The sequence below is a fragment of the Oncorhynchus mykiss genome, chromosome 9 (genome assembly GCF_057628025.1).
Source record: "Oncorhynchus mykiss isolate SJ-2025 chromosome 9, ASM5762802v1, whole genome shotgun sequence".
Lineage (NCBI taxonomy): Eukaryota > Metazoa > Chordata > Actinopteri > Salmoniformes > Salmonidae > Oncorhynchus > Oncorhynchus mykiss.
This window is the reverse complement of record NC_143030.1, coordinates 20,008,652-20,152,830: the sequence shown is the minus strand read 5'-3', so window position 1 is coordinate 20,152,830 and position 144,179 is coordinate 20,008,652. Positions and strand designations below refer to the sequence as shown.

General features: G+C 42.2%; 6 protein-coding genes, 2 long non-coding RNA genes and 1 pseudogene across 15 annotated transcripts; 5 read left to right on the top strand and 4 right to left on the bottom strand.

The window, feature by feature from the left end:
- Positions 1–2,313: 2,313 nt before the first annotated feature.
- LOC110531641 (uncharacterized) lies at positions 2,314–5,215 on the bottom strand. The gene is made up of 2 exons (XM_036987481.2): positions 4,927–5,215; positions 2,314–4,366 (listed from the first exon to the last, which is right to left on the bottom strand). The coding sequence occupies exons 1-2, from the start codon at positions 4,935–4,937 to the stop codon at positions 2,761–2,763; spliced, it is 1,617 nt and encodes a 538-aa protein (XP_036843376.2). The 5' UTR covers positions 4,938–5,215; the 3' UTR covers positions 2,314–2,760.
- A 21,251-nt stretch (positions 5,216–26,466) lies between these two features.
- Positions 26,467–108,129, bottom strand: LOC149980822 (ciliated left-right organizer metallopeptidase-like). The gene is given in 8 exon segments (XM_090185690.1): positions 26,467–26,484; positions 27,466–27,536; positions 27,539–27,594; positions 27,786–27,855; positions 28,051–28,234; positions 104,408–104,454; positions 107,772–107,880; positions 108,028–108,129. Coding segments are annotated over 8 exon segments (657 nt in total).
- Positions 36,811–41,601, top strand: LOC110531640 (high affinity immunoglobulin gamma Fc receptor I-like; annotated as a pseudogene). The gene is made up of 10 exons (XR_005053198.2): positions 36,811–36,814; positions 37,363–37,616; positions 38,832–39,150; positions 39,243–39,521; positions 39,691–39,941; positions 40,703–40,727; positions 40,807–40,904; positions 41,052–41,102; positions 41,374–41,444; positions 41,557–41,601. The product of XR_005053198.2 is annotated as a high affinity immunoglobulin gamma Fc receptor I-like (transcript).
- On the top strand, positions 41,749–45,265 carry LOC149980824 (uncharacterized). Its single transcript, XR_016483142.1, has 3 exons — positions 41,749–41,815; positions 41,915–41,962; positions 44,412–45,265. It is a non-coding gene; the product is annotated as an uncharacterized LOC149980824 (long non-coding RNA).
- On the top strand, positions 61,508–69,249 carry LOC110532941 (Fc receptor-like protein 3). 5 transcript variants are annotated; one of them, XM_090183713.1, is made up of 15 exons: positions 61,508–61,868; positions 62,006–62,050; positions 63,877–64,149; positions 64,239–64,559; positions 64,652–64,930; positions 65,099–65,344; positions 65,546–65,662; positions 65,782–65,806; positions 65,886–65,983; positions 66,131–66,181; positions 66,724–66,795; positions 66,881–66,943; positions 67,073–67,139; positions 67,239–67,301; positions 68,724–69,249. In XM_090183713.1, exons 1-14 carry the CDS (start codon positions 61,838–61,840, stop codon positions 67,255–67,257), a joined length of 1,707 nt encoding a protein of 568 aa, XP_090039839.1. In that variant the 5' UTR covers positions 61,508–61,837; the 3' UTR covers positions 67,258–67,301; positions 68,724–69,249. The 5 variants fall into 5 exon arrangements, with proteins under 5 accessions (XP_090039839.1, XP_090039838.1, XP_090039837.1 ...); XM_090183712.1 differs by having other exon boundaries at positions 67,070–67,139; XM_090183711.1 differs by lacking the exons at positions 61,508–61,868; positions 62,006–62,050 and having other exon boundaries at positions 62,067–64,149.
- On the bottom strand, positions 77,815–81,256 carry LOC149980823 (uncharacterized). Its single transcript, XR_016483143.1, has 2 exons — positions 80,562–81,256; positions 77,815–80,206 (listed from the first exon to the last, which is right to left on the bottom strand). It is a non-coding gene; the product is annotated as an uncharacterized LOC149980823 (long non-coding RNA).
- Positions 78,012–97,625, top strand: LOC110531638 (SLAM family member 5). 2 transcript variants are annotated; one of them, XM_021614950.3, is made up of 7 exons: positions 78,012–78,255; positions 89,633–89,926; positions 90,096–90,365; positions 94,136–94,225; positions 94,453–94,517; positions 94,690–94,734; positions 94,891–97,625. In XM_021614950.3, the coding sequence occupies exons 1-7, from the start codon at positions 78,141–78,143 to the stop codon at positions 94,969–94,971; spliced, it is 960 nt and encodes a 319-aa protein (XP_021470625.3). In that variant the 5' UTR covers positions 78,012–78,140; the 3' UTR covers positions 94,972–97,625. The 2 variants fall into 2 exon arrangements, with proteins under 2 accessions (XP_021470625.3, XP_021470626.3); XM_021614951.3 differs by having other exon boundaries at positions 78,082–78,255; positions 94,459–94,517.
- Positions 108,130–109,003: 874 nt separating the features above from the next.
- On the bottom strand, positions 109,004–117,613 carry lrp10 (low density lipoprotein receptor-related protein 10). 2 transcript variants are annotated; one of them, XM_021614948.3, is made up of 10 exons: positions 117,508–117,613; positions 116,513–116,718; positions 116,289–116,321; positions 115,409–115,553; positions 114,837–115,027; positions 113,870–114,513; positions 113,195–113,634; positions 112,691–112,885; positions 112,366–112,495; positions 109,004–111,190 (listed from the first exon to the last, which is right to left on the bottom strand). In XM_021614948.3, the coding sequence occupies exons 2-10, from the start codon at positions 116,559–116,561 to the stop codon at positions 110,543–110,545; spliced, it is 2,475 nt and encodes an 824-aa protein (XP_021470623.3). In that variant the 5' UTR covers positions 116,562–116,718; positions 117,508–117,613; the 3' UTR covers positions 109,004–110,542. The 2 variants fall into 2 exon arrangements, with proteins under 2 accessions (XP_021470623.3, XP_021470624.3); XM_021614949.3 differs by lacking the exon at positions 117,508–117,613 and adding an exon at positions 117,083–117,486.
- Positions 117,614–120,329: 2,716 nt separating this feature from the next.
- Positions 120,330–141,194, top strand: LOC110531636 (matrix metallopeptidase 14a (membrane-inserted)). The gene is made up of 10 exons (XM_021614947.3): positions 120,330–121,131; positions 134,937–135,085; positions 135,454–135,576; positions 135,966–136,273; positions 136,982–137,143; positions 137,407–137,543; positions 137,815–137,953; positions 138,092–138,242; positions 138,810–138,925; positions 139,114–141,194. The coding sequence occupies exons 1-10, from the start codon at positions 121,036–121,038 to the stop codon at positions 139,434–139,436; spliced, it is 1,704 nt and encodes a 567-aa protein (XP_021470622.2). The 5' UTR covers positions 120,330–121,035; the 3' UTR covers positions 139,437–141,194.
- Positions 141,195–144,179: the final 2,985 nt, after the last annotated feature.

Below are 144,179 nucleotides of genomic sequence, written 5' to 3'. Positions count from 1 at the left end.
TCAATCATCAAGTTTAACATCTGCTAACCTTGTGTATGTGACAAATCAAGTCAAATTGTATTGATCTTCAGCTTCAGAAATTATATCTGCTTTATATTATATCTCTACTTAATGTATTATCTTTGTTTCATTATTTATGTAATTCAGATCATAGAGTAACATATTTTGTATAGGAATTTCAAATATACATGTTTCCTTCAAATGACCTGTACTTTTATGATATCTTTGCATTGTACTTTTTTAATTCCCTTTTATTTTTCATCCACCAGATAGCATGAATGCTTTTTTTATTTTTTTATTTTTTTTACAGTAAACGGGAAATTGTCATCATGGTCAACTCTTCCATACCTAACTTCCTAACTTACCCTCCTTTCATTCTAATAGAGTTCTTGTCTCCTCAACATTACAGGAAAATTGTTAGGGTGGCAGCATTTCAGTGTTTAAACAATCTTGTTGACAGCAAAACTATATAATGAAGTTTCAGGCATTACATTGGATACTGACTACACAAAGAACACAGATGATAATAGAATATAAGAGAATACAATAAAATAGAATGCAATCCGAAAGAACTCTCCAAACTACAACTTTAGGTTTGATTTTTTACATTTCCTTTCACCTTTATTTAACCAGGTAGGCAAGTTGAGAACAAGTTCTCATTTACAATTGCGTCCTGGCCAAGATAAAGCAAAGCAGTTCGACACGTATAACAACACAGAGTTACACATGGAGTAAAACAAACATACAGTCAATAATACAGTAGAAAATAAGTCTATATACAATGTGGGCAAATTAAGTGAGATAAGGGACGTAAAGGCAAAAAAGGCCATGGTGGCAAAGTAAATACAATATAGCAAGTAAAAATAAAAAAATAAACACTGGAATGGTAGATTTGCAGTGGAAGAATGTGCAAAGTAGACATAGAAATAATGGGGGTGCAAAGGAGCAAAATAAATAAATACAGTAGGGGAGAGGTAGTTGTTTGGGCTAAATTATAGATGGGCTATGTACATGTGCAGTAATCTGTGAGCTGCTCTAACAGCTGGTGCTTAAAGCTAGTGAGGGGCATAAGTGTTTCCAGTTTCAGAGATTTTTGCAGTTCATTCCAGTCATTGGCAGCAGAGAACTGGAAGGAGAGGCGGCCAAAGTCAGAATTGGTTTTGGGGGTGACCAGAGAGAGATACCTGCTGGAGCGGGTGCTACAGGTGGGTGCTGCTATGGTGACCAGCGAGGTGAGATAAGGAGGGACTTTACCTAGCAGGGTCTTGTAGATGACCTGGAGCCAGTGGGTTTGGCGACGAGTATGAAGCGAGGGCCAGCCAACGAGCGCGTACAGGTCGCAGTGGTGGGGAGTATATGGGGCTTTGGTGACAAAATGGATGGCACTGTGATAGACTGCATCCAATTTATTGAGTAGGGTATTGGAGGCTATTTTGTAAATGACGTCGCCGAAGTCGGGGATCGGTAGGATGGTCAGTTTAACAGCTTTAAACACCAGCAATCAGAGCAGCTCACAGATTACTACACCTGTACATAGCCCATCTATAATTTAGCCCAAACAACTACCCCTTTCCCTACTGTATTTATTTTATTTTATTTATTTATTTTGCTCCTTTGCACCCCATTATTTTGTATTTCTACTTTGCACATTATTCCACTGCAAATCTACCATTCCAGTGTTTTACTTGCTATATTGTATTTACTTTGCCTTTACCTCACCTTATCTCACCTCATTTGATGACACACTGGTAGGATTCCTCCACCAGTCTTTCTCAGGTGTGAACTGCTCCAACTCTGTCTGGAGTCTGCTGATCAGACCCCCTTTCTCCACAGCTGCTTTCTTATTGATGTCATACTTCTTTTTCAACTCTTCATATGTCCCGAGAATCGATCTGTTCTTGGTAACATACATTTTGTATAATTTGACATGCTTGGTGTAGTGACATTTTGTTTTACAAACAGTGCATTGGTTGTTCTTCATCACACTACACGATAACCCACCAGAAGCCTGGAAAGTGACAGTTCTCCTCGCAGACACTGCAGGACATTGCCTGTTTACTTAAATGCCACCATGGTGATTCTATGGGGACTTTCTCTTTGTAATGTTCTTCAACAGTATATGTAAAGTCCTTATTTTACTCCATGTCTTTCTTGCATTCCTCCATGGTTGTTTAGAGTCTGTTTGATTGCATCCTGCTACATATCAGTCATGTGGATTCATTCACGTAAGATGCTGCCAAATTCCTCCAGTTGTTTGTGTTCTCTCTGAACTTCTTCATTAATCTCCCCATTTGTAGGTGTTTTTCCACTCTGGAACTCAGTGAAATCCATCATGCCCTCCTCTGACAGGTTCCATGCAGGTAGCCTAGCTACCTTAGAGAGTTGGCCCAGCAACCGGAGGGTTTAGATAAACATGTTACATTGTCATTCATTCTAAACACAAGGTGATTTCAGTGACAAAAACATGTCATGTTAACAAAAATGTATTTACAAAGAATGTCATATATGCAAGCTATTGACGAAAGTGTGTTATTCGTGTAGGCAGACCCATCATCTGAGGTTATGATTAAGAAACAAAACATAGCATTGGTTAATCTCATACAACATATTATGTGGTTGACATTAAATGTACAGTATTTCTTGAAGAGAAAAAGGATTAAGAAGAACAGATTTCAGTTCCACCCAGCATCTCTTTTCTATCCTATTTTCATGTTTTATTTTCATGTGTTATTTTTTTGCCCTACTATCTCAGTACTTCTGTCAGAGATTATTTAACCTTTTCTTCATACCAGCTTTAAAGTAATCTAAAGCTCCCTTGTGTTCCTCCTCAGCTCTCTTCTTCATCTTCTCCAGTTTGTGAATCTTCTCTGTGTTTCCTGTCTCCTTCACCTTCTCAATCAGGAAGTCCAGATGCTGAGCAGTGGACAGTGAACTGGTCTTTAAGGCTTTCTCTTCAAGGTTGATGACACACTGGTATGATTCTTCCACCAGTTTGGCTTTCTCAGATGTGAACTGCTTCAACTCTGACTGAAGTCTGCTGATCAGAGTCTCTTTCTCCCCAGCCGCTTTCTCAATGATTTCATATTTCTTTTTCAATTCCTCATTCGTCCTTGTAACCTGCCTGATCATAAAAACATACTTTTTATTTTCTTTGACATGACTGGTGTAGTGACATTTCCCAGTACACTTTGTGCAGTGGTTCTTCTCCATCACAGTACACCATGAGAGATCTTTGACCCACCAGCAGCCTGGAAAGTGACAGTTCTCCTCACAGACTGTGCAAGTGGTAGCCTCACCTCCATTTGTATCTGCCTTTCCTTTGTATTTCTCCTCAACAGTGTATGAAAAGTCCTTGTTTTCCTCCATGACTTTCTTGTGTTTATCGAGTGCTTCTTGAGTCTGCTTGATTTCATTCTGTTTCAGATCAATCAGGTGGACCTGCTTGCGTATGTTGCTGACACACTCCTCCAGGTGTTTCTGCTCTCTCAGAACTCCTTCAGACATCTTCACGTTTCGAGGTGTTATTCTACCCAGGAACTCTGTGAATTCCTTCATGCTCTCCTCTGATAAGTCCCATAAATTCTTCAAGATACGTTCTTCTTTCATGGCCTGGGCTGCTTTTGCAGAGGTGACACTCTTTCTTTGAGAGTTGTTGAATAGGAAATAAATAGATTGATTGCTGTCATCTTTTGCACAGGGGACTTGAGCATCTTCTAAGGCCTGTAGAGCATTAGTAGGTTCAAAACCATCTGAGTGTGTGATGAGTGCCACAATGTTCTTCTCCATGTCTTTGCCAAATAAAGACAAAACTGCATCAAATATGTACTTCTGTTCAACAGTGAGTCGATTTGCACTTGCCTTCACCACTAAACCAACAGCATCAATTTGATGGACTCCATATTCAGATCTAAACAACTCAAATAGTTTTTTAGAGATCAGTTGGTCTACTTGAATCCCTCTGGTGTCTCCATACCCAGGAGTGTCGATGATGGTGAGAGAGTATGGCACTTTAATTCCCTCAAACCCAAATACCTCATATACAGTAATCGCTGTAGTTTGAATTTCAGTCTGACTTTTTTCCTCTATTTCCTCCTCCACAATCTCAAACCAGACTTTGTCCTCCTGTTTTACACCCAGGAAATAATTGACCATGATATTGATCAGAGATGACTTCCCTGTTCCTGTCTCTCCCACTATCAGAACGGTTCTGTTAACCTTGGTGGAATCTCTCTCTCCAAAGGTACATCTTCTGAGCATGCCTTCATCATCTAGCTTCTGTTCCTTTGTTTCCAGCTGATACCTTGCAGGTGGTCCTTGGTCGATAAGGTTACTTGCAATCGTATCTTGAATGTTTGACGATGTGTCTCTAATCATGGGAAATAAATTAACATACGTTATAATATCATATAAAATGTACTTTATAATTTTGTTTTACTGTATAGGAAGAATCATAAGTTCTCTGAGAGATCTCTGAGAGATCTGAGGGCAAAAAGATGAAGACTTTACCAACAAGGCAATTTGTTTTGTTTAAAATGTCACATAGCTTTCAACCAATCGCATTAATCAAATCAAGTGGACTGTGGGGACGGGTTTTCCGGATCCAGATTAAGCCATTTCCTTGACAAAAAAACACTTTCAATGGAGATTCTCCATTCAGAATGCATTCAGAATGCATTCTAGACCAGAGTTAGGCTTAATCTGTTTGCATTCGTCAATAATCTATAAAATGTTCAAACTGTCCATAACATGTATATAGGTACAACATTTTTGTGAAACAGCACAGTTAAAAATATATGGCAAATAGAAATCAATCTGGATGGTCTTCAGAAAGAGATGGGAAGGGTTGAGGGTAGTGGAAGGATAGAAGTAAAAAAATATATACACTCAATAATATTTGTAATAACAATAAAATCTGCTGACACTCACTTGCTTGCCATGGTGGTCTCTTGGTTGTGTGATCCATCCAGGGAATACACAGTTGACCGGTGATTAAGCTCTGTAAACGGAAAACATAGTTTCAACGAATTGGTAGACTTGTCCAACTCAGGAATGTTAGTATACTTTCATGCCAACTTAAAATGATGAGGTAGCTGGTTTCACTGTATTTGTAAGTTTAATGTAGTGCCGTAGCATTTGCTGTCATTAAATGTGAAGACTGTTATATTATCAAATAAATTCTCTATGTGTAATTATTCCGTAATTAACTAGGAAGTCAAGTCGGGGCACCACGGGAAAATATTGTTTATAGAGTTGCAATTTCCCGAATATAACTCTTCAGATATTTTATTATCTTACGGTCACTCATTAATGTATTATTACATTAATTATATCAGTCTCATTCTTGAATGTCGCAAACCCTTGGATATCTGCACGAAATAAATAATTATTTATTTACTAACTAATCAATCACAGAATTACATGAACACAATAGTTATACATTGGTTACTGACATGATAAACTAAAAAGTCCCTAGTGGGCTTAGCCGATATGACGGTTTGGTAGACAAAGGAAAGGGGTGCCAGCTCAAGAGCAGGAAACTCAGAATGGATCCACGTCGACTACACTACACTCATGGAAATGCATATACTTTGAACATGAACAACCGCTCATTCGAAAATAAATTGCAAATGACATATTGACGAGTGTATGCCTTTGTTGTCCCTCACTGCGATCGCTGGTCCCTCTGCTGGATAGTCAATCGACAGAAAATCTCTGGTTTGTCCACCAGAGATCAAAGTCTTTCGTAGTTGTAGCTTGTTATAACGGATATGTCAGAATACCATTCGGTCATTTGACCGGTTTTGTTTACCAGAAAAAGTACTTAAACAGCTGCAGTCTGCGTAATTGTTCTTCAGTTCGTAGATTTCTTAGCCGTTTCAACTTGGGAATGATCTCCACGTTCTCTGGTTTTATCCTTTGGTAGAGTTGCCAACCATTTCAACATGTAGCGACAGCTTTCATCTTTTCTGGTCTAATGTACATTTTGTCGGAAGTGGGTTTTATACTGGAGAAGAAAGGGGGTGTTCCATGACGCAGTGTAATGTCTGTGCTCACGGGGGCGTGGCCAATGTCTGATCCTAGTTACTATGAAAACTATTCTCATTTGGAAGACTAAGATTACATTGGTATCTTTCCAAAAGTATTCCTATACTCAATCATTTATTTTATACAACAAGAAATACTGTTCAATTATTCAACCTTTGATGTCCAGGTGTCGCTCTGTGCTAAACACTCACATTTCAATCTCGATACTACAGAGCCCAGAAGTAGAGTATTTTTCAACCGCCATAAAGCGCCCACCTCCACCTCTGTGGGAGAGAGAGGGCACTGTAGAGCGTTCCCACTATAATCTGATCCTTCAGATCTTCACAGGAGAGTCATGACAGTAGGCAACTTGGAATAAACATTTTACATGAATGAGTTGGGAAAATATGTTATGATTACTAGTACTATACATTTTAAATGGGATGAACTATAATATGGACCGATAAGTAATTTATGTTGAAGAAAGGCTGCTGTAAAACTCAACATTTTTTTTCATGATCCTATCGGGTTCACCTAGGGGTCACGATAAGGGTTGTACCAAAATGCTTGATGTATTAGAATAATTGATTATGCTTATATTGTATTAATGGAAGGGGAGTTATAAAACCCCTCCCTCCTTACATTTATAGGGTCCTAGACTACAGATTAACAATATATATATTCATTATAGAGGTTTAGAATTGTTCCACAGTTGTTTTCTAGTTCTCTCTCTGTCTACTTATTATAAAAAGACCCCTTTTAGAAATGCGTGACTGAGACAGAACTCTGCAGGGGAGTGAAGGAGATAAGACTAGTCAAACATTCCACAATGAATCAACTTTGGGGAGTGGACGTTTACTGCTAAGTTTTTAGATAACACTAAAAGCAGTTGTTTATATAGCTTTGTAGGCATGGTTTTGGTCTCAGGCGTAAAAAGGTAATGACGTAGGTAGTAACATCACCAGGGCTGGACTTAGGGTTTAACAAAACAAATTAAGACCTTTTGTTTGGTGCAGAACTTACTCGGACACATGAGTGCTATGTTCCTGATTGTCAACTTCTGTCTGCAATTGCATTAATAAAGGTTTTTGAACGATTTAATTAAAGATAGTCATAATGCTAATTTCACCAATGAGCCAATGATTGGCAAGGACAAAAGGAACAAATCCTAACAATCCCTCACAAATTATCCAAATATATCTATTTATTTTTATGAAACCCCCGACACAATTTGAATTGTTGAAAAGTTGAGTCTAAATAAGTTCAGCAAACTAAACTCCTTGCCCAGTCAACCAAGCTATTTGAAGGCAAAATATGAATGCACAAATTCACACAACATCATTTTTTAAATTTAGCTCCGAGCGTGTTTAATGTTTAGAAAGTAATTAATAAATGATGAATGAATGAAGTACCAACTGTAAAAATGTCAATGTAAACATGGTACCTGAACATATAAAATAGATAACCCAATAATAACAATACAAACAACAAGAGAAACAACTCACTTTCACCCAGGTATTCAATGAATGTACCGTGCGCCTTCAGAAAGTATTCAAACACCATGACTTTTTCCACATGTTGTTGTGTTGCAGCCTGAATTTCAAATGTATTACATTCAATGGCCAACACACAATACACAATAATGTCAAAGTGGAATTGTGTTTTTAGAATTTTTTATACATTTATAAAAAATGAAAAGCTGAAATGTCTTGAGTCAATAAGTATTCAACCCCTTTTATTATGGAAAAGCTAAATAAGGTCAGGAGTAAAAAAATATGCTTAGCAAGTCACATAATAAGTTGCGTGGACTCACTCTGTGTGCAATAATAGCATTTAAAATTATTTTTGAATGACTACCTCATCTCTGTACCTCACACATACAATATTCTGTAAGGTCCCTGAGTCAAGCAGTGAATTTCAAACACAGATTCAACCACAAAGACTAGGGAGGTGTTTCAATGCCTCGCAAAGAAGGGCACCTATTGGTAGCTGGGTAAAATTTTTAATTTGAGCATGGTGAAGTTATGAAATACACATTGAATGGTGTATCAATACACCCTGTCATTACAAAGATACATATGTCCTTCCTAACTCAGTTGAATGAAACCGCTCAGGGATTTCATCATGAGGTAAATGGTGACTTTAGGACAAGTACAGAGTTTAATGGCTGTGATAGGAGGAAACTGAGGATGGATCAACAGCATTGTAGTTATGGCACAAAACTGACCAATTTGACAGAGTAAAAAAAAGCTTGTACAGAATTAATATATCTCAAAACATGCATCCTGTTTGCAATAAGGCACTAAAGTAAAACTGCTAAAAATGTGGCATAACATAACTTTATGTCTTGAATACAAAGTGTTATGTTTGAGGCAAATCCAATACAACACATCACTGCGTACCACTCTTCATATGTTCAGGCATGGTAGTTGCTGCATCATACTATGGGTATGTTTGTCACCAGTAAAGACTAGGGAGTTGTTTAGTGTAAAAAATAAATGGAATAGAGCTAAGCACAGGCTAAATGTGTTTTTCAGATCTTGTTGCCATCTGATACACATTCAGATGTCATAAACCAGCACTGCAGAGCTCCTCCTGTACTATGTTGTGCCTTGATTGTATAACTGTTGATGATTCTTTGGACACTGTGTTAACAACCCTCCAGGCAAGCTTCAATGCCATACAACTCTCCTTCCGTGGCCTCCAATTGCTCTTAAATACAAGTAAAACTAAATGCATGCTCTTCAACCGATCGCTACCTGCACCTACCCGCCTGTCCAACATCACTACTCTGGACGGCTCTGACTTAGAATACGTGGACAACTACAAATACTTAGGTGTCTGGTTAGACTGTAAACTCTCCTTCCAGACCCATATCAAACATCTCCAATCCAAAGTTAAATCTAGAATTGGCTTCCTATTTCGCAACAAAGCATCCTTCACTCATGCTGCCAAACATACCCTTGTAAAACTGACCATCCTACCAATCCTCGACTTTGGCGATGTCATTTACAAAATAGCCTCCAATACCCTACTCAACAAATTGGATGCAGTCTATCACAGTGCAATCCGTTTTGTCACCAAAGCCCCATACACTACCCACCATTGCGACCTGTACGCTCTCGTTGGCTGGCCCTCGCTTCATACACGTCGCCAAACCCACTGGCTCCATGTCATCTACAAGACCCTGCTAGGTAAAGTCCCCCCTTATCTCAGCTCGCTGGTCACCATAGCATCTCCCACCTGTAGCACACGCTCCAGCAGGTATATCTCTCTAGTCACCCCCAAAACCAATTCTTTCTTTGGCCGCCTCTCTTTCCAGTTCTCTGCTGCCAATGACTGGAACGAGCTATAAAAATCTCTGAAACTGGAAACACTTATCTCCCTCACTAGCTTTAAGCACCAACTGTCAGAGCAGCTCACAGATTACTGCACCTGTACATAGCCCACCTATAATTTAGCCCAAACAACTACCTCTTTCCCAACTGTATTTAATTTATTTTTTTATTTTGCTCCTTTGCACCCCATTATTTTTATTTCTACTTTGCACATTCTTTCATTGCAAAACTACCATTCCAGTGTTTTACTTGCTATATTGTATTTACCTTGCCACCATGGCCTTTTTTGCCTTTACCTCCCTTCTCACCTCATTTGCTCACATTGTATATAGACTTGTTTATACTGTATTATTGACTGTATGTTTGTTTTACTCCATGTGTAACTCTGTGTCGTTGTATCTGTCGAACTGCTTTGCTTTATCTTGGCCAGGTCGCAATTGTAAATGAGAACTTGTTCTCAACTTGCCTACCTGGTTAAATAAAGGTGAAATAAAAAAAAATAAAAAAATTAAATATCTGGAAATGTGCATGTACAGTGCATTGCGAAAGTATTCGGCCCCCTTGAACTTTGCGACCTTTTGCCACATTTCAGGCTTCAAACATAATATCGCACTGTGCAAGCGATAATATTGAAATGGAAGGAGTATCAGACCACTGCAAATCTACCAAGACCTGGCCGTCCCTCTAAACTTTCAGCTCATACAAGGAGAAGACTGATCAGAGATGCAGCCAAGAGGCCCATGATCACTCTGGATGAACTGCAGAGATCTACAGCTGAGGTGGGAGACTCTGTCCATAGGACAACAATCAGTCGTATATTGCACAAATCTGGCCTTTATGGAAGAGTGGCAAGAAGAAAGCCATTTCTTAAAGATATCCATAAAAAGTGTTGTTTAAAGTTTGCCACAAGCCACCTGGGAGACACACCAAACATGTGGAAGAAGGTGCTCTGGTCAGATGAAACCAAAATTGAACTTTTTGGCAACAATGCAAAACGTTATGTTTGGCGTAAAAGCAACACAGCTCATCACCCTGAACACACCATCCCCACTGTCAAACATGGTGGAGGCCGCATCATGGTTTGGGCCTGCTTTTCTTCAGCATGGACAGGGAAGATGGTTAAAATTGATGGGAAGATGGATGGAGCCAAATACAGGACCATTCTGGAAGAAAACTTGATGGAGTCTGCAAAAGACCTGAGACTGGGACGGAGATTTGTCTTCCAACAAGACAATGATCCAAAACACAAAGCAAAATCTACAATGGAATGGTTCAAAAATAAACATATCCAGGTGTTAGAATGGCCAAGTCAAAGTCCAGACCTGAATCCAATCGAGAATCTGTGGAAAGAACTGAAAACTGCTGTTCACAAATGCTCTCCATCCAACCTCACTGAGCTCGAGCTGTTTTGCAAGGAGGAATGGGAAAAAATGTCAGTCTCTCGATGTGCAAAACTGATAGAGACATACCCCAAGCGACTTACAGCTGTAATCGCAGCAAAAGGTGGCGCTACAAAGTATTAATTTAAGGGGGTTGAATAATTTTGCACGCCCAATTTTTCAGTTTTTGATTTGTTAAAAAAGTTTGAAATATCCAATAAATGTCGTTCCACTTCATGATTGTGTCCCACTTGTTGATTATTCTTCACAACAAAATACAGTTTTATATCTTTATGTTTGAAGCCTGAAATGTGGCAAAAGGTCGCAAAGTTCAAGGGGGCCGAATACTTTCGCAAGGCACTGTACACCCTGGCCCATCTACTGTTGCTAGCGCCAATTCTGACTTGTGCTCTGATATCTGCTTCACTGATTTCTGCTCTCGTAAAAGCCTGGGTTTTCTGCACGTTAACACTAGAGGTTTATTACGTAACATGGATCAATTGAAAGGGAGGATTCACAGCTCCATTCCAGATGTGTTGGTCATTACTGAGACGTGGTTAAAGAAAAGTGTTTTGAATACTGATGTTAACCTTTCTGGTTATAAACTTTTTTGGCAAGACAGATCTTCCAAAGGTTGGGGAGTGACAATCTTTACCAAGTATCACCTTCAGCGCTCAGTTGTCTCCACCAAGCCTGTCCCCAAACAATTTGATTTGATGGTTTTAAGCATTAAACTTTCAAATAGCTCTTTGTTGACTGTTGCTGGGTGCTATCATCCTCCATCAGCACCAGCCTGTACCCTACCTGCCCTAAGCTCTCTCCTGGTCCCTTACACTATGTCTGAATTTGTCCTGCTAGGTGACCTAAACTGGGACATGTTTAAACCACCTGACCAAGTCCTAAAGCAATGGGATTCCCTACATCTTTTTCAGATTATCGAACAATCACACAAGGTATGACTCCAAACACCTAGAAAGGCTACTATGTTATCCTCACAAATAATCCTGATAGGTATCAGTCTGGTGTTTTCTGTAATGACCTTAGTGATCACTGTTTTACAGCCTGTGTTCGTAATGGCTGCTCAGTGAAACGACCTGTTCTGATTTGTCATAGACACTTGCTAAAAAAATGTAATGAGCTGGCCTCTGTAAAATGGTATAAAACCATCTCGATTCTCTCTGTCGAAGACGCCCCGACCTTCTTTTTTTGACATTTTCAGTGGTATTGTTAACAAACACGCCCCCATAAAGAAACCAATAATTAAAAACAGGTTCAGCCACTGGTTCGACCGTGATCTTGCAGAGCTACTCCACTTCAAGAATTGTATTTGGCAAAATGCTCGGCACACGCGTACTCAGGCTGACTGGCTATCATTCAGGCAAATGAGAAATAAGTGCACTCAGGCTATCTGAAAGGCCAAAGTTAGTTACTTTAAGGAGCAGTTCTCTCTCTGTGGGTATAACCCTAAGAAGTTCTGGAAAATGTTTAATAAAGACCTGGAGAATGAACCCTCCTCCTCACAGCGTCCCATGTCTCTTAATGTTGATGATATGGTTGTTACTAACAAGAAGCACATGGCTGAGCTCTTTAATCACCACTTCATTAAGTCAGGATATCTTTTTGACTCAGCCATGATCCACCCTTCCAACATTTCCTCATCTTCCACCCCTTCTAATGCAACTATCCCTGATGCTTCTCCCTCTTTTTCCCCTGCCCCGCTACAAAGTTTCTCCCTGCAGGCAGTCACTGAGTCCAAGGTGCTAAAGGAGCTCCTTAAACTGGGTCAGATGGTTTAGACCCTTCTTCTTTATGGTTGCTGTCCCTATAATTGCCAAGCCTATCTCCAACCTTCTTAACTTCTTTGGGATAGGGGGCTAGGATATGCATATAATTGGTAGATTTGGATAGAAAACACTCTAAAGTTTCTAAAACTGTTAAAATAATGTATGTGAGTATAACAGAACTGAAATGGCAGGGGAAACCCGAAGACAAACCATCCCCCCCCAAAAAAATCAGCATATCACTGATTTCAATGGCTGGCACTTTTATAATAGGGCAAAATCGTCCCCGATTGCAGTTCCTAGGGCTTCCACTAGATGTCAACAGTCTTTAGAAAAAGTTTCAGGCTGGTTTTTGGAAAAATGATGGAGAAGTTGTAGTTTTTCTAAGTGGCTCCCATTTTGGCTGTAGTGTTTTCAAGTGTTTCCAAGCGCATGGCAGATAAACAAAAAGAACGCGCTCTATCTCCCGTAAAGACAATAACGATTCTCTGTCTTAAATTGTATTGTTTATTTGTGAATTAGGGTACCTAAGGTTTCATTATAAATGTTGATTGACTTGTTTGGATAAGTTTATTAGTAACATTTGGGATTCATTTTGTGTGCATTTTGAAGGAGGGAAACGGAGTGGATTATTGACTGAAGCGCGTCAGCTAAACTGAGTTTTTATGGATATGAAAAAAGACTTTATCGAACAAAAGGACCATTTGTAATGTAACTGGGACCTTTTGGAGTGACAACATAAGAAGATCTTCAAAGGTAAAGCATATATTATTTCGCTATTTCTGACTTTCGTGTTGCAACTCCCTGGTTGAAAATAATTTGTTATGCATTTGTGTGCTGGGTGCTGTCCTCAGATAATCGCATGGTTTGCTTTCGCCGTAAAAGCCTTTTTGAAATATGACACCTTGGCTGGATTAACAAGAAGTTAAGCTTCATGTTGATGTATAAAACATATATTTTCAGGACTGTTAAATATTTGAATTTAGTATTTTTGATTTTCGGGCTCTGCAATTTCACCGGAATTTTGCCAGGTGAGGCGCTAACGTCCCACGTATCCGTAAGAAGTTAATCTGTCCCTCCTCTCTGGGGAGGTTCCCATTTTGTGGAAGGCAGCCAAAGTTTGTCCTTTATTTAAAGGGTGAGATCAAATTGATCCTAGTTATAGGCCTATTTCTATTTTGCCCTGTTTATCAAAAGTGTTGGAAAAACTTGTCAATAATCAACTGACTGGCTTTCTTGATGTCTATTGTATTCTCTCGGGTCTGCAATCTGGTTACCGCTCAGGTTATGGATATGTCACTGCAACCTTAAAGGTACTCAATGATGTCACCATTTCCCTTGATTCTAAGCAATATTGTGCTGCTATTTTTATTGACTTGGCCAAAGCGTTTGATATGGTAGACCATTCCATTCTTGTGGCTAAAGAGTATTGTTGTCTCTGAGGGGTCTTTGGCCGGGTTTGCTAACTACCTCTCTCAAAGAGTGCAGTGTATAAAGTTTGAAAATCTGCTATCTCAGCCTTTGCCTGTCACCAAGGGAGTACCCCAAGGCTCAATCCTAGGCCCTACTCTCTTTTCAATTTACATTAATAACATAGCTCAGGCAGTGGGAAGCTCTCTCATCCATTTATATGCAGATGATACAGTCTTATACTCAACTGGCCCCTCCCTGGATTTTGTGTTAAATGCCCTACAACAAAGCTTTCTTAGTGTCTAACAAGCTTTATCTACCCTTAACCTTGTTCTGAACATCTCCAAAACAAAGGTCATATGGTTTGGTAAGAAGAATGCCCCTCTTCCCACAGGTGTTATTACTACCTCTGAGGGTTTAGAGCTTGAGGTAGTCACCTCATACAAGTACTTGGGAGTATGGCTAGACGGTACACTGTTCTTCTCTCTGAAGATATCAAAGCTGCAGTCTAAAGTAAAATCTACACATGGTTTCCTCTATCGTAATTGCTCCTCTTTCACCCCAGCTGCCAAACGAACCCTGATTCAGATGACCATCCTACCCATGCTAGATTACAGAGACATCATTTATAGATCGGCAGGTAAGGGTGCCATCAGATTCACCACCAATGCTCCTTATAGGACACATCACTGCACTCTATACTTCTCTGTAAACTGGTCATCTCTGTATACCCGTCGCACTGGTTGATGCTTATTTATAAAAGCCTCTTAGGCCTCACTCCCCCCGATCTGAGATATCTACCGCTGCCCTCATTCTCCACATACAATTCCCGTTCCGCCAGTCACATTCTGTCAAAGGTCCCCAAAGCACACACATCCCAGGGTCACTCCTCTTTTCAGTTCGCTGCAGCTAGCGACTGGAACAAGCTGTAACAAACACTCAAACTGGACAGTTTTACCTCAATCTCTTATTTGAAAGACTCAATCATGGACACTCTTACTGACAGTTGTGGGTGCTTGTATGATGTATTGTTGTCTCTACCTTCTTGACCTTTGTGCTATTGACTGTGTCCAATAATGTTTGTACAATGTTTTGTGCTGCTACCATGTTGTGTTGCTACCATGCTGTTGTTATGTTGTGCAGCTACAATGCTGTGTTGTCATGTGTTGCTGCCTTGCTATGTTGTTGTCTTAGGTCTCTCTTTATGTCGTGTTGTGTTGTCTCTCTTGTTGTGATGTGTTTTTTGTCCTATATTTATATTGTATTTATTTGTATTTTTTTAATCCCAGGCACCGTCCCGGCAGGAGGCGTTTTGCCTTTTGGTAGGCCGTCATTGTAAATAATAATTTGTTCTTAACTGACTTGCCTAGTTAATTAAATTAAGGTTAAATAAAATTAAAAAAATAAAAATCAATTGGTTATTATCTTAGATTGAACAGACCTTCCTATACAATTCTGATTATAAAATACACAACTCTATCATTCTAATTTACAATATAATTTATAATCAAAGTACCCTTTTTAAACATCTTTTCCATAAATACAGTTTTTTTTTCAACCAGTACATTTGAGTTCAGCCATAATATTTGATGTAATATTTGTTCTATCTTTTCAGGGGGAAGAAATTTAATTCGTAACCAGCTCTACAATGCTTGTTTGAAAAAGACAGATACTTAGACATTTATTTTTATTTTCAATTAATCGAAAAGGAGACATGGCAATCTGCACAAAGGCAAACAGGCCATTTTAAACAATGGATGAGCTTTTCTTAGTCATCTACTTGAAAACTATTTAGGGTTCAAGTAAAACTTTTATATGAGTGAAGCTTTTAGAGAGAGGCTTAGTGCTTTAATATTTAATAATCTCAAATCACCCAGTTCATATTCATTATATAAATAGGCACGCTTTATCTTGACTGGTTTAGCAACCCAGATAAAGATCAATATTTTTGCTCATATGATTTGAAATACAAATCCTCAGGAGTAGGCAGCGCCATAAGTAATTGAGTAAACTGAGACTAAGGAGTTAATCATGGGATTTTTTTCCGTAAATATGTCACGTTCTGACCTTAGTTCCTTTGTTTTGTCTTTATTTTAGTATGGTCAGGGCGTGAGTTGGGGTGGGCAGTCTGTTTGTTTTTCTATGTTGGTTTCTGTGTTCGGCTTAGTATGGTTCACAATCAAAGGCAGGTGTCGTTAGTTGTCTCTGATTGAGAATCATACTTAGGTAGCTTTTTTCCACCTGTGTTTCGTGGGTGTTTATTTTTCCGTGTTAGTGTTTGTGCCACAGGGGACTGTTTCTGTTTTGATTACCTCACATTTATTGTTTTGTTCAGTGTTCGTTATTCATTAAAAAAACTATGAACACTTACCACGCTGCGCATTGGTCCTCCGATCCTTCATACTACTCCTCTTTCGTCAGACAAAAACCCTTACAAAATAGGAAAGTATTTAGCACTCTATGGTTGAAAGATCTTGTTTATTGAAATTCATTGTGGATATGAATACCAAGTATGTCTACTTCACCGTCAGCCCATTTTATAGGATAACTGCAAGATAATGTAAAAGTTTTATTTTAAAGATCCAATACATAATATTGTACACTTATCATAATTAGGTTTTAGTCCAGACAGTCCAGAAAAGTTATCTTTAATGAGACATTGCAGGGATCTAGCTTGCAGAATTAATATAAAACTTGAGTCATCGGCATACATGGATACCTTTGTTGCAAAACAGTGTGTTTAAATAAAAATGTTGGTGACATATGAATATATTTAATATAGTTTTATGGTAAAAGATTAACTTTTTTAGTGTTTCACTATTTTTATGTTTATGCAATTTCACTGAGGAGGATGATCCTCCCCTTCCTCCTCTGAGGAGCCTCCACTGTTCACCACCCCAATCCTTTTTTCCACACAACTGTCACGTCCTGACCTTAGTTCCTTTTTTATGTCTCTATTTTAGTTTGGTCAGGGCGTGAGTTGGGGTGGGCATTCTATGTTTTGTATTTCTATGTGTTTGGCCTGGTATGGTTCCCAATCAGAGTTAGCTGTCAATCGTTGTCTCTGATTGAGAACCATACTTAGGCAGCCTGTTTTCCCACTTGAGGTGTGGGTAGTTGTTTTCTGTCTTTGTGTGTCTGCACCAGACAGAACTGTTTTGTTTGTTCCGCTCTGTTGGTTTTTTGTTCTAGTGTTCAGTTTATTAAAAAATGATGGATACTTACCACGCTGCATATTGGTCCGATCCTTCCTACTCCTCCTCAGACGAAGAGGAGATCCGTTACAACAACTTATTCTAAGGATGTAGAGTGAGTTTTTTTGTAGACAGTATATGTTATATTCCTTTTCTTTTAGCCATGTAAAGTGATCTTTTTTTTAATAATCTGCTAAACCGTTACAATTATAACTGGCTATTTATAACTTATTTCACCTCTTACCACAACTATATACTATTCTCAGTCTAAATTGACCATAATTAGTGCTTGTAAAGTTACTGCCATCAGAGGTATTATAACGGTCAAAATGTGAGATTTAAAATGTCTGATGTTTAGAATTCAAGAAACAGGTTCTAGCAATATTTGTTTTATTCCCTTGCCTGTTTGCCTGTGAGCCAATGCCACAGATATTCAAACATGTAGTCAAGATGTGTGTAGTAAATCTGAGTAGGTTGATGATTGTGATATTGGATGTGATTTAGAGAGTGTATATGATGTCTGGATAAGAGTAAGAATATATTGTGTGATGTCCAAATAAATAATAACCCAGCCAATTTGCATGGTTATGTGTGTAACATGAAGTGAATATAGCCTTAATATTCAGGATGATAATTGTAATCCATATTTTATTGCCATCATAGTTGCATCATAATTACATTTAACAGAATTTTCATAGAAAAACACATCCCAGCATTTCCATAGCAATTGACGTTTCACACGATTATGAAAGAGACCTTGCATTACTCTAGAAACGGCTTCACTACAGTACAAATGTATCCAGTACAATATGTTATAATTCCCCAATGCCCCTATTCTGATATCTTCCCATTGTTTATTGTGAACATGTAGACAAAGACATACAAAAGATAGACAAACAAAACATAAAATTAGGTCTCGACAATAGAGAGGGAGTGAAGAAAGAGAGATCAAGTGTGTGTGTGTAAGCGAGCGTGTAATTAAGTGTGTGTGCGCATATGAACTTGATAGAGTTCAGATATTTTTACAGTCCCCACTTTTCTGTAACCTGACGTCCCTGAAGAATTTAGTACAGCCATAGTGTTATGGAGCTGTCTCAGAAGAGCTGTCCAGCTATAAAGAGTTTGTCCTCAATGAGAAAGGCACGCTTACCCTTCTCCCTCTGCTGCCTCTGCACAGGATACAGCCTCTTGAGATGTTAATTTAACGCATTAGGAAATTGGTAATTGAGACCGAATTTGGTCCCTTCCCCTGCTTTTGTTCAGCTCCTTTTGCTGGTAGTGTTCAGATTTTTGCGAAGACAGGTCAGGGACCCTCAGTCTGTAACCCTCGGTGGAATACCACCTTGTTTACAGTCTCTAGAGGAAGTTTCAAGGCGGATTGCAAGAACTCTCTGATCGCCACTTCTGGATCATTGGATGCGTCCTGAGGAATCCCCTAAAATATTACATTTTCACTCATGCTACGGGTTTGTATGTCTAGTAGCGACTCCCTCATCACCCTGTTTTCACTGAGTTGACAATCCATGTTGGAATCTCAGTGATGACATTTGAACTCGCAACCTTTGGGTTGCTAGACATTTTTGCTGTAAGTAACCATCTGTCTTATATAACCATATCAAAGTAACATATACTAATAAGTATCCCCGTTATAAGCTTACTTATTTTCCACCATAATTTGCAAATAAATTCATTAAAATTCCTACAATGTGATTTTCTGGATTTTTTTTAACTTGCACAATTGGTGGCTGACTAAATACTTTTTTGCCCCACTGTCATTTTATGATATAGCTTCAAACAGTACATTGTGTGATTAACTCCCAGCCATATTCTAAAAAATCCACTTTCTTGTCCTAGACTGTTACTGTTCATTCTACATTACCCTTTCTCTATGTTAACAAGCATAGCCTTATAAACTATAAAAACCTATTCATCCTCTCACACAGACCAACCGGACAATGTGCACGGAACAACTCCAACACGGACCAACCCAGACAGCAAGTGCAGGACAACATGTGTGGTCCAACCAAGGACAGCACGCCCGGACCACCTGAACTGGCCTTGTGCAGGGGGCTTAACTCAACTTAAAACATTTTCTTATCTTTTTCACTACAAAAAAAGCTGTTTTTACATGTAGACACTATGGTGCTGAGGATAATATATTTCAGGTTGAATATTGTACCTTTAAACTTACCTCTGTGCCAGGAAATTCTTTGACTCAGTTCTGCAGTCAGAGGAATATAGAAGGAGAGCGAAAGAGGCAAGGTCTTATATCCCAGTATTCTCCTCCCACCTCACCTCACCAGTATAGTACTCCCCCTCTCACCAAGTCAGCTGATTTCAGAGGAGATCATTTTTCAGCAGAGGGTACCATGTAGGTGGCAAATTCCAAACAAAGGAGGACAAGGGATAAGCAAGGGCATAACTTTATGTTGCATATTGGGGGTCAGGGTCAATGGGTTCCGGGATCAACACACCAGATCCCATTCCATAACCCCCCCCCTAGACCACCTTTACTCCATACACAGAGATGCGTACAAAGCTCTCCCTCACCCTCCATTTGGTAAATCTGACCATAATTATATCCTCCTGATTCCTGCTTACAAACTAAAATGTAAAGCAGGAAGCACCAGTGACTCAGCCAACAAAAAAAGTGGTCAGATGAAGCAGATACTAAGCCACAGGACTGTTTTCCTAGCACAGACTGGGATATGTTCCAGGAGTCTTCCGATTCTTCCGGCATTGAGGAGAACACTACAGTCATTGGCTTCATCAATAAGTGCATCTATGACGTCGCCCCCACAGTGACCGTACGTACATACCACAACCAGAAGCCATGGATTACAGGCAACATCTGCATTGAGCTAAAGGCTAGAGCTGCCACTTTCAAGGAGCGGGTCTCTAACCCAGAAGCTTAGAAGAAATCCCGCTATGCTCTTCAACGAACCATCAAACAGGCAAGGCATCAATACAGGACTAATGACGAGACAGCGTATGGGGAGGAGGTCAGAGAACTGACCATGTGGTGCCAGGACAACAACCTCTCCCTCAACGTGATCAAGACAAAGGAGATGATTGTGGACTACTGGAAAAAGAGTACAGAGCATGCCCCCATTCTCATCGACTGGGCTGCAGTGGAGCAGGATGAGAGCTTCAAGTTACTTTGTGTCCACATCACCAACAATCTAGCATGGTCCATGCACCTCCTTTTCCTGGCATGGGTCCTCAGATTCTCAAAAGGTTCTACAGCTGCACCTTTAGAGCATGGTTGCATCACTGCCTGGTATGGCAACTGCTCGGCCTCCGACCGCAAGGCACTACAGAGGGTAATACTTACGGCCCAGTACATGACTGGATCCAAGCTTCCTGCCATCCAGGACCTTTATATCAGGCGGTGTCAGAGGAAGGCCCTAAAATTTGTCAAATAACTCCAGCCACCCTAGGCATAGACTGTTTTCTCTGCTACCGCATGTCAAGCGGTACCGGAGCGCCAAGTCTAGGTCCAAGAGGATTCTAAACAGCTTCTACCCCCCAAGCAATAAGACTCCTGAACATCTAATCAAATGGCTACCCAGACTATTTGCATCTCCCCCCTCTTTTACATCGCTGCTGCTCTGTTATTATCTATGTATAGTCACTTTAATAACTCTACCTACATGTACATATTACCTCAATTACCTCGACTAACCGGTGAGCCCGCACATTGATGCTGTACCGGTACCCCCTGTATATAGTCTCGCTATTGTTATTTTACTGCTGCTCTTTAATTACTTTTATTTCTTATTCTTATTTGTATTTTTTAAACTGCATGGTTGGTTAGGGGCTTGTAAGTAAGCATTTCACTGTAAGGTTTACCCTTGTTGTATTCAGCGCATGTGACTACTACAATTTGATTTGATAACAGTACAAATAGTCACCACCGAACTCCCTCTTTAACTACATTTAAATGTCATAACACATTATTCTTATTTGTGTACCCTTCACCATGCTTGGCATGTCATTTTTTTGCTGACACCATCAAAAATATAATTTCCCCCTCCAGAAATGAGCCTAACAACATATTGGTCCATATTATCAGGCTGCTGCGCCATTTAGCAATAAGCATTATCACCTGTAGCCCAAATGGTGCAGCATAATGGCTATAAATAAAAAGGCTGAAGCATGGGGTTGCTTTTTTCACATTTTGTTACTTTACATAGATTTAATTGTATTTTTATTGGTAATTCATCTACACAAAATACTCTATAATGTCAAAGTGAAAAGACAATTCTACACATTTTAATATCACTTTGTAACACAATAAAATGTAAAGAAATCCAAGGGGGGTGTATACTTTCTATAGGCACTGTGGATCAGTGCATCCCAAACACTTGCAGTCATGTCCCCCTTTAATCATGGGGGAAAACCATGCTGACTTGGAACCTCATAGGGTAAGTTCAATAGCCCTGAAGTAGGCTATTACTAAAGCGTAATTTCAAGTAAGGAAAGTCAATTCCAGAGGTGGCCAACCTCACTCCACTGATTTCTGATCTACTTAGTGAAAAGACTTCTATTCCAGCCCAGCAATAGCAAACTGGATTACCAAATAATTAGGTCAAATCAGGTGTATTAGTGCTGGGCTGGAACAGAAGCCTGCCCACCCAGCAGGGTTGACCTGCTCCAGTTATAACAGTTTTATACATTGTGTGTGTGACTTTAATTCAATATTTTTGTTCACACCATTTGCTAACATAGGTACACATATAACCCATGGAATACAAGTATGTACCCTTATTCTCTTAGGACATTCATTTGGACCTCTTCATCTGCAAACAGCTCTCTGCACCAGAGGACAGAAAACATCACGAAGAAACAGGCTTCATTAGATCCTCAGGCTTTCGCCTGCAATATCAGTTCTGTTATACTCACAGACAATATTTTTTACAGTTTTGGAAAGTTTAGAGTGTTTTCTATCCTAATCTGTCAATTCTATGCATATTCTAGCATCTGGTCATGAGAAATAGGCCGTTTACTTTGGGAACATTATTTTTCCAAACATAAAAATAGTGCCCCCTAGCTTCAAGAGGTAACCTCCTTACTTCATTTGCACACAGTGTATACAGATTTTTCTAATGTGTTATTGATTGTACGTTTGTTAATCCCATCTGTATCTATGTGTTCTTTTGGCCAGGTCACAGTTGTAAATGAGAACTTGTTCTCAACTGGCCTACCTAGTTAAATAAAGGTGAAATAAAAAAATTAAAAATAATAACTTGCCTTTTTGTCTATTTTGATTAGATTTATTTTTTATTGGGATCCCCATTAGCCGACGCCAATGGCGACAGCTAATCTTACTGGGGTCCGACACATAACGAAAAACACACTAATACTTTACAATTGACATACATTTAAAAACACGAACATGTAGTGTGTTTGTCTGTTCATCAATCAGTTCCACATACATGTCAGTGCATACACACAACAAGTAGGTCACATGGGGAGAGGCATTGTGTCTTGAGGTGTTGGTTTATTTGTTTTTTGTGATAAAAAATGAACGTGACACACACCTGAATGCACTCATAATGACTCCTTTCTCTGGCAACACAATTAAGATCTGTTTCCCTGAATTGCATTGTGAAAGCCTAACACTCTAAGGTATGTTATAACGTTTCTTAAACGGAAGCAAATGAAACGAGGATAAAAATACCTGAATTTGTCCAATAGAAACTCTTGGTTTCAACTGTTGGGACTAATGACACCTTAGACAAGCTAGATGCAGGCAAGAGGGTGCAAGTGGTATTGGATGTGTCAATGTCTTGACCTGTATGTCCCTACGTTGTAAACGTTCATTCATAGGCTAGGTTGTAGCAGCCTCATGATAGGTATAGGGGAAATATGAGTATCATGTAGTATCCTAAACCTATCAATGATACATTGAACTGGATAAATGGAATATGAAGGACAGTCATCCAATATTCTGTAATAGAAATAAGGCCACGCGAATAAAAAATAAAAAAGTGTCCTCCCTCATCATAAACAGCACTGACTGCCACTAATGTGGCACATCCCGTTTTTCACTTCTGCAGGAACTGTGTGGAAAGGATCAGAGAATAGTGTGAGCTGTGGCAACCGCAGTTAGACGGTTGAGCCTTCGATCTATCTTATTCTGCACAGACAAGCTAATCACCTCTTACACACTATGATTGAAACAAAACACGGGTACAGTATGTTACAGTTTAACACCATCTGCTCTAAAATGTGCTTACTGTAAACAAGTTGAAACAACTCTGTCCATTACTAAGAAGATCTAAATGCATATTACCATGAAACGGATTGAGATCAACTGGCTGGCGTGCAGTTTTACTGGTAAAGCTACGAATCAGCAGCCCATTTATTTTAGACACTCTTTTTTGCTCATCTTTATCCAGGGTTCAAATCATTTTGGAGGTGACTGTATACACACAATGATTCTTGAAGAATATAACATAGCTGCCTCATGAGCTTAGTTCAACTGTCATATCCCATCAGCTGAGACCCAGAGTGTTCAAAATCACGTTTTAGGGAAAGGTGTAGACCTAAATAAAGCAAGCACACACACAAACAAAAACACATGCACACATACACACACACACCAATATATATATTTGATTTAGGTAAGTAATAAGACCTGGGGGGGTGTGGTATATTGCTAATCTACCACGAATAAGGGCTGTTCTTTCGCACAACGCAAAGCAGAGTGCCTGGATCCAGCCCTTAGCCGGGGTATATTGGCCATATACCACAAACCCCCGAGGTGCCTTATTGCTATTATAAACTGGTTACCAACGTAATTAGAACAGTACAAATAAATGGTCATCAAAAAAGAAAGGAGGACCAAGGCACTCTTCATGTAATTAATTTAAATGCCTAATATTGTATGGCATGTTCAATAGAAACAATGTTTAAGTACTCTGACGCATTTCGGCTGCACGGCCTTTGTCAGGGAGTACAAATAAATTATAGTACAATGTCCTCTTTTGAACAGCTTTTTCCAATCAGCCCTGGTTTGAAGAGGGAGTGGTTACAGAAATCATTGGACAAAAACTAGTAAGCAATACTATACACATTAAAAAGTTAAATACTGTAGATATGTCATCATAGTTGGGGGGATAACACACTGTATCTTATCTGCAACTACAACAATTGTATCTGCTTTATATTGTGAATGAAATTATTGTGTTGTAAAAGTATTGAAATGTATTGAATAATAATAACAATAATAATATTTGTATATGAATTTCACAAAATATTATAAGTATTATACATGTTTTCTCCTAATGAGCTGCACTTTGACAATATCTTTACATTATGCTCATATTTCTGTCATCCACCAGATAGCATTTGTTATTTTTTACAGTAAATGGATGTGGTTGAAACTTGCCATCCTGTCATTATGGTCAACTCTTTCATACAGCCAACCAACTTTGGCCAGCCGTCCTTTCAGCCTAATAGAGTTCTTGGAGACCTCAAAGTGTGAGTTAAATGGGCAATATGTAATTGGTACATACATTTTTTTAAACTTTTAAATCCATATTATATACCCATTTCATCTTGAAGAACATAACTTATAAATGTATTTATGTCTCCCCTCTGCAGCAGTTCTGAAGAGCTGGTCAGTACTGGTACCGTGCATCACTTCCACTTTAACATTACAGAAAAAGTGCCAGGATGGCACGTTTCAACCACATTGCTGATAGCAAAACTCTAGGCTTGTGGTTGTCTGACTCGCTATTTTCAGTGTCCCTGCATGTTTGGTAAGGCCGTTGCTCAAGTTAGGGGTTTTCTGTGTCTATGTGGTCAGACAGACAGACAATAGGTCCCCACGGAGACCACCAGACATAAGCAGGTCCTCACGGACACCACCAGACACAGGAAGTGGAATCACCACAAGATGTTACCTGAAACGTGATTCTGATTTTTTTTGTGACAGGCTAGGAGAAATATGAAGCAGGTTAGTATAATGAACGTGGCAGAATAAGAGACTTAGGTTAAGGTTAGGAAACGAGTTAGGGTTAAGGTTAGGTAAAAGGTCTCCTAACCTGCTACAAAAAGTAACTTCTGGTCATGAAGAACTGCACACAAAATGTTATGATACTGTATCATCTGAAGTGCACTTGACCACTACCCACATGGTGGTTGTCTGTAGCTCAGTTGGCAGAGCATGGCGCTTGCAACTTTAAAATTGAGATATCCTCAGTGTTGCTGCCCATGCATCCACAGACGCCTAAATGACACAAAGAGAAAACTGTCCACCTCTATGTGTCAATTTAGACTTCACAATTTAGACTTATTTCTTACTTTAATGAATCCCTATTGCTAGCTAGCTATCCTTCGGACAGACGTACATCCCGAAAACATATGACATATCTTTTTTTATATTATATGTTCTGTATTGGCACTACTTAAAAATACAAGATTTACTAACTTGTTCACTCATTTTCTTCAAAATGTTATCAGACAGATTACTCACCATGTGACCGTGACGCAGAAGGGTGCAATCCCATTTCCTGGTTATAATTGTTGGTTCATTCTAGTCTTTTGTGTGTTTTTTGGTAGTGACATCAAAGGTGGTGAAAGCATTTTTAGAGGAAGATTTATATATAAAACATATAAAGGGGTTGTGTTCTGATGTAACAGGGAATCACGGAGGAAGAGATGAGAAGAAAGACTTTATTTATACTGAATATAGGTATTGCATTGCAATTGTGTATTGTTCTGTGAGAAAGATACATTTTATCAAGTTGATATAAAATACTATAACTCCACTTCCTACTCGTGTATACTCACTTCTCAGTGATCATTGGGTCAGTAATAGAGGCAGTTGGAGAGTGAGGGACCTGTTTGTTGTTGGTGGTCGAAGTCACCTGATGAATAAATGATTGAATGACTGAATGAATGAGAGATAGAATATAATCAGGTTAGCAAGGTTGTATACGGAGAGGTATTTGGTAATAAAGTCATTCAAGCTCATCAAACTCAGTGACCTCAATGGCACCTCCTACTGGCCAGTCCATCCAGTCAGAGCCAGACACTGTTATTTGGTACCTGTTCAGCCCAGTACACCTGTATCTGTAGCAGCGCCCCACCAAAGAGTTACTGACAGAGGGATGCATTTTGACAGAGAATGAGAGGTCGAGAGAAACTACAATAATGGGTAGGCGTCACTTTCACACACTTTTTCTCCAAAAACATGCTGCACAGAAACACACACACACACACACACACACACTGACCTCTCTGCTCAGGTTAGAGAAGAAGTAGCGGATGTGTAAACAGTACATCTCTACACTTCAGTCCTCTGTCACAGAATCTGCCTCTCATTCTCCTATTTCCAGCACTCACTCTACAGGAAAACACAGAAAGAGGAGTAAGGGGAGAGAAAGAGGAGAGAGAGAGGAGTCAATGGGATTGAATGTTATTTCACCTTAATTTTACCAGGTAGGCTAGTTGAGAACAAGTTCTCATTTGCAACTGCGACCTGGCCAAGATTAAGCATAGCAATTCGACACATACAACAACACAGAGATACACATGGAATAAACAAAACATACAGTCAATAATACAGTAGAAAAATAAGTATGTATACAATGTGAGCAAATGAGGTGAGATAAGGGAGGTAAAGGCAAAAAAAGGCCATGGGGACAAGGTAAATACAATATAGGAAGTAAAACACTGGAATGGTAGATTTGCAGTGGAAGAATGTGCAAAGTAGAAATATAAATAATGGGGTGCAAAGGAGCAAAAATAAATAAATAAAAACAGTAGGGGAAGAGGTAGTTGTTTGGGCTAAATTATAGATGGGCTATGTACAGGTGCAGTAATCTGTGAGCTGCTCTGACAGCTGGTGCTTAAAGCTAGTGAGGGAGATAAGCGTTTCCAGCTTCAGAGATTGTTGCAGTTCGTTCCATTCATTGGCAGCAGAGAACTGGAAGGAAAGATGACCAAAGCAGAGACTTGTAGATAACCTGTAGCCAGTGGGATTGGTTACGAGTATGAAGCGAGGGCCAACCAACGAGAGCGTACAGGTCGCAATGGTGGGTCTTGTATGGGGCTTTGGTGACACAGCGGATGGCACTGGGATAGACTGTATCCAGTTTGTTGAGTAGAGTGTTGGAGGCTATTTTATCGATGACATCACCGAAGTCGAGGATCGGTAGGATGGTCAGTTTTACGAGGGTATGCTTGGCAGCATGAGTGAAGGTCGCTTTGTTGCGATATAGGAAGCCGATTCTAGATTTAGATTTGGATTGGAGAGAAAGGTAGAGGAAGTGAAGAGAAGGAAGCATGTTTGAAATAGTGGTTTGTCATGGAGAGCAGAGGATACGAGAAAAGTCAAATAGGTGAAGAAGAGCAGAAGATTCGCCCTGTTTATCAGAGGTTTATAAATGAGACACCATCCAGATCAGTCTAGCACACCCCCTTGTGGAGGTGGAGACAATGACACCCTAAACAGCTGACACAGAACACAAGTCAAACAGAGAACACAAGTCAAACAGAGAGTGAGGTTGAGTTACAGAACAGATATAGAAAACATTGAGGAATGGAGAAACTGTCATTTGCTGTAAGGATGGTTGAGTGGGATATTCATATAAACTCACATCTCACTCTCCCCTCAGTCCCAGGCTCTGTGTCAGAATACACTACCTGCCCATGCAGAAGAAAGAGGAGGAGTTGTCATGGCTGACGGACAGTGATCCAAACAATCCTCCCTCACCTACAGAAGATACACCCACTAAATCACTATGACCACTAAGCAGGTACACATAGATCACTCATACAACACCACATTCCTCTCTTCCACTCCTTGATTTTGACAGATATTCTAACTACTGTATCTCTTTGGTTCATTTATGAAAAGTTGTTGGTATAAACCGTGTCAATGTACCGTCACAAAGAATATATCCCTTACCCTCTCCCCACACTAGGATCTGTGCTCGGCTGTGGTTTACAGAGTACCAGTCTGTGTCCTGGAGGGGGGTCAGGGTGACCGGGTCGACCCGCACCACAGCTGGCTCTCCCAGGGCAGCAGCCATGATGGAACCCTGCAGCATCCTGGACTCCCAGTAAGAGGACAGACCACTAGAACCTACATCCTGGGAGAAGAGGGGAGGGGGTTGAGAGAGACAGAGATGGGGAGAGAAAGGGAGCGAGTGTTAAAAAGAGGGTGAGGTTAAGGGAGAGAGAGTGTTAAAGAGAAGAAGGATAAATGAGAGAGAAGGGTGAAGAGAGGAGTGAGAGAAGTGAAAGAAATTAGATATGTGTAGAGAGAAGGGAGAGAGAGAGAGAGAGAGAGAGAGCGAGATAGTGGTATAGCACGATATAAGACCACAGAAACATATTGGGAGAGACTCTGATATGAATATTTCAAGTGAGTCTGCAGGGTTCCGATCACTGATTGGCTGTAGATCCTCACCTGACCTTTCTCATCTGTGTTGGTCACCTGACCCCGGGGGTGCAACCCACCCAAGCTACTCAACACAACACTGATGACTCAACTACACAACACAATAAAATAACACTGATGACTCAACTACACAACACAATAAAATAACACTGATGACTCAACTACACAACACAACACAGGATGACTCAACTACACAACACAACACAGGATGACTCAACTACACAACACAACACAGGATGACTCAACTACACAACACAGGATGACTCAACTACACAACACAGGATGACTCAACTACACAACACAACACAGGATGACTCAACTACACAACACAGGATGACTCAACTACACAACACAGGATGACTCAACTACACAACACAACACAGGATGACTCAACTACACAACACAACACAGGATGACTCAACTACACAACACAACACAGGATGACTAAACTACAAAATACAATAACACAGCACAGGATGACTCACCTACAAAACACAATAACACAGCACAGGATGATTCAACTACACAACACAACACAGGATGACTCAACTACACAACACAACACAGGATGACTCAACTACACAACACAACACAGGATGACTCAACTACAAAATACAATAACACAACACAGGATGACTCACCTACAAAACACAATAACACAGCACAGGATGATTCAACTACACAACACAACACAGGATGACTCAACTACACAACACAACACAGGATGACTCAACTACACAACACAACACAGGATGACCCAACTACAAAATACAATAACACAGCACAGGATGACTCAACTACACAACACAGGATGACTCACCTACAAAACACAATAACACAGCACAGGATGACTCAACTACACAACACAACACAGGATGACTCAACTACACAACACAACACAGGATGACTCAACTACAAAATACAATAACACAACACAGGATGACTCACCTACAAAACACAATAACACAGCACAGGATGATTCAACTACACAACACAACACAGGATGACTCAACTACACAACACAACACAGGATGACTCAACTACACAACACAACACAGGATGACCCAACTACAAAATACAATAACACAGCACTGGATGACTCAACTACACAACACAGGATGACTCACCTACAAAACACAATAACACAGCACAGGATGATTCAACTACACAACACAACACAGGATGACTCACCTACACAACACAACACAGGATGACTCACCTACAAAACACAATAACACAGCACAGGATGATTCAACTACACAACACAACACAGGATGACTCAACTAAACAACACAACACAGGCTGACTCAACTACAAAACACAATAACACAGCACAGGATGACTCAACTACACAACACAATAATATAACACTGATGACTCAGCTACACAACACAATAACACGTCACCGATGACTCAACTACACAACACAATAACGCAAAACAGGATGAATCAACTACACAACAACCCACAGCAACACAACATGACAACAAAACTGTAAGGAAAGTCAAAAAGACCTACCATCCCACGGCCAAAAAAAGCTAGCCATAGCCTCATAATACAGTATAATAAATATGTTATAACACATGACAACACAAACAAGGTTACTGAAGCTGGGAGGAGTAGGAACATTGCCTCACACACACTGCGCACACACAAGCACTCCACACACACGTCCCAGGAGAATGCTGAGTAAGTGGGTAAGGTGCAAATACCGAACTCATATTCAGTTCCCTTTTTCCCCATAGCTTCATTTGAATATGTTGTAAACTAGAAACCCGGTATTCATACTGTTACCATCTCGAAAGGCAGTGCCAAGACAATTGGCTTATCATGCTCTTTTGGCCTGTAGAATTTACTGTAGGTCGGATAGTAGCTGGCTGTAGTTATAACGTGTCAATCATCTTACATGGGACAACACAAGGACTAACACAAGGACCATTAAATGTTCTATGTCAGTTAAGTACAGATGTAAGATCTTAATTTGAGCCAGTTTGCTGGCATTTTTGTTAGGGCAAATCAACCAATGCTGCCTGAGGATAACTGGAGGCTGCTGCGGGGAGGACGGCTCATATTCATGTCTGGAACGGAGCAAATGGAATGTCATATAATTGATACCATTCCACTAATTCCACTCCAGCCGTTACCACGGTGGACTATAGTAGTTGAAACACATTGCAGTTGTGTGTCCTGATGTACTATGCTGACTGCTCCTACATCTATTCTTATGGAAATATATTCTGTTAATAGTTCACTAAAGTTTATTGCAACATGCTGGTTGCCTACTCGTCTTCTTCCTTGGATTGCCCACCATTTAGGGGCCTGCCTTCCCACTGTCCACATCTCACCGGCAAATCAAGTCAATTTTAAGAGAAAACAAACTTTAGGATACTTTTTGAACCTCAAATACACACGTTTGCATTTCCTGCACAACAGGATTTGTTCTTCAACTTGTTCTCAACTGTCCTACCTGGTTAAAAAAAGGTGAAATAAAAGTTTAAAAAATAAACAAAATAATTGTAGGCTCTCTTATAGCCTGATACTTACAGATGTGTCATTTAGTTTAATTAGTTCTGTCTTCCAGTAAGACAAGAGTGTTGCTTTGTCCACTGCTTTTACAGAAAGAAGTTGAGTCAAGATGAACATGACATCAGATGCTCATTTATTCTGTTTCTCTTTAAGGATCTGCAGCTTTCTAATTCTGACAAAGACCCATTTGTGTCACAGTTACAGGAACTGTAGAGTTCCGGTTCAGAGGAGACGCTGGTGTCTTCAGTCACTCACCAGCGGCTCAGAATGGAGAACCCTTCACTTGATATGCTGCTCTGTGACTATTACATTATGATTCATGTATTTATCTGTATTTATGAATGTGGTTAGCTAACTATTTCCTTTATTGGACAAGACATTTATTTATTTATAGAATATCAAGTATGTCATACATGCACAATAACTGTGGGAACAGATGACGTTGTTTGGTTACACTGTGTTTACCCTTTATAGAGCATTTACATGTACATTTTAGTCATTTAGCAGATGTTCTCATCCAGAGTGACTTACAGTTTATGCATTCATCTTGAGATAACTAGAAGGGACATCCACATATCACAATCATAGCAAATACATTTTTCCTCAGTAAGGTAGCTATCAGCAAAGTCGGATCTAGTAAGAGGGGAAAAAGTCAAGTGTGAGTGTTGGAGTCGTTGGTCATTGCAGCTTTTAATCAGGTTATATAAGAACCTGAGAAACATTAGGAATCTATAGTTTTATACCAGATATGGCCTCACCAGTGAATATATGGCCACCTGACAACCCACACTCTCCATCTGTTTTATACACTGTTGGTACTCGCTGTTTATTATCTATGCATAGTCACTTCACTCCTACTGTACCTACAGTACATTTACAAATTACCTTGACTAACCTGAACCCCCGCACACTGACTCGGTACCAGTACCCCCTGTATATAACCTTGTTATTGTTAATTTATTGTGTTACTTTTTATTATTTTTTACTTTAGTTTATTTGGTAAATAAGCATTTCACGGTAAGCTCTACACTTGTTGTATTCGGCGCATGTGACAAAAAAATGTTGATTTGATTTGAGATCCATAGAACACTTCAAATGAGTGGATTCCCCAACCAGGCTGGTCAGTACCTGTGTAAAGGGACCAGGAGAGATCGGCCCCAGAAGTCTCAACTCAGTGGAACCGTCCTCATCAGATTAAAAAATGAATCAACCCCTACAACAATGTCCATGAATTATTATCCACATAATAATTCACATTTCCTGTTGATGCAGGATCCATTTCCTGCTGTAAGAAACTAGTCGAATTAAGAAACCATAAAGATCCATGTGTATATGTACACCAGTGGCGGTCGTTGCTGTTGAAGATGAGGGAGGATGAACTTTTTTTTAACGAACTTGGCCTTATTTCTATTACAGCATATTGGATGACTGTCATTCATATTCCATTCACCCAGTTCAATGTAACATTGATAGGTTTAGGCTACTACATGATACTCAAACTTTCCCCTTGCACACTCTTGCCTGCTGATGTAGGGTGTAATCAATAGTCCAACAGTTGCAAACAAGAGTTTCTATTGGACAAATTCAGATATAGGAAACAGAAACAGAATCACACGCAAACACAGTTCACTTTCATAGCAGCCACATACAAACAGCTTGTTGTATATACAGTGCCTGACGAAAGTATTCGGCCCCCTTGAACTTTGCGACCTTTTGCCACATTTCAGGCTTCAAACATAAAGATATAAAACTGTATTTTTTTGTGAAGAATCAACAACAAGTGGGACACAATCATGAAGTGGAACTTCTTTAACAAATCAAAAACTGAAAAATTGGGCGTGCAAAAATATTCAGCCCCCTTAAGTTAATACTTTGTAGCGCCACCTTTTGCTGCGATTACAGCTGTAAGTCGCTTGGGGTATGTCTCTATCAGTTTTGCACATCGAGAGACTGAATTTTTTTCCCATTCCTCCTTGCAAAACAGCTCGAGCTCAGTGAGGTTGGATGGAGAGCATTTGTGAACAGCAGTTTTCAGTTCTTTCCACAGATTCTCAATTGGATTCAGGTCTGGACTTTGACTTGGCCATTCTAACACCTGGATATGTTTATTTTTGAACCATTCCATTGTAGATTTTGCTTTATGTTTTGGATCATTGTCTTGTTGGAAGACAAATCTCCGTCCCAGTCTCAGGTCTTTTGCAGACTCCATCAGGTTTTCTTCCAGAATGGTCCTGTACTTGGCTCCATCCATCTTCCCATCAATTTTAACCATCTTCCCTGTCCATGCTGAAGAAAAGCAGGCCCAAACCATGATGCTGCCTCCACCATGTTTGACAGTGGGGATGGTGTGTTCAGGGTGATGAGCTGTGTTGCTTTTACGCCAAACATAACGTTTTGCATTGTTGCCAAAAAGTTCCATTTTGGTTTCATCTAACCAGAGCACCTTCTTCCACATGTTTGGTGTGTCTCCCAGGTGGCTTGTGGCAAACTTTAAACAACACTTTTTATGGATATCTTTAAGAAATGGCTTTCTTCTTGCCACTCTTCCATAAAGGCCAGATTTGTGCAATATACGACTGATTGTTGTCCTATGGACAGAGTCTCCCACCTCAGCTGTAGATCTCTGCAGTTCATCCAGAGTGATCATGGGCCTCTTGGCTGCATCTCTGATCAGTCTTCTCCTTGTATGAGCTGAAAGTTTAGAGGGACGGCCAGGTCTTGGTAGATTTGCAGTGGTCTGATACTCCTTCCATTTCAATATTATCGCTTGCACAGTGCTCCTTGGGATGTTTAAAGCTTGGGAAATCTTTTTGTATCCAAATCCGGCTTTAAACTTCGTCACAACAGTATCTCGGACCTGCCTGGTGTGTTCCTTGTTCTTCATGATGCTCTCTGCGCTTTTAACGGACCTCTGAGACTATCACAGTGCAGGTGCATTTATACGGAGACTTGATTACACACAGGTGGATTGTATTTATCATCATTAGTCATTTAGGTCAACATTGGATCATTCAGAGATCCTCACTGAACTTCTGGAGAGAGTTTGCTGCACTGAAAGTAAAGGGGCTGAATAATTTTGCACGCCCAATTTTTCAGTTTTTGATTTGTTAAAAAAGTTTGAAATATCCAATAAAAGACGTTCCACTTCATGATTGTGTCCCACTTGTTGTTGATTCTTCACAAAAAAATACAGTTTTATATCTTTATGTTTGAAGCCTGAAATGTGGCAAAAGGTCGCAAAGTTCAAGGGGGCCGAATACTTTCGCAAGGCACTGTATAATTCCTTCTTGCATCCATCTACGCACTCTCCTCCTCCCGCCTTTTCCCATGGCTTGTGGACTTCAGTGCAAAACACATCAGCTGTCTGTGCCGAGACGATAAACAACTTTCCAACCCAAACCTTCATATCATGACCGCTAACTGCTACACACAGCCTACATCGTTGTCACATCATAGACGACGTAGCTACCAGATCTAACGTGCTAGTAAACCTCTATAATCTTGCAGTACAGTGTACAGTCAGCAGCAAGCACTTTAGCATGCCAATTGCACACTCCCTAAAAACTTGAGACATCTGTAGCATTGTGTTGTGTGACAAAACTGCACATTTTAGAGTGTCCTTTTATTGTCCCCAGCACAAGTTGCACCTGTGTAAGAATCATGCTGTTTAATCAGCTTCTTGTTATGCCACACCTGTCAGGTGGATGGATTATTTTGGCCAAAAGGATAAATACTCACTTACAGGGATGTAAACAAATTTGTGCACAACATTTAAGAGAAATAAGCTTTTTGTGCGACATTTCTGGGATCTTTTATTTCAGCTCATGAAACATGGGACCATGTTACGCTCCTCGTTTGTAGAAGAATGACCAGACCAAGGTACATCGTGGTAGGCATACCTTTTCTTTATTAAATGTTCCACCAAAAAATAAAAAATAAACAACTCAACGAACGTAAAGCTTTAGAGTGCAACACATGCAACAAACAAAAACAAGATCCCACAACTGAAGGTGGGAAAAAGGGCTGCCTAAGTATGATCCCCAATCAGAGACGATAGACAGTTGCCTCTGATTGAGAACCATACCCGGTGTAACGGTTTTCTTCTGGGGAAAGAAATATACAAACTAGAATGCCCACCCAAATCACACCCTGACCTAACCAAATAGAGAAATAAAAAAGCTCTCTAAGGTCAGAACGTGACAGACCAACACTTTACATGTTGCATTTATATTTTTTATTTGTTCAAAACCGTTCAACTATTGTCTTTCTCTCTCTTTGAGTCAACTACTGACCACATTTTATGCACTGCAGTGCTAGCTATCTGTAGCATATGCTTAGAGTACAGACCAGTACGAACAAATATGAAAATTAATGCACTCACTACTATAAATTGTTCTGAATAAAAGCGTCTGCAAAATAACTTTACTTAAATGTAGAAAATGTAGATTCATTTTCTGATCCTTTGATTGGGTGGACATCATGTCAGTTCACGCTGCAAGAGCTCTGATAGTTTGGAGGACATCCTCTGATTGCTGTCATAAATACTTTGCAAGTCTATGGAAGGGGGTGAGAACCATGAGCCTCCTAAGTTTTGTATTAATGTCAATGTACCCAGAGGAGGACAAAAACTAGCTGTCCTCCGGCTATACCATGATGCGGCTGAGGCTGCTGTAAACCTTCATTGCAAAACAATCGTTTTAATAAATTATTTGGTGACGTAAATATATTGCTAGGTTCTAATTTTCAGAGTACAACACTCAACAGACACTAGAAAAGCTTAACCAAGTTTAATTCTTACCAAAGGTTTGATACAGCTGCATTCAGACAACACGTTTCCACCACCACCAGTACAGTTGAAGTGGGAAGTTTACATACACTTAGGTTGGAGCCATTAAAACTCGTTTTTCAACCATTCCACAAATTTCTTGTTAACAAACTATAGTTTTGGCAAGTCGGTTAGGACATCTACTTTGTGCATGACACAAGTAATTTTTTCGAACAATTGTTTACAGACAGATTATTTCACTTATAATTCACTGTATCAAAATTCCAGTGAGTCAGAAGTTTGCATACACTAAGTTGACTGTGCCTTAAAACAGCTTGGAAAATTCCAGAAAATGATGTCATGGCTTAGGAAGCTTCTGATAGGCTAATTTACATCATTTGAGTCAATTGGAGGTGTATCTATCGATGTCTTTCAAGATCAACCTTCAAACTCAGTGCCTCTTTGCTTGACATCATGGGAAATTCTAAAGAAATCAGCCAAGCATGTGCGAGCAAGGAGGCCTACAAACCTGACTCAGTTACACCAGCTCTGTCTGGAGGAATGGGCTAAAATTCACCCAACTTATTGTGGGAAGCTTGTGGAATGCTACCCGAAACATTTGACCCAAGTTAAACAATTTAAAGGCAATGCTACCAAATACTAATTGAGTGTATGTAAACTAAATAAATAAAAGCTGAAATAAATCATTCTCTCTACTATTATTCTGACATTTCACATTCTTAAAATAAAGTGGTGATCCTAACTGACCTAATACAGGGATTTTTTATTAGGATTAAATGTCAGGAATTGTGAAAAACTGAGTTTAAATGTATTTGGCTAAGGTGTATGTAAACTTGGTTTGAACAGTGGTTCATATACCTGTCAGGGTGTAAAGGGAATCAAGCGCTCTGAAACCAGTGATGCTGTACAATCGACAATTTCTGATAAGTCTAACTAATCACTTAAACATCTACATGGGTAACTAGAATCATTTACACTGAGCGTACAAACATTGAGAACACATTCCTAATATTGAGTTGCAACCGTCCACTTTTTGCCCTCGAAAGAGTCTCAATTCATCGGGGCATGGACTCTACAAGGTGTCAAAAGTGTTCCACAGGGATGCTGTCCCATGTTGATTCCAATGCTTCCCACAGGTGTGTCAAGTTGGCTGGATGTCCTTAGGGTGGTGGACCATTCTTGATAGACAAGTGAATCTGTTGAGCGTGAAAAACCCAGGAGCTCCTGGCACCTACTACCATATCCCGTTCAAGGCACTTCAATATTTTGTCTTGCCCATTCACCCTCTGAATGGCACACATAAACAATCCATTTCTCAATTGTCTAGAGGCTTTAGAATCCTTCTTTAACTTGTCTCCTCCCCTTCATCTACACTGATTGAAGTGGATTTAACAGGTGACACATATGGATTTACCTGATTTACCTGGTCTGTCTATGTCATGGAAAGTCCCTCATGTTTTGTACAATCAGTGTATATTGGATATATCTCGTTTGTGTTTCCACAGCTCTGCCTGTGACCTCAGTGAGTGTCTCTCCTCAGGGTCTCCTCTACCCTGGAGAGACAGTCACTCTGCAGTGTGACATATCAGACTACACAGACTGGACGTACCTCTGGTCCAGAAACAACCAACAGCTTTCCAGTCAGACCAGTGATACCATCACCATCTCTCTCCCTGACCAAGCTGGTCAGTACCAGTGTCAGGGGAAAAGGACAAGGCGGCCCCGGTGGTCAAATCTCAGCTTATCTCTCCCCATCATCGTCACTAGTGAGCTATTTTCAATCTAGATATTCTCAAGTCTGAGCCAATGTGGGTTAATCTTACTGAATACAGTCATGCATACTGTAAATTCTAACTAAATGGAGTCAACATACACCCTACGGACAATAGAATTTTATCAAAACTTTACAGCAACAGCTCAGTTATTTTCAATCACCATGCATATATGCAGATGTTGTAATATTCTGCTCTGAATTTTCTCAGCTCTGCCTGAAACTACACTGACTGTATAGAGCCAAAACCTGTGTTTTCTGGAGAGAGAGTTACTCTGATGTGTTCAGTAGGGTCTGACAGTAGCTGGAGCTACAAGTGGTACAAAGACAGGAATGATTATGTAGCATCCCAGTCTGAAAGACGCACTATAACAGGAGACACCATCACATCAGTAGAGCTGCTGAGTCTGACCAGGGTCTCTACTGGTGTCAGGGAGAGAGAAGATCCAGACCCACATCTGTCACATCTACTCGTGCTACGCCCTCTGGTGTTCATCCAGTGTCTTCCTGACCTGCAGTTCTCCCCCTGTACTCTCTCTCCCCCTCTCCCTCTCTGTGTGATTGTATGGTTGGAGACAGATGTGCTGGAGAGTACTGGTGCAGAGCTGGGAGAGGAGACCCAGTCTACTACACCCTGTACAGTGACCCAGTCCATGTTACTGGTGAGTCTAAAATGGTTTTATGATAAATTGATACCATTTTACATTGATCAAATGTAATTTAGGGTGTAATATTTTGTCTACTTACTGTATCCCAACAACTGTCGCTAACTTGAAGCTATATTCACGAGAAGACCTATTGATAAATAAATACATTTAAAATTGTGTAATTCTTTATTCAGTTGTCTGTGCAGAGACATGTGGCTGTTCTGACCCTCCAACCCAACTGGACCCAGATATTCATTAGAGAGACTGTCACTATGAGATGTGACATACAGGGAGGAGGAGACAGATGGTATAAGATGGTATAAGAATAGTCAGTTAGTGATCCCCTTTAACACAAAGAATGAGTACAGAATCAGTCCTGTCTACATGTCTAACAGTGGATCATATACCTGTGAGGGTGTAAAGGGAAACAAGTTCTCCAAGACCAGTGATGATGTACAACTGAATGTGTCTGGTAAGTCTATCTAATCATGTCAACATCTCCATGGGTTGCTAAGACTGAAAGTTTGAAAACTGACTCTCTCTGGCCTAAAAACAGAAACCTCAACCTGTCCTGAGTATCTCTCCTCAGTGGCTGAACCCTGGAGACTCAGTGACTCTGAGCTGTGAAGTTGACAAGACGTCTACAGACTGGAGGTTCTCCTGGTACAGGACTGTTCCCCACAGAGCTGGGTTACCCTCTCTATCAGACAAGTCTTACTATCTACAGCCCCTATCTGAAAATGTGACTAGTGAAGACTCCTACACTCTGATCCCTGCTGGTCCTACTCCCACAGGAGGATATGTGTGTAGAGGTGGGAGAGGAGACCCAGTCTATGACACACACTACAGTGAACCTCAGTTTCTCTGGTCAGGAGGTAAATTACTGCTTTTGAAACTGCTGTGAATCATATTTAAGTCACCCTCATGTCTATATAACTATAGGTTTGACTATCTCTCATTGTTTCAGATCTGCAGCCTTCATTGTCTCTCAGAATAAGTCCCAACACAACTCAACACTTTAGATCAAAGTCTCTCTCACTGAGCTGTGAGAAGAAGGGGAACTCTACTGGATGGAGACTGTTGAGATACACAGAGAGAGGAGTAGAGTCAGGGTGTGTCTCTAACTGGGGATCAATAACAGGGTCCACATGTACCATCAGGTCCACATACACAGGGGACAGTGGAGTGTACTGGTGTGAGTCTGGATCAGGAGAGTACAGTTATGCTGTCAACATCACAGTGGATGGTACGTCTATTGTACGACATTCACACACAAAAACAAACATTTCATGATAATAGGGTGTTCAATTCTGTAACCGAATTGCATCTCTTATAAAATACAAGATCATAATATTTTGAGGGTGATGACTCCAGTATACAGATTTACAGTATTATTTATATATTATGTTACACAGATGGTAATGTGATCCTGGAGAGCCCTGTCCATCCCCTGACTGAAGGAGACTCTGTGACTCTGCGCTGCAAATACTGGACAACCAGCTCAAACATCAAGATCAACATCATTTCTACAAAGATGGAACACTCATCAAGAATGAGACCACGGGAGAGATGACCATCCCTGCAGTATCCAAATCAGATGAAGGATTCTACACATGCAAATACCCTGACAAGGGAGAATCACCAGAGAGCTGGATGACAGTGAGAGGTGAGAAAACATTTACTATCTCAAGTTAACTTTTCATCATCTGTGTGATGTACTTGTGATTTTAGTGTTGATGTTAACATACGTTTGGATTTGTACTCCCATAGAAAATATGATCTCTAAACTAAATTATCAAAAGATATAGGCCGGTCTATACACCAGTCCAGTACCTCCACATCTGACATCTTCACCTGCAGATCATCTGAGGGGGGGATGGTAGGGATGAGGGTTGTTGTGGGTGCTGAGGAGTATTTCTGTCTGTAATAAAGCACTTTTCAGGGGGAAAACTCATTCTGATTGACTGTGTCTGGCTCTCCAGTATGTGGGTCTGGCTCCAAAGTGGGTGGGCCTATGCCCTCCCAGGCCCACCCATAGCTATGCCCCTCCCCAGTCATGTGAAATCCATAGATTTTTTTCAATTGACTGATTTCCTTATTTGAACTGTAACTCAGTAAAATCATAGAAATTGTTGCACGTTGAGTTTATATTTTTGTTCAGAGTCTGATGGTGTTTTGCTGTTTTCTCTCCAGCCGTAGCTCCTGGATCCTCTACATCAGTCCTAGTAGGAGTGGTTGTGGGTCTGATTGTTGCTGGTGTTCTATGGTCATTCTCCTGGTCCTGCTGTGTCGATAAGAAAAAAATCTCACCTTTGGTGTTTTTATAATCATTTAACCTTTTAGTTCATGTTTAGTTAGAAATGTTTCTAAGTACAATAGTTTAAAACATAAATTACCCTATATAATAGTATGCATTTCTTGTTACAGGTTCCTGTTTTCACAGAATATTCTTGTAAGTACACCTGTCTCTCAACTATGTTAATTTAGTAACATATCGTCTTAGTTCTTCATGAGTATCTCTCTCCCTCTAGGCACCCCCAGACCCAGAGCACCAACCAGGACCCCCAACAGGACCAAGGATCTACCCAGGGTCAGGCTCCTGATGCTGGGTATACATGTCTGCAGCATGGTCAGTTTCTCAGCCCAGACTTTAGCACTCTCTGTAACCTCATACACTGTCTCATCAACATCCACTTTATATAACATGCTACTGTACTCTCTGTCCCTGAGGGAGAACCAACCAAACTAACCTGTCTCTCTCTTCTTTGACCAACAGGTGGTGTTCACGTCTACGATACGATCAATCCCTCAGACAACTATAATAATGGTACTGTATACTGTGTTATGTTTAGTATGAATACAGGAAAGAGTTAGTGCTGTATTCAGTCCGTATCGTGGAAGTTCAGCGTTACAGTGTGATTTAAATTTAAAGGCAATGTACCCACGTTAGTGGAGACTACATTCAAGGTAAACACTGTATATTTAGACTCAATCAAAAATGACCTTTACATTTCTGTCAGTCAATCTGTAACCCTTCATCAATACAGACTGAATAGAGTCCTAAGTAGAGATATTAGTGTTTCACCTGTATGTTTCAGATGCTGCTGTTGGACCAAGTCATTTGACATACGCCCAGATTCAACTCACAAAGTTGGACAAGAAAAAGAAGGTGACTAAACTGTGACATCAATGAATAATGTGCAGTGTGTCAATGATTAGTTGAAACATTTTAAAATGTTTTAAAATACAACAAAATCTCTGCCCCTCTTCCTCCTTCTCAGAAAAGCCAGCTGATCCAAAAGAAAGTCCAGTCTACTCTGAGGTGAAGACAGGAAAAGCCACAAGTAAGACCCATTCTACTAGTTGGCAGTTAGTCACTAAATTCACAATTTGAGAGTTTTGATGAAGAGGCAGAATATTAAATAAGATAATTCCTTAATTTGTTGACTGGAAATGTCCATTGTCATCCGCAGCTGGACCTGTTGATGTGACCTATGCTGAGGTTGTCCTCCAAAAGAAGACCAAAGCCAAGAAGAAGAGGTAAGACTGGACATCCCTCCCTCCATATTCCCCCTATCAGAACCTCACACCTCTGACCACATATTGAATATCTATATATTTTATCCTCACTCCCTACAGAAACAACCCCACCTGAGACAGATTCAGTCTATTCTCAACTGAAGCCAGGTAAGACTAATATCCATATGCTATTGATACTAATATGATACTTATATGTAAACCTCTCACCACAGACTTGGACAGATCAGCAAGGGAATAAGGGTGAAAAACACATCTCAGTGTATGAACTTGTATGATATTGACTGGTGTAAAGTACTTAAGTAAAAATGATTTCAGGTACTACTTAACACTTTGGTTATCTTTACTTTAAACTTTAATATTCATACTTTTACTTTTACTTTACATTTCTAAAGAAAATCATGTACTTTTTACTCCATATATTTTCCTTGACACCCAAAAGTACTTAGCAGGACAGGATAATGGTCCAATTCACACACTTATCAAGAGAACACGTGGTCATCCCTACTGCCTCTGATATGGCGGACTCACTAAACACAAATGCATCGTTTGTAAATTATGTCTGAGTGTTAGAGTGTGCCCCTGACTAATCGTACATTTTCATCTGGTTTGCTTATTATATGGGATTTGAAAATATTTATAATTTTCCTTTTGATATTTAAGTATATTTTAGCAATTACATTTACTTTTGATACTTTAGTATGTTTAGAACTAAATACTTGTCACGCCTTGACCTTAGATATCTCTGTTTTTCTATATATTTTGGTTAGGTCAGGGTGTGACTAGGGTGGGTACTCTAGTTTTTTGTATGTCTATGGGGTTTTGTATGTCTATGGGGTTTTGTATGTCTAGGGGTTTTTGTATGTCTAGGTTTTTTTTGTATGCCTATGGTTTTTGTAGTTCTAGGGTTTTTTGTATATCTATGTTGGCCTGATTTGTTTCCCAATCAAAGACAGCTGTTTATCGTTGTCTCTGTTTGGGGATCATATTTAGGTAGCCCTTTTTCCCGCTTTCTGGTGAGGGATCTTGACTATGTGTAGTTGCCTGTCAGCACTATATTGTATAGATTCACGTTTTGTTAGTTTGTTCGGTGTTCATTCTTTTAATAAAGAGATTGTACGCATACCACGCTACGCCTTGGTCTCCTTCGTACGAAGGAGACAATACTTTTAGACTTTTACTCAAGATGTACATTACTTGGTGACTTTCACTTGAGTAACTTTCTATTAAGGTATCTATACTTTTACTAAATTCTGACAATTGGGTACTTTTTTCACCACTGCTTGCTAGAGGAAGACAAGAGGCTAGGGATATTACTAATAGATAAATAAAGGCTTATATTACTGTTTCCAGAATGTTCTCCGATGCAACAAAATGAATGACTCAAAGAAAATACAAACACACAGAATGCAATTTAATGTGAATATATTATCAATAAAATGTTAGCAGATACACAGATACCACACAATCAATTACAATACAAGAATAAAAAGATAACCCCCGGGTACAGAGTGTACTCTTAGAACTCAGTCACTGACACTGTTCGACCTAGCAAGCAGCAAAACAGCTCCTGATCCGATAAGGTAAGCTACCATGCTGAAATTCTCCACACAGCGGCAGATGAATTCAGGTCAATTCTATAAATATATAACACAACATTCTGTACACTTGTAAGAGAAATTAAGCAACAGTCTCTTTGCTAAATGCAATTCATAATCTCTTCAAATGTAAAAGTTGTAAGTTTAAAAACGATAGTGTTCGTCCCAGATCTCTTCATGTCTCGAGCAGCATCACCCCTTCCAGTGCCTCAAAAGTAGTATTCACGCAATAGGCCATTTGACTTCATGATAATGCCCTTGGAGTTTAAGAGTTGTTTTTAAAAGACCGATATGTCTTTTAAATGTCACCCGATCTGAGTTTTGGCCTTCCAATAGAACAAGAAACAGAAAGAGAGTTCCTGTCACGACTTCCGCCAAAGTTGTTACCCAGAAATGATTTGTTATTGAGATGAAAACAGCTGCAATGGACTTTTAAATTACTGACGTTTTTTTTAAAGCTTGAACATGAAAGTAACACAACATAGACTGAACAACAGAGGATGTAGAAAAACAACATGCTTCTAATGCATGGTTTATCAGGGTACTGATGCTCATATATCATAGTATACTGTATCTACTCACAGTATATCTCTGTTTTAGTCTTAGGACTTTGTTTGACTGCATGCTCAAAGAAATGTTGTGTGGTGATATGTTACAGGTCCTTGATGGAGGGATAAATATCTTTGTGTGGTGATGTGTTACAGGTCCTTAAAGGAGATGGAGGGATAAATAACTTTGTGTGGTGATATGTTACAGGTCCTTGATGGAGGGATAAATAACTTTGTGTGGTGATGTGTTACAGGTCGATGGAGGGATAAATAACTTTGTGTGGTGATGTGTTACAGGTCCTTAAAGGAGATGGAGGGATAAATAACTTTGTGTGGTGATATGTTACAGGTTCTTGAGGGAGATGGAGGGATAAATAACTTTGTGTGGTGATATGTTACAGGTCCTTAAAGGAGATGGAGGGATAAATAACTTTGTGTGGTGATATGTTACAGGTCCTTGAGGGAGATGGAGGGATAAATAACTTTGTGTGGTGATATGTTACAGGTCCTTAAAGGAGATGGAGGGATAAATAACTTTGTGTGGTGATATGTTACAGGTCCTTGAGGGAGATGGAGGGATAAATAACTTTGTGTGGTGATATGTTACAGGTCCTTGAGGGAGATGGAGGGATAAATAACTTTGTGTGGTGATATGTTACAGGTCCTTGAGGGAGATGGAGGGATAAATAACTTTGTGTGGTGATATGTTACAGGTCCTTGAGGGAGATGGAGGGATAAATAACTGTGTGGTGATATGTTACAGGTCCTTGAGGGAGATGGAGGGACACACCATCAGAGGAGAAGTAGGAGCCATCTGGAAACATGGGTTATACATGCTCGATGCACGCAAGCACACACACATGCAGGCATGCTCACACACACACAAACAAACGCGCCCACACACACACAAATGCACACACGCATGCAGAAGAACACGCAAATACAGAAAAAATACATTCATTTTTGTGAAGTATTCCAAAAACACATGTTTTCATGTGATCACATGTTAAGTTAATGTGATAACGTGATCTTATTTGAAGTTAATATGATAACATGTGACATGTGAAGCAACATGTGATGACATGAAACTGTACATGTGAAAACGTGATTTCACATTACATTTCTCATATGTTTTTTCTGTGAGGGACACACACACAATAACACCTTGTACATGAAGGATTTGTATGTTATTTTAATTTACCAGATAAATACAACAAATATATTCTATTTAACCCTGTGTGTATTACTGTAACAGCTTAAATAAAGGATATGTTGTAATGATGATACATCTTATAAACAGCTACAGTGTTACGGTGAGTGAATGAGGACCCAAAAGCGAATTAACTTAAACAGAGCTTCTTTAATAACCAAACATAGGTAGGCTCAGATAGACCGGCAGATTCCGACAGGACAGGACAAGGTTACAGCAAACATAACGATAGTCTGGTTCAGGCATGAAACACAACAAACAAGAATCCGACAAAGACAGGAGCAGAAACAGAGAGAGATATAGGGACCTAATCAGAGGGAAAAAGGGAACAGGTGGGAAAAGGGGTGGATGAGGTAGTCAGAGGAGACAAGGAACAGCTGGGGGAAAGCGGGGGAGAAAAGGTAACCTAATACGACCAGCAGAGGGAGACAGGGTGAAAGGAAAGGACAGAAAGACACAACATGACAATACATGACAGTACCCCCCCACTCACCGAGCGCCTCCTGGCGCACTCGAGGAGGAAACCTGGCGGCAACGGAGGAAATCCTCGATCAGCGCACGGTCCAGCACGTCCCGAGAGGGAACCCAACTCCTCTCCTCAGGACCGTACCCCTCCCAATCTACGAGGTACTGGTGACCACGGCCCCGAGGACGCATGTCCAAAATCCTGCGGACCCTGTAGATGGGTGCGCCCTCGACAAGGATGGGGGGGGGGGGGGGGAAGACGAGCGGGGGCGCGAAGAACGGGCTTGATACAGGAGACATGGAAGACCGGGTGGACGCGACGAAGGTATCGCGGAAGAAGAAGTCGAACTGCGACAGGATTAATGACCCGAGAAATACGGAACGGACCAATGAACCGCGGGGTCAACTTGCGAGAAGCCGTCTTAAGGGGAAGGTTCTGAGTGGAGAGCCAAACTCTCTGACCGCGACAATATCTAGGACTCTTAGTTCTACGCTTATTAGCAGCCCTCACAGTCTGCGTCCTATAACGGCAAAGTGCAAACCTGACCCTCTTCCAGGTGCGCTCGCAACGTTGGACAAAAGCCTGAGCGGAGGGGACGCTGGACTCCGCGAACTGAGATGAGAACAGCGGAGGCTGGTACCCGAGGCTACTCTGAAAAGGAGATAGCCCGGTCGCAGACGAAGGAAGCGAGTTGTGGGCGTATTCTGCCCAGGGGAGCTGTTCTGACCAAGACGCAGGGTTGCGAAAAGAAAGACTGCGTAAGATGCGACCAATAGTCTGATTGGCCCGTTCTGCTTGACCGTTAGACTGGGGGTGAAAGCCGGAAGAGAGACTGACGGAAGCCCCAATCAAACGGCAAAACTCCCTCCAAAATTGAGACGTGAATTGCGGACCTCTGTCCGAAACGACGTCTGACGGAAGGCCATGAATTCTGAAAACATTCTCGATGATGATTTGTGCCGTCTCTTTAGCAGAAGGAAGCTTAGCAAGGGGAATGAAATGAGCCGCCTTAGAGAACCTATCGACAACCGTAAGAATAACAGTCTTCCCCGCTGACGAAGGCAGTCCGGTGACAAAATCTAAGGCGATGTGAGACCACGGTCGAGAGGGAATGGGAAGCGGCCTGAGACGGCCGGCAGGAGGAGAGTTACCGGACTTAGTCTGCGCGCAGACCGAACAAGCAGCCACGAAACGACGCGTGTCATGCTCCCGGGTGGGCCACCAAAAACGCTGGCGAATGGAAGCAAGCGTACCCCGAACGCCAGGGTGGCCGGCTAACTTGGCAGAGTGAGCCCACTGAAGAACGGCCAGACGAGTAGGAACGGGAACGAAAAGAAGGTTCCTAGGACAAGCGCGCGGCGACGGAGTGTGAGTGAGCGCTTGCTTTACCTGCCTCTCAATTCCCCAGACAGTCAACCCGACAACACGCCCCTCAGGGAGAATCCCCTCGGGGTCAGTGGAGGCTACTGAAGAACTGAAGAGACGAGATAAAGCATCAGGCTTGGTGTTCTTAGAGCCCGGACGATAAGAAATCACGAACTCGAAACGAGCGAAAAACAGCGCCCAACGCGCCTGACGCGCATTAAGTCGTTTGGCAGAACGGATGTACTCAAGGTTCCTATGGTCAGTCCAAACGACAAAAGGAACGGTCGCCCCCTCCAACCACTGTCGCCATTCGCCTAGGGCTAACCGGATGGCGAGCAGTTCGCGGTTTCCCACATCATAGTTACGTTCCGACGGCGACAGGCGATGAGAAAAATACGCGCATGGGTGGACCTTGTCGTCAGAGAGGGAGCGCTGAGAAAGAATGGCTCCCACGCCCACCTCTGACGCGTCAACCTCGACAACGAACTGTCTAGAGACGTCAGGTGTAACAAGGATAGGAGCGGATGTAAAACGATTCTTGAGGAGATCAAAAGCTCCCTGGGCGGAAACGGACCACTTAAAGCACGTCTTGACAGAAGTAAGGGCTGTGAGAGGAGCTGCCACCTGACCGAAATTACGGATGAAACGACGATAGAAGTTCGCGAAGCCGAGAAAGCGCTGCAGCTCGATGCGTGACTTAGGGGCGGGCCAATCAATGACAGCTTGGACCTTAGCGGGATCCATCTTAATGCCTTCAGCGGAAATAACAGAACCGAGAAATGTGACGGAGGAGGCATGAAAAGTGCACTTCTCAGCCTTCACAAAAAGACAATTCTCTAAAAGGCGCTGGAGGACACGTCGAACGTGCTGAACATGAATCTGGAGTGACGGTGAAAAAATCAGGATATCGTCAAGGTAAACGAAAACAAAGATGTTCAGCATGTCTCTCAGGACATCATTGACTAATGCCTGAAAGACAGCTGGAGCGTTAGCGAGGCCGAAAGGAAGAACCCGGTATTCAAAGTGCCCTAACGGAGTGTTAAACGCCGTCTTCCACTCGTCCCCCTCCCTGATGCGCACGAGATGGTAAGCGTTACGAAGGTCCAACTTAGTGAAAAACCTGGCTCCCTGCAGGATCTCGAAGGCTGAAGACATAAGAGGAAGCGGATAACGATTCTTCACTGTTATGTCATTCAGCCCTCGATAATCTATGCAGGGGCGCAGAGACCCGTCCTTCTTCTTGACAAAAAAAAACCCCGCTCCGGCGGGAGAGGAGGAGGGGACTATGGTACCGGCGTCAAGAGCTACAGACAAATAATCCTCGAGAGCCTTACGTTCGGGAGCCGACAGAGAGTATAGTCTACCCCGGGGGGGAGTGGTTCCCGGAAGGAGATCAATACTACAATCATACGACCGGTGTGGAGGAAGAGAGGTGGCCCTGGACCGACTGAACACCGTGCGCAGATCGTGATATTCCTCCGGCACCCCTGTCAAATCACCAGGCTCCTCCTGTGAAGAAGAGACAGAGGAAACAGGAGGGATAGCAGACATTAAACATTTCACATGACAAGAGACGTTCCAGGAGAGGATAGAATTACTAGACCAATTAATGGAAGGATTATGACAAACTAGCCAGGGATGGCCCAAAACAACAGGTGTAAAAGGTGAACGAAAAATTAAAAAAGAAATGGTTTCGCTATGATTACCAGAAACAGTGAGGGTTAAAGGTAGCGTCTCACGCTGAATCCTGGGGAGAGGACTACCATCCAGGGCGAACAAGGCCGTGGACTCCCTTAACTGTCTGAGAGGAATGTTATGTTCCCGAGCCCAGGTCTCGTCCATAAAACAGCCCTCCGCCCCAGAGTCTATTAAGGCACTGCAGGAAGCTGACGAACCGGTCCAGCGTAGATGGACCGACAAGGTAGTGCGGGATCTTGAAGGAGAGACAGGAGTAGTAGCGCTCACCAGTAGCCCTCCGCTTACTGATAAGCTCTGGCTTTTACTGGACATGAAGTGACAAAATGACCAGCAGAACCGCAATAGAGACAGAGGCGGTTGGTGATTCTCCGTTCCCTCTCCTTAGTCGAGATGCGGATACCTCCCAGCTGCATAGGCTCAGCTCCCGAGCCGGCAGAGGAAGATGGTAGTGATGCGGAGAGGGGGGCAACGGAGAGCGCGAGCTCCTTTCCACGAGCTCGGTGACGAAGATCAACCCGTCGCTCAATGCGAATAGCGAGTTCAATCAAGGAATCCACGCTGGAAGGAACCTCCCGGGAGAGAATCTCATCCTTTACCTCTGCGTGGAGACCCTCCAGAAGACGAGCGAGCAAGGCCGGCTCGTTCCAGCCACTGGAGGCAGCAAGAGTGCGAAACTCAATAGAGTAGTCTGTTATGGATCGATTGCCTTGACATAGGGAAGACAGGGCCCTGGAAGCCTCCTCCCCAAAAACAGATCGATCAAAAACCCGTATCATCTCCTCCTTAAAGTCCTGATACTGGTTAGTACACTCAGCCCTTGCCTCCCAGATTGCCGTGCCCCACTCACGAGCCCGTCCAGTAAGGAGAGATATGACGTAGGCGACACGAGCAGTGCTCCTGGCGTAAGTGTTGGGCTGGAGAGAAAACACAATATCACACTGGGTGAGGAACGAGCGGCATTCAGTGGGCTCCCCAGAGTAACACGGCGGGTTATTGATTCTGGGCTCCGGAGATTCGAAAGCCCTGGAAGTGGCCGGTGGATCGAGGCGGAGATGGTGAACCTGTTCTGTGAGGTTGGAGACTTGGGTGGCCAGGGTCTCAACGGCATGTCGAGCAGCAGACAATTCCTGCTCGTGTCTGCCTAGCATCGCTCCCTGGATCCCGACGGCTGAGTGGAGAGGATCCGAAGTCGCTGGGTCCATTCTTGGTCGGATTCTTCTGTTACGGTGAGTGAATGAGGACCCAAAAGCGAATTAACTTAAACAGAGCTTCTTTAATAACCAAACATAGGTAGGCTCAGATAGACCGGCAGATTCCGACAGGACAGGACAAGGTTACAGCAAACATAACGATAGTCTGGTTCAGGCATGAAACACAACAAACAAGAATCCGACAAAGACAGGAGCAGAAACAGAGAGAGATATAGGGACCTAATCAGAGGGAAAAAGGGAACAGGTGGGAAAAGGGGTGGATGAGGTAGTCAGAGGAGACAAGGAACAGCTGGGGGAAAGCGGGGGAGAAAAGGTAACCTAATACGACCAGCAGAGGGAGACAGGGTGAAAGGAAAGGACAGAAAGACACAACATGACAATACATGACATACAGTAATTATATCTGCTTTGTATTGTGTATTGAATTGTTTGGTTGTTAAAATACTGAAATGTATTATCATTGATTCATTATTTCTGTCATTCAGATGATAGAATAACATATTTTGTATATGAATGTCACATATACATGTTTGCTTCTAGTGACCTGTACTTTTAAAATATCTTTGCATCATGCTTTTTAAAAAAACATGACATTTTTTATCCACCAGATGGAATGAATGCTTTGTTACAGTAAACAGATATTGTCCTCATGGTCAACTGTTCCATACAACCAACCTACTTTGGTCAGCTCTCCTTTCAGCCTAATAGAGTTCTTGTTGCTCCTCAACATTACAGGAAAAGTGTTAGGAAGGAAACATTGTTGACAGCCTCACAACATTGTTGACAGCCTCACAACATTGTTGACAGCCTCACAACATTGTTGACAGCCTCACAACATTGTTGACAGCATCACAACATTGTTGACAGCCTCACAACATTGTTGACAGCCTCACAACATTGTTGACAGCCTCACAACATTGTTGACAGCATCACAACATTGTTGACAGCCTCACAACATTGTTGACAGCCTCACAACATTGTTGACAGCCTCACTCAATAATGAAATGTTAGGCATTACATTGGATACTGACTTTAATACACAAATAATACCCCTGGTAATAGAATACAATACAATATAATGCAAGGTTGATCAGTTATAGTTCAGTTGCAACATCAGGAAATACTATCAGAAACAAATATGAAGAACTTGAGACACATGACATCCTTTCTCTGATAAAAATATAGTGATGTGCAACATTTTATAACCCCCCTCATCTAAGATAGTAATGACCTCTTACTATACTTCAACATTAAACTACTGTAGTTCTACAACCAACACACACAAATACCTTGACTGTTTAAAATAAATGAAAAAATTAAATGTGGACATTCACACCTATGATTGCAAAGGGCTCTTCCAAGTAAACAAAGGTCAGACTCATAAGTCAGAATGTGATATAACATGGTAACAATATTGAATGTTTCCATTACTGTGTTGAATTCCAAGTGCTAACCTACATATGCATGACTAACAGTTCTTGCATATTGCCTCCTCATCATACAGACAAGGTCAAGGTGATTCATGACTTTAGTTGTTGTCTGACTCTGACTGATATTTCCCTGCATGGTTGGTAAGACCACTGTTCCAGTTAGGGGGGTTATGTGTCTATGTGTTTAGACCTATGTGGTCAGACAGACAGACAGACAGACTGACAGCAGAGGTCAAAGTGTCACTGCCATATAATTAGGAATTAGAATACTACAATGGACATGAACCTTCTTATGATGGGATAAATGGCAGCCATTTTAGTTAGGGAGTTGCTCAATCATGGTTTGCCAGTTCTGTGATAAGATTTTGTGTAAAATAATGAATCTGAAGAATTCATTTGCGCTCTATGTTTGCTAGCTAGCTAGCCAGCCAGTTTCAGAGGAATGATTCCAAACATTATTTTAATCAACTGCCAATATGTCAACATTCCATGCAAACAATGCAGTCCACAGCCATACTCTGGATGAAATCAGTTGACAATAGGACTTGGAAAAGTTTGAAATGCAACATGTACTGACATTGCATAATAATAACATGACAACTTTCCAACAATACGCAAATGGAGACATTTATAGTCTGTTCACATATACTGAGTATACTAAACATTAAGAACACCTTCCTGATGTTGAGATGCACCCCCCTTCCCCCCCCTTTTCCCTCAGAACAACCTCAATTAGTCGGGACGTGGACTCCACCAAGTGTTGTAAGCCTTCCTCAGGGATGCTGGCCCATGTTGACCAATGCTTCCCACAGTTGTGTCAAATTGGCTGGATGTCCTTTGGGTGGTGGTACATTCTTGATACACACAGGAACCTGTTGAATGTGAAAAACCTAGCAACATTGCAGTTCTTGACACGCCTGGCACCTACAGTACTACCATACCCTATTCAAAGGCACTTAAATCTTTTGTCTTGCCTGTTCACATCAATCCATGTCTCAATTGTGTCAAGGCTTAAACATCCTTATTTAACCTGTCTCCTACCCTTCATCTTCACTGATTGAAGTGGATTTAACAACTGACTTCAGTGAGGGGTCATTGCTTCACCTTGATTCACCTGGTCAGTCTATGTCATGACATCAATAAGGGATCTTTCACCTGGATTCACCTGGTCAGTCTATGTCATGGAAAAAGCAGGTGTTCTTAATGTTTTGTATATTCTGTGTATATTTTAGAGGCTATTTATACAGACAATTGGTATGAAACCCATATAAAGTGTAATTATAAATATATGACGATATTTTAGGTTGACAATAATTCTATTACACATTTTCTGATATATTACCTTACTTTTATTTTCCTGCATAAGTAAAATCAGGATTCTGTCTATTCTGGCATTCATTCCAATTAGACTGGTTTGGATTTCTCCCTGAACAATATGGCTGCCATCTTTACCCCATTTTGGAACTTTGAGGGTCTATGACACAGCCTTAAGTCTTATTGGGTATGATGCTAAATCCTAATATAATATGATGCATAATCCCAATTTAATACTGTATATAACATCATATATCATCAAATCACTTCTAATAATAATACATTTCAGAATGACACAACCTTTCAATGTCACTTTTTGTCGGCTCTCTTGGAGCCTGATACTGACAGCTGTGGAAGCAACTGTTGTTTTCTGTGAATCTATTTGTTTAACCGGTGACAGTGACACTATTATTATATTTACATACTGTCTCTGTTGCTTGTTGTCCAAGGCAGGTAAATGATGTGGTGAGGTTTATTCACATGAGGTATTAGTCCTTTGATCCTATTTCATGCTTTTAAAATGACCAAACATGTACCAATGTGTATGAAATACTCAGTTACTAGTACTACTACTCCTAATACTACTACTACTACTGTATCACCATGGCTCACAATACATTTGACATACAGCACTCTCCACTGTGTTATTCCAGCATGACTCAACAAAAAGAGAGATGTGTGTCAGTTCATTAATGTCATGCTATTGTTATCAGATGACAGATCTCTGTAATGTGTTGCATGGAGAATACATGTTGAGCTCCAGAACCATCTTACTGATTAGATACGGTCATCAGTTGTCCACATTCAATACATTCCACTAGGTGTCTCATCAGTGCCATTATTCACAATATTTACTAATAATATCTCCTTTTTTCTGCTTCATATACAGTCAGTCAATGAACTAAGCAGACCAGACCCAGCTGCTAACACATTGGTGTCTATGGGAGAGTCACTACTTAAGGCTTAAGCAGAACGGAACTGTGACCATTTCTTTCAATGGAAAGTGCCTGAGTAAGACCTTCATTTATCCACCATCTTTGGTAGTAGTTGGCAGTTTGGCAACTCACAGGTTGGCACAATTTCATTACAGCAGAGGTCAGCAAAAGCTTCTGCCACATTATCCATGATGTGGTTGAGAATATGTTTCAGTTAAACGGAGACATATTTATAAATAGTTTGGCGTGTTCATGCTTTCCCCATGTATTTAGTAATGAACTTCTCCAAATATATTGTTGTTCTTTTCCAATTTTACCGGTATGATGAGTATTTACTGTGCGCAAGTACAATCATGTGTCGAGGAAATGCTTGGTCAAATTATTGGTGCATTTAACTTGAAAATTTAACTGCAGTAATTTCCGCGTTTGTAATCCTCCAAGTGGATACGATGTTCAGGTGGACATGAACACTAGCTACACTTACAGAAATACATTTAGTTTATTCCATAGTGTAACGTTTCCTTTATTTGTAATTTGTGCATCTCTGCTCCATGTCTGTCAGTGTTTGTCATGTCTGTGGGTAATGGGAGCTCGCGCCTCAGTGTTCATAGAGATACGTGGCCTGTGCGCCATGTTTGGGAGTCAGTACTGTTAATTTTTTTTTAACCTTTGTTCACGTCATGTACTGTGATGAAATAGTATGATTCATTCTGATTTAGACAAATTTAGGGATATGAAAATTGCCTCACATTTAAAACCAGTTTACTTGCCAGTTGTACTTGCCAATTGGGTATTGGTCGGGTCCTGGGTGGGGCAGGTGCACAATGTACCTGTTTGATGTCCTGTGAGACAGATTAGATGTGGTTTCTCTCAGTCTTGCCCTCTACCTATAGATACGACAGATTAAGCCTGATACAGAGGCTAATCCTTTTGGGCTGTGGCCTGTGTATACACTGTATTTAGTAAATCTAGGCTGATATATTGTAGGTCTATTTATATGGCGCTTTCACTGTTGGATCAACAAGAACTGTTAATACATTTACACTTTGAGCACTTCAACCTGCCTTGCTTCCTGCAACATTGTTGCCCTCACAACTGCTACCAGGTCCCCAATTTATATATGTTTGTAACCTTTTCAACCAATCAAAACAAAGGTTGAACCACTTAAGTCAGTTGTTTGTGTGTATGCCTCTCAAGAAATAAAAAGCTGTGCACAAAGGCTGAGAAACGTTACACTGGTTTGTTATAGTTACCACAAACCAACAACCCTCCTCAAACAGAGAGGAGTTGAGTGGTTATGGTTTGATCTCTTCCTCTTTTGCAGTGAGGGTTTGTGAAGGAGGGTGGTGTGTGTGAAGCTGTTTTTTTCCACTGTGGTCAGAGAGAGACAAATAGAGAGGGTTGTAGATGTCAAAATGATGAATAGGCCTATACAGGAAAAGGTGTATGGGGCTTTCTGTGTTTATCAGAGAGACAGATGTTAATGTTATTTTAGCATACAGTATACTGTAGTTCACTTGTCATATTAATTTCTCGTTTACATTTAATCTATCACTGACAGTGGCGGTCAGTGCCGTTTAAGATGAGGGAGGACAATTTCTTTCCTTATGAGCATGGCCTTATTTCTATTACAGCATATTGGATGACTGTTTTTCAAATTCCATTCACCCAGTTCAATGTAACAACGATAGGTTTACGCTACTACATGATACAAACATTTTCCCTACACCCATCATGAGGTTACAAGCCTATGACAAATTTGAGGTGACAGACAGTGACACACTCTTGCCTGAATCTAATTGATCTAGGGTGTAATCATTAATCCTACAGTTGCAAACGAGTTTCTATTGGATGAATTCAGGTATGTTTATTCCCATTTGCTTCCGTTTAAGAAACGTTTTTCAACAGAATCGGCGGAATGAACACACCACAGATCACATGTAAACATGGGTCACTTTCATAGCAGCCACGTTGTATTCCTTCTTGCATATATGCGCTCTCCTCCTCTCACCTTTTCTCTTCGCTTGTGGACTTCAATGCACAACACATCAGCTGTATGTGACCAGGCAAAAAAATACTTTCCAAGCCAAACCATGTCATAATCACTACACACAGCCTACATCATTGTAACCATATTAGCTAAGGTAACGTCATAGTCAACATGGCTAATAGAACTAAAGCATTAGTAAACCTGCTTCAATCATGCAGTAACGTTACAGTGTACAGTCAGTAAGTAGTTTAGCGATTACACCAGCTGGCCCCGGTGGCAATAAATTAGTAGAACCAAAAGCTTATCTTGACTTGGAAGAGGTCCAGTCATAGCCAGCTAGCTAACATAGCATCCCCCTGTTTGAGCAGGGTGTTTCAGTAGGCTAAACTACCTAGCTGCATTTGCTAGTTAAGTAAGTAAAACTGAACTTTTTGAATTTTTTTACATTTCTGCAGTGCTAGCTAGCTGTAGCTTACACTTTCAGTACTAGATTAATTATCTGATCCTTTGATTGGGTAGACAACATGTCAGTTCATGTTGCAAGGACTCTGATAGGTTTGAGAATGTCCTCCAGAAGTTGTCATAATTACTTTGTAAGTCTATGGAATGGGGTGAGAACCGTGAGCCTCCTAGGTTTTGTATTTAAGTCGATGTACCCAGAAGACGACGGAAACTAGCTGTCCATGGTGCTACCTACAGAGTGCTGTTGAGGCTACTGTAGACCTTCATAGCAAAACAGTGTGTTTTAAACAATTATTTGGTGACATTAATATATTTAATATAGTTTGATCTAAAAAGGATCACTTTTTAAATGTTTTAAAATATGTCTTTTTATGAAATTCACTGAGGAGGATTGTCCTCCCCATCCTCCTCTGAGGAGCCTCCACTGCAGTCTGATAACTCATTTCCTGTGTTATTCCTCTGAACAGTTGACAGACCTGCCTTGTTACCAAGAATCTTCACACACATGTCGCGATACGAAACCTTCAGCCCCGCATCTTGGCCGGCAGCGGGGTGCTAGAGGTGGTTAGCGTCCCGTTCCCTTGATTGGACAGGGCACTATAGATACTTCAGGCTATCTCGGTATAACCAGGACCGCTCGCGTAGCCCTGCCTCTCTTTCTATATCGATACGTTGTCCGCGTAGAGAGGTCTTTTGCCTTGTCACTCTCAACGGTCTAGCTCTAGCTGGGATGTGTGAACCCCACGTTTATCCTCTAGACTCCTTTTACACCACTAATGGATCCTTGAGTTGTTATTAAGCACTAGTCCTACCAGTCTCTATATGATTTCCCTCAGGTTGAGTATTCCCCTTCTGTGATGTATCTAGTTTAAAGTGTGAAGACCTTTAGTCAACTTAGTCTCACTACTCTGCCCGTCGGCTATGTATCGCTTGGATAATAAAACTTAGATAGATCGATAAGACAATTAATGAATCACTACTGGACACACCTTCCTCCTTGTCTTTTAATGGTAACTCACTTTGTATTAGTCTCCGTTTCCAGTGTCCCTGTAGAGGGGAGTGTCAGAGTTGTTATCTCCTGTGCCGTAAACTGTCTTGGGAGGGCGTTTTACTCGAGACAAAATATGGCTACCGTTTATTTTTGGAAAGACTCTGTTTTTTGTGTCTGGGGCAAGCAACCCGGCGGGTGATACAGTGTTCCTCTGTCAATTAAGACTTTGTCACAACGGTACACTCGGTCCAAACGTATACTGCACACAGGGTCAACTGGTCGATAAGTAAACGGACTCTTACCCTAGTATCCAGCAAGTTAGAATCTTTAAAGTAATTTGACCTCGGGCTCAAAATAGCCAGAGGTCAAATGGCTGTCTAAATGAATTCGAGATTCAAGAAGTCAGCGCCAAAGTATCGGCAGTTTCTCTATATATACCTTTTTATCTCTCACTCGAGGTCACGTGAGTGTCCTCCCCTCTACAAACTTGGAGGACACACAGCTGCTTTACCACACATTAACAACAGTTCATATATGGGCATCCATTTATGACAGTGCCCTTACTCTTATAACAGTACATATATGGGCATCCGTTTATGACAGTGCCCTTACTCTTATAACAGTACATATATGGGCATCCGTTTATGACAGTGCCCTTACTCTTATAACAGTACATATATGGGCATCCGTTTATGACAGTGCCCTTACTCTCATAACAGTACATATATGGGCATCCGTTTATGACAGTGCCCTTACTCTATCAGCAATGAGTCTAACAGCTGTTCCCATTCAGAGGTGTCACTTGAGGCAGAGGGTGGTTCTTCCTGACACCAGTCTTGTTCAGTAGTGGGTTGGCTTGAGTCATCTTCTGGTGACGTTGTCCAATCCGGCATTTCAGTAGGCGTGGTCATCTCTGTCTCTACCATTGGTGGGTAAGGCAGGGGAAGAGGACCAGGAGGTAGATCCATTTGGCGTTTTACTACACACAGCTAACTTCTTAATAGCTCCTAAACCATGAAGTCAACCCTTTGCCACCTCTCCACCTATCCTAGTGACTTTAAAGATTCTACTGAAAATGTAAACGTGACCTGGTATGGTCAATGCAATGTTGACATTTGCACAAATATAATTTTATCATCAATGCTCCTTCCTCAGATCATTTCTTTAGTTGTGTTAGTTCTCTCTTCCACCAACAATAAGAACACAGTGTTGCTGTGTCTGCTCCTTTTACAGAAAGAGGAATTTGAGTCAAGATGAACATGACATCAGATGCTCATTTATTCTGTTTCTCTTTAAGGATCTGTAGCTTTCTAATTCTGACAAAGACCCATTTGTGTCACAGCCACAGGGACTGTAGGGTTCCGGTCCAGAGGAAACGCTGGTGTCTTCAGTCACTTACCAGCGGCTCAGAATAGAACACACTTCCTTTAATGGATGAGAAATTGTTTTGTTTATAGAATATGAAGTATGTCAACCATACACAATACATATGGCATCAGATGATGACTTTGTTTGGTTACACTGTGTTTACAGAGGAATGGAGTTGTTGGTCACTGCAGCTTCTAATTCAGTTGTTGAATGAGCCTGAGAAACATTAGAAATCTATAGACATTGTGTCGTTTTTTACCAAATATATTTTAGACTCAATAAAATGGTATAGTTTTGGTCTTCAAATCAAATCAAATTGTATTTGTCACATACACATGGTGTAGAGTCTTCTAGCTTCTAGCTCTATTCCTGGTCTCAGTCTCTCAATGTAAATTAGTCAGTTCTCTCTCTATTTCTCTATTTTTCTCTCTCGTTCTCCCTCTCTGTCTCTGTCTGTGTTTAAGTGCTTTGTGAATTTTCCTCCGGGGAACACTCAACGTGAGTAAATAATCAGAACGTATTTTTCTGCATTTCATCACTCTAACCCGATACAACCACACAAATGGTTCACTAACTGAACATGACTAATTCCCGTTAAAACTTTTCTTTAAAGAGTCATTTGAAAGAGCTACTTGTATCCAGCTTAAGAAATGTATAGCATGTGTCTAATCTGCAAATCTATGTTTCAGCCCTGCCCCGCTATACTGACAGTAAATATCAACTTATTTAAGAAGAAATAGGGAATTATTTAAGAAAAGTGCAAGGGTGCCAATATATTTGGCTGCAACTGTTATACACCTAAAATGTACTTTTATCAAAACTCTACAACAGCTAAACTGTTGGAAATGAATCAACATGATGTGTATCAAATAATATTCAAATCATCTGATTAGGTTGCTTCTCCTCTCTCACAGCTCTTTCCAAAGCTACAGTGAGTGACATACAGTGCCTTGCGAAAGTATTCGGCCCCCTTGAACTTTGCAACCTTTTGCCACATTTCAGGCTTCAAACATAAAGATATAAAACTGTATTTTTTTTGTGAAGAATCAACAACAAGTGGGACACAATCATGAAGTGGAACGACATTTATTGGATATTTCAAACTTTTGTAACAAATCAAAAACTGAAAAATTGGGCGTGCAAAATTATTCAGCCCCCTTAAGTTAATACTTTGTAGCGCCACCTTTTGCTGCGATTACAGCTGTAAGTCGCTTGGGGTATATCTCTATCAGTTTTGCACATCGAGAGACTGAAATTTTTTCCCATTCCTCCTTGCAAAACAGCTCGAGTTCAGTGAGGTTGGATGGAGAGCATTTGTGAACAGCAGTTTTCAGTTCTTTCCACAGATTCTCGATTGGATTCAGGTATGGACTTTGACTTGGCCATTCTAACACCTGGACATGTTTACTTTTGAACCATTCCATTGTAGATTTTGCTTTATGTTTTGGATCATTGTCTTGTTGGAAGACAAATCTCCGTCCCAGTCTCAGGTCTTTTGCAGACTCCATCAGGTTTTCTTCCAGAATGGTCCTGTATTTGGCTCCATCCATCTTCCCATCAATTTTAACCATCTTCCCTGTCCCTGCTGAAGAAAAGCAGGCCCAAGCCATGATGCTGCCACCACCATGTTTGACAGTGGGGATGGTGTGTTCAGAGTGATGAGCTGTGTTGCTTTTACGCCAAACATAACGTTTTGCATTGTTGCCAAAAAGTTCAATTTTGGTTTAATCTGACCAGAGCACCTTCTTCCACATGTTTGGTGTGTCTCCCAGGTGGCTTGTGGCAAATTTAAACAACCCTTTTTATGGATATCTTTAAGAAATGGCTTTCTTCTTGCCACTCTTCCATAAAGGCCAGATTTGTGCAATATACGACTGATTGTTGTCCTATGGACAGAGTCTCCCACCTCAGCTGTAGATCTCTGCAGTTCATCCAGAGTGATGATGGGCCTCTTGGCTGCATCTCTGATCAGTCTTCTCCTTGTATGAGCTGAAAGTTTAGAGGGACGGCCAGGTCTTGGTAGATTTGCAGTGGTCTGATACTCCTTCCATTTCAATATTATCGCTTGCACAGTGCTCCTTGGGATGTTTAAAGCTTGGGAAATCTTTTTGTATCCAAATCCGGCTTTAAACTTCTTCACAACAGTATCTCGGACCTGCCTTGTGTGTTCCTTGTTCTTCATGATGCTCTCTGCACTTTTAACGGACCTCTGAGACTATCACAGTGCAGGTGCATTTATACGGAGACTTGATTACACACAGGTGGATTGTATTTATCATCATTAGTCATTTAGGTCAACATTGGATCATTCAGAGATCCTCACTGAACTTCTGGAGAGAGTTTGCTGCACTGAAAGTAAAGGGTCTGAATAATTTTGCAAGCCCAATTTTTCAGTTTTTGATTTGTTAAAAAGGTTTGAAATATTCAATAAATGTCGTTCCACTTCATGATTGTGTCCCACTTGTTGTTGATTCTTCACAAAAAAATACAGTTTTATATCTTTATGTTTGAAGCCTGAAATGTGGCAAAAGGTCGCAAAGTTCAAGGGGGCCGAATACTTTCGCAAGGCACTGTACAGGGGGGAGGAGACTCTGACTGAAACTACAGATGGTATAAGAATAGTCAGTTATTCAGCCCCTTTAACACAAAGACTAGTACAGAATCAGTCCTGTCTACATGTCTAACAGTGGTTCATATACCTGTGAGAGTGTAAAGGGAAACAAGTTATCCAAGACCAGTGAAGCTGTACAACTGACTGTGTCTGGTAAGTCTATCTAATCATGCAAACAACTCAATGGGCAACTAGAATAATTTTTTTTAACCAGTCCTCTGTCTAATCCCAAATCAACCACAACCTGTCCTGAGTATCTCTCCTCAGTGGCTGAACCCTGGAGACTCAGTGACTCTGAGCTGTGAAGTTGACAAGACGTCTACAGACTGGAGGTTCTCCTGGTACAGGACTGTTCCCTACAGAGCTGGGTTACCCTCCCTATCAGACAAGTCTTGCTCTCCATGTGTTTATGGAGGGGATAGCTGAAGCTGAGGCTAGCTGGGATACCAGTCGTTACCATAACTTAGCTTTGGGGGGAGGCATCTGTGCATGGTGGTTGTAAAAATGAACTAACATCTGCACATTCTGATACCAAACTGATCTAATCTCAGACCTCTATTCTCATTCCATCCTCCTTTCCTTCAATAAAGAGGAAGGAACCAGTGTGAGGTCATGTAGCCAATCATAAGAAGAAGTTGGTCAGAAAATGAACACGCCATCAACCGCTACTCTTTTTTTCTCACAGCCTTTGTACGTTTCTCAATCATTTTCTCTATTTTTCTGTGTGACGGTGAAGAGGCGTGATCTAAACAGTCTGTCATATAGGAAGTAGAGGGGTTTGTCAGAAGAACTGTAGTTGTAGAGAAGGTCACCTGTCAGTGGGACAGAATGGAGAACACATTGCTCTGTGTGCTGCTCTGTAAGTAAGGACGTATTAGTGTTTGTGTGTTTGTCTATGAGCACAATGCACTAATGTTAATATTACTATTCTATTACTATAGTGGTATACACTACTGTATTACTACTGTATTGTAATGACTTTTGTCTTTGTTGAAGTGCTGAGTATCCTCATCTACTGTGGACACTGTGATGAAGATGATGGTAGATATTCATTTATTTGATCAAACCTCCATCTCTTTATGTTTCATCATCTTTGTCTCTGCTTTTCCTTCCTCACTCACGTTCATTAATGTTATGAGAAAAGGGGATTCAGTTGTGTATGTATGATCTGTAAAGAGGTAGGAAACATAGTTTATGTACATGTTTTATTTGACTGATAGGTAATTGTGTTATGATGGTTGTGTTTATGCAGGTAGACTAAAGTCTGTATTGGAGCCAGTATGATACGTCATACCAGCCATATTTCTGCCTGCTTGAACTCCAACAACTCAGATACACATGAAAACATGAAATGACTTAGGGAATCGATAGAACATCCTTTAGAAATGCACAAAAACAATTTAACATTCAAAATGAGTGAACCTTTCCGTTAAGTTTTAAAAAATTGGCAATTTTGTCATGTGAAAATGAATTAAAAAAGTTATGTAATCACATGTGAAAATCCACATGTGAAACTTAATGTGAAATATCAGCCCCAGAAGTCTCAACTCATAACCACATCTGAAATCATGTGGTTTTTCCATAAGGGCAGTCTAACAGCATCTAACCAGTCTAACAGCATCTAACCAGTCTGACAGCATCTCACCATTCTGAAAAGCATCACATCATTCTGAAAAGCATCTGACCATTCTGACAGCATCTCACCATTCTGACAGCATCTCACCATTCTGAAATGCATCTCACCATTCTGAAAAGCATCACACCATTCTGAAAAGCATCTAACCATTCTGACAGCATCTCAACATTCTGAAATGCATCTCACCAGTCTGAAAAGTATCTGACCATTCTGACAGCATCTCAACATTCTGAAATGCATCTCACCAGTCTGAAAAGCATCTGACCATTCTGACAGCATCTCACCATTCTGAAAAGCATCTCACCATAATCTCATGGAGCATGAATGTACTGATAGGAATGAGAGCTCTCATGATCTGACTTTGCTGTCATAATGACATGAATGAAAGAGCTAATCAGAGCTAATCTTCCACACAGGAAGTTGCAGACACTTGTAGAATCTGTGCCAAGGCTCATTGAAGCTGTTCTGATGGCTTGTGGTGCCCCAACACCCTAATAAGACACTTTATGTTGGTGTTTCCTTTATTTTGGCAGTTACCTGTAGCAGCAAGCTACATGGAGAATGGAAGAGTTTGATAAGGAAAATGTCTCGAATTGCGCAAAACGGAATATAGTATTTCGGATAAAGTTCAGAACGACACAATTTCATGCATACAACGTTAAAATACCTGCATCATTAAACTGAGAGCTTTACCGTTTCTAAAATGACATGTTAGGGTGATTTTAGAGACTGTTCATGTTTTTTGGGGGTTCCCCATAAGGAGGATGAGGAAGTGATTTGCTGTTTAGGATAAGTTTTAAATCACAAAAAACGTGTCTGAACTGTTCTATAACATGGTATTTACATTTAAAAATTGACATTTTGTTGTAAAAATGCAAACTTCTCCTTTAATATCAGTGAATAACTCTGCACATGAGTTGATAGTGAGATGCTATTCAGTCATTTCAACCATTTATTGTAATACTGGCATACTTATTACTTTGTGGACTGGAGCCCCACTTAATATGTTGGCCTTTCCCTGTTTCAATATTCAAGTAGTGGATGTATTGTTATACTGAAGCTCTTTATTGAAATTTTTATCCATTGATGTTTCTGTCTGAGAGAGAACGTAAAGAATGTGGTAAGAGCTGGAAGTATTTATTTGCACGATATACACTGAGTGAACAAAACATTAAGAACACCTTCCTTCCAACTGTTAATTCAGTTAGTTGTCTGTGTTGTGTCTGTGCAGAGAGACATGTAGCTGTTCTGACCCTCCAACCCAACTGGACCCAGATATTCATTGGAGAGACTGTTACTATGAGATGTGGCATACAGGGAGGAGGAGACTCTGACTGGAACTACATATGGTATCATAATAGTCCGTTAGTGATCCCCTTTAACACAAAGACTGAGTACAGAATCAGTCCTGTCTACATGTCTAACAGTGGTTCATATACCTGTGAGGGTGTGAAGGGAAACAAGTTCTCCAAGACCAGTGAAGCTGTACAACTGAAAGTGTCTGGTAAGTCTATTTAAGATTATACAAGTCATGATGGTTGCTCAAATATGTTTAAGATTAAAAGTTTGAATCCTGCCTTTCCTTCATAACAGGTAAACCCAAGGCTGTCCTGAGTGTCTCTCCTCAGTGGCTGAACCCTGGAGACTCAGTGGCTCTGAACTGTGAAGTTGACAAGACGTCTACAGCCTGGAGGTTCTCCTGGTACAGGACTGTTCCCTACAGAGCTGGGTTACCCTCTCTATCAGACAAGTCTTACTCTCTACAGCCCCTATCTGAAAATGTGACTAGTGAAGACTCCTACACTCTGATCCCTGCTGGTCCTACTCCCACAGGAGGATATGTGTGTAGAGCTGGGAGAGGAGACCCAGTCTATGACACACACTACAGTGAACCTCAGTTTCTCTGGTCAGGAGGTAACTAAACGCATTGAAACATATTTAAGTCTCCCTCGTGTATAATATATATTATTTTACTAAAGGTTTGACTCTGTCTCTCATTGTTTCAGATCTGCAGCCTTCAGTGTTTCTCAGAATAAGTCCCAACACAACTCAACACTTTAGATCAAAGTCTCTCTCACTGAGCTGTGAGCTGAAAGGGAACTCTACTGGATGGAGACTGATGAGATACACAGAGAGAGGAGTAGAGTCAGGGTGTGTCTCTAACTGGGGATCAATAACAGGGTCTACATGTACCATCAGGTCCACATACACAGGGGACAGTGGAGTGTACTGGTGTGAGTCTGGATCAGGAGAGTACAGTAATGCTGTCAACATCACAGTGCATGGTACGTCTATTGTACGACATTCACACACAAAAACAAAATTTCATGATAATAGGATGTTCAATTCTGTAACCGAAATGCATCTCTTATAAAATAGAAGATCATAATATTTTGAGGGTGATGACTCTAGTATGCAGATTTACAGTATTATTTATATATTATGTTAAACAGCTGGTAATGTGATCCTGGAGAGCCCTGTCCATCCCCTGACTGAAGGAGACTCTGTGACTCTGCGCTGCAAATACAGGACAACCAGCTCAAACATCAAGGCTGATTTCTACAAAGATGGAGTACTCATCAAAAATGAGACCACGGGAGAGATGACCATCCCTGCAGTATCCAAATCAGATGAAGGATTCTACACATGCAAATACCCTGACAAGGGAGAATCACCAGAGAGCTGGATGACAGTGAGAGGTGAGAAAACGATTCTGATCACAAGTTACCTTTTCATCATCTGTGTGATAGTGATTTTAGTGTTGAAGTTAAAAAACGTTTGGATTTGCAATCCCATAGAAAATATGACCTCTAAACTAAATTATCAAAATATACAGGCTTGTCTGTAGTCCTATATTACCTCTCTCAGAGTCTGATGGTGTTGTGCTGTTCTCTCTCCAGCCGTAGCTCCTGGATCCTCTACACCAGTCCTAGTAGGAGTGGTTGTGGGTCTGGTTGTTGCTGGTGTTCTACTGGTCATTCTCCTCGTCCTGCTGTGGAGATTTAAAAACGCCAAAGGTAAGATTTGTCTTATTCATCATTTAACTCTGTAGTTCATGTTTAGTTAGAAAAATGTGTAATTACAATAGTTCAATACAGATAATACCCTATACAATAGTTTGCATTTCTCATTACAGGTTCCTGTTTTAACAGAATATTATTGTGAGTACACCTGTCTCTCAACTATAATTATTCAGTAATATATCGTCTTAGTTCTTCATGAGTATCTCTCTCCCTCTAGGCACCCCCAGACCCAGTGCACCAACCAGGACCCCCAACAGGACCAAGGATCTACCCAGGGTCAGGCTCCTGATGCTGGGTATACATGTCTGCAGCATGGTCAGTTTCTCAGCCCAGACTTTACCACTCTCTGTAACCTCATACACTGTCTCATCAACATCCACTTTATATAACATGTTACTGTACTCTCTGTCCCTGAGGGAGAACCAACCTAACTAACCTGTCTCTCTCTTCTTTGACCAACAGGTGGTGTTCACGTCTACGATACGATCAATCCCTCAGACAACTATAATAATGGTACTGTATACTGTGTTATGTTTAGTATGACTACAGGATAGAGTTAGTGCTGCTGTTCTTCATGTGTTTAGTATGAATACAGTATAGAGTTACTGCTGCTGTTCTTCATGTGTTTAATATGAATACAGTATAGAGTTACTGCTGCTGTTCTTCATGTGTTTAATATGAATACAGTATAGAGTTACTGCTGCTGTTCTTCATGTGTTTAATATGAATACAGTATATTACTGCTGCTGTTCTTCATGTGTTTAGTATGAATACAGTATAGAGTTACTGCTGCTGTTCTTCATGTGTTTAATATGACTAACACTAAGACTAAGGGCTGTATTCAGTCCATATCGTGGAAGTTCAGCGTTACAGTGTGATTTAAATTTAAAGGCAATGTACCCACGTTAGTGGAGACTACATTCAAGATAAACACTGTACATTTAGACTCAATCAGAAATTACCTTTACATTTCTGTCTGTCAATCTGTAACCCTTCATCAATACAGACTGAATAGTCTTAAGTAGAGATATTAGTGTATCACCTGTATGTTTCAGATGCTGCTGTTGGACCAAGTCATTTGACATACGCCCAGATTCAACTCACAAAGTTGGACAAGAAAAATAATGGTGACTATCTGTGACATCAATGAATAATGTGCAGTGTGTCAAAGATTAGTTAAAACATTTACAATAAATGTTTTATTTTTCTCAGAAAAGCCAGCTGATCCAAAAGAAAGTCCAGTCTACTCTGAGGTGAAGACAGGAAAGGCCACAAGTAAGACCCATTCTACTAGTTGGCAGTTAGTCACTAAAGTCACAATTTGGGAGTTTTGATGAAGAGGCAGAATATTAAATAAGATAATTCCTTAATTTGTTGACTGGAAATGTCCATTGTCATCAGCAGCTGGACCTGTTGATGTGACCTATGCTGAGGTTGTCCTCCAAAAGAAGACCAAAGCCAAGAAGAAGAGGTAAGACTGGACATCCCTCCCTCCATATTCCCCATATCAGAACCTCATACTTCTGACCACATATTGAATATCTCTGTATTTTGTCCTCACTCCCTACAGAAACAACAACCCCACCTGAGACAGATTCAGTCTATTCTCAACTGAAGCCAGGCACAACCCCAGGTAAGACTAATATCCATATGCTATTGATACTAATATGATACTTATATGTAACCCTCTCACAACAGACTTGGACAGATCAGCAAGGGAATAATGGTTTAAAGTACATCTCAGTATTTAAAATGTTATGATACTGACTCAATCGAAGGGAAAACAAGAGGCTAGGGATATTACTAATAGATAAAAAGGCATATATTACTGTGAATGACTCAAAGAAAATACAAACACATACAGAATGCAATTGTACGTGAATATATTACAATATTGGAATAAAAATATAACCCTAGGGTATAGAGACTGCACTCAAACTCAATTAATTACACTGTTCAAGCTTGCAAACTAATGTTGGTGCATTGGAGCTCAATGAATTTCGATAGAAACCAAATGATTCAGCAAATGAATGGGAAACCCCAGTGTTCCTCACAGTACCGTAGCATACCCCCTGAAACGATAAATCCAAGGCCAATGCCTTTCTATAATCCATGGCGGAAAATGCTTTGCATGCAACAGAAGGGATGTCCAGCGTCATTAAAGAAGTCCTCAGGTCTCTCGAAACAAAACAGCTCCCGACCTGACAAGCTAAGCTACCATGACAAAATTCTCCATATAGCAATAGGCGAATTCGGGCAAATTGGACAGATACTTAACAGGACTATCTGTACACATGTAACAGGTAAGTAAACTTAAGCAACAGTCTCTTTGCTAAATGGAATCTCTTCAAATGTAAAAGTTTGAAATTCAACAACTATAGTGTCCGTCTCAGTTCTCCTCATGTCTCCAGCAGCATCACCCCTTCGAGCGCCTCAAAAGTCCTCTGCCACAGCAAACCCAGAGTTTACGCGATTGTCCCAAAACTTTAGCAAGGCTTCCCATTGGTTAAACCAAATCAGTTTACTTAGTTTACATGAACATAAAATGTCCAAATAATTGAGTGGACTGTACATCAAAGAATTCAACAAACTGTGACTCTGAGAGGCCCAGTGCAATCAAAAACATGATTTTAATATATATTTCCACACTATGATGTTACAATAATACTGTGAAATTGTTACAATTATAATCATGCCCTTTTAGTGAAGAGCTGTTTTGAAAAGACAGATAGACATTACAGCATGTTTTGGTTGGAAGGAATGTTTGACATGTCATTTATTTGATGCTTGCACATGAAAGTAACGTAACATAGGCTTAACAGCAGAGGCTGTAGTAAAATTACATGTTTCTAATACATGGTTTATCAGGTTATTACACCTTTATGGAATTAATGCTCATATATCATAGTATACTGTATCTATTGACAGTATATCTCTGTTTTATTCTTAGGACTTTGTTTGACTGCAAGCACTAAACAAATGTTGTGTGGTGATATGTTACAGGTCCTTGAGGGAGATGGAGGGATAAATAACTTTGTGTGGTGATATGTTACAGGTCCTTGAGGGAGATGGAGGGACACACCATCAGAGGAGACGTAGGAGCCATCTGGGAACATGGGTTATGCATGCTGGATGCACGCAAGCACACACACATGCAGGCATGCTCACACACACACATGCACACGAACACACAAATACAGAAAAAACACATTCACTCTTACAAGTGAACATGTGAAGTATTCCAAAAACACGTTTTCATGTGATCACGTGATATTATTTGAAGTTAATGTGATAACGTGATCTTATTTGAAGTTAATATGATAACATGTGACAACATGTGACAACATATGACATGGAACTGCACATGTGAAAACGTGATTTCACGTTACATTTCTCATGTGTTTGTTCTGTGAGGGACACACACACAATAACACCTTGTACATGAAGGATTTGTATGTTATTTTAATTTACCAGATAAATACAACAAATATATTCTATTTAACCCTGTGTGTATTACTGTAACAGCTTAAATAAAGGATATGTTGTAATGATGATACATCTTATAAACAGCTACAGTAATTATATCTGCTTTGTATTGTGTATTGAATTGTTTGGTTGTAAATATACTGAAATGTATTATCATTGATTCATTATTTCTGTCATTCAGATGATAGAATAACATATTTTGTATATGAATGTCACAGTCACGTTCGTTGAATGGAGGAGACCAAGGCACAGCGAATACATGATTTTAATGAAGACGAAGAGCACTTAACAAACTATACAAAAACAACAAACCGAACGTGAAGCTATATAATACTAATGCAGACACAGGCATCTAGACATAGAAAATAACCCACGAAATACCCAAAGAAGATGGCTGCCTAAATATGGTTCCCAATCAGAGACAACGATAAACAGCTGCCTCTAATTGAGAACCAATCTAGACAACCATAGACATACAAAACACCAAAATGGTAAACAACCCCATAAACATACAAAACCCCTAGACAGTACAAAAACACAAGCATCACCCATGTCACACCCTGACCTAACCAAAATAATAAAGAAAACAAAGAATACTAAGGTCAGGGCGTGACAGTATCCCCCCCCCCAAAAGATGCGGACTCCCGGCCGCACACCTAAACCTATATGGGAGGGTCTGGGTGGGCATGACTCAGCGGTGGCGGTTCTGGCTCGGGACGTGGATCCCGCTCCACTTCTGACTCGTCAAACTTACTTAATGTCTCTGGAGCGGGAACCCTCACCGCCGACCACGGACTAGACGATGCCACTGGACTAATGGTCGAGTCTGGAGTGAGTGGCGCCTCTGGATTGGAGGGAGATTCTGGCGGATCCGGACCGGAGGGAGACTCTGGCGGATCCGGACCGGAGGGAGACTCTGGCGGATCCGGACTGCGACCCGTCGTGGTAGGTTCCGGACTGCGACCCGTCGTGGTAGGTTCCGGACTGCGACCCGTCGTGGTAGGTTCCGGTCTGCGGCCCGTCGTAGGAGGTTCCGGTCTGTAGACTACCGCCGGACGCTCTGGACTGGGTACTGTCGCCGGACGCTCTGGACTGGGTACTGTCGCCGGACGCTCTGGACTGGGTACTGTCGCCGGACGCTCTGGACATGGTACTGTCGCCGGACACTCTGGACATGGTACTGTCGCCGGACACTCTGGACTGGGTACTGTCGCCGGACGCTCTGGACTGGGTACTGTCGCCGGACGCTCTGGACTGGGTACTGTCGCCGGACGCTCTGGACTGGGTACTGTCGCCGGACGCTCTGGACTGGGTACTGTCGCCGGACGCTCTGGACTGGGTACTGTCGCCGGACGCTCTGGACTGGGTACTGTCGCCGGACGCTCTGGACTGGGTACTGTCGCCGGACGCTCTGGACTGGGTACTGTCGCCGGACGCTCTGGACTGGGTACTGTCGCCGGACGCTCTGGACATGGTACTGTCGCCGGACGCTCTGGACTGGGTACTGTCGCCGGACGCTCTGGACTGGGTACTGTCGCCGGACGCTCTGGACTGGGTACTGTCGCCGGACGCTCTGGACTGGGTACTGTCGCCGGACGCTCTGGACTGGGTACTGTCGTCGGACGCTCTGGACTGGGTACTGTCGCCGGACGCTCTGGACATGGTACTGTCGCCGGACGCTCTGGACATGGTACTGTACAAACATTTATTGGAGCTGCCTCTCGGGCTTCCGTGCTAGCCGTGTACCCATATATCGTCGCCGTTCCTCCTGTGCTCTCTCCACTTGCTTCCATGGCAGGGTCTTGTCCCCTGCCATTACCTCCTCCCAGGTCCAGGATGTTTTACCGTCCAGTATTTTGTCCCGAGTCCACAATTCCACAAAGCGCTGTTCCTCCTTATCACGCTGCTTGGTCCTTTTATGGTGGGTAATTCTGTCATGTTCGTTGAATGGAGGAGACCAAGACGCAGCGTGAGATGAATACATGATTTTAATGAAGACGAAGAACACTTAACAAACTATACAAAAACAACAAACCAAACGTGACGCTATATAATACTAGGGCAGACACAGGCAACTAGACATAGAAAATAACCCACAAAATACCAAAAAAAAGATAGCTGCCTAAATATGGTTCCCAATCAGTGACAACGATAAACAGCTGCCTCTAATTGAGAACCAATCTAGGCAACCATAGACATACATAAACACCTAGATGGTTAACAACCCCATAAACATTCAAAAACCCTAGACAGTACAAAAACACATACATCACCCATGTCACACCCTGACCTAACCAAAATAATGAAGAAAACAAAGAATACTAAGGTCAGGGCGTGACACATGTACATGTTTGCTTCTAATAACCTGTACTTTTACAGAATCTTTGCATCATGATTTTTTAATAAACTTTTTATTTTATCCACCAGATGGAATGAATGCTTTGTTACAGTAAACAGATATTTTCCTCATGGTCAACTGTTCCATACAACCAACCTACTTTGGTCAGCTCTCCTTTCAGCCTAATAGAGTTCTTGTCTCCTCAACATTACAGGAAAAGTGTTAGGAAGGAAACATTGTTGACAGCCTCACAACATTGTTGACAGCCTCACTCAATAATGAAATGTTAGACATTACATTGGATACTGACTTTAATACACAAAGAATACCCCTGGTAATAGAATACAATACAATATAATGCAATACAATAGAACTCTCCAAACTAGTACTTTAGGTTGATCAGTTATAGTTCAGTTGTAACATCAGGAAATACTAACGGAAATACATATGAAGAACTTGAGACACTGACATCCTTTCTCTGATAAAAATATAGTGATGTGCAACATTTTATAACCCCCCTCATCTAAGATAGTAATGACCTCTTACTATACTTCAACATTAAAACCTGTTGAGGATATGGCAGACAAACGCCCCCTTTGGAGAGATTGGGTACCCCTAGTAAACTGGAAAAAAAATCTTTCAAAAATTGTTAATATATGCAAATAAAAATTATTATTGGATAGAAAACACTCTAAAGATTCTAAAACCGTTGGAATTATGTCTGTAAGTATAGCAGAACTCACAGGGCAGGCATTCTTCCAAACTAGTTTCTGTGGCCATGAAAGTTGGAGCAACTTTGACGTCATGCCCCCACCCCTCCCAACCAGCTATGATTCTGGGGACACTTTCTATCTCTTCCGCTAGATGTCCTCTTTCATTAGAGCTTCAAACCGTTCAAATCGCGCGAGAATTGACCCTATGGGAGTGAAATTAGTGCGTGCCACGAGAGAATAGGCTGTGCGTATGGGCGCGAATTGGTCACAGTCATTCCTTTGTTTCCAGCACTGAAGAGAAGGGCAGACGATGGGCGATTGAATTGAAGTTTGTTTTGCACGTCTAAAACATCATAAAGCTTGCTTCTGCACTTAGTTTGACCTGTTTAGTCGACATATAATGTGTAATTTTGAAGTTTTGATGCGCAACTTATCCGGACCAGAGGACGTTTTGGGTGCATTTCAGCTGATGTTATTAGCAGTAGCTAATACAAAGACGCAAGACTTGAAACCAAACGATGTATTGGGTAAGTATGAAGCCTTCCAGAACATTCTGAACGAAGACCATCGAAGGTAAGGGAATATTTATGCTTAAATCTGTGTTTCTGTTGACTCCAACATTACGTGGAAATGTAGCTTGGAACTGAGCGCTGTCTCACAATATGGAATAGTGTGCGATTTCTGTAACGTTAAAAATAAATCTAACACAGCGGTTGCATAAAGAAGCAGTGTATCTTTCTAACTATATGTAGAACATGTATATTTAGTCAAAGTTTATGATGTCTATTTTACGTTATCTTGCCGCGCTACATAGATTTCCTGCGGGCGTTTTTGAGTAATTTCTGAAGGTGAACTCACTGTAAATGGACATTTATGGATATAAATGGCATATTATTGAAAAAAAAAAATATGTACTGTGTAATATGTCATATTACTGTCATCTGATGAAGATTTTCAAAAGGTTAGTGAGCGATTTATTTTTTAATCCTGCGTTTGTTGATTGCATGTTTTGGCTATTGAAATGAGCTGTGTCTGGTGGTGGTTTTACATATATATGTGCTATGTTTTCGCCGTAAAACATTTTAGAAATCTGACTTGCTGGCTAAATGAACAAGATGTTTATCTTTCATTTGAGCTATTGGACTTGTTAATGTGTGGAGGTTAAATATTTTTAAGAATATTTTTGCGTTCCATGCGCCACCGTTCCAGCTGCACGTGGGAGGGTTGATCCCCAATTGGGAACCAGTATCGTAGACAGGTTAAACTACTGTAGTTCTACAACCAACACACACAAATGCCTTGACTGTTTTTAATAAACTGAAAAATGTAAATGTGCACATTCACACCTATGATTGCAAAGGGGTCTTCCAAGTAAACAAAGGTCAGACTCATAAGTTAGAATGTGATATAACATGGTAACAATATTGAATGTTTCCATACTGTGTTGAATTGGTAATCTAAGTACAGTATGCGTGACTATGAGTTCTTGCAATTTGCCTCCTCATCCTACAGACAAGGTCAAGGTGATTAATGACATTAGTGGTTGTCTGACTCTGACTGATATTTCACCTCATGGTTGGTAAGACCACTGTTCCAGTTAGGGGGGTTATGTGTCTATGTGTTTAGACCTATGTGGACAGACAGACAGATAGACAGACATACATTCTCGGAGGCAGCACAGCATTTTTAGGCGGAGCACACGAGGAGATTGCATGAGTCAGGTTGGAGACCTGCGCCAACTCCTCGTGCTTACTGTGGGGAGTGTGTAACTGGTCAGGCGCAGTGTTATGCGGTGGAGCGCACGGTGGCTCAGGAGCACTGAGCCGGCACCTTCCTTCCTGGCAGGATAACTATTCTAGCCCGGCCAATGCGAGGAGCTGGAATAGAGCGCACCGGGCTAGAATAGTTATCCTGCCAGGAAGGAAGGTGCCGGCGCAGTGCTCCTGGTCTCCAGTATACCTCCTTGGACCAGGATATCCTGCACCGGCTCTGCGCACTGTGTCTCCGGTGAGTGTGCACAGCCCAGTGTGTCCTGTGCCAGCGCCCTGGATGCCATTTGCAGGGCGAAAATAAACATCCAGCCAGGACAGGTTGTGTTAGCTCTATACTCCAGACCTCCAGTGCGCCTCCACGGTCCAGTACGTCCTGTGCCTGCTCCCCGCACTCGCCCTGAGGTGCGTGTTACCAGCCCGGTACCACCAGTGCCGGCACCACGTACCAGGCCTACAGTGCGCCTCGGCAGTCCAGAGCGTCCGGTGACAGTACCCAGTCCAGAGCATCCGGCGACAGTACCCAGTCCAGAGCTTCTGGTGACAGTTCACAGACCGGAACATCCAGCGAAGTTCCACAGTCCGGAGCCTCCAACGACGGGCGGGCCACAGTCCGGAACCTCCAACGACGGGCCACAGTTCGGAACCTCCAACGACGGGCCACAGACCGGAGCCTCCAACGACGGGCCACAGTCCGGAACCTCCAGCGATGGGCCACAGTCCGGAGCCTCCAACGACGGGCCACAGTCCGGAACCTCCAGCGACGGGCCACAGTCCGGAACCTCCAGCAACGGGCCACAGTCCGGAGATTCCAGCGACGGGCCACAGTCCCTGAGCCTCCATCGACGATCCCCAGTCCGGAGCCTCCATCGACGGGCCACAGTTCGGAGCCTCCAGCGACGGGCCACAGTCCGGAGCCTATGGTGAGGATCTGCAGTCCAGAGCCTCCGGCGAGGATCCACAGGTCAGTGCTACAAGGGCGGAGGGATCAGTGTAAAGAAGGGTGGCGGCGTCCAGAACCAGAGCCGCCACCGAAGTTAGATGCCCACCCAGACCCTCCCATATAGGTTTAGGTTTGCGGCCGGGAGTCCGCACCTTTGGGGGTTGGGGGTACTGTCACGCCCTGACCTTAGTTATCGTTGTTTTCTTTATGATTTCTGTTAGGTCAGGGTGTGACGAGGGTGGTTTGTTTAGTTTTGTATTGTCTAGAGGGTTTTGTATGTCTTGGGTTTTTTTGTAAGTTAGGTGTTTATATGTCTATGGTTGCCTAGATTGGTTCTCAATCAGAGGCAGCTGTTAATAGTTGTCTCTGATTAGGGACCATATTTAAGTAGCCATATTCCTTGGGTATTTTGTGGGTTGTTATTCTATGTCTAGTTGCCTGTTCTGCACTAGCCATATTTGCTTCACGGTTCATTTTGTTGTTTTTGTTAGTTTTGTTCAGTGTTCATTCTTTATTAAATAACTGTGCACGCTTACCACTCTGCGCCTTGGTCTCCTCATTATAACGACCGTGAAAGATATTGTATCATAATAGCATGACAGCTTTCCAATAATACATGAATTGACATTTTTGGTTCACATACACTGAGCATACATTAGGAACACCTTCCTAATCTTGAGTTGCACACCCCCTCCCCCCCGGTTTGCCTTCAGAACAGCCTCCATTCGTCTGGGCATGTACTCCACAAGGTGTCGAAAGCATTCCTCAGGGATGCTGGCTCATGTTGACTCAAGTTGGCTGGATGTCCTTTGGGTGGTGGAACATTCTTGATACACACGTGAATCTGTTAAGCGTGAAAAACCCAGGAGCGTTGAAGTTCTTGACACGCTTGGCATCTACTACCATACCCTATTTAAAGGCACTTCAATATTTTGTCTTGCGGCCTCCCGGGTGGTGCAGTGGTCTAAGGCACTGCATCACAGTGCTAGCTGTGCCACTAGAGATTCTGGGTTCGATCCCAAGCTCTATCGCAGCCGTCCGCGACCGGGAGGCCCATGGGGCGGCGCACAATTGGCCCAGCATCATCCAGGTTAGGGAGGGTTTGGCCGGCAGGGATATCCTTGTCTCTTTGTGCACTGGCGGGCTGGGCGAAGTGCACGCTGACCAGGTCGCCAGGTGTACTGTGTTTCCTCTGACACATTGGTGTGTCTGGCTTCCGGATTGGATGTACGTTGTGTCAAGAAGCAGTGCGGCTTGGTTGGGTTGTGTTTCGGATGACGCGTGCCTCTCCTGAGTCTGTACGGGAGTTGCAGCGATGAGACAAGACTGTAACTACTACCAATTGGATACCATGAAATTGGAGAGAAAAAAATATATATATATATATCCATATATATATATATTTTGTCTTGGCCGTTCACCTCAATCCATGTCTCAATTGTGTCAAGGCTTAATAATCCTTCTTTAACCTTCACCTTCATCTACACTGATCGAAGTGACATGATCGAAGTAACAAGTGACATGAGGGATGATAGCTTTCACCTTGATTCACCTGGTCAGTCTATGTCATGGAAAGAGCAGGTGTTCTTAATGTTTTGTATACTCTGTGTATATTTTGGAGGCTACTTATACAGCGAATTGGTATATAAAGTATATTTATAATTATTTGACAAATATTTAGGTCGACAATAATTGTATTACACAATTTCTGATATATTACATGCTTTACTTTTATTTTCCTGCATAAGTAAAATCAGGATTCTGCCTATTCTGTCATTCATTTCAATTAGACTGGTTTGGATTTCTCCCTGAATAATATGGCTGCCATCTTTACCCCATTTTGGAATTTTAAGTGTCCATGACATAGCCCCTCCAGAAATGTAATAAAATCTCTAAGGTCACTGCTCCTGAGAATCAGAAGCCGGTCGCCATGGAGACTACCAGTCACAGGAAGTTACATCACAACAACATGTTAATTGAAACGTAGAAGGGGGGCCATTGTAAGTAACCTCGAAACCACTTCCTCCTGAAAACACATGGGCGGGTGGAAGCAAGTGGGCGGGTTTTTCATGTACCATGAGTATGCAGGATAGCTCATGCAAACCCTTCTGCAGGCATATGAGGCCAATATGAGGAACCACACACTGTATTATCACATCCTCTGTCTCTGTCTCTAAGTCTCTCTCTCTCACTTCAATTCAATTCAAAGGGCTTTATAGGCATGGGAAACATATGTTTACATTGCCAAAGCAAGTGAAATAAATCAATTTAGACATTACACACAAAAAGTTCCAAGACAATATACATATTATGACTATATACAATGTTGTAATGATGTGCAAATAGATAAACATAAATACGGGCTGAATTTACAATTGTGTTTGTGGCAACAAGTCACAAATGTTGCTGCTGTGATGGTACACTGGTATTTCAGCCAATAGATTTGGGAGTTTATCAAAATTGGATTTGTTCTTTTTGGGTCTGTGTAATCTGAGGGAAATATCTGTCTCGAATATGGTCATACATTTGGCAGGAGGATAGGAAGTGCAGCTCGGTGTCCACCTCATTTTGTGGGCAGTGTGCACATAAGACTATCTTCTCTTGAGAGACACGTCTGCCTTTGGCGGCTTCTCTCAATAGCAAGGCTATGCTCACTCAATCTCTCTCTCTCTCTCTCTCTCACTCTTTAGCTCTCTCTCTCTCTCACTATATCTCCCTTTTCTCTCTTTCTTTCTTTCTTTCTCTCTCTCCCTCCCTCATCTCTCTCTCTCCTCTCTGTCCCTCTCTCTCTCCTCTCTCTCTTCCTTCTCTCTCTCCCCCTTCTCTCTCTCTCCCTTCTCTCTCTCTCCCTCCTCTCACCCTCTCTGTCTCTCTTTCCCTCCGTTCTCTTTCTCTTCTCCGAAGTGGTCTGCTCATAAAGTTCCAAAAATATTGTTACCTGTAAAATAACATGACCATTAACCACACAACCAGCAACTAGGAAACACTCCAAAAACCACCAGTATCAGACTGATGAACACAGTGACAGACCCAAAACATGCCCACTCCTCATCGTCTATAACTCTGCAGCTGAGTGAAGGTTTTTTTTCAGAGAACGACTATAGAATGTAACTTGCTTTTCAACTAACATACCGGAAGTCTTTTCTAGAACCGCAGCCCTCATCAAATGATGTCTCTCTCTCTTCTCTGTGTGTTTTGGTGAGTCTAGCTATCTACCAGATAGATGAGGAGGACGTACAGCCAGAGGAAACAGACACAACTCCTAACAGAGATGTCTGGTGGTCCCCTCTCCTGCTTCTCCAAACAGGGAATACTCCTACTCTCTATCCTCCACCATGGTACGTTTTGTGTGGATTATTTACTTTCTCCTCCTCATGTTTTTTACAGTATGTATAACATGTGTATGATAAAGTTATGAATGCAGTTAGCTTTCTCTACCTTCCTTGTTGGTTTTTGAATAGTGTGTGTTGAATGTGGAATGCCTTGTCAGTGATTGGTTGTATACCTCAAAACGCTTACTTTATTACTGTGTGATAACACCTCTGCCTATATTCAGATAAACATGTATGTTTTTTTTCATGAAACACATTCGGTCTGTGCTGGTGTGGTTGGGCCAATAGCTTTTCAAATCAAATCAAATAAAAATGTATTTGTCACACGCGTCGAACACCTTAACGTGAAATGTTTATTTACAAGTGCTTAATCAACAATGCAGAGTTTTAAACAAATAAGTAAGAAAATATTGGCTAAATAAACTAAAGGAAAAATCGTAACAAAATAAAATAACAATAACAAGGCTATATTCAAGGGTACCGAGTCAATGTGCAGGGGAAGTCAGTCAAGGTCATTCAGGTAATATCTACAATTGAAGTTGGAAGTTTACATACACTTATGTTGGAGTCATTAAAACTCGTTTTTCAACCACTCCACAAATGTATTGTTAACAAACTATAGTTTTGGCAAGTCGGTTAGGACATCTACTTTGTGCATGACACAAGTAATTTTTCCAAAAATTGTTTACAGACAGATTCAGTATCACATTTCCAGTGGGTCAGAAGTTTACATACACTAAGTTGACTGTGCCTTTAAACAGCTTGGAAAATTCCAGAAAAGGATGGCATGGCTTTAGAAGCTTCTGATAGGCTGAATGACATCATTTGAGTTAATTGGAGGTGTACCTGTGGATGTATTTCAAGGCCTACCTTCAAACTCAGTGCCTCTTTGGTTGACATCATGGGAAAATCAAAAGAAATCAGCCAAGACCTCAGAAGAACAATTGTAGACCTCCACAAGTCTGGTTCATCGTTGGGAGCAATTTCCAAACGCCTGAAGGTACCACGTTTAGCTGTACAAACAATAGTACGCAAGTATAAACAACATGGGACCACGCAGTCGTCATACCGCTCAGGAAGGAGACGCGTTCTGTCTCCTAGAGATTAACGTACTTTGGTGCAAAAAGTCCAAATCAATCCCAGAACAACAGCAAAGGACCTTGTGAAGATGTTGGAGGAAACGGGTACAAAAGTATCTATATCCACAGTAAAACGAGTCCTATATCGACATAACCTGAAAGGCCACTCAGCAAGGAAGAAGCCACTGCTCCAAAACTGCCATAAAAAAGCCAGACTACGGTTTGCAACTGCACATGGGGACAAAGATCGTACTTTTTGGAGAAATGTCTTCTGGTCTGATGAAACAAAAATAGAACTGTTTGGCCATAATGACCATCGTTATGTTTGGAGGAAAAGGTGAGAGGCTTGCCAACCAAAGAACACCATCCCAACCATGAAGCACAGGGGTGGCAGCATCATGTTGTGGGGGTGCTTTGCAGGGGGGACTGGTGCACTTCACAAAATAGATGGCATCATGAGGAGGGGAAATTATGTGGATATATTAAAGCAACATCTCAAGACATCAGTCAGGAAGTTAACCTTTCTGATCTCCCCATCCCGGATCCGGGTTCGTGAATACAGACTCAAGCTCATTACCATAACGCAACTTTAACTATTCATGAAAATCGCAAATGAAATGAAATAAATATGCCATCTCTCAAGCTTAGCCTTTTGTTAACAACACTGTCATCTCAGATTTTCAAAATATGCTTCTCAACCATTGCAAAACAAGCATTTGTGTAACAGTATTGATGGCTAACGTAGCATTTAGCATTAGCATTCAGCTGGCAACATTTACACAAAAAAACAGAAAAGCATTCAAAAAAATCATTTACCTTTGAAGAACTTCAGATGTTTTCAATGAGGAGACTCTCAGATAGCAAATGTTCAGTTTTTCCTGAAAGATTATTTGTTTAGGACAAATCGCTCCGTTTTCTGCGTCACGTTTAGCTATGAAAAAACCCCTGTATCCAGGATTGTGTAAATCTATCAGCAAGCTCATTAGCATAACACAACGTTAACTATTTATGAAAATCGCAAATGAAATGAAATAAATATGCCATCTCTCAAGCTTAGCCTTTTGTAAACAACACTGTCATCTCAGATTTTCAAAATATGCTTCTCAACCATAGGAAAACAATAATTTGTGTAAAAGTAGCTAGCTAGAGTTAGCATTTCGCGTTAGCATTAGCGTTAGCATCCAGCACGCAACATTAACAAAAACATAAAAGCCTTCAAATAAAATCATTTACCTTTGAAGAACTTCTGATGTTTTCAATGAGGATACTCTCAGTTAGATAGCAGATGCTCAGTTTTTCCAAAAAGATTCCTTGTGTATTAGAAATAGCTCCGTTTTATACATCACATTTGGCTACCAAAAAAATCCATAAATTCAGTCCTCAAAACGCAAACTTTTTTCCAAATTAACTCCATAATATCGACTGAAAACATGGCAAACGTTGTTTAGAATCAATCATCAAGGTGTTTTTCACATATCTCTTCATTGATACATCGTTCTTGGACACATGCTTTCTCCCCTGAATCAAATGGTAAAGTGGAAGCAGCTGGCAATTGCGCACCGAATTCGACGCAGGACACCAGGCGGACACTTGGAAAATGTAGTCTCTTATGGTCAATCTTCCAATGATATGCCTACAAATACGTCACAATGCTGCTAAGACCTTGGGCGAACGACAGAAAGTGTAGGCTCATTCGTTGCGCAATCACAGCCATATAAGGAGAGAATGGAAAACAGAGCTTCAGAAATTCTGCTAATTCCTGGGTGATGCATCATCTTGGTTTCGCCTGTAGAATGAGTTCTGGGGCACTTACAGACAAAATCTTTGCAGATTCTGAAACTTCAGAGTGTTTTCTTTCCAAAACTGTCAAGAATATGCATAGTCGAGCATCTTTTCGTGACAAAATATCGCGCTTAAAACGGGAACGTTTTTTTTCCAAAAATGAAATAGCGCCCCTAGAGCTCTAAGAGGTTAAAGCTTGATCGCAAATGGATATTTCCAAACCACTGCAATGCACTTTTGATGACATTTTCCATCAGTACTCATTGGCGATGCATTGAGTTGAACGCTCATTCGGGCATTTCAGGCTGAATCTTTTTTTTAAACAGCTGTATTAAATCATTACAAATGAACACAATTTTCTAAGTATAATATATAGCAGAATATCACAAGTCTGGGCGTGAAACAGTGCAAAACAGTGAAATCCAGACATTAAATGCTTTAGGGGAAAAATAGTTTAAAAAACTAGCTATACTGAACCAACATGCAACAATTAAAACTATTTTATTGAGTAACAGTTCATTTAAGGTAATCAGTCAATTGAAATACATTTATTAGGCCCTAATCTATGGATTTCACATTGCTACAGATATGCATCTGTTGGTCATAGATCGCTTTAAAAAAAGTAGGGGCGTCGATCAGGAAACCAGTCAGTATTTGGTGTGACCAACCTTTGCCTCATGCAGCACGACACATCTTCCTCGCATAGAGTTAATCAGGCTGTTGATTGTGGCCTGTGGAATGTTGTCCCACTCCTCTTCAATGGCTGTGCGAAGTTACTGGATATTGGAGAGAACTGGAGCACGCTGTCATACACGTTGATCTGGAGCATCCCAAACATGCTCATTGGGTGACATGTCTGGTGAGTATGCAGGCCATGGAAGAACTGAGACATTTTCAGCTTCCTGACTTGTGCACAGATCCTTGAGACATGGGACCGTTCATTATCATTCTGAAACATGATGTGATGGCGGCGGATAAATGGCATGACAATGGGCCTCAGGATCTCGTCACGGTATCTCTGTACATTTAAATTGCAATCGATAAAATGACATTTTGGTCATTGTCCGTAGCTCATGCCTGCCTGCCTATACCATAACCATACCACCACCATGGAGCACTCTGTTCACAACGTTGATGTCAGCAAACAGCTCGCCCACACGACCACTCGTCTGTGATTTTATTGGCGGTTGGATGAACTGCCAAATTCTTTAAGACGGTGTTGGAGGCGGCTTATGGTAGAGAAATGTACATTAAATTCTCTGGCAACAGCTCTGGTGGAGATTCTTGCAGTCAGCATGTCAATTGCACACTCCCTCAAAACATGAGACATCTGTGACATTGTGTGACAAAACTGCACATTTTAGTGTGGCCTTTTATTATCCCCAGTACAAGGTGCACCTGTGTAATGAGCATGCTGTTTAATCAGCTTCTTGATATGCCACACCTGTCAGGTGGATGGATTATCTTGGCTAAGGAGAAATTCTCACTATCAGGGATGTAAACAAATCTGTGCACAATATTTGAGAGAAATAAGCTTTTTGTGCATATGGAAAATGTCTGGGATCTTTTATTTCAACTCATGAAGCATGGGACCAATACTTTACATGTTGCGTTTATATTTTTTTCCATTGTAAATATATTTTGAAAACCTGAAACAACTTTCTATTTTCTTGCTCCCTTTCTACAAAACGTACAAATGTGACCGTTTTTACATATGTAGACACTGGTATTGTGCTACAGATTATGAAAATTAGGATTTAAAAAAGTGGTGGATTTGCCATTTAATATAACATTTAAAAAACGAAATGATACTTTTTTATTTTAAAAATCTACCCGAGACACCAAAAAAAAGCCTTTGGACACGATTCAGTTCCATTTCTATGTTATTATAAATGTGGGCCTGAAGTTGATTCTTTCTTGCCATAGAAATAGTGATTCAGATACAGATCACCTTCACACCTAAAAACTTCAAACACTTCTCAGCACAGAAACTCTGTCAACAGGAAGTGGATTTCAGTTCTTGTCACAATCACTCTCACACACATAGAGATGTATAGAGGACTCATGAGCAAGTTTTAGCATGGGCAGCGCCATTGAGGACTTTTACCATTTTGCAGTAGGCAACTGGGTGGGACTTCCTATGGGTTAAGGAAAGATCACATAACTACATCAGATCATCATTTGGGATCAGCCAATGAATTATACTCAAACATTCCATAACTGCAGGTGGCAGTAAAATTTAAAATGTGTCTTTATACCTGTTCAAACACTCCAGGTGACACTAAACACGCTTTCAGTTTATTTACCAACTCATAGAAGTAGTAGAAGAAGAAGATTGACGACTTCAAAATGGAGATGGCCTCAATGGCGCTGCCCGTGCACACACAGACGCCATAATGGAACGGATACAACGTTGCGATCTCTATACATCTCTATGCTCACACCTTAAAATAGAGCTACACCCCCTCACCCTAACCATTTCCTGCAATTGACGAAGATGTAACGCGTTTTCCAAACGGAAGAAAGCCAGCACTGCTCTGATCAACTTTCTCCATTCAAATATTACCTTTCTAATATAATTATTTCACAATACTGATGATGGATCAGCTCCTAGACAGATATTACCACCTACGGCAGCTAATATTGAGGCGGCAAAGATGTATTATAATGCTTACCCAATGAAAATGCACCCCTCAAAAAATAAAAAATCCTGGGACACATACTCATTGAGAAAAAATTATCAAGAAGAGGGGAATGCAGCAAAATCTGATGAGTAAAGTATTTTGCAAAACTATTTTGAACTTGCAAAAATGCTGCACTTAATAACAATGACTAACACAATTCCAGTCAAAATAGATTGTAAGAAATACGGTAGCCTACCATTATTATTTTGAACCGAACTCCATTTGTTGCCACTATTATGTATCCCAGTGGTTTTTAAACTTTTTTGACCAATGGACCCCCAAAATGTGTGGTACAAAACTTGCGACCATACGTACGCACGTGTACACACCCGAACATGCGCTCACAGTCGCTGCACAAATAAATGTAGTCTGTCATTACAGCCATAAATGGTGATGCATTTTTTTTCAAAAGGCAGTAGACTACAGAAATACTGCAGGTTACACCTGCATTTGGAGATGAAAGTCATTCGTGTTAGCAGCCAATATCAACTAGCGATATCGGCTATCATGTCACTTCTCTGGCGTCCAGAGAAAGAAACCAACCTGTAGCTGAGGTTGCAGGATCGGATGGAAAGCATATTATGTCTGCACCTCCCCATCACTTTGGAGGGCAGCCTGCCTGCAGAGTGGTCGTCGCCAGTCGGGTATCCCTGTTCTTCCTCACAAATAACATAATACATTTAACAGAATATGTTTCATCCTCATCCCATAATGTTGAAGGCAGTGCGATGTTACAGCTGCCTATCTTTAGACATCTAGCCAGTAGCCAGTCAAATACGCCTGTATGAAAAATGAAAATGATCAATCAATTCTGGCAAAGATGAGACAGTAGTAGATTGCTAAACAGTATTTTATACGAATGATAAACGTAGGTCTTCTCTGTTTTTAACAGGCAAAACTGGTTTAAATGAAACTATTTTTTTCTGGTCACTAATCTGGATATGCGCGACCGATTTGGCGTGCCAATGCTGATCAGGTGTCATTGGTCAACAATCAAGACCTGCAACTTTTTGGCTCTGAAGCATAGATAAGATTTGCGGGCAGTGGGTTCAGAAAAACAACAAATAGGCCTAATGTATACCATTTAAAAACAAAAACATTTTCTGGTAAATTAAAAAGCACTTTGGAGACTGGAAGGACAAATGGGGATGTGCTCTGCATGAAATATAGTCAGACATATTACAGCAGTAGACCACAAGTAGCAACATATAACTACGTTGTTTGAACGTGAAATGTAAGTATTTCAATATGATTGAAATAGGCCTGTAGTAACGTTATACATTTTATGTTTTAATGCAGTCATCTCGGTTTTCATTTGAAGCATGTTTTTATAGGTCTCTTGGTTGTATCAATTGCAAAGAAATGGGCAACTTTGTAGTCAAGTTATTTGTGGTCACAGAGACGGATAAACCACGTGATTATATGTTTAGCGGAGACCTTCTGTGTATAAACTGACACGAGAGGGCAAAACAGCATCTAACAACGCATTTAACTGTTCTACAGGTGGTCTGAGGCAGGCGTTAGCTTATGAGCGTTTTCAAGTGTAACGTTAATAGTGGTGATTTTGGGAAACAGCTCGGAGATTCAACTACGCTCCTACGAAGATTCTAACGATGAACTTAACCTTAAAATGTCTGTCTGGCGAGCAGAGTTCTATATATAATGACGAGATGTTCATGTTGCCCTAACAATGAGAGTCTTCTCAAAGGCCGGAAGGCAGTCGACAAGTTAAAAAAAAAAACTGTTGCTGAGCTAGTGTATAGCAGGCAGCTAATTCCTCTATGACATGTCTGTAGAATGTTAAGTCTCGTATTGCCTGAGGTTAATGAAGCTACAGTAACAAGGTGATAATGGGGGATAGCGTGGAAGGCAGAGCTTGTTCCATGAATTATTCATAACAATTTAGGGTCAGCTGATTGATAACTGTGAAACAAACATTCTGCATAATATAGAGAATCTTGAGAACTATTTATTGATCAGCGTTTTTATATGCTCGAAAAATTATCAGATACATCAAAGCGAACAAGAGAAGACCTTTCCTCGAGCTCTGCGAGCGAAACTGAAGGGAAGCCGCAGTCTAAAATTCAAAATTTAACATTGGAGGGGGAGGTTTTCTAACTATGTCAACAGAAGATAGAGCATTGCTTATAAGCATGAGTGACCAGTTAAAAAAGCTGGATGTATTGCCTGGGATACTAGGGGAGTTTGAGGCCTTAAAAACAGGAATGGATTACAGTAATAAAATTATGGAAGAAATACAAGCGAAAAATAAGATATTGAAAACTACCGTGGACTCCCTGAAAGACACTGCAGGGAGGCTACGGTATGATAATAAAACAATGAAATCGGAATTACTTGATCTAAAGTGCATAAGTATGAAGAATAATATTGTTATAATGGGAATAAAGGAGGATGAAAACGAAAACCATCAGTCAACGGAGGAAAAAGTCAAGGACTGTGTTCGAATACCCATACTAACATACTGTATACTACATACTATAAGTTCATTTCAGTATACTGTAAATGAACGGTATCATTTCAGTTGCATGTACTAGAGCTTAGCCTGTCTACCGGAAGTTGATGCTGTTGCTATGCAACCTCTTGCTAGCTTGTTAGCATAATAAATGACCAGCTAAACATTTAACGATTTTCGGGGGGGGTTCGTAAATTCAATATGCAGTGCCAGAGTGCGCTCTGGGCATTCGTAAATCCAGAACGTTGTCAGATTGTAAATTCAAAGCTTTTCGCTCTCGGAGTGTTCAGAGCACACACTGGACACTCTGGCCGAGGAGTAGGATGGCAGTCAAGCACCCAAGCTAACTGGCTTATGTTGGCTCGCTACTTCCAGACACAAATGAGAGAACACCTCACTCTGACCATTTTACTCGCCATAGCAGCGCTGTTTTCATGTTATCCAGAGCTTTGGTGACTGTAACTGTGCTGCTGGAAACAATTTATTGTGCTTTTTTTGCCCATGTTTGCTGACAGCGGCCACATTCAACGGTGTAAGAGAGTTCTCTGAAATCAAAGTAGATTAACCAGAATTAACAGTGTCCATTGAACAGCCAGAATTAACAATGTCCATTGAAACGCACAATGATTATACCACTTAGCTAAAAAGGATGTGAATAATCAAGTCAATAAACGTTGGTTAGTTAATTAGATAGTATAAACTGCCTGGCGAGTTTGATGTATTAGTATCCAACTAATGTTAGGTAACTAGCTAACTTACCGGTACATACTGCTGTAATGCTATGCGGTTCGTAAGGATAGCGTAGCTAACAAATTGTCAGCCAACATAACGTGTAAGGTAACTTATTTGAAAAGTCATTACTTTATTACATTGCTCAACTAGCCACGTCCATTTTGTGAAGAATTGCATTATGGGCCCTAAAAGTATGAAAATAGTACAACATCCGGGAACTTTTGGCATATTAACTATATCCATACTATGACCAATAAGCATACTATATACTCAATTCACAAAAAACAGTTAGATACAATTGTTTTTCAAAGGGCTCACCATTTCGGCGACAGAGGGGAGGGAAGTCCCCGTCCTATCATAGCTATGCTAACTCACTACAAAATGAAAATTGCCTTGTTACAACAGGGTAGGGAACTGAAGAACACCCCGTTCTTTATTAATTAACAATTTCCCCATGAAATAGAGGAGAGACAATGTGACCTGTATCCCACTTTCAAAAGGATCCGAGCAGAGAAGCAGAATGTTCGTCTAGTGGTCAATAAATTGTATCTAAACAACCAAATGGGCTCGAAGATTACAACGTGGCTGTGAGTGATGGCGACCTCCTGCTGAAGTAGTCCCCGATACACATTTGCACGGCATTACACAGTACAATTATGGATTTGTTTGTTATTTACAAAACATTTTTTAGCATGATGGACTCTTTAAAAATATATATGCAGTATGGAACCGTGGACTATGTGGACTTAAAATAAGGTTGAACTCAGTGGCAATTTTAGCATGTAAATCTTGGTCGGGCAAACACAAAAAAAAAAAAAATTGTATGCATGCCAGCAAAGCCACTACACAACACAACACATTAATTGCACTATAACGTGACAAACGGTGCCCACAAACTGTTAGGGCCTACATTAACCTGTCCCAACTGCAAAACCTTCTTTTCAGCACCATGGTGTCACGTTGTGTGAAAGATCAGGACACAGGCGAAGGAATGCGTAATAGCGTTTTTTATTGACCCAAATTGTCTTGTAAAGGCACGGGGAGAAAGACCAAACAAACATGTATACAAAACACAGGGTTGAAACCCAAACAAAAGAGCGAGGAGTACCTTGAATTAATACACGGGGCGAGACCCGTAATACATACATGGAACGAGACCCAAAAACACAAGCGCACAATGATACACCACGGACGAGACCCGTAATCATATATGCACATCCAAACGGCACAAAAGCCAAAACAACACAGCACAGGTACTCACAGGCACAACGGACATTGGAACATTAATCGACAGCCCCAATGGTGAACCCAAGGGCACATTTATACAAATATAAATCAGTCAGGAAAAGGGGACCAGGTGTGCGTATTGACACAGTTCAGTTCCTAGAGGCCGGTGAGGTAGACCTCCGAACGGAAACCGGAGGGATCTGTGTTAGAATAATCAACCATTAAGGGAGACAGCGGGAATGGCCCTTCTTATGCCGCCACAACTGGTCTGTCCTGACGCCGCCTGAACTGGTCCTTCCAACGCTGCAGCAACTTCCACAGCTGCAACGGGTCCTGATCGACCCACACTGGTGCGTCGGGGAGGGGGAATACTGTCACGGATCCCTCCGCTACTGTTGCTTTTTCCATGCACCAGGTTTGGAGGTCTAAGTCACCGGCCTCTAGGAACTGAACTGTGACATTACGCACACCTGGTCCCCATTTCATCACTGATTTATTGTTCCAATGTCCGTTGGTCGTGTGAGCAACCTGTGCCTTGTTGTTTTGGCTTTCGTGGCGCTTGTATTGTGCAGATGTTTTCGGGTCTACATTGAATAACAATGTACTCCTCGCTCTTGTGTTTGGGTCTCAACCCGGTGTTTTATATACGTGTTTGTTTGGTCTTCGTCCCCGTGCCTTTACATGGCACGCTGTAATTTGGGTGTATTAAAAAACCCTATTACGCATTCCTGAGCCTGTCCCCCGGTCCTTTATACCAACGTGACACATGGAGTGAATCCTTACCACCGCTACACCTGGCTATCAATAAAGCCTGATCTGGCAGCAAAACAGTTCATTCTGACTTGCTTAAAGAACTCTTGAACTCCTTCAAGACTGTTGGAAAAGCATTCCTCATGAAGCTGGTTGAGAGAATGCCAAGAGTGTGCAAAGCTGTCATCAAGGCAAAGGGTGGCTACTTTGAAGAATCTCAAATATAAAATATTTTTTGATTTGTGTAACACTTTTTTGGTTACTACATGATTCCATAGTATTGATGTCTTCACCATTATTCTGCAATGTAGAAAACAGTAAAAATAAAGAAAGACCCTTGAATGAGTAGGTGTGTCCAAACGTTTGACTGGTACTGATATAATAATATCATTGATACATTACTGATTATACTAATATATATATATATATATATATATATATATATATATACGTATATAGTAAGATAGTTGAAAAGGTTTCAAGTGGTCTTCAATGGACAAATAAATGGTGCACCGAAAGGAAATTCATTATTGAGGACAGAAGAACGGTTAGGATAAATAATACATTGGAACACAGTTTCATGTCGTAGCCTGGTTTGTTTTTGGTGTTTTATCCCTCGCTGAAAGAACAGGTGCAAACTATTCCTCTCTGTTTAGGGATCTGGGCTGAAGTCCCTCCGAAGGACCTGTATGGATTGAGGGGGGGTTCGGTGTGCCTGGCTGTAGCAGAACCACCGCAGGAGCCTGGAAGACAAAGTTGGAAGGTCAATAGTACCATAATAGTTTCTGACAGAAAGGTCTCTCCTAAATACCAGGAGAAAGTGGAGTATAATCCACTGAACTACTCTCTGTGCATTAAGAATCTGAGTGAAAAAGACAGAGGAACTTACATTGCAACCTATGAGAAAAATTGGGAAGAGTTGACTACTACATACAGACTAACAGTACAGGGTGAGTTTGCTGCACGAAAGTCCACGATAGGCAGTTATCAGCTTTTTTCTCATAGTTTGATTTAATTGTCTATGACTGTAGTGTTATTGACAACATTTTACATTTAATCATTTGTTAGACGTTGGAGAATGATTTTACAACTCTCTTTTTCTCTCTCCTGGTTGATCAGAGCCTATATCCAAGGTGGTGATCCAGAAGGAGATCACGCTGTTGGCCAACCAGTCCTGTTCAGTGTGGTTGATGTGCAACGTTTCAGTCTGCTCCAACATCTCCTACACCTGGGAGAGAGGGAAGGAAACATACAGGGACGACCAGCAGATACACTTCTCTCTGTCACCAGCAGACGGAGACATCAGTGTAACCTGCACTGCCTCCAACACAGTCAGTGAGAAATCTGCCTCTACAACAGTAAAGTGTAGTAATGACACAACCATCCCAGGTAACTAGATATAATAATAATCCACTCCATACACTTTTCAGTGTGCTGATAAGCTTATCTTATCAAATATAATGTAATATTCTCTTAATATTCTGTTAGACATGTTTTAGAGCTTAATATACAGTCACCTCCAAAAGTATTGGCTCCCTTGATAAAGATGATAAATACTGAGCATATAGTGTATGCTCAAAAAAACACAAAGGCTCAGAGAAAGAGATTTTGTTTAACAATTAATCATTTATTTTCTCAAAAAGATACTGTAGGTGCCAACATTATTGGCACCCCTTTTTTCAATACTCCTGCACCCTCCTTTGCGATGATGTAATGTTGCCTACCCTTACCACCTGGGGTTGGCCTGTCAGGAAGTCCATGATCCAGTTGCAGAGGGAGGTTAAGTTCCAGGGTTAAAAGTTCTGTGATGATCTTGGAGGGGACTATGGTGTGAACAACATTCTCACATAGGTATTTGTTTTATCTACAGTACCAGCCAAAAGTTTGGACACACCTACACATTCAAGTTTTTTTCTTTATTTTTACTATTTTCTACTTTGTAGAATAACAGTGAAGACATCAAAACTATGAAATAACACATATGGAATCATGTAGTAACCAAAAAAAGTGTTAAAGAAATCAAAATATATTTTATATTTGAGATTCTTCAAAGTTGCCACCCTTTGCCTGGATGGCAGCTTTGCACAATTTGCATTCTCTCAACCAGCTTCGTGAGGAATGCTTTTCAACAGTCTTGAGGGAGTACCCACATATGCTGAGCACTTGTTGGCTGCTTTTCCTTCACTCTGCGGTCCAACTCATTCCACACCATCTCAATTGGATTGAGGTCAGGTGATTGTGGAGGCCAGGTCATCTGATGCAGCACTCCATCACTCTCCTTCTTGGTCAAATAGTCCTTACACAGCCTGGAGGCGTGTTGGGTCAATGTCCTGTTGAAAACAAATGATAGTCACACTAAGCGCAAACCAGATCTGATGGCGTTTCGCTGCAGAATGCTGTGGTAGCCATGTTGGTTAAGTGTGCCTTGAATTCTAAATAAATCACTGACAGTGTCACCAGCAAAGCACCGCCACACCATCACACCTCCACATCCATGTTTCACAGTGGGAACCACACATGCAGAGATCATCCGTTCACCTACTCTGTGTCTCATGAAGACACGGCGGTTGGAACCAAAAATCTCAAATTTTGACTCATCAGACAAAAGGTCAGATTTCTCATGTTTGTTGGCCCAAGCAAATCTAAGGGCCTCCTGAGTGGCGCAGTGGTCTAAGGCACTGCATCGCAGTGCTAACTGTGCCACTAGAAAACCTGGTCAGAGTCCAGACCCTTGGGATGTCCGGGTTAGGGGAGGGTTTGGCTGGCAGAGATATTACTGTCCCATCGTGCACTAGCGACTCTTGTGGTGGGCTGAGTGCAATCCATGCTGACATGGTTGCCAGGTGTACGGCATTTCCTCCAACACATTGGTGCGGCTGGCTTCCGGGTTAAGGGGACGTTGTGTCAAGAAGCAGTGCGGCTATGCTGAGTTGTGTTTCGGAGGACACATGGCTCTCAACCTTCACCTCTCCTGAGCCCTTACGGGAGTTGTAGCGATGGGACAGGACTGTAACTACAAATTGGGGGGGTAAAAATAAGTCTCTTCTTATTGGTGTTGTTTATTAGTTGTTTCTTTGCAGCAATTTGACCATGAAGGCCAGATTCATGCAGTCTCCTCTGAACAGTTGATGTTGAGATGTCTGAACTCAGTGAAGCATTTATTTGGGCTGCAATCTGAGCTGCAGTTAACTCTAATGAACTTATCCTCTGCAGCAGAGGTAACGCTGGGTCTTCCTTTCCTGTGGCAGTCCTCATGAGAGCCAGTTTTTATGACTGCACTTGAAGAAACTTTCAAAGTTCTTGACATTTTCCGGATTGACTGACCTTCATGTCTTAAAGTAATGGACTGTTGTTTCTCTTTGTTTATTTGAGCTGTTCTTGCCATAATATGGACTTGGTCTTTTACCAAATAGAGCCATCTTTTGTATACCATCCCTACCTTGTCACAACACAACTGATGGGCTCAAACGCATTAAGAATGAAAGAAATTCCACAAATTAACTTTTAACAAGGCACTCCTGTTAATTGAAATGCATTCCAGGTGACTACCTCATGAAGCTGGTTGAGAGAATGCCAAGAGTTTGCAAAGCTGTCATCAAGGCAAAGGGCGGCTACTTTGAAGAATCTCAAATATAAAATATATTTTGATTTTGTTTAAAAACATGATTCCATATGTGTTATTTCATGGTTTTAATGTCTTCACTATTATTCTACAATTTAAGAAAATAGTACAAATAAAGAAAAACCCTTGAATGAGGAGGTGTAGGTGTGTCTAAACTTTTGACTGGTACTAGTGCACAGAAAGGAAATTAATTATTGAGGACAGAAGAAATAAGTAAAATAACAGTTAGGAGAAATAATACATTGGAACACAGTTTCATGTCGTAGCCTGGTTTGTTTTTGGTGTTTTTTCCCTCACTGAAAAAACAGGTGTGAACTTTTTTCTGGTACTGTAGGTGTTATTTTTTATTTTACCTAATTTTAACGAGGCAAATACGTTAAGAACAAATTCTTATTTACAATGACGGTCTAGGAACAGTGGGTTACCTGCCTTGTTCGGGGAAAGAATGACCGATTTTTACATTTTCAGCTCGGGGATTCGATCTAGCAAACTTTCTGTTACTGGCCCAATGCACTAATCACTAGGCTACCTGCCGTGGATGAGAGAAGTACGGAGTGCAATTGAGAATGCATCATCTATGGATCTGCAAATTGGAGTGGGTCTAGGGTGTCTGGGATGATGGAGTTGATGTGTGCCATAACCAGCCTTTCAAAGTACTTCATGATTAAAACCTGGTTGCCTCTGCCAGGACATGTACCACAAAATCAACATTTTGCAATGGCCATCTCAGTCTCTGAACCCCATTGAAAACCTGTGGTTTGAATTGAAGAGGACGGTCCATAGGCGCAGACGAAGGATATCATGAATCTGAGGCCTCCCAAGTGGCGCAGCAGTCTAAGGCACTGCAGTGCTTGAGGCGTCACTACAGATCCGGTTTGATCCCGGGCTAGGTCGCAGCCGACCCATGAGGCGACACACAATTGGCCCAGCGTTGTCCGGGTTAGGGGATGTCCTTGTCCCATCGCGCTCTAGCAACTCCTGTGGTGGGCCGGGTGCATAAACGCTGACACAGTACAGTACAGTACAGTGTTTCCTCTGACACATTGGTGCGGCTGGATTCCGGGTTAAGCGGGCAAGTGTGTCAAGAAGCAGTGCGGCTTGGCAGGGTTGTCTTTTGGAGGACGCATGGCTCTCGACCTTCGCTTCTCCCGAGTCCGCACGGGAGTTGCAGTGATGGGATTAGACTGTAACTACCAATTGGATATCATGAAATTGGGGAGAATTTTGTTTTTGTTTTATTAAAAAAGGCTCAGTGTCGTTATCTTCGCAAGGGAAGGGTGCTGGAGTATTTAAAACAGGGATGTCGATCATTTTGACACCTATCTTTTTGAGAAGAAAATGTTTACTGAGCAAATGTGTTAGTATAAAATAATATAATTTCCCAAATAGTTTTGAGCATACAATATAGCTCAGTATTTGAATGATTCATTTCAGTCTTTTTTTGCTCATCTTTATCAAGAGTTCAAATCATTTTGGTGGTGACTGTATACTCTATGGTCTAATAGCATAACATTGATATGGGTGTTATTATTGACAGGGCTGGTGTGGTGTATCATCTGCATTGTAGTGGTGTTGACCCTCATTGTAGCGGTGGCAGTGTATTGCTGCAGGGGCAGCCGTAACACGGGTATGTACTGCACAGGGCCCTCAACTTTATGAACTAACATTTCAGATGGCTCTGCAAGTATTCTGAGGATGATTATGATGTTGAATAATTAGAGACTTTTGGCCTTGGAATATTAAGGAAATTGGAAAAAGAGAGAGGAGCCTCATAAGTGTCTCATTTATCCTGTTTATGTTTGTGGATATCCTGTTTAGTATCGATCTGATTGGTTGATATTTTGTTCTTGTCAGACACAGTACATCAAAATGACAAGACAATATATGCGGATGTTATGGGCAGTACAATAAATAAAGATGTAAGTATGCATTGCCGTTATGTATCTGAATTTGTGTAAGCCCATGTATGTGTAGCCAACTGTAATTTCTGTTGCTGTGTATTTTCTGCACATGTGCAGTATTTTTATGTTTTGTGCAATGTTCATCCATTGTGTTTATGGGTTTAAGTACCTATTTCTGTTTTTATTCCAGACAAGAGGGACAGTGGATGATCTGGCTGAACCAAGACTGAACAAGGTGAGAGCGAGGCATGAATGGTCATATCTGATATCGTTGAGCAAAAATCTAACAAAACAGTCTATGAGGGAATGGCAGGCCATGTAGACTACTTTGGAAATGGTCTACCTTTCATGATGCTGAAACAGTTTCTTCTTGGTTGTCTGTCACATTTAGCCGCAGACTCTGTACGACGAGATCAAAGTTGGACGCCCAAAAGCGCCCTCTTCTGCCTACCAGGAAGTACTTGTGAGCTGAGCAGGATGTGTTCATAGGATGGGCCTTATATCTCTGCATCATCTGCATCCAAGGCTACAGTCTGTAGATGGATGTTACTGTTAACTTTTATCACGACTTGCACATTTCTGACATTTGCTGCTTATTTTTTATCATGATTGCAATCTTCTCCCTTTATTATTCCTCATATACAGTGGGGCAAAACAGTATTTAGTCAGCCACCAATTGTGCAAGTTCTCACACTTAAAAAGATGAGAGGCCTGTAATTTTCATCATAGGTACACTTCAACTATGACAGACAAAATGAGTAAAAAAATCCAGAAAATCACATTGTAGGATTTTTTATTAATTCATTTGCAAAATATGGTGGAAAATAAGTATTCGGTCAATAACAAAAGTTTATCTCAATACTTTGTTGTATACCCTTTGTTGGCAATGACAGAGGTCAAACGTTTTCTGTAAGTCTCCACAAGGTTTTCACACACTGTTGCTGGTATTTTGGCCCATTCCTCCATGCAGATCTCCTCTAGAGCAGTGATGTTTTGGGGCTGTTGCTGGGCAACACGGACTTTCAACTCCCTCCAAAGATTTTCTATGGAAATGAGATCTGGAGACTGGCTAGGCCACTCCAGGACCTTGAAATGCTTCTTACAAAGCCACTCCTTCGTTGCCCGGGCGGTGTGTTTGGGATCATTGTCATGCTGAAAGACCCAGCCACGTTTCATCCAGAAAATCACATTGTAGGATTTTTTATTAATTCATTTGCAAAATATGGTGGAAAATAAGTATTCGGTCAATAACAAAAGTTTATCTCAATACTTTGTTGTATACCCTTTGTTGGCAATGACAGAGGTCAAACGTTTTCTGTAAGTCTCCACAAGGTTTTCACACACTGTTGCTGGTATTTTGGCCCATTCCTCCATGCAGATCTCCTCTAGAGCAGTGATGTTTTGGGGCTGTTGCTGGGCAACACGGACTTTCAACTCCCTCCAAAGATTTTCTATGGAAATGAGATCTGGAGACTGGCTAGGCCACTCCAGGACCTTGAAATGCTTCTTACAAAGCCACTCCTTCGTTGCCCGGGCGGTGTGTTTGGGATCATTGTCATGCTGAAAGACCCAGCCACGTTTCATCCAGAAAATCACATTGTAGGATTTTTTATTAATTCATTTGCAAAATATGGTGGAAAATAAGTATTCGGTCAATAACAAAAGTTTATCTCAATACTTTGTTGTATACCCTTTGTTGGCAATGACAGAGGTCAAACGTTTTCTGTAAGTCTCCACAAGGTTTTCACACACTGTTGCTGGTATTTTGGCCCATTCCTCCATGCAGATCTCCTCTAGAGCAGTGATGTTTTGGGGCTGTTGCTGGGCAACACGGACTTTCAACTCCCTCCAAAGATTTTCTATGGAAATGAGATCTGGAGACTGGCTAGGCCACTCCAGGACCTTGAAATGCTTCTTACAAAGCCACTCCTTCGCTGCCCGGGCGGTGTGTTTGGGATCATTGTCATGCTGAAAGACCCAGCCACGTTTCATCTTCAATGCCCTTGCTGATGGAAGGAGGTTTTCACTCAAAATCTCACGATACATGGCCCCAATCACTCTTTCCTTTACACGGATCAGTCGTCCTGGTCCCTTTGCAGAAAAACAGCCCCAAAGCATGATGTTTCCACCCCCATGCTTCACAGTAGGTATGGTGTTCTTTGGATGCAACTCAGCATTCTTTGTCCTCCAAACACGACGAGTTGAGTTTTTACCAAAAAGTTATATTTTGGTTTCATCTGACCATATGACATTCTCCCAATCTTCTTCTGGATCATCCAAATGCTCTCTAGCAAACTTCATTCTCTCTGCTATAATTCTGTGGCGATCCTAACTGACCTAAGACAGGGAATTTTTACTTGGATTAAATGTCAGGAATTGTGAAAAACTAAGGTGTATGTAACCTTCCGACTTCAACTGTATCTCCTGTAGGCCACCATCAGGGCAGCCAGGAGACGGACTGCAGCCACATCTGTACTGACCCCCTGTACAGGAGAGGGAGGGTCAAAGGTCAGGCTCAGGTCAGGCATGTGATCTGGTGTAACAGGGAAACACTGAGGGAGAATTGTTTTTATTTTACCTTTATTTGTACAGGTTTTTCTCTTTTCCAAGAGAGACCTGGTCCAATAGCAGCAGAGGGAACAACTTTTCAGACAAAACAACTAACATACACTAACACAACATTAAACAAAACTATAAACACACATACAGTACAACAAAAACATTGTACATTAAAAACACAAACGTCTTGACTAAAAACAGCTGGTCTAAAAACAATTACACTCTTCTATGATATATACATCGATCAAGTGTTTAAACTCCACCAACGAAACTAGATCATTACATTTTAAAATGTTCATGACAGAATTCCAGGACCACGGAGCTAAGTAACTAAAACTATTTCTACCATGTCCTGTTCTAATTTTTGCTACTATTAGAAGCAAATCAGAATGGGACCGTAATTGATATTTATTTACTGACCTGACTAAAAAAAGAACAGAGATCAAATTATTATTAAATTATAGAGACACATTTTATTCATACTAAATGTATACATAACATTGCATTTCTGATTTACTGAACAATAATTGTTGTCTGAGAAAAATAAATGCTGTTTAAAACTTGAAATAATATAATTTAAAGTACATTTTGTGTCATACTTACTTCTCAGCAGTCACTGGGCCTGTTGTTGAGGAAGCTGGAGAGGGAGGGGTCAGGTTGTTGGTGGACAGGTCAATGTCAAAGTAATGACACAACCTCTTGTGAGGACAGAACACTAAAGCCCTGTATCCTGTATTAATGAATTCATTCATTAATGTCAAGAATCACAGTAGAAAGGTCGTATCACGGAGGTTATAGAGTCACCCAAGCTCATCAAACTCAAAGTTACCTCAATGGTGCCCCCACCCTGGGTAGTCCATCCATTCAGAGGCAGACACCTGTATCCAATACCTGTTTAGCCCAGTACACCTGTTTCCAGAGGCGTCATGCCCATAAGGAGCACAGGGGCATGTGCCTCCTCAGATTTGTCTTGTAAGAAAATGTAATAATAATAATAATTCCATGTTTTTGTTGTTTCTCTGTAATACTACTAGCCACCTAGCAATTTTATGAAGTTGACTTCAGCTAGCCCAGGTATGTTTCCAACCTGATAACTAGTTAAGAAGCTAGCTGCTTTTAGCAACACTAGTAGCCTATTTACACAATAGAATTGCTATTAGCTTGCAAAAAAACAGCATAGTCCGCCGAAAGCCAGAATTGAAATACAATTACATTTCAACTTTCTCTTCCAGTTGTTCATAGGGTTGGTCCTTACATACGGGGAAATTTAGAAAAAACATCTCATAGAACATCAATTAAACAGACTTTCCAAACGTGGGTCTGTTCTACCCCTCGTACCCCTGCACATCGACTCAGTACTGGTACTCCCTGTATATAGCCATGTTATTACCTCGTACCCCCGCACCGACTCAGTACAGGTACTCCCTGTATATAGCCATGTTATTACCTCGTACCCCCGCACCGACTCAGTACTGGTACTCCCTGTATATAGCCATGTTATTACCTCATACCCCTGCACCGACTCAGTACTGGTACTCCCTGAATATAGCCATGTTATTACCTCGTACCCCTGCACCGACTCAGTACTGGTACTCCCTGTATATAGCCATGTTATTACCTCGTACCCCTGCACCGACTCAGTACTGGTACTCCCTGTATATAGCCATGTTATTACCTCGTACCCCCGCACCGACTCAGTACTGGTACTCCCTGTATATAGCCATGTTATTACCTCGTACCCCCGCACCGACTCAGTACTGGTACTCCCTGTATATAGCCATGTTATTACCTCGTACCCCCGCACCGACTCAGTACTGGTACTCCCTGTATATAGCCATGTTATTACCTCATACCCCCGCACCGACTCAGTACTGGTACTCCCTGTATATAGCCATGTTATTACCTCGTACCCCCGCACCGACTCAGTACTGGTACTCCCTGTATATAGCCATGTTATTACCTCGTACCCCCGCACCGACTCAGTACAGGTACTCCCTGTATATAGCCATGTTATTACCTCGTACCCCTGCACCGACTGGTACTCCCTGTATATAGCCATGTTATTACCTCGTACCCCTGCACAGACTCAGTACTGGTACTCCCTGTATATAGCCATGTTATTACCTCGTACCCCCGCACGACTCAGTACTGGTACTCCCTGTATATAGCCATGTTATTACCTCGTACCCCTGCACCGACTGGTACTCCCTGTATATAGCCATGTTATTACCTCGTACCCCCGCACCGACTCAGTACTGGTACTCCCTGTATATAGCCATGTTATTACCTCGTACCCCCGCACCGACTCAGTACTGGTACTCCCTGTATATAGCCATGTTATTACCTCGTACCCCTGCACCGACTGGTACTCCCTGTATATAGCCATGTTATTACCTCGTACCCCTGCACAGACTCAGTACTGGTACTCCCTGTATATAGCCATGTTATTACCTCGTACCCCCGCACCGACTCAGTACAGGTACTCCCTGTATATAGCCATGTTATTACCTCGTACCCCTGCACCGACTCAGTACTGGTACTCCCTGTATATAGCCATGTTATTACCTCGTACCCCTGCACCGACTCAGTACTGGTACTCCCTGTATATAGCCATGTTATTACCTCGTACCCCTGCACCGACTCAGTACTGGTACTCCCTGTATATAGCCATGTTATTACCTCGTACCCCCGCACCGACTCAGTACAGGTACTCCCTGTATATAGCCATGTTATTACCTCGTACCCCTGCACCGACTCAGTACTGGTACTTCCTGTATATAGCCATGTTATTTTTACTTTAACTCTGCATTGTTGGAAAAGGACCCATAAGTAGGTATTTCACTGTTAGTCTACACCTGTATTTACGAAGCATGTGACATAACATTTGATTGTATTTTTTATTTGATTTGTAGACCCACCTCTTCTCCTCTTACCTCATGTTAAAATAAAAGTCCTGCCAATGCGCCATACCTGCAAAAAAAGCTAGAGAAACTGTATGGGTCTTCAAAATTCTGTTTAATTATATGTTCCATTAGATGTTTTTTTTGTCTCAAGTTCCCATAAGGAGCAAGCCTAAAGACAATCAACAGAGTAAATTGAAATGTAATTGTAACTTCTCGCATCCAGGGGAACTATTACGTTTTTTTTGCAATATAATTCCAAGAAATGCTATATAAATGTGTAGTAATTCCTAGCGTTGCTAAAAGCAGCTACCAACAAGCCATTTCAGCCCATCAATCAAATTAGAGTAGCTAGCTTGTCTAATGAGCTTATCTGGCATGCTGGCTGGCAAGGTTTGTAGACTTCAGAAAAGCAAGCAATAGCTAGATATACTGAAAACTCACATTCCATCAGTCAGGAGGATACAGGCAGCTCAAGAGGTATGCTTAGATATGCAGAATAGACATAATGTATTTTTAAATACAAAATTCTCCAACTTATCCCCCCTCTGGACCACCCCCTACTTTGTGCCCCCTCAGATTTTTGGGGTGCGTGAAACCCCTGCCTGGGCCTTCAACAACAACCCACTACAGAGTCACTGACAGAGAGGGAGACATTCTGACAGAGAGGGAGACATTCTGACAGAGAGGATGACATTCTGACAGAGAGGATGACATTCTGACAGAGATGATGACATTCTGACAGAGATGATGACATTCTGACAAAGGATGACATTCTGACAGAGAGGGAGACATTCTGACAGAGAGGATGACATTCTGACAGAGGATGACATTCTGACAGAGAGGATGACATTCTGACAGAGAGGATGACATTCTGACAGAGAGGATGACATTCTGACAGAGAGGATGACATTCTGACAGAGAGGGAGACATTCTGACAGAGAGGGAGACATTCTGACAGAGAGGGAGACATTCTGACAGAGAGGGAGACATTCTGACAAGAATATGTACTTGCACACAAAAACACACACTGACCTCCCTGCTCAGGTTAGAAAAGAAGCATCATCTGTCTAAACGGTACATCTCTACACTCCAGTCTTCTTTTACAGTCTCTCTCTCATTGTCCTCTTTCCAACACTCAGTCTACAGGAAAACACAGTGAGAAAAGTGAGGGGTGGGAAGAGAAAGAAGAGTGGTGGAGAGGATATGGAGAGACAATGAGAAGAAGGAAAGAGAATATGAAAGATTGTCAGAACAGAAGCGAGGACAGGATAGAGATAAAACAAAGTGAATGAGACCAGAAGACTCACCCTGTTTATCAGAGGTTTATAAATAAGACACTATCCAGAACAGTCTGGCACTCCCCCTTGTGGAGGTGGAGATAATGACACCCTAAACCACAGACAGACAACACAAGTCACACAGAGAACACAAGTCAGACAGAGAGTGAGATGGAGGAAGAGAACACAACCCTTGGGTTGTGCCGTGGCAGAGATCTTTGTGGGCTATACTCGGCCTTGTCTCAGGATGGTAAGTTGGTGGTTGAAGATATCCCTCTAGTGGTGTGGGGGCTGTGCTTTGGCAAAGTGGGTGGGGTTATATCCTTCCTGTTTGGCCCTGTCCGGGGGTATCATCGGTTGGGGCCACAGTGTCTCCTGACCCCTCCTGTCTCAGCCTCCAGTATTTATGCTGCAGTAGTTTATGTGTCGGGGGGGCTAGGGTCAGTTTGTTATATCTGGAGTACTTATCCTGTCTTATCAGGTGTCCTGAGTGAATTTAGGTATGCTCTTTTTAATTCTCTCTTTCTCTCTCTCGGAGGACCTGAGCCCTAGGACCATGTCTCAGGACTACCTGGCATGATAACTCCTTGCTGTCCCCAGTCCACCTGGCCGTGCTGCTGCTCCAGTTTCAACTGTTCTGCCTGTGATTATTATTATTTCACCATGCTGGTCATTTATGAACATTTGAACATCTTGACCATGTTCTGTTATAATCTCCACCCGGCACAGCCAGAAGAGGACTGGCCACCCCACATAACCTGGTTTCTTCCTAGGTTTTGGCCTTTCTAGGGAGTTTTTCCTAGCCACCGTTCTTCTACACCTGCATTGCTTGCTGTTTGGGGTTTTAGGCTGAGTTTCTGTACAGCACTTTGAGATATCAGCTGATGTACGAAGAGCTATATAAATACATTTGATTTGATTTTGAACAGATATAGAAAACATTGAGGAATGAAGAAACTTTGCTGTAAGGAATGATGAGTGGGATATTCATATAAACATACATCTCACTCTCTCCTCAGTCCCAGGCTCTGTGTCAGAATACAGTACCTTTCCCATGCAGAAGAAAGAGGAGGAGTTGTCATGACAGGACGACAGCGATCCAAACATTCCTCCCTCACCTACAAGCACACAAAAGATACACACATTAAACTTACTACAGACACAAACCAGATATATATACATTCTCTCAAAAACATCTTACTGCTAAGGGAAAATCAAATGCTTTGAGGCTACCCAAAGTGATGACCTAGCTACAGTTAAAGTAACACTATGTATGTAGCAATATAACTTATTAAATATTAAAGCATTAGACCTCTCACTAAAGGCTTAAGTCATACAAAAGTTGTACTTAAATCCGAACTGGTAATAATGACACAAAAAAAGTGACTCTATACTCAGTACTTTGTTGAAGCACCTTTGGCAGCAATTGCAGCCTTGAGTCTAATTGGGTATGACGCTACAAGCTTGGCACACCTGTATTTGGGGAGTTTCTCCCATTCTTCTCTGCAGATCCTCTCAAGCTCTGTCAGGTTGGGTGAGGAACATCTCTACAGAGCTGTTCGATTGGGTTCAAGTCCGGGCTCTGGCTGGGCCACTCAAGGACATTCAGAGACTCGTCCCAAAACCACTCCTGCGTTGTCTTGGCTGTGTGCTCAGGGTCGTTGTCCTGTTGGAAGGTGAAACTTCACCCCAGTCAGAGCTCTGGAGCAGGTTTTCATCAAGCATCTCTCTGTACTTTGCTCCGTTCATCTTTCCCTTGATCCTGACTAGTCTCCCAGTCCCTGCTGCTGAAAAACATCCCCACAGCAGATGCTGCCACCACCATGCTTCACCGTACGGACGGTGCCAGGTTTCCTCCAGATGTGATGCTTGGCATTCAGGCCAAAGAGTTCCATCTTGGTTTTATCAGACCAGAGAATCTTGTTTATCATGGTCTGAGAGTCCTTTAGGTGCCTTTTGGCAAACCCCAAGTGGGCTGTCATGTGCCTTTTATCTGGCCACTCTACCATAAAGGCCTGATTGGTAGAGTACTTCTGGAAGGTTCTCCCATCTCCAGAGGAATCTGGAACTCTATCAGAGTGACCATGGGTTTCCTGACCAAGGCCCTTCTCCCGATTGCTCAGTCTGGCAGGGCAGCCAGCTCTAGGAAGAGTCTTGGTTGTTCCAAACTGCTTCCATTTAAGAATGACGGAGGCCACTGTGTTCTGAGGACCTTCAATGCTGCAGACATTTTTTGGAACCCTTCCCCAGATCTGTGCCGAGACACAATCCTGTCTTGGAGCTCTACGGACAATTCCTACGACCTCGTGGCTTGGATTTTGCTCTGAGATGCACTGTCAACTGTCGGGCCTTATGGAGACAGGTGTGTGCCTTTCATGTCCAATCAATTGAATTTACCACAGGTGGAAACAGGATGCACCTGAGCTCAATTTCGAGTCTGATAGCAAAGGGTCTGAATACTTATGCAGAGCGAGAGAGAGAGAGAGAGAGAACAAAGTGTGAGAATGTTGTGAAAACATTAATGAACCTCAGTACTATCCGCCAAATGTGAATAGTAAGACCACACAAGCATTTCATGAAAGAGTATATGAGTATGGTGTGACTGTGGTATTTCAGGAGGGTGAAGGCCAGTGGTGTAGTGCTATTTTTTTAAGGTGAGGTAGTGCAAAACCCTTTTTAATTACATAATTTCCTCAATCAAAGTTTGTACCGACAGTTGTTGAATAGCCTATTATTATAGAATGTGCATAAAATGCATCCTCTAATTGCAATGTCTACCTATGCCCAGACATATTGTCTCAAGAAAATGTAATATTTTTAATACCCTCAACCACCAAGTTAAGCATAGGCTACCTAATGTCACAACCTGGTCTCAGAGTCATTTGTATTATTCTCTATGTAACTCCGAGACACTCCTTTTAGTATGATATATTACGAATTACAATTCGCATTATATGTTACGAATTTGCTAAACATACAATATGTTATGAATTTGCGAAACATATGATATCTTACAAATTGTGGCTAGGTGGCTAACGGGTAAGGGGTTAGGGTTAAGATTAAGAGTTAGGTTAAAGGGTTAAGGTCAGGGTTAGAGGAAAGTTTAGCTAATAGGGTTAAGGATAGGGTATAATAGAATGTGAGTATAGATGGCAGGGTCAGCCCATACCAGGTTCTCAAGTGGTCCTCCCGGCTCAGGGTCAGTAGAGACCAGGGCTGCAGTCCAAACACGTTATTTTTACCCCCTCAGCCCTTGCGCTATCCACTTTCCCTCTGGGGATTCCACGCCGAAACCGGATGCAGTTTGATTGCCATCTTAAGTGGATGTCCAATTCACTAACGTTGCCCCCCTCGGACCTCAATTTAGCTCGAGGGAGCGAGTGAATAACTTTGGTCACTTGCGAGGTTGATATGACCCACAATTCAATGCAAACTGTGGTCACGTGTAAAACTCTGCTGGCCGTGAAGTGTCAAATGTAATCAACAAGACTGCATTTTCGGCATGTCAGAAAAAAGTATGAAGCTAGCTTGCTAAAAAAAATTACATTGATTTTAGCTTTTGAAAATTGGCTTAGTCTCTTAGTGAGGAGCCTTTAAAATATTGCTAGATTCATAAACATCACTGATTGGCTGTAGATCCTCACCTGACCTGTCTCATCTGTGTTGGTCACCTGACCCCGGAGGCGCGCAGCCCACCCCAGCTACACAGCTACACAACACAACACAGTATGATAGAAAACAACATGACAAAACCCAGACAATACAAAACCGTAAAAAAGGCCTACCAAAAAGGCCTACCATCTCATGGCCAAAGGAAACACAGTGAAAAGCATAAAGTAACAATAAAAGAAAGATAGCCTTGTAATACAGTATAACATATCTCTTAAAACAACACAAGCAAGGTTACTGATGTTAGGAGCAGTGGGAACAGTCTCTCCAGGTGCTGTATAGTTCTTTGGAGAAACTCACTGTCTGGAGAGAGCAAAACAGTTATTATATACACACCCATGCAAACACACACACTCACAAACCACATGCACCTGAATTGGGGAGGACGGCTCATAGTAATGGCTGGATAGTAATGGCTGGAACAGAATGAATGGAATGCTATCAAACACATGGTTTCCATGTTTGATACCATTCCATTCCATTCACTCCATTCCAGCTTTTACTATGAGCCGTCCACCCCTCACCATCCTTCTGTGACACATATACACTGTTATTGTCACCCGCACAGTGCCTTGGTGGCTGTATCCCTCCCCATTCAGTCTGTCTTTACAGATGACCACCAGTCCAGCCAGAGGTCTGCCAGTGCACTGCATAGGCTAAGGTCCCTTAGTTTGCATTTTCCCCCTAGTTGTTAAAGTCCCGGTGCCAGACCTGGTGGGTCAACCTCAACCAGGAGTTACATGGACAGTGAACATACTGTATATGACCTGAGTTGAATTAAATGACTTGATTTACACTGAGTGGATCCGGAATATCCATCGACTCCACTGTGACCCCTCATCTCTGCTCTACACTTGTCAGTGCTCTCTCTGTGTGTGAAGGTAAAACAGGAAGTCTGTGTCAGGAAGTCCCGTCCCCTCAGGCCGTGTCATCGTCAGGTTTTTTAAATATTTTTTGTACCTTTATTTAACTAGGCAAGTCAGTTAAGAACAAATTCTTATTTTCAATGGGGGCAGAACGACAGATAGCCATTGCTATTTATTTATAACCTTGTACCTTGTCAGCTCGGGGATATGAACTTGCAACCTTTCGGTTACTAGTCCAATGCTCTAACCACTAGGCTACCCCGCCACCCCAAGGCGAGCAGGGTGCATCAGGCTCTGGGTACACTGCACAGCCACTCATGTGATCATCTGGGATCTGTCAATCAACGATGGGTAAAGTGATAAGATTGAGACTGGTACAGTTTTACTGGCAGCCTCTCTCCATGATCCACTGACTACTAGGACTACTCTCATTGTGCCAGACTGGGTTCAAATGTCTTCTGTTTACATTTTCTGTATTTATTTATAACCTTATTTACTATGGTAATGATTTATATTTGTATTATTTAATTTTTTCACTCTTTATGCAATGCGCACTGCAGATAACGCCGGAAGAATAAAAATTGTAATGTTTGTTTATGTGTCAATTAATCCCATAACACAACATAAAAAAAAAATATTAATTCATACTATACTAGTACTATAGCATATCTGGAAGGTGTGAGTAAGAGTAAAATGCTGCTGTACTCACAATAACATCCAGACTCAGTCCTGTAGTTCTCATTGGCTCGGCCACACCTGTGGAAATGGAAAGCTTTGATTGGTTGAGATCATTCAGGGGTCACTAGAGCTCCACAGTGGAGGTGTCATAATACCCATAAATCCTACCAGTCAAAACATCAATCAATCAAACAAATGTATTTATAAAGCCCTTTTTACGTCAGCAGATGTCACAAAGTGCTATTCACAAAAACAGGGAAATGGTTCCAATAGTTTTTCCACCATTTCTTTTTCCCATGGGGAATTTTAGAAACTCTTCAAACGAAGGCTTACCCTGGAGTTGTGATAACCATGTAAATCTCTCTCGGACAAGGTGACTTTTAGCAATATATTTACTGTCAGATTCAAAAGTGCTAATTAGCATCAAAGTAGACATCATGCAAGACTACAAATCTTTGCAAGCTCCTGCACATCATCTTTAGGTGACACCTTTGCTAAACAGGTATTTTGTCAATTGTCAGTTTAAAGAAATGTAGCCAACTTATCCATTACTAAATTTAGCTAACATTAGATAGTTAATCAAGAGATTCTTACCTTTGCCTCGATTCTGCAGTCTCGTCCAGATCATCATGGCCCTGGAGTGACGTGAATCTTGAGACGGGCATTATAGTTCTGTATGATAGCCACATTAGCAGCTAATTCGCATTTAATTTTTTTGGGGGGGTTTAAACGTCACCTTGTCCTAAAGAGATTTACACAGTTATCAAAACGTCACACCAGGGTAAGCCTACACGCAACACAGCCCTTATTTTAAGTGTTTCTAAAATGTATGGTGGAAAAACTATTGGAACCATTTCCTTGTTTGACCGCTAGGATTTATAGGCATTATGACTCATACTGTGGTACGCTATAGTAGTAGATAAGCAGATATACAGTACAGAATTCTTAGACAATACTTTTTATATATATATATATATATATATATATATATATATATATAAAAAGAGTCAGGCCTGTTGGCAGCGCTGGCGTTCCTCCAGATGAATTCACGGTACTTGTTGATGTCTCTGCTGAGCAACAGACGACCAGGGACTGATATTTTAGAAATTATCACCACCATTAACACGCTCACTAACATGCAATGACACAAAATAACACTAACATTCATTAACAAAACCGATCATACAGTCAATCAACAGTAACTAAACAACAACAAAAACACACAGCTAACAAAGACACTTGTGTCTTGTTAACCTGACAGTAAGCTGGACACGATGCCAACAGCCTCCCTGACTGCTAGCTCCAGTCTCTCTCTCTCACTCTCCACGTGAGACAGGGCAGGGCTCTCCCACTGAACCCAGGTGTGGATCCTGATTGGCTGTGCAGGGTGTGTGGGTGGAGCCAGCTCTCTGAGCTTTCTGTTGTGTCTCTGGGGTGGAGGTTGTTGAGGTGAAGGTGTGTCTGACTTCTAGATTAATCTGTATCCTCTGAACTTGTGAGTTTGTGGCCCAGTGATTTTAGGGTGATGTCCATGTTGATCAGTGGGTGTGGTGACCACTGTGACTGACTGCTGAACCTCATCAAAGATACATTTCTCTAGAGCACCAGGGAGCCATATGCCCACCACCACCACCATCATCCACACCCATGGCCTGCTGAGGGAGAGGGGTGAAGCCATTGTCATAGCCCCTCCACAGGAGTCACATCTGGGGGAGAGATGAAATAAATGGGATCTATAGGAGTGACGTCAGTATGACATCAGCCACAGGAGGTTGGTGGCACCTTAATTGGGGAGGTGGGCTTGTGGTAATGGTTGGAGTGGAATAGGTGGCATGGTATCAAATACATCAAACACATGGTTTCCCTGTGTTTGATGCCATTCCATTTGCTCCGTTCTGGCCATTATTGTGAGCCGTCCTCCCCTCTGCAGCCTCCCTTGACATCATCTGTAGATATATGACAGGCTCCAAGAGAAACCTAAATGAATTGGGGGGGAAAGATAAGGAGCATTGACAGGGTCTATGAGTGGTTCTCTCCTCTCCCGTTAAGAGTTGCCTGATGATAATGGAGTCATTCAGTGATTTTGGAGAGAAATCCATATCTCTGGCCAACTACTGCATTTTCACAGTCCACTTGGTCACTAATGCACATAGTTGCCTCAACCTCGCACCGATGCCGTCAAAAACCGAGAGCTGAATGTTCTACATTTCATCTCTATCAGTAAATTGCGAGACCCCCCCCCCCCGCCCCCCGACTCCCTTCACTCTTCTTCTAGTTCTTCAAAGGTCACAACCATTCCTTTGCACTGGTCTGTCTCTCTTCCTTTGACACCCAGGTATTTAATCCACTTGAATTGTCATAGCACCCCAGGGGCCTTCTGGAGAAATGGATGTCACATGTCTTTGATACATTCCCAGGAGACAGAACAATGGCGCTGACAACCTCATCGAAAAATGCCACCTCTTCTCTGCTTTTCCTAAGATTGCCTTTTTATTTCTTTCACACATCTCTCTCGCTCTCTTTCTTAAACACAATAAAAGCTAGAGTCCAAGTAAAAGTGCAAATTGTTTAATCTCTGTGGATTTGTCCACATCTTTGCTATGTACAGTGAAATAGACCCTAGTAAAATCTCTCTCTCCAACCTTATCACTACATTGCAAGTTTTAAACATATCATCATCCTCCAACCACTATGTTTAATTGAATACATTCAGTACAACCCAGGCAAACAGAACAATTTAAGATTTTTTTTTAAGTACATTTCTGAAGGATAAAAGCGGAAAAACTAATAAAAGATACGATGTTAAAAATGGCAGACTAAAAAGTCTCTTAATTTGCTATATGTTCACTGTGTGAAAGCGTGGTAGAGTGGATTCCATTCACAAAGGGCTGAGAATTTAAGTCGGGGTTGTTGTGACCGTGGGCCCTGGGGGGCCTCATCTTTCTGTGTGCGGTTGTGCACTTCACAGGTCTAACCCAACCTCAGGCACCAAGAGAGATTGTCTTGTGAGCCGAGACACAATTTGTCTACTAGAGAACTACATTATAAAACATTCATACATCACACTTGCAAGTGCATACGAAACTATACACGTCAGTTATGCCATACGTACACTAACCAGGAGGGTCCCCAAAAATTATTGCCAGCTTGCAGAATTGACATGCAATTTATCCATTATGAAAGCAATATAAAACACAGTCTGTGTGTGAGAAGGTGGGTGTTCCTTTTTGTCCACATATTTGGGACAGTGTGTACAGTATGTGTGTCATCATTCAAATTCATCAACTGTAGCAAGCTTCTGAAAAGGCACTTAGATGGGAGATGAGAACTATACATGGGATAGTGTCTACACAGGACATCTACATATCCTTACACTGGCCCCCATATGCTCACCCTTACATGACGCATTCACACATATGCTGTCACACAAAGACATGAACTCTTTCACGTGCTAAAACCAATCATTCACTTGACAGTAAATTATATATTATAAACCGGGTGGTTTTGAGCCCTGATTGCTGATTGGCTGAAAGCCATGGTATATCAGACTGTATACCACGTGTATGACAAAACATTTATTTCTACTGCTGTAATTACGTTGGTAACCAGTTTATAATAGCAATAATGAACCTCTGGGGTTTGTGGTATATGGCCAATATACCACGGCTAAGGGCTGGATCCAGGCACTTCGTGTTGCGTCCTGCATAAGAACAGCCCTTAACCGTGGTATATTAGCCATATACCACAAACTCCAGAGGTGCCTCATTGCTTAAATTAGATCATGAGGGAGAGATTTTCTGTGCAAATTTCACCTCTTTCAGACTATATCTGGATAAGTGCACATCCAACACACAAATACCCTACACACACACACACACAAATACACACACTTTCTCTAGGAGTTTCCACACTCAATAACATAAAAGCATTGAATATTAGATTCCTTTAGTTAGTTCAAATGCAATTCCAAGGCACCAGACCAACACAGAGAGAGAGAGAGAGAGAGAGAGAGAGAGAGAGAGAGAGAGAGAGGGAGCCTTGCAGTGCTCCTGTGCTTGAGTCATCATTTAGGGAAGGGGTGTTGGATCAAGTCAGGGGTCGAGTGTAAGCAGGGGCACGTCGTCCTCTGGGGTTGTGTCCTCGGAGAGGGGGATAAGTAGCACCTCGTCCTCCAAAGAGGAGGAAGAGAAAGAGGGGGATGTGGAGAGGGGCAGTGAGTTGGTGGGGGAGGAGGAGGAAGGGGAGGAGGAGGAAGGGGAGGAGCGGAAGCGAGAGATAGTGCGCCCCAAAGAGTGGAAGAGAGAGGCTAGGGAGGGGCTGCTGGGGGTGGGGGGGACAGCCACTGGAGGGCTCTGGGGGGTAGCTGGAGTAGAGACAATGGGTGGAGGGAGTAGAGTGGGTGGAGGAAGGAAGTGGGGGGGTGGTGGTGGCTGGTACTGCACTGTTTGTGGGAGCAAGCCTAGTTTCTGTGGCAATGGCAGATTGACGGCTTCCACAGCCAATGAGGTGGTGGCGGGAGTTGATTGACTGGGATCCACACCAGTGGAGGGGGCCTCTGTCAGCTGGGGGGCAGAGCTGGATGGCTGGGAGGGCCTGGAGGCGGATCTGGGGATTAGGCCCCATCTCCGCATGCGACGGACAGCCCGGCGGATGAATCGGGGACGGCGTCGGCGTCGTGGAGAGTTAGAAGTATCCTGTCTGAGAAGCTGGAGAAAACCTCTCAGAGAAAGAGAGGAAGACTGATAGAGCAAGAGAGGAGAGAGAGAGAAAAAGATAAGTAGAGAAGAGAGAGCACAAGAAAAAAAGATAACCACCTTGAGATTTCAGTTGTATTTAAAGAGTGCTATACTAATAAAATGACTTACCATCATGAAATGATAATTGACTTTATTATTTGAATTAGATCACTCTTTGAGGGGACCATTAAACAAAGCTACAACACTGAACATAGAGAGCATATTGTTTTAGCTAACCCTCTTTCCCTCCTTCAGCTGTCTGCAGCAGTTAATCAGACTATGGTGTAGTGAGGGGGCTCCATTGTGTTGTCTGGTGTAACACAATCTATCAGATCACGCTCCTGCTATTGCTGTCACACAGCTCTAGGATCAGGTCCCCCCTGGACGTATAATACTATTAATTTTGATCTAGAAGGCTAGACTGATCCTAGATCAGTACTCCTACAGGCCCCAGTGTAACTCAAATCTATGAGATTACACCCTCCTGCTGCTGCCATACTACAGCCTGATTCAACCTGAGTATAATGGAGTCATTCAGGAGGGTCTGACTGAACTTTCTGAGTGCTTCTGGTAAGTAGGAGATACAAGGCGAGTCTATTGAAGAGCCAGATGAGTTCCAATCTACTGTAGGTTAACGGGATGCACTAGTATAGTAAAGCAACCAATGGAGTGAAGTAATTTCATTTCTAAATCCAATACAAATCCAATTTGAATATGTGAATAGGCTATTCATATTATGAAGGAGCATTGATAGGATCTGAGTGGGTCTCTCCTCTCCCGTTAAGAGTAGGATGAGGTTGCCCCTGATCTAAGAACAGTATTTATGTAGTAGTGCATGCTGCCGCCATACTACAGCCTGATAATAATGGAGTGATTCAGTGAAGCTGGTAGGTAGTAGGATAAACAAGGCTAGTGGTGAACAGAGGACATAGGGATGTACTGAGGACCTTTCAAATCGACTGTAAGTTAGTGGAGGATTCCCTTGTAAAGGAAGGACACCCAAGAATGGAAATATCTCAAGTTGTCAGTTGTTTGAGGACTTTCATTCATTGTGCTCTAATCACAGAGGGACACAGTTGCCTTTAGTTTCTGATCCAATGTCAGTTTAGCATTTTCCACATTATTGGTTAGGATGAGGATTGGGAGAGGGTTAGCTGATTCTAGACCTGTGCGCTCACCTCATTGGGGTTCTCCGTGGGGAAGTCCTCCACTGGAGGGATGATGCCCTGGGCGATCAATTGACCATAGGAGGGAGGGGCCTGCTGCTGGATTAGCTCCGCCTCCTGGCGGCTGATTGGGGCAAACATACTGCAGGAGAGAAACAAGGTAAAAACATCTCAACACATACATGGGGGTCAGGTCAAACACAATAAACGTTGGTTTGGACAGAGATATTTCTTTGTATTCTGGACACAGATCAAGATCATTTGTGGCGATGTTTGTGTGTATTTTGGTGAAGCATCAACAGGCGTAAAGCTGAGGTGTGAGGTGAATAAGGGGTACCTGTATTCTCGGGTCCGCAGTGAGTAGAGCTTGCAGGTGCAGCCCATAGCGATGACCAGCAGCAGCCCACAGACCAGGCTGCCCACGGTTGCCGCGGTGATGACCTTTCGAGGCAGGGTCATGGTGCAGTTCATCTCGTCTGTCCCGTCCTTACAGTCCACCTGGCCGTCACAACTCCAGCTCTCAAACACACACCTGGGGAAGAGACACACACCGTCAGAGTGGTGATTTCTCACAAACACCCAAAAACACACATCAAACGAAATATCATACAGTAATGGGTGCACACACACATATCAAACTAAATATCATACAGTAATGGGTGCACACACACATATCAAACTAAATATCATACAGTAATGGGTGCACACACACATATCAAACTAAATATCATACAGTAATGGGGGCACACACACATATCAAAATAAATATCATACAGTAATGGGTGCACACACACACGTCAAAACACACACACATACACACACACACAGCCCTATTCCCTACCTGTTGCTGTCGCAGTGGAAGGTCCCAGGTTGACATATGGTACAGTCTTTTTCGTCGCTCCCGTCAGCACAGTACAGCTGGTAGTTACACCTCTCCTTGGCAGGGAAGCACACCGGACGCCCGATGAAGTTATGACCCGCCAGCACCGCCCGCTGCCCCACCCCTCCGCAAGCAAACTGGTCCCTGGGACACCCCCTGCATCCCGCCTCATCATGCCCCGTCTCAGGACAGTCCCAGCGCCCGTCACACTTCTGTTCCTGGGTGTAGCAGCCCCCCGCGGCACCCCCACATTTACCCTCCCAGGGGGGGCAGTAGCCCCCGACACGGTAGGTGGCGTTGAAGCCCAGCCCCTCCGAGCCGGGAAGCGTGTGATAGGTCAGGGAGAGAAGGCCGGTCCGGGACTCAACCTGGATGGCCTTGTAGCTGGACTCGCTGGTGATCTGTCAGAGAGGAAAAAGGACAGGGTGATTAGATTGAGTAAATTAACTTGGGTAACAGAACTGGACAGTATCGTGACAGATGACAAATTCCAGAGGTAGAAGTTGGTTTTAACCACAGATCTAGGATCAGACAACCCTACTCCCAATCCTAGGGGAATACAAAAAGATATGACCCTGTATAAGTCTGTTAGGGGAAACTTCTATTAAACACATACCCAGATCCACTAACACTTACAGTTTTGATGAGTTCCCCGGTGCCCTGCTGTCTGTTGGTGATAGTGACCGTGTCTCCAGGCCCCAGTTCCAGCAGCTGCAGGTCCAGCTTTAGAGGCCTGGAGTCCTGGGGGTCCAGGGTCCACACACAGAACAGAGGGGGGCCCTTGATGGAAGGAGGGGCGAACGTCCCATAGAAGGTTTGGAGGAGGCCGCCACACGGCCACTCGATGGGGGCCTGGGTCACACCGGGACCGGGGTGGGCTCTGTGAGGCTGGGGGCTGGGGAGTTGACGAGGCAGGAACTCCCAGTAGTCCTCCATAGGATTATCTGGCTCCTTTACCTTGGTGTAGTCCCCATCCTCCTCTACTTCCTTCTCCACCTCAACCGGTGCCGTTTCCCAATCCCTCCCCCCGCTCTTCTCTCTTCCTGTCTCCCCCTCCCTCTCCCTCTCTCTCTCTATGTAGGACTCTGGTGTGGTGGTGGTTACCACTACTTTGTCTTGCTCAGGATCCAGGATCTCGATCTCTCCGTCACATTCCTGCTCGTCTGTTCCCAGCCCCATCCCTTCACCCAGACACTCTGTCTGGCCGTTACAGCGCCAGGACAGGGGCAGGCAGCGCCCGCCCAAACACTCAAAGTCCACCACCGGACATTCACCAGAGTCTAGAGAGAGAGAGAGAGAGACAGAGAGAGAGAGAGAGAGACAGAGAGAGAGAGACAGAGAGAGAGAGACAGAGAGAGACAGAGAGAGACAGAGAGAGAGAGACAGAGAGAGACAGAGAGAGAGACAGAGAGAGAGAGAGAGAGTGAAAGAGCGGAGTGGGAGAGAGACCAAGAGAGATGAACAGGGGGAAATGGTGGGAGAGGGAGGAGAGTTTATATTCCTTTTAGCTATATTGTAATTCCTGGTCCTCAAATATGGTTAAAACTAGTTTACTATGTCCTTCCTCATGATTAACAAGTGACATCAAATCCTGCCACCATACCTCTGACGTAGCCCAGGCAGAACGCAGAGACGGGGAATAAGTGTGGCAGGAAGTGGTGCGTCACTGTAATGTTCCCCCCCATCAACTCCATGGGCTTTGGCAGGTCGGAACCACAAAAGGTAATGGGCTTGCCAGTTGATGATGTCACCGAGACCCATTCCTTCTTACAGCGTGTAGAAAACTGGGAGAAACTAAAAGAACGACGGGTGAAAAGAGATACAAACAAGAAGTGAGCAAACGATCAAAAACCAAATGACTTGGCTATGAAGCCATGTTCTTCTCATGATGTGACCTTTCTGAGGCCCAGTCACAGCCTCTACTCCCTGCCCCAGAGTAACTGTCAATCTGAAAGCATTGGATAAGTATCATTAAACAACATATTAGTCGTGTCATCTTGTCCACTGAGAGTCTTGATGGAATTTCCATCCTATTTCTAACACCTACCCAATCCCTTCAGATCTAACCAAGTGCCAAGAGGGTTAAAGACTGGAGGTAGTTTAGGGACAAACGTTGCACCCTGCCCCACCGAATAAGCCACTTGGGGGATAAGACAGTGAGTGGGCAGACATTACCTGAGGATAACGGGCTCTCCTACGTGTGCCTTGATAATCCAACTACAGTTGAACGGCCGTGGGCGGTAGGACCAGCTGTGGTGGACGGAGCTTCTGATCTCTCCCCTCGGGGCTTCCAGGACTTGGGGAGATTGTCCACAATGAGCTGGAAGAGAGAAGGACAGTGCAATACTTTAGACTCCTGGGTTGTGTTCATTAGGGAGAAAACAGGAGTGAAATAGGCAGGTGTTACCTAAACTTGTCCAATCAAAATTCTGATTTTAGCTTTTCTGTTTCAAAACTTCTTTGTGTGCCCTACTAAATATGACCCTGATAAATGCAATGGCTTGGTGCTGAAACTGTTGAGACACCATGCACTATACCACAGCATGCACACCAAACCAAAACCACATCAGGCACAGCTAAAAAATAATGGAGCTGTAGTGCACTTCCAACAGTGTTTGCACTTATTCGAAGGGAATATTAGCAGGACCTTCTCTTCATAACCTTGAGTTAGCCAACTCATAATATTGGTATATGCCCTGTCTAGAGGAATCCCAGTAGTGCTTCTACACCTGCATTGCTTGCTGTTTGGGGTTTTAGGCTGGGTTTCTGTACAGCACTTTGAGATATCAGCTGATGTATGAAGGGCTATATAAATACATTTGATTTGATTAGTATCAACAAGACAAAAAGCATTTCAATATTATTTGAGCGTCACAAAAATGTGACAGAACGGGTGGTGCCACAACTGATTCTTACAATTACTGTTTAGACTGCCACACCTACTTTGTTGATCAGACATACCTGTGAAGTAGTATGAGACGGGTGAGAGACAGACAGGTCCCTTTGATAAAATGAATAGAGGCATTTGTAAGAGTTGGGGGGGTAGTTATCTTACCAGTACTGGAGGCCAGCTCCAGGCTGCTGTAGGCTGTGAATCAACAGGAAAAACTGAGTTATGCAGGTCTGAACAGGGCCTTACTAAAGATCTGACTGGTATGTGTATGTGGTGCAGTTGACAGTTGAAACTAGCTACACACTTTAATAGTTGTATGCCCTAAAGTACCATGATGTCTTGACATCTTCAGACAGACACACACACACATTCATAATAAAACTCACCAGTTACAAACAAAACGTTAAGGACACAAAGGTTGAAAGAGGCAGTCATTCTGATGATAGTGCTCCTCTGAAATACAGGTGCTCATGAAAGAGAAAGAAAAGTTGAAAAGAAAGAAAAGTAGAATAGAAAAACATCTAGGTCAGATCCCTCAGTCCTCCTTGCAGAATGACCCCATCGTCGCTGACTTGTCTTTCAGGAAGACAATCTAAGAAAATAAAAAGATAAAACCTATTCAACATAAACGGTTATTTTAACTAGCGTGGTCCCAGATCTGTTTGTGATGTCAACTCCTATGGCCTATTGTCACCCCCCCTCACACACAAAAAAAAGACCATAAGAGTGATCTGGGACCAGGCTACATTGTCACAGGAGCTGGAGGGAATTACTTTCAAACAACATACAGAATGTACTCGCCTTAGCCTTTAGATATGACAGCAAGGCATTTAAGGTAGTTCGGTTTAGCTAGCTAAGCACTGTTGAGGTTATGCCGATCTATTTGTATCGAGAACACATACACAGCAATTTCCTGCCTCGCTAGCTAATGACGTTATGTTGTAGCGATGACTTACCAGCAAGCCAATCCTTATCCTAACCACAAAAAGCATTATCCTAACCACAAAAAGCATTATCCTAACCACAAAAAGCATTCTCCTAACCACAAAAATGCTTTTCTATGCCATTTTAACTCCAGGTGAGCTGAAACAATTCACACTAGACTTATCTAGGCCTCCTGGATCCTCGCCCCGCAAACTTCCTTGAAGAGGAAGGAAGGGTAAAGAAGCAGCTGCTTCGCTCTCTCGTCCTGTCTGTGTTATGCGGCTAGCATGCTAATGCTAACTTAACTAACTAACTTCTTCCTTGTAACGTTTCCTGAACGTGCCACGCGATAAAAAGCATTCAAATATACCTACAAACACCCTGGTGAACATATACATTACAAACAGCGATACATGATGTATATAAATGCCTGTAACAACTAAATTAGCAACCTTACCCTTTCTGTCGTCTTTCTTGTTGACAGGCAGAGTTCTGTGCAACTTCCGTATTGTTTTAGTTGAGTGACATGAGAGGATGTAGCGCTACTGCCAGCAGATGGCGCTATTATTTCTTACGGCGTTTATCACTAGCGGCTGTCCAGGCGAGAGCGGGGGCGGTGCGAGGGGCTTGGGCTGTCACAGCAGCGCCTCAAACTCCAAACAAACAAATCATTGTCACGGGTATTTTTCTCTGATTTATATTTAACCATCATTGTTTGTTAGTTGGTCCCTCTATTCACAATGTCTTTGCTATGGAGTTTAATGGTGTGAATTAATGTGATAATGTTTCACCACCAGGTGTCAGAATAGAGTAGGCTAATGATGTGATCCCTCAAATCTTAGGGGTCTTTTATTATAGCTGTCGGCATTGCATCTGATACAATGTAACATTCTTTGCATTTTGGCAAGGGGCTGAGACAACGGGGATGGAAATTAAATGAACAGTGAATTGTCTGCCTAACTTCTTGTCGTTCTTTTTGACAGTTTACATTATCCTGGGCTATTGTTTTCATTTATTATGATTAATGAATGTTCATATTTATACAGCCGCAGAGTCTACAGCTGTTTCTTTACCTCACTGAAATAGGCATCACATCTGGAAGAGGGAGGAACTTCCTCTCTCTCTCTTTATCTCAATTCTCTCTCTCAATTTTTTTTTATTTTTATGATGTTGAACTCTTTAACATCAACCGCAGCTCTGGCATCTTCCCCAATATTTGGAACCAAGGACTGATCACCCCAATCCACAAAAGTGGAGACAAATTTGACCCCAATAACTACCGTGAGATATGCGTCAACAGCAACCTTGTGAAAATCCTCTGCATTATCATTATCAGCAGACTCGTATATTCCTCAGTGAAAACAATGTACTGAGCAAATGTCAAATTGGCTTTTTACCAAATTACCGTACAACAGACCATGTATTCACCCTGCACACCCTAATTGACAAACAAACAAACCAAATCAAAGGCAAAGTCTTCTCATACCTTGTTGATTTCAAAAAAGCTTTCGACTCAATTTGGCATGAGGGCCTGCTATACAAATTGATGGAAAGTGGTGTTGGGGGATATACATATGACATCATAAAATCCATGTACACAAACAAGTGTGTGGTTAAAATGGTAAAAAAATTAAAAAAAACACTTCTTTCCACAGACCGGGGGGTGAGACAGGGATGCAGCTTAAGCCCCACCCTCTTCAACATATACATCAACGAATTGGCGAGGGCACTAGAACAGTCTGCAGCACCCGGCCTCACCCTAATAGAATCTGAAGTCAAATGTCTACAGTTTGCTGATGATCTGGTGCTTCTGTCCCCAACCAAGGAGGACCTGCAGCAGCACCTGGAACTTCTGCACAGATTATTTCAGACCTGGGCCCTGACAGTACATCTCAGTAAGACAAAACCAAAAAAGGTCCAGTTGCCAGGACCACAAATACAAATTCCATCTGGACACTGTTGCCCTAGAGCACACAAAATATTATGCATACCTCGGCCTAAACATCAGCGCCACAGGTAACTTCCACAAAGCTGTGAATGATCTGAGAGAGAAGGGCCTTCTAGGCCATCAAAAGGAACATAAAATTTGACATAACAATTAGGATCTGGCAAAAAATACTTGAATCAGTTATTTAAGGAACTCATTGCCCTTTACGGTTGTGAGGTCTGGGGTCCGCTCACCAACCAAGAATTCACAAAATGGGACAAACACCAAATTGAGACTGCATGCAGAATTCTGCAAAAACATCCTCTGTGTACAACGTAAAACAGCAAATAATGCATGCAGAGCAGAATTAGGCCGAAACCCGCTAATTATTATTAAATTCTTCAACCACCTAAAAGGAAGCAATTCCCAAACCTTCCATAACAAAGCCACCTCCTACAGAGAAATACACCTGGAGAAGAGCCCCCTAAGATAGCTGGTCATGGGGCTCTGTTCATTAACACAAACAGACCCCACAGAGCCCCAGGACAGCAACACAATTAGACCCAACCAAATCGTGAAAAAACAAAAAGATAATTACACATTGGAAAGAACTTACCAAAAAACAGAACAAACTGGAATGCTATTTGGCCCTAAATAGAGAGTACACTGGCAGAATACCTGACCACTGTGACTGACCCAAAATTAAGCAAATCTTTGACTATGTACAGACTCAGTGAGCATAGCCTTGCTATTGAGAAAGGCTGCCGAAGGCAGACCTGGCTCTCAAGAGAAGACAGGCTATGTGCACACTGACCACAAAATGAGGTGAAAACTGAGCTGCACTTCCTGACCTCCTGCCAAATGACCATATCAGAGACAGATTTCCACAGACCCACAAGTCCAATTTTGATTAACTCCCATATCTATTGGGTGAAATACCACAGTGTGCCATCACAGCAGCAAGATGTGTGACCTGTTGCCACAAGAAAAGGGCAACCAGTGAAGAATAAAACACCACTGTAAATACAACCTATATTTCTGTTTATTTATTTTCCATTTTATAATTTAACTATCATTATAACACTGTATATATACATAATAGGACATTTGAAAAGTCTTTATTATTTTGGAACTTTTGCAAGGGTGATGTTTACTGTTAATTTTGTATTGTTTATTTAACTTTGGTTTATTATCTATTTCACTTGCTTTGGCAACGTAAACATATGTTTCCCATGCCAATAAAGCCCCTATTAAATTGAATTGAAATTTAATTGAGAGCTTAAGTTCCTCCTTCCAGATGTGACGCCGACATCAATGAGCTAAAGACACGGCTGTCGACGCTGCTGTAGTTCTTCTCTCCCTCTCTCTCTCTCTGTCTCTCTCTCTCTCTCTCTATCTCTCTCTCGCTCTCTCTCTCTCTCTCTCTCTCGCTCTCTCTCTCTCTCGCTGTCTCTCTCTCTCGCTGTCTCTCTCTCTCTCTCTTTCTCTATCTCTCTCTCTATATATATATATATATATATATATCGCTCTCTCTCGCCCTCTCTCTCTCTTTCTCCCTCTCTCTCGCTCTCTCTCGCTCTCTCTCTCTCTCTCTCTCTCCCTCTCTCTATATCTCTCTCTCGCTCTCTCTCTATATATCTCTCTTTCTCTCCGCTGAGCGCGTTGACCAACCTCGTCCACGCGTCAGAGAGCGACGTCTTAATAGTCACACAGCGAGAAAGAAAGTAACTTGTGGAGACAAAGGAGAGAGGAACTGTGAAGCACTGAGATCGCAACGATTTCCCCCCACCCAACATCTGGATTTAAGTTTTTGGATAGACTTGTAGGATGCTTTTGTTTTTTTACATTTAGTTATGATTGTTGGTACCACAAAATATTTGTTGTGCAGAATTTGAAGTGTGGCAAGAAAGTATCCATGAGAACAGATTAGAGTACAATATTGTTTTAAAGGTAATCGCTAGGGATTATAATTGATAAAAACGTGGAAAGCCAATAGAAGCTGTCCGGTTGTGAAGCTCTTTATTGAGTATTTTTGGGGTAACTCGCACATACAGAGGAATGTTGCCCCGGCTCGAAAATGTGATCCAGCTCCTGACGCTGGCGTGCGGACTGTTCTTTGGAGTTGTTTCAACGGAAAACGAAGTAAAAGCAGAGGTAAGTAATTTTGTCGATATGCAGACACTTAGAAACACAATTAAAACAAACTATTTAACTAGTATAATAAGATACTTATAAAGATACTTTGGTTAAGGTTTATGGGAGAAGGGGTGGGAGTATATCAACTACAGTGTGTGTTATAGGCCTAGTGTCGTCTCTTGTTTCTGTACTAGTCCGTATAATTGACTCTATGTTCTTCTTTGTTTTTCATGATGGTTGACCTCTTCTCAATTGAGTATAGTAAGAAATAAAAAATGAAAAGGTGGCAGCGGTAGCCTCGGTGTTAGAGAAGCCGGCCAGCATCCAGAGGGTTGTTTGAATCCCAGTACTGAAGGGGGGATGTAGCGCGGATTGAGCTGGTAACCAGGGGGTTGTTTGAATCCCAGTGCTGAAGGGGGGATGTAGCGCGGATTGAGCTGGTAACCAGGGGGTTGTTTGAATCCCAGTACTGAAGGGGGGATGTAGCGCGGATTGAGCTGGTAACCAGGGGGTTGTTTGAATCCCAGTGCTGAAGGGGGGATGTAGCGCGGATTGAGCTGGTAACCAGGGGGTTGTTTGAATCCCAGTGCTGAAGGGGGGATGTAGCGCGGATTGAGCTGGTAACCATGGGGTTGTTTGAATCCCAGTGCTGAAGGGGGGATGTAGCGCGGATTGAGCTGGTAACCATGGGGTTTTTTGAATCCCAGTGCTGAAGGGGGGATGTAGCGCGGATTGAGCTGGTAACCAGGGGGTTGTTTGAATCCCAGTGCTGAAGGGGGGATGTAGTGCGGATTGAGCTGGTAACCAGGGGGTTGTTTGAATCCCAGTGCTGAAGGGGGGATGTAGCGCGGATTGAGCTGGTAACCAGGGGGTTGTTTGAATCCCAGTGCTGAAGGGGGGATGTAGTGCGGATTGAGCTGGTAACCAGGGGGTTGTTTGAATCCCAGTGCTGAAGGGGGGATGTAGCGCGGATTGAGCTGGTAAACAGGGGGTTGCTGGCATCAATATTAGGTGATAATAATTAGGTGACTAATAAAGTATATCTTAGCAGTAGCATCAAAGGGTGAGAGGACATGTGTCCGGTTCAGTAGAAAAAGAGATGGAAACGCCATGACACATTTTGTGGTTTAAAAGAGGAGGGGTGAGGGAGTACGGAGTTGTGTAAACTTAAGTCAACTGCTTTATACTAAGGAACTGGGGCTTGTGTGTGTGTGTGTGTGTGGGGGGGGGGGGGGGGGGGGGGTGTTAGGGTAATGGATTTCATCTGTACTGAGTGGTGGTAGAGACAGGAGACTGGAGAGGAAGCTGTTCTCTATTTTTGAAGGTACTGTCTGGAGCAACAGGCCCCATACCCTTTGTAACTGATGTGACACTACTAACATAAACACTACATTTTGTCCCTCTATATTGTGTCATAGTGTACCTTCAAAATGATTAGGTCCCTGTCATGACGTCTCTAGCCTGGGGTAATTCTAGATCTGTCCTCCTCGGGCATTCCAGAACTCTCTATCCATCCCAGAGTACTTTAGCATATAACCCAACCCATCAAGAATAACCATTGTTAGCCATGACTGCAATAGCCAATGTCCAAGTCAACGGTATCCAATGGTGCTCATGCATTGCTTCAGTCTTTCTCAATGCAGGCCTGGTCTACATATAGAGCTCGTTCTTATTAAGATAGACAGGATGCTTGGAGGAACTCAGGTTCTGACTCAGTAACCACAAACAGCTGCAGTCTTAGTCAGCCAGACATGATGGATGTCCAAAATGGCACCCTATTCTAAAGAGCACTACTTTTAGGGAATCAGGTACCACTGAGTCAGTCAGACATGGTCAATCATTGCACTGTCAGTCAGAAATGCCTGAGAGACAATGTACCACATCTATGATCTATAGCATTGTAATAATAGTGTAACAACTGCACACACAGCACTGAGACAGTAATAAAGCGTACACAGTGTCACAATAAGACTGCAAATGTTGGTGCCGGGTCCATGACAGATCTAGGATCAGTTAACCCATCCCAAATCCTACCCATAATGTCTCCTGGAGGCCCATCAAATTTGCCCATGCTCCTATGGGAGTAGGCAGAAGATGCCCCTTACCACACGATCAGATTCCCCAAATCCCAAAGAATGCCATAAGGAATATATTGAAAGATCTGAACCTGGATCAGCAGTTAGGGGAAACTTCTACCTACTCCGCTCATATGCTCCCATAGCAGGCAAGATGAAAGATGGGATTATCACTAATTACCAGTTTCACTATTCCATCACCTGTATGGAACGGTAACCTATGATTAACTCAATGATGTCTGCTGTGTGGGAGAGATGAAGAACAGGAAATTAATGGATGACTTTCATAAAACCACAGAGAGTGACGAATAGGAATAGATAATAGATCAGGTTGAAAGCACAGGCGGGATGTGAATGTTATGAAGAGTGCGACTTATACTGACTGTGACATTCTAGGGGGGTCTCCATTTTTTTTCATGGGACTTCATGTGTTTTAATAATAGTGAAAACATGTCATTTAACGGTACAAATATGTGTTACCTTTTCGTTTAGCATGAACCCAACCAGTCATGATGTTGTCCTCTTATTTAGCCAATCAAATCACTTCAAAAAGTAGGACGACCTGCTCAGGTTCGTGCTCTGTGCGCTCGGGTCGTTTGACGAATAAAACACCAGAAAGTGTAATGCCATTCAGCGATTGCCATTGGGTCTGCACTCTTGCAGCCTAAATGAATTGATGTGTCCTGCTGACAAAGGGATCATTATGTAGAGAGAAAAGTTTGTACACCTGAACAGGGGCTGAGACACGTGACTGTCCCAGGATGACAAGTGCAGCCACACAGGGAATTTTCTTTTAATGACACAGAGGTGGGAGTGTTCGTTTAATTTGGAATAACTGGAGCAGTACAAATTGCATATTAAACAAATAGAAGAAAGGTTCAATTAGTTTGCCTTTGTTGCATTTATGGGGACTCATGTCTCATTCAGGGGTCTGAGACCCCCCTGGGGCCCCTGTAATTTCCACTCTGATTTTATGCCTACAAGATAACGATTAATGGTATAAAAACAAAGACAACTCAGTAGGAGTGACATTTACAGACATTCCTTTCATGGATTTTTAGTCTGGATTCACTGCCGCCTGATCCAACTTGATAGGCCATGGAGGCTAAAGCCTACAATTTAACTTGAAGCTGTGATGAGTGAGGAGACTGAATGAGCAAATATTCACAGTCATAGTGGAACAAAATATAGGCCCAATGGAACTAAATATAGGCCAAATGGAACAAAATATAGGCCCAACTTCACTTTGTGAATCATTTTGTCTTTATGCACATACTATAAACCCAATAGAGGTTTCCTTTATTTAGTTATATTTGTGTTTATTCACAAAAAAACATCCTGTCTCACTTTTATTCAATTGCTGGTTGGACTTTATTTTTGCCAAAGGAAGTGAAAAGGAATGCAAACGAGATTCACAACATATCTGTCGGAATCTGAAAGTCCTTGAAGTTCTCTTCAAACACGATAACAGCAGACATCTGGAGGCAAGGTGACTAGCGTGTCTTAGGATCACAGGGAGGGAGGAGGTCATGAGGGGACAAATCCCATATGGGTTGGGCCCCTGGAAATATAAATACTAGAACGGAAATATATTCACAGAGCTCAGAAATTAGACAGTGTGTGTACATTCAATATGTCTATCGCTGGTTCACCCATCACAGAACATTGACGTGAATGGGAATGTCTGTTCTAGTCATTCTATTTCTATGGTTGGGCTTGGGTTCTCCCGCTGGGTCCTGACGAATCTTTGTTGTTTTTGTACAGTTGCAGCACGCTGTTGGACACCTTTGGTGAAGTGCTGGTGCATGCTGCTCATACACGTGCTCGCTGTCACTTAAAAATGTTCAGGGAGGACAATATTCAGTTCATCTGATCTGCCACATGGGAAACAAACCAACTCAATGAATGTCTATGGAGTGATGGTGTGTTTATCCATTCCACTCAAGTACTATCGCTGCAGTTTCCATCCTAGAACCAAGGGCCAGATTAATGCAGGGGCTTAGCGGGGCTAAATCCCTGGGGCCATGAGGAACCAAACAAACAAAAATCTATAATAATCCTATTTTTAAAATGTTTATAATAATAATAATAATACTAAAGGAAATATATGTAGTATATATATATATTTTTTTTTTTCTGCGACCGCCAACCACAGGAGAACTCAGGAGCCCGCTCTCAATGAGTGTAGACAGGCTGCTGCTGCCTGCTGCCGCTCTGCTAATTGTCAGATGGGGGAGGAAAGCACTTCGTCACATCTGCACATGTAAAAAAAGGGCTTTATAAATACATTGGATTTGATTTAAGGGGCCTGGGTAAATGGTTAAATAGGGGGGCCTGCTTTGATTGGGTAACAGATTAATAAAAAATAAACTGCATAATAAATAAATGTGGCTGGTCAATTGAGTCTGGGTCTGGGCCCCAGCCCATAGGGGGCCCAAGAGGCCAAATAAAATAGATAAATATATTACGTCACTTTTTTGTTATTATATTTTTTTTACCCAAACACTGGATCCCACTCTCAGTGTTCAAAATACAACTGAGAACATAATATAGCCACAGAGGATGAATAGTTTAAAATAACTGTGGATTCAGTTTTTATCACAAGCATATACAGGTATCTGCCAAAATAAAGGACACACTAACATAAAGCATCTTAAAAGGGTGTTGGTGGGCCACCACAAGCTGCCAGAACAGCTTCAATGCGCCTTGGCATAGATTCTACAAGTGGACCTAAACCATGCCAGGTAAATGTAAATTTGCAATTTGCAAATAAATTAATTAAAAATCCTAAAATGTGATTTTCTGGATTTTTTTTTTCTCATTTTGTCTGTCATAGTTGAAGTGTACCTATGATGAATATTACAGGCCTCTCTCATCTTTTTAAGTGGGAGAACTTGCACAATTGGTGGCTGACTAAATACTTTTTGCCCCACTGTATACTGTATCCCCCTTTACTCAACTGTTTCCTTTATTTTGGCAATTACCGGTTTGCCTACAGTCGGGAAGGCAGCAGTTTGGGCAGTATGCACACCAAATATACAGCTTGTTGCATTGTGGCCATAGAAATATAATCCATAGAAGGGTTTTGTAACCTCTTACCCTGGTAATTTGACTGTTAAACTCATGGGTACACTAGCAATGGATGCCAGTCCTGACTTTAATGGGAACTACCATCTATGGATTATATTTCTGTGGTTGGTTGTGGCTGTTGGCTTGCCTTTTGCAGATTTCAAAATATATGTGCGGGAAAAAATAATACTAATCTATCTGTAGAACCAATAGAAGAAGACAATGTCTCAACAACTCACAATTTGTAGCTAACAGCAGCACTGTTTTTCAAAGTATCTCATCTTGAGATAGGCTATTGCCAAGACGAGCGCATTGGCCATCGCCGTGAGTAGCCTATGGCCTCATCTTCATCATTAGGTGAGTCAGTGTGCCACTGAAAATTCTATTTAGTAGCCTACTGTAGCCTATGATATATATACTGTATATATATTTCCTCCTAATATTGTACAATATGTGAGTCGATTCATTGGCCTGGGCTATTGTTTGTTTGAATTCAAGACCAGATTGATCTCAGTTTGTCAGTCAGACTACCCACTCATTTCGGTCATTTGTGTGGTATTAAAAAATATTAAGCTAATGTCTTCTTGTCATCTAAATGATGTCAAATAGCATGAAATGCGTTTTACTAAAAAAAATGTCCCCATGTGTGGAAATCCTAAAAACACCTCCGCCCTGCTAGAACTGCTCATTATCTGTATAACAGTAGACTTATTCGGATTTAGCCATCGTGGCCCAGTTGATTAATTACATGTATGAACCCAAGTTAGGACATTTGAGGCTCACAAATTGAACTCATGATATGTCCAATAATAGGTATAGAACATCTTTGTTGGGTTTGGTGTGATTGTGCAGACTGGAGCACGCCAGTACCCAGTGTTGGCTGTGCTTGCTCAGCATGCTTGAAGGTGTTAGAGTAGCCAAATGTATTATCAGGTCCTTTAACATAGCATGCAGGTGTTCTGCATTGTGTTAAGCCTACATACACAGCAACAGTACTTTAGTTAGCGTTAGCATGTATCGCCTGTGTCGGTGTAAGTGGGTGAGAGATGTGGGACACCACGCTAGGAGGTCAGGCAGTCTAATGTGTGTCTCAGACTCCAAACTCGCTTATGACCAAACTCTGGTCTCTGTTTTCTTTTTCTTCCGTTGGCATCATCCGAGGGGAACAACTGACTCAGTCTCTACTCTGTCTCCCTCAATTTTAGATTCAGCTTTAATGCTTCTGTCCCCTGTCCGTGTCTTTTCTCCCCTCTTCTTTGTCATTCCAATCCCTTTCAACATTTCCTTGGACATTTCTGCCTTTCCTTTTCAGTCACTCTTCCACTCTCAGCCTGAGGGATTAAAGATGAGGGACAGGAAAACTATACCACTACTTTCTCAGCCTGACGAAAACCAGATCCACTGTAGAAGACGTGTGGACTGAGAGGGCTGAAGACTGCTTCTGTTTTATCAGATTGCTTGAAACCCAAATATCTGCACTATATCCAATACCTTCACACTTGGCAGAGTTGCTAGATGTATTATGGTAGAGGTTGGTATGGAGCTAAAATAAACAAATGAATACAGGGGTTTTCAAACTGGGATACTGCAGGGGGTCTGTGATCAGTTTTTTATGTGAGAAATATGTATTTAGATGAAAATCGCTGGCTACAACAGAATACTGTTGTGGATACAATGTTTATGTCTCTGTGTCCTGTCACGCCCTGACCTTAGAGACCCTTATTTATTCTCTATGTTTGGTTAGTTCAGGGTGTGACTCGGATGGGAAAATCTAAGTTTTCTATTTCTTTGTTGTTTTTGCCGAGTGTGGTTCCCAATCAGAGGCAGCTGTCTATCGTTGTCTCTGATTGGGGATCATATATAAGTTGTCATTTTCCGTTTGGGTTTTGTGGGGTGTCGTTTTCTGTTTAGGTTGTTTCCCTGACAGAACTGTGCATTTTCGTTTTCTCCGTTTGTCATTTTGTTTGAGTGTTTTTTGTGAACATTAAATATGAACCATTTCCACGCTGCGCTCTGGTCTCATTCCGACGACGATCGTTACATGTCCAGTATGAAGGAAGTTAGAGGTAGTATCATGAGCCAATGCTAACTACCTCACTAGTCTAGATGAACAGTTAGAACGCTGCCTGTTCCTGTTCATCCAACTCTGGGGAAGTCGATAAATGGCATAATTGACAAAATCTCAAACTATTGTTTTAATATAGAGGAAATTACAGTCATTGGAGCGAATTACAGTTTTTTTTTCTGGATAGAAAATTCTTAGAGGGGCCATCTGATAATGTTTGGGATGGAAAAACAGTTTCGGTGTACATTTAAAATGACCAAATCCAGATAGGAAGCTTGCAGAATCGATATTGAACTATATACATTTTTAAATAACAAGTATTTTCCCAGTCATTCAGGCCAGATGCCCATTGATTTAGTTATAATGTTTGAGCAGAGGAACACAGCATTAACCATGGCAAAATGCATGGAATTGCAGGGAATTGGCTTTAAATCTGCAAAATATTCTCTCAGCTCGATTGAAAAATGTGTAAAATTGCAGAAAATTAGCTTTACAAGAGCAAAATGTTTTCTCCTTCATCAAGATACAATACCTTTCTTTACCTTTCTATCTTATAGGCTATACTTCTATATATTACAGTTGATACTAATATATGTAGTTTATCCTCTTCCAAAGAACTGGGGAGGTGAAAAAATATGACTAAAATATGACTTTTACTTGCCATCATCATTCTCCTGATGATAAGACAAGATATTCCTTTTTTTGCAAACATTTGATGGGGGTCTCTGGGGGCGCCAGTTTGCCTGAGCGGAGATCCCAGGGCAAGAAAAGTTTGAGAACCTCTGCATTAGTACACAACTAAGTGAATACCATGCATGTTTCTAAACCCAACTGTGTGTAAACCCGACTGAATCATCTCTCCTTCAACACAAACGTTCAATTGAATGGGTTGTTGCAGTCACAGCATTATCGATCTGTTATTATTTCTATGACTATTATCAAACAGTGATGCCTAGGTACTAGTATGTTATCAGGCCACTTTATCCTCAGGGTGTCTTAGCAGTCTCATGACTGTCTGACCAATAGTTGCACCTGATCTCACCGTCATTTCATGCGATGTTATAGGACATTATGAATCATTATCTGCTGTTCCTGGAACTTCCTGCTGGTTTAAGTTCATGGCCGGCTTTGTTACTAATATTGGACCAAGTCTATCTGCCATGTACAGTGCCTTCGCAAAGTATTCAGAACCCTTCACTTTTTCCACATTTTGTTGCGTTACAGCTCAGGTGCATCCTGCTTCCATTGATCATCCTTCAGATGTTTCTACAACTTGATTGGAGTCCACCTGTTGTAAATTCAATTGATTGGACATGATTTTGAAAGGCACACACTTGTCTATAAAAGGTCCCACAGTTGACAGTGCATGTCAGAGACAAAAACCAAGCCATGAGGTTGAAGGAATTGTCCGTAGACCTCCGAGACAGGATTGTGTTGAGGCACAGATCTGGGGAAGGTTACCAAACAAATGTGGCATTATTGAAGGTCCCCAAGAACACAGTGGCCTCCATCATTCTTAAATGGAAGACGTTTTGAACCTCCAAGACTCTTTCTAGATTTGGCCGACCGGCCAAACTGAGCAGTCAGGGAAGAAGGGCCTTGGTCAGGGAGGTGACCAAGAGCCCGATGGTCACTCTGACAGAGCTCTAGAGTTCCTCTGTGGAGATGGGAGAACCCTCCAGATGGACAACCATCTCTGCAGCACTCCACCAATCAAGCCTTATGTTATAGTGGCCAGACAGAAGACACTCCTCAGTTAAAAGCACATCTGGTGAAACGTCTGATGAAACCAAGATTGAACTCTTTGGCCTGAATGCCAAGTGTCACGTCTGGAGGAAACCTGGCACCATCCCTATGGTGAAGAATGGTGGTGACAGCATCATGCTGTGGGGATGTTTTTCAGTGGCAGGGACTGGGAGACGGGAAAGATGGGAAAGATGAACGGAGCAAAGTGCAGAGAGATCATTAATGAAAACCTGCTCCAGAGTGCTCAGGACCTCAGACTGGGGGCGAAAGTTTACCGTCCAACAGGACAATGACCCTAAGCACACAGCCAAAACAACACAGGAGTGGCTTCGGGACAAGTCTCTGAGTGTCCTTGAGTGGCCCAGCCAGAGCCCGGACCTGAACCCGATCGAATATCTCTGGAGAGACCTGAAAATAGCTGTGCAGCAACTCTTCCCATCCAACCTGACAGAGCTTGAGAGGATCTGCAGAGAAGAATGGGAAAAACTCCCCAAATACAGTTGTGCCAAGCTTGTAGGGTCACACCCAAAAAGACTCAAGGCTGCTAACGTAAAAGTGCTTCAACAAAGTACTGCGTAAAAGGTCTGAATACTTATGTAAATGTCATATGTCTGTTTTTTATTTGATTATACATTTGCAAAAATGTCTAAAAACCTGCTTTTGCTTTGTCGTTATGGGGTATTGTGTGTAGATTGATGAGGGAAAAAACGAGTTAATCAATTTTAGAATAAGGCTGTAATGTAACAAAATGTGGGAAAAGTCAAGGGGTCTGAATACTTTTCAAATGCACTTTCTGTCATCATTCTACTCCTGGTTCTATTTATCTGATATACACACGTCACACAGCCTGTCTCTGTTGAAATGCATTTCCTTAGAATACATTCATCACTGCAAAAATGCCTAACTTATATGGGCTTGCGTCTGTTTACAAAAAACGCATTCACATGGACCCTAGACTATGACCACACACACCTGGGTTTGTATTTACCCCCAAGGCCAACAATAAGCGACGTTGAATTCCTAATAAATAGATCCGTTGACTGTGAGCGCTTGCTGGGAGTTCCACAGAAGAGGTGCGTGGGGGGAGAGAGAGAGATATAGACTGAGAGAGAGGGAGTGAAGGAGAGAGAGAGATATAGACTGAGAGAGAGGGAGAGAAGGAGAGAGAGTAGTCTTCTCAGTGTGAGGGAAACCTTTCATCCTGATGGAGCTGAGTGTGTTTTCACAGAGCCAGGCGCGTCACCACAGTGGAGCCACAGCACACACTAGGAGCAGTCAGATAGAGACAAGGAGTGAGAGATGGAGAGAGAGAGAGAGAGAGAGAGAGAGGGAGAGAGTGCAAAGAGGGGGGAAGGAGTTTGTGGGAGAGGGCGGAAAGAAATACAGACGTGGAGAGAGGTTGGGGTTTGGGTGGTGAAGAAATGTGAGGCAGGTTAAGAAAGATGGAGGAAAACCAGAAGGGTTATGATAATGTGCGTACACACCATATCGCAAATTGCTGAAAGAAGGGGCAGGCATTGACATGATTAGAGTGGGAGAGTTTCCCTTACTGTGCAGCCCACAACTGAACCTGGTTCTTTGTCTCTCTGTCTGCCTTCTGCTGTGGTTGTGTGTGGTCATATCTCTGGCCAGGTACAAGCCAGACATTTCCTCACCGTTTCTCACTTACACTCCTCTCTTTTACTCCCTCATTTCAATTGCTATTGATATTAAAAAAGACCTCTCCACTAAAACGACATGAGATAGAGACATTGTCAGAAAGAGGAAGAATGACTATATTCACCAAACTAACTATAAAATGACGTAGACAGTCAGGCAGGGTTGGGGGTTTTCTGGGTTGACAGAAGAATTTTCTGTAATTGCACCGAAAGAAAGTGTGGTAAAGACTGTGACACTCACTGTCTGTGCAGCATACACATACACACAGACACACACAGACACGCACACACAGACACACACACACAGACACGCACACACACACACACACCCACACACAGACACACACACACACAGACACGCACACACAGACACGCACACACACACCACAGGAGGTTGGTGGCACCATAATTGGGGAGGACGTGCTTGTGGTAATGGTGGTAGCGGAATTGGTGGAATGGTATCAAATACATCAAACACATGGTTTCCACATGGTTTCTACATGGTTTCCGCATGGTTTCCACCTGGTTTCCACATGGTTTCCACCTGGTTTCCACATGGTTTCCACATGGTTTCCACCTGGTTTCCACATGGTTTCCACCTGGTTTCCACATGGTTTCCACATGGTTTCCACCTGGTTTCCGCATGGTTTCCACCTGGTTTCCACATGGTTTCCACATGGTTTCCACATGGTTTCTACATGGTTTCCACATGGTTTCCACCTGGTTTCCACATGGTTTCCACATGGTTTCCGCATGGTTTCCACCTGGTTTCCACATGGTTTCCACATGGTTTCCACATGGTTTGCACATGGTTTCCACCTGGTTTCCACATGGTTTCCACATGGTTTCCTCATGGTTTCCGCATGGTTTCCACGTGGTTTCCTCATGGTTCCCACATGGTTTCCACCTGGTTTCCACATGGTTTCCTCATGGTTTCCACATGGTTTCCTCATGGTTTCCACCTGGTTTCCACATGGTTTCCACCTGGTTTCCTCATGGTTTCCACCTGGTTTCCACATGATTTCCACATGGTTTCTACATGGTTTCCACCTGGTTTCCACATGGTTTCCACCTGGTTTCCACATGGTTTCCACATGGTTTCCTCATGGTTTCCACCTGGTTTCCACATGGTTTCCTCATGGTTTCCACCTGGTTTCCACATGGTTTCCACCTGGTTTCCACCTGGTTTCCACATGGTTTCCACCTGGTTTCCTCATGGTTTCCACCTGGTTTCCACATGGTTTCCACATGATTTCCACATGGTTTCCACATGGTTTCCACTTGGTTTCCACATGGTTTCCTCATGGTTTCCTCATGGTTTCCACCTGGTTTCCACATGATTTCCTCATGGTTTCCACATGGTTTCCACATGGTTTCCACCTGGTTTCCACATGGTTTCCACCTGGTTTCCACATGGTTTCCTCATGATTCCTCTGTACTCATATTGTCTCTCACCCCACCCACTTGCCTCGTATTTACTCATCTCGTCTCCGATTCACCCACCCACACACACACACATCCTTGTCTATGTTTTATAACATCACATAGGACTCATCTCCATCAGGTTTATGTTTGAGGATCAGTCTCTCGCTCTGTCTCCTCTCTTTTTTCTCTCGCTCTCTCTCTGTCTCCTCTCTCTGTGCCTCCTCTCTCTCTTTGTCTCCCCTCTCTCTCTGTCTCCTCTCTCTCTCGCTATCTCTCTCTCTCTGTCTCCTCTCTCTCTCTCTTTCTCTCTCTCTCTGTCTCCTCTCAAGTCCATTCAATTTAGTGCTTTGTTGTCATGGGAAACATATGTTAACATTGCCAAAGCAATTGAAATATAATACATCTCTTTCTCTCTCACTCTCTCTGTCTTTCTCTCCTCTCTCTCCTCTCTGTCTCCTCTCTCTCTCTGTCTCTTTCTCCTCTCTGTCTCCCCCCTCTCTCTCTCTCTCTCTCTCTCTCCTCTCTGTCTCCCCTCTCTCTCTCTCTCTGTCTCTCTCTCCTCTCTGTCTCCCCTCTCTCTCTCTGTCTCTCTCTCCTCTCTGTCTCCTCTCTCTCTTCTCTTTCTCTCATAGAGAGACTGTTGCGCTGAGCACTGATCAAAGGCAGCTCTGCATGACCACTCTTGTGTTTGAGAGCGAGACAGAGGTGACACTTTAGAACTTACACATTATTCCGGTGAATTGTTTCTGAAACACCATAGTCTGTTTTTCATTCTGGTTAAATATGATCTCACCTGGTGAAAGGCAGTTCTCCTACCACTCAGATGAAGCATAGATATTATTTCTTAGATGCTACTCCTTTCTTCCTCTGCATGTCAGGTCTGGCAGTGAACCCCCCAGGTTCTGACTGAGAGGATTGAAGAAGTTCTAGTCATCCCACGTCTGAAATGACATCCCTGTTTATTATGGTTCTCCTGTGTTTTATTTGGCTCTATTCTCCTCTCTCATCTCTCCTTACATCCCCACAACAAAGTCTCAGTTCCCTTTCATTCTGTCCAGCATATCAAGCAGGGGAGACTGTGAGGATGGGATTGTTTTTATGGTATAAATAGAATATTAGTAACTCTTGCAAAAAGAAGAGGTTGGCTGGCTGGTTGGTTGTGTGTGTGTGTGTGTGTGTGTGTGTGTGTGTGTGTGTTCAGTCTGACCAGTCTCTTTCTGTTTGCTGTTGTAAGGAAGGCAGTGTGTGTTCCTGGTCAGCTTGGCATTGCTTTATGCAAACACTGGATACTGAGCTCCCAACCACCCACACACATACGTATACAGTCTTTCTCTCCCTCTCTCTTTCCCTGTCAATCTCTCTGGCACACACACACATTCAGACTAGCACTGTGAGTAGGCCAACAGGCACACCCACACACACACACATTTCGGCACACAATAATCCAAACATAGACATCTTTACAACAACATCCTGCCTCGTTCAGTATGACTGTATGGCTAATCATTGACTATCACCATGAATGGGTTGGTTTCTGTGTTGTTTCTGGCTGATGGATGTGGTGGGAAACTTCGCAGAGAGGGGAGGGAGAGGGAGAGGGGTAGGGAGAGGGGGAGAGGGGGAGGGTGAGGGCGAGAGAGGGAGAGTATGTGTGTGTGTGTTTAGGTAATACTGTCAAAGACATGCCATGTAACCACATACGAGTGTCGTTTTCAATCTTTGTCTGCAAATACATTGTATTCACCAGTGTCTAACCCTCCTTGTGCCCCTCTCTCTACCCCCCAGGTGTGGCTGCAACAGTATGGCTACCTGCCCCCGGGTGATGTCCGAGCCCAGGCTATCCGTTCTCCCAAGTCCATCACCACAGCCATCACAGCCATGCAGAGGTTCTACGGCCTCGCCGTCACCGGCTCCATCGACATCAACACCCTACAGTGAGTACCAATGACACTAAATGGAGAGCTAAGCAGAGCAATGACTCCTGCTGACCTGAGATACATAACCACTGTGTGAATTGCACTGCTAATACAATTGCATTTTTAAAAATATTTTTATTTATTTTTACCTTTATTCAAGTCAGTTAAGAACAAATTCTTATTTACGATGACGGCCTACCCCGGGCAAACCTGGACGACGCTGGGCCAATTGTGCGCCGCCCTATGGGAGCAACCTCACTCATAAAGCCCCATAGCATTTGATGTTTTTAGGGCACAAAAGAATCAAAGAGTCTCAGGACAACTCAGAAATGAAATAGTTCATGGCACAGTGAGTGTGATTGACAGGTGTGTCTTGCTGTTGCCAGAGCGATGAAGCGGCCGCGTTGTGGTGTCCCGGACAAGTTTGGCTCTGAGCTGAAGAGCAACCTGAGGAGGAAGAGATACGCCGTACAGGGGCTGAAGTGGGACAAACAAGAGGTCACATTCAGGTGAGACTACAACACTGCTTTAGTACGACAACACAAAGTCCCAGATCTGTATGTGCGCGGGCCTCCTCCATTGTGCAAGCCAAACATTTGGCACGACAATGAGTGACAGGGAGTTGGAAGGATGGCACAAACAGACTGGCACTTAGGCAACGGTTGTAATGTCTGTGTAAGTCTTGTGAAAATGTTTGTTTAATTTGAATCAGACTAAATGCAAATGAACCAGGATCTGATTCTAAAGGAATACTGATTCAAATCAAAACAGATTCATATTGAGTATCAAGGAAGAATTGCAAAAAGTTCCACAAAAGAATGCAGAGGAAGAGCCAGTACATCTCTTTTATCTTTAAAATGTACTAACATCTGCTATTTCCTCCCTGTCCCTCTCCTAGCATACAGAACTACACCCCTAAGATTGGGGAGTACGCTACATACGAGGCCATCCGCCGGGCTTTTAAGGTGTGGGAGGCCGCCATCCCGCTCCGCTTCCGAGAGATCCCTTACAGCCACATCCGGGACAAGGTCGACAAGTACGCTGACATCATGCTCTCCTTCTCCGAGGGTTTCCACGGCGACAGCACGCCGTTCGACGGCGAGGGCGGCTTCCTGGCTCACGCGTACTTCCCCGGGAACGGGATAGGGGGCGACACGCACTTCGACAACGCCGAACCCTGGACGACTGGCTACGTCGACCAAGGAGGTAAGAGACAGAGGAATGGAGGAGGAGGGGAAGAAGGAAGGGAGATGGCCAGAAAGAGGGTTTTCACTGGGTTGCCGTAATACAATCATTCTCAATTATACTGTACTGGTAGGGCGTCTGCACTTTGTTAGGTGAACGTGCTACTTTTAGTTTCTATTCAAACAGTCTCTTCCCATCTGCTCGTTCCTCCTCTCTCAATTCAAGGGGCTTTATTGGCATGGGAAACATATGTTGTGAAATAGATAATAAACAAACGTGAAACAAACAGTAAAGAAATAACAAAAATGAACAGTAAACATTACACACAAAAGTTCCAAAAGAATTAAGACATTTCAATTGTCATATTATGTCTGTATACTGGAAAATAAATCAACATAAATATGGGTTGTATTTACAATGGTGTTTGTTCTTCACTGGTTCACTGTTCTTCAACAGATCACAAACATTGCTGCTGTGATGTCACACTGGTATTTCACCCAATAGATATGGGAGTTTATCAAAAGTGAATTTGTTTTCGAATTCTTTGTGGGCCTGTGTAATCTGAGGGAAATATGTGTGTCTCTCAAATTCAAATAGCTTTATTGGCATGACAAACATTGTCTAAATATTGCCAAAGCATCGATGTTACAACTTTATTGAGTTAAATACATAGTAGTAATAGTAATAATAAAAGTATCTTTCCCTCTCTCTCTGTCCCTCTCTCTCCAGGTAATGATGTGTTCCTGGTTGCGGTCCATGAGTTGGGTCACGCCCTGGGTCTAGAACACTCCAACGACCCGTCTGCCATCATGGCTCCATTCTACCAGTGGATGGACACAGAGAACTTCCAGCTGCCTGATGACGATCGCCATGGCATCCAGGCAATCTATGGTGAACACCCAGTTCCGTTGGAATGCTGTAGCTGTGTTCCTGGATTGTTACGGCAACATTCAACACAAACTGTCTCTTCTTTGTAATGGTTCAGGAATGCTAGAAAGTTCTAATCTAGTTCAACATTACACGGCCTGAAGGACGTTTCAAATCACATTCAGTTCAGAAGGCATTCTGTTCACTTTGGGAATTCACTCAGTCCCCTCAGTTCTACCTCTGCTTATAGGCGTTCCTTATGTTGTCCTGACTGTGTTCCACCACAGGGTCGTCCGGAGCGCCACCCCCTCCCCCCCGCCCCACCAGACCCTCCAAGCCAGACCAGCCTGGACTCGGACCAGACGTCTGCGAGGGACACTTCGACTCCATCGCCATCCTCAGGGGGGAGATGTTTGTCTTTAAGGTACATCTTAAACACAGTGGCAAACTTAGACATGAGGATACACACGGACATGAATACAATAGACCACAGGACACAGAAACACACACCGATACACATTGCATTGATGTTGACATAAATAGACTTAGTTACACACAGTGAGGACTGAATGACACAAAATGACCAGAACCTAGGTGTGTATATGTACTATACAACGCAAACAGGATCAGTGGTTGTGGTGGGTGTGTACAGCTATGAAGTGTGCTAACGCTGTGTCTCTGTCTCTCTGCCGCAGGATAAATGGCTGTGGCGTGTGCGGAACAACAAGGTTCTCCAGGGTTACCCCATGCCCATCGGTCACTTCTGGAAGGGACTGCCACCAAACATCAACGCCGCCTACGAGAGGAACGATGGCAAATTTGTGTTCTTCAAGGGTAGGTCTAGTTTTTAATTATTTAAGAGGACTTTTCATTAATAACAGTTCTGTCTAGTAGTTATTCATTGTTGTTGTTTTTACAGTATGTAGATGACTTCAGATGTATGTAGTCATGGTTTTTATTCCCTCCCTCTAGGTGACAAGTACTGGGTGTTCACAGAGTCCAGTATGGAGCAGGGTTACCCTAAGACTCTGAAGGAGCTGGGCACAGGGCTGCCCAAAGACAAGCTGGACGCTGCCCTCTTCTACACCCCCACCGGACAGACATACTACTTCAGAGGGACCAAGTGAGTCTGTCTTTATGTCTGTCTGTCGGTGGGTGAGTGTCTTTATGTCTGTCTGTCGGTGGGTGAGTGTCTTTATGTCTGTCTGTCGGTGGGTGAGTGTCTTTATGTCTGTCTGTCGGTGGGTGAGTGTCTTTATGTCTGTCTGTCGGTGGGTGAGTGTCTTTATGTCTGTCTGGCGGTGGGTGAGTGTCTTTATGTCTGTCTGTCGGTGGGTGAGTGTCTTTATGTCTGTCTGTCGGTGGGTGAGTGTCTTTATGTCTGTCTGTCGGTGGGTGAGTGTCTTTATGTCTGTCTGTCGGTGGGTGAGTCTGTCTTTATGTCTGTCTGTCGGTGGGTGAGTCTGTCTGTCGGTGGGTGAGTCTGTCTGTCGGTCTGTCTGTCGGTGGGTGAATCTGTCTTTATGCCTGTCTTTATGTCTGTCTCTTGATTTGTCTCTCTCCCTCTCTTTCTTCATCCACTATCCTCCACTCTCTTACATCTATCTACCCATACCTATCCTCTCTCTTTCCCTCATTCTTTCTCCCTTCCCTCTCTATTACTGACTTCCCCTCTCTCTCTGTCTGTCAGGTATTACCGTTTCAATGAGCAGTCCCAGACTGTGGACAGAGACTACCCCAAACCCATCAACACATGGCAGGGTGTCCCCGACAACATCAAGGCTGCCATCATGAGCGAAGAAGGATGTAAGTGTGTGTGGGGGACAGAGAGTTGCATGCCTGCATGTTTGAACGCTATCTTGTGTCAGTGTCAAATAGCATTTCTATGAACGAGTGACAACATTAGCATAACACCTCAACATATATAGAATATAGTAGAATATCTGAAGCTCATAGTAAAGTCAGTGTTTGTATGAACTTCCTTTTCCCCCCAGCCTACACCTACTTCTATAAAGCCAACAAGTACTGGAAGTTCAACAACCAACACATGAGGGTGGAGTCGGGCTACCCCAAGTCGGTGCTCAGCGAATGGATGGGCTGTGCAGGGGAGGAGCCAAAGAAGCGGGACGGCAAGGAGGAAGTCATCATCATCGAGGTGGAGGAGGGAGAAGGCGGGGCCACGGCGGCGGCCGTGGTGATCCCCCTCCTCCTATTGGTCTGCGTGGTCCTCACTCTGGGAGCCCTGCTGTTCTTCAGGAAGTACGGGACGCCACGACGTCTCCTCTACTGCCAGAGATCTCTACTGACTAAGGTTTAGAGACGCACTGAATGAACCAATGACGCAGAGGGACTGAGAGAGATAAAGTGTCTGAACGAATTGAAAGAAAGAGGGGAGAGGGAGGGACAGGGTGAGGAAACAGAGGAGGAAAGGGGGGTGAAAGAAGTTGGATTGTGTGGTAAGCGAGAAGAGGTAATGTCATGAGGGGTTGGTTGGTTGGACGTTGGGGTTTGGTCCATTAGTTGGGTTGTATATACCACAGACAGAGGATGAGAGAGAGAGAGAATCTGAATTAGGAAAGATGTGTATTTGTATGTTACCTATTTACATGTACAGCTCTGCGGGTTTGAGATCTGGACCAGGCCCCAACACACAAAGAGATGATGATGATTGTGACCAACATCCTGTGTAGTTGACACCCCATCTGCAATACATCTACTATCATGTCCCTCCCTCCATTCTATCCCTTCTCCCCTTTGTTTTCCTCCTCTCCTAAATCCTCCCCCCCATCTGCTTGACGACTCCAGCTGAACCGCTGTCTGAATTAAATGTTTCACCCTGCAGTATATAATATACTTTCTTGTTTCATTTTTGATTTCGCTCTCAAATCAGGCATGATCACAAACAATCATCTCTCTCCTCCTTGTTTCCCCCCTGTGCTCCAGCTACAGTGGCACATAGCCACCACAGGATATTGTTGGCACCTTAATTGGGGAGGACTGGCTTGTGGTAATGGCTGGAGCGGAATAGGCGGAATGGTATCAAACACATGGTTTATATGCGCATGATGCCATTCCATTCACTCCGTTCTAGACAATATTATGAGCCGTCCTCCCCTCCACTGATAACCACATCAGGTCTTGTAGCTGTTGCAAAGGGCATGTAATAGGGTGCTCTCCCTACCCAGGGCTGAAATGAGACAGGCTCAGAAATGAAGGCCATGTCAGGAAGAGAGGGTCCAAGATGGCTGCCGTTTATACACATTGACAATGACATTTGACCTCTGTAGTAGTCCACAAAAAAAAATGCTTTTCCTCCCAGTTGCTGTACATGTTTCTCTGTACACCTCTGTTTAAACCATATCTCAAATTGCTCAAGCACTCAGTACAGAGCCTGGTCTCAGTAAGCAGTCAAAGTTGGATGGAATTAAAGTAGCCATTTTTACTCAATAAAGCCAGTTTCAATGTTACTACAAAGGAAAGTGGTGTAGTTAGATCACATAGTACCCACTCCAAATGCTGATGTCTTATCGGGGTCTTTTTTTGTTTTGGTACCATCATTGTAAGAAATGTTGTTGTTATTATTATGACTATAGTTATTATTATTGTTGTTCTCCGGGCGTAGTCCTTTGGTAAATTGTGTTTGTTGTTTTTATACATTGTCATTTTGAGTCCTGCTGGACAGAGGCTATAACGTGACAAGGGTTGAATCTAAATGGATCCCATTTTTCCATTGAAGTGGTGGACTTGGACAGTACAGAGGGGGTATTTTAAGATTTTGGAAAATGTTTCCATTTTTTTTTCAAAACACTTATTTTCCCATTGATTGGTTGGCATGTAAAGACAATCAAACAAAACTATTTATAAGTCATTCTGATGGTGCTTCATGTTTGTTTTTTTTTGTATTACACAAATCAAATAACAATAACAACAATGATAATGGTAATGATATTTATAATGATAATGATATTTATAATGATAATGATATCAATAAAAAGGGAATACATTTTGTTTTGGCCAATTTTTCAACTTTTTGTATTTCATGCATTAAATTGAAATAAAACAATATTTTCTAAAAGGTGATTTTCTCCTGGCCCAACACACACACACACACACACACACACACACAGACACACACTCTCTCACTCACTCACTCTGGAGAAGAGAATGGCCTTCAGACTGCTGTCTCATACACAAATAACAGCCTGGCCTCAACACTATTCAAACAGGGCTATAGGGGCTGGATTCAATCCGTATGGTGAAATGATCGCGGAAGATACACATTAAAATGTAGATCATTTCCCGATTGAACAGACAGACATACGCAGCATTTACCGTGAATGCAGTCTCCGCGACAGCGGGAACGTTGCCTTTAATTGTCAATCACGCTACGGATTGAATAGAGCCCTAAGGAATGCTTAGCGAGCTCAGAATGAAGAGCTGGTTCTCTGTTGTTCCATCTTGTTGTTAACAAGCTATTGTTTACAGCTTACCAGGGGGCATGGATAAAGAAGAGAGGAGAGGAGAACCTAGTTGAACCTGGGAGGGTGTTTTGGACATGGCTGGAGTCATGAGCCCCGGGAATGGAGAAGTGGAAAAAGTGATGGAATGATCACGTTTTTCTTAGTGCAGTGTTCCAACTGAGTTCTATTAACGCCATCTGGAATTCTTAAAACATCTGAGCCTCCAGCCCCAACCCAGCAGGAGGGAGGGAGGGAGGGAGGGAGAGTATACGTTCATTTAAGAGTGAGGTGTCCAGTAAAGCTGAAATGATACGAAACATTTTCTAAAACGTATACTAAGAAACAGTCTAAACTTGTTACCACCCTCCCCCTCTCCCTTCCACTCTCTCTCACACCCCTATCCCTCCCTCTCTCACCCCTAGCATTTCCTCCTCCGCTCTCTCTCTCTCTCTCAGCCATATTTCCTCACCCACTGCAAAGTAGTTATTTTGATGAGGTCTCTAACAGAAACCATTCTTTCTCCTCCTCCACCACCCCTCACCAAGTATCTCTGCTCTGTTCTCTCCTCTCTTCCCATTCCCCCATCCCCTTTCTCTATTTCTCCTCTCTTCTTTCTCCACATCCTTTAACTGTTTATGTGCCCTCTTGCAGGAGATTCTTCAGAATCTAGCTCTGTTTGGATTGGAATCCATTCAACAGACATTTCTGATCTCTCTAACTTTACAAAATGTAATCATTTTCGCTCCATTAAACACTTGTTCATAACTTTCTCAAGCTTCACTCTAGTGGCTTCTAATGTGGATCTTCTTTCGGACTTTCCATTCCCTCGCTCTCCCTCGTCCCACATCTGTTCCTCTCTTCTCCATGTCACCTGGTATTTCCATCTCATACTGTAACTCATTTCTCCCACTAGGCAGTATTACAAACATTTATCTTCTCAAAATGATTTCCATTCCGACACTCCATCTGTATCTATTAGTATCTATCCTGCTTCCTAGTCATTTTATCCCTACCTATATCTACATATTTACTTCAATTACATCATACTGCACATCGACTCAGCTATATACACAGGGTACCAGTACTGAGTCAATGATAACTAAGCTATTTACACGGGGTACCAGTACTGAGTCAACAATAACTTAGCTATATACACAGTGTACCAGTACTGACTGAGTCAACGATAACTTAGCTATATACACAGTGTACCAGTACTGAGTCAACGATAACTTAGCTATATACACAGTGTACCAGTACTGAGTCAACAATAACTTAGCTATATACACAGTGTACCAGTACTGAGTCAACGATAACTTAGCTATATACACAGTGTACCAGTACCGAGTCAATGATAACTTAGCTATATACACAGTGAACCAGTACCGAGTCAATGATAACTTAGCTATATACACAGTGTACCAGTACCGAGTCAACGATAACTTAGCTATATACACAGTGTACCAGTACCGAGTCAATGATAACTTGACTCGGTACTGAATAATAAGCTATATACAAGGGGTACCAGTACTAAGTTATCATTGACTCAGTACTGGTACCCCGTGTATATAGCCAAGTTATCGCTACGCATTGTGTTAATATTTCTCTATTACAACAACAAAAATCTCTCTCTGCATTGTTGGGAAGGGCCCATAAGTAAGCATTTCACTGTTATTCTACACCTGCTGTTCACCAAGCATGTAAAATACAGTGGCTGGGATGAACAGATAAGAGAAGAGGGAGAATGTATGGTAAACATATGACAAAGGGCTCAGAGAGGAGGAATGTTTAGTGACGGGAGAGCATCTCACACACGCTCATATAGATTTGTGCTCCGGAGAAATAGAGCAGGCAGCGATGTTAGTCAGCCTAGATGGGCGCCCCGCCCCAACAACATTCAGACCTCAGCCTCAGCACTCCTAACCCAGCCAGGAAGTGGGCTGGCCAGCTGCTTGCAATTCAACCTTTGGGTAACCTACATTGAGGCACACTCTAAAGTATCTCTCTCACACACACACACAAGTACGGACTAACACACATGAACACACATACACACACACACCCAAAGACACAGCCATGGAAGTTTGTATGGCAGAAAGGGGGAGAAGAACATTCCTTTGCAGTCTGAGTGTCTGTTTATCCCATCTGGAAAAACAAGAAGTGGAAAACCACAACCTCTCCAGTATATCGAGCACAGCACTATCAACAGGACAGTTGGCTGACAAGTACAACAGCGAGAGACTGAGATTTCATGTAACTCAACTCAGAGGTCACACACTTGTCAGGAGGTGACACCCTCACCAGGACTTGCTGAATCAGGCCCTCCACAAACCACAACCCACCTCTCAATCCACACAGGCTCCCTCACCCTGGCCCAGTCATATCTGTCAGGAAACCTCTCTGCTTCGTCTCAAGCCTGTGGGCATAGGGCCGCAGTAACTTTTTAGCTGAATCTAAAACACTACCCCACCACATCAGGGGGATGAGAACTCTTGACCCTCTTCTCCTCCTTGCTCGTCTTTTCCTTCATCCATTCTTTCCTCTCTACCACCGTGTGCTGCTGTTCACTACAGCAGACTGACCTCACCCCACCTCCTCTCCCC

Excerpts from the sequence above, each read along its gene's own strand:
- LOC110531636 (XM_021614947.3), top strand. The coding sequence starts at position 121,036 with ATGTTGCCCCGGCTCGAAAATGTGATCCAGCTCCTGACGCTGGCGTGC. Across the intron at positions 136,274-136,981 it reads TGGCTACGTCGACCAAGGAG|GTAATGATGTGTTCCTGGTT; the intron begins GTAAGAGACAGA and ends CTCTCTCTCCAG. Across the intron at positions 137,544-137,814 it reads GGGAGATGTTTGTCTTTAAG|GATAAATGGCTGTGGCGTGT; the intron begins GTACATCTTAAA and ends TCTCTGCCGCAG.
- lrp10 (XM_021614948.3), bottom strand. The coding sequence starts at position 116,561 with ATGACTGCCTCTTTCAACCTTTGTGTCCTTAACGTTTTGTTTGTAACT. Across the intron at positions 112,496-112,690 it reads CTGCGGACCCGAGAATACAG|TATGTTTGCCCCAATCAGCC; the intron begins GTACCCCTTATT and ends TCTCTCCTGCAG. Across the intron at positions 111,191-112,365 it reads CCACGGAGAACCCCAATGAG|TCTTCCTCTCTTTCTCTGAG; the intron begins GTGAGCGCACAG and ends TTGCTCTATCAG.
- LOC110531638 (XM_021614950.3), top strand. The coding sequence starts at position 78,141 with ATGAGGAGGACGTACAGCCAGAGGAAACAGACACAACTCCTAACAGAG. Across the intron at positions 89,927-90,095 it reads ATACAGACTAACAGTACAGG|AGCCTATATCCAAGGTGGTG; the intron begins GTGAGTTTGCTG and ends CTGGTTGATCAG. Across the intron at positions 90,366-94,135 it reads TAATGACACAACCATCCCAG|GGCTGGTGTGGTGTATCATC; the intron begins GTAACTAGATAT and ends TATTATTGACAG.
- LOC110532941 (XM_090183709.1), top strand. The coding sequence starts at position 63,732 with ATGTTTCTGTCTGAGAGAGAACGTAAAGAATGTGGTAAGAGCTGGAAG. Across the intron at positions 65,663-65,781 it reads GAGATTTAAAAACGCCAAAG|GTTCCTGTTTTAACAGAATA; the intron begins GTAAGATTTGTC and ends TTCTCATTACAG. Across the intron at positions 66,182-66,723 it reads CTCAGACAACTATAATAATG|ATGCTGCTGTTGGACCAAGT; the intron begins GTACTGTATACT and ends TGTATGTTTCAG.